Below are 144,179 nucleotides of genomic sequence, written 5' to 3'. Positions count from 1 at the left end.
TGCCTTCCAAATTTACTTACTGTTATGAGTTCTTTTGGGTATATGAAAATTATTCTTGTCTAGCAGAATTTGAGTGTTCTAAATGTGTTAGAATAGGATATTTCTAAACCAAAGAGTGCCCCAATCATGTAAAATTTTATTTTTTTTCTGAAAACAAATCTAAATAACTGAATAAACACTATAAACAAATAAATCTGCTAATTTTACCTTGTACCCAAAGCATTTCAATATTATGGCGATTTTTCAGAAAGCAAAGGAAGGCAATGCTTAGAAGAGGATATATGTTCAAGGGAAGGATGTTTCTTTGATTTTTTTTTTTTTTTTAATTTTTAATGGACGAGACCTGAGCAGCCATCAGCTCAGGATAAGGAGGCAGGAGAGTGGGTTAGATGTGTGATATGAACGAAAGAGAACATAATTCAGATTGACAGAAAGTTTTTCAAAAGAAATGGAGTTCATGATCTTGAGGCTGAAGTGAAGGAATCAGGCTGGAATAGAGCAAGATAGTTTTAATTGTGTGCCAAAAGATGATAACAGTGACTGTAGGCACAGTTGTATGGGAGACACGTGTTTTCTGACAGAGTAGCAAGGAGTGTTGCCGTAGATGGGGACGCCAGCATGAGGACAGCGATAAATGAGGGGAACGGGATGTTATAGGGATGTTGTAATTCCTTAAAGCTCTAAACGTTAGAATGATTTGTCCTTACTAAAAACTCTTGGTTTAGGAGTTTCTTTTGTACAACTAAGATTTTGTACGTTTCGCGTCATTCTGCAATATTTACCCTGGGTTCATATAGGACACCTCACTTGTCCGCAGTTGCACATTGGCACCTCAAACTGGCTTTCGTATACCAAATTCAAACTCCTATGAGCAAATTCATAACATTTCAAGCTACTTTCCTGATATTCTGCAAAGCAAGAGCTTTTTACAGTATCATCATCTCTATCAGAGCACTTTTCATTCGTTTGTAAAGATTTAAATATTTGAATTTTTCAGTGCTTTGAGGTTTATGAAATGAATGGAATATAGGTAAATAAAAGTGATAACTCTAGTATTAAACACAGTGACTCATTAAATGAATATAAGGAGATAAAGTGGAAATAATGAGGTGTTTTGCAAAGAGCAAACCTTTGACCAACAATTGCATTACAATTTGACTGAAGCCAGTCAACTTATCAATTTTGAGTAAAGTACTCAAGAGAAAGAAAAGGCACAAAATACTGAAGGTATGTAATCAAAAATTGTCTAAAGAAGGAGGCCCAGTTAATGGGTTTGTATTTTGAGATAATTTTATATTCATATGCAGTTGCAAGAAATAGAGAAACAGTGCATTCTTCACTCAGTTTTCCACAGTGCTAAATATTGCCACATTCTACTACAGAATTAAACTAGGAAATGGACATTGGCACAGTTCATTCGCATTATTTAGATTTCACCAGTTTTACATGCACTCACAGTTACTGGATTTTGTAATTTTTTTTTAACTGAATAAAAATGGGATCCTTCCAATGGAATATATAAGTCTATGGAAAGTTTCAAATATTTGACTTGTATTTCTTTTCAGGAATGCATTGTGTACGAAAAGGTATAATATTGCTTTATCTTTGATTTATTCTAACATCCCTTACTGACGACTGACATTTCAGAATTTCTTTTTTTATGTTTATTTATTTTGAGAGAGAGAGAGAAAGAGAGAGAGAGAGAGAATGAGAGTGGCAGAGGGGCAGAGAGAGAGGGAGAAAGAGAATCCCAAGCAGTTGCCTCATTGTCAGCACAGAGCCCGACGTGGGGCTCCATCTCACAAACCGTGAGATCATGACCTAAGCTGAACTCAAGAGTTGGACGCTTAACTGACTGAGCCACCCAGGCACCACAATTTCAGAATTTCTTATTTTGTAAATCACATCCGAGCAATCTTCTATTGGGAAAAAGAATAGTCAGCAACATTATAAGCTTAGAATATAACTTACTTAATTACCTAACGAACTTTTAGGGTACACTTTCTCCATTCCTTGTAATAACTTTGTGTTTATATGTTTATGGTTATAAAACATTCTTTACTTTGGTGCAAGCCACATATAAATGAGTATAAAGTAAGTTGCGAAACTACTTTGGTACGGTCCAGGGAGATATCTGGCTGTCTGGGGTAGGAAGTAACAAATAACCATGGGGGTGGAGTGGTACATTTCAGAGAACATTCAAACCTACGCTTATAATCTTCCAGGAGAAATCCTGAGCAATATACACAATCTATTACATTATTGAAGTGAAGCATGAAAAACAAACCTTCCTTTTTAAGGAATGTTGCAGCAATTTACAGTTTACACAGTCTGTTGAAAATGTATATATGACAGATGGAGACACTAAACCTAATGTTCAAACTTTGGAGAAAGAGAAAACCCTGATACAAAAGCGTCGTGAGTCAACACCACAGAGTTAGAATATGGAATGGTATGGAGTTAACAAGAGGGTCACAGGGCAACATAGAACCGGAAGGACTATAGAACGACCAGATCCTCTGAGGCTGAGGGTAGAGGTTCAGTGCCTACGTTGTGAGATACAAAATAAAAGTCCCTTACAGAATAGTGCCTGAAAAAGTACTGGTAGAAATTTGAATATAGGTTTCCATGAAAGGCATTATGTAGTCAGTTCAGGTGTCCGTATGCCTCGTTTTATGATACAACACCAAGAAAGAAAAAATCCTAACAGATTTAATCAGCTATAATGTTTACTTTCTCAAAACAAATGTTGTCTCCATACTAGTTGAATACCTTCATTTTTTGTGTTTACTTCACAGTAAATCAAATTGAAATTGCTCTAACCTTTGGTTTCCATCTTCTGTACACACATGAGATTTAAACATTTGTCTTACCTAGGACACAGTTAAACTTTGAATGAACTAGAACTAAAAGAGGTGGACTGATTAAATATGTCAGCAATTATCTTCTTTTGCAGAGCACGTTTTTGTTTTACAAGAGAGAAATAGGTAAAAACAAATACTACTTTAAAAGCTATAGATTATTTCTCATTATATATTCTCTTAAAAAGATTTTTTACTTAAAGTATAATTCAAGTACTTCTCACAGAATAACAAAACATGCATATGTTGTCTAGACTTGTTACCTTGCCTTTAGCTATGTCATATTTTGAAACAACTAGGTGAGATTGGAAGAATAAAAGATAAACCAGTATATCTGCTGAAAATTAAAAAATAAATTAATGTAATATGCATAACATAAATACCTGTGATGTAGAATATATGGGTAAAAACCAGCAAAATTGGAGATGTTAATAAATCCATTCATTATTTGTTCCCATAGTAATATGCAAAATTCAGCGCCGCCTCTGTATGTTATAATGATGCAGTGAGAATGGTGCTTCACCTCTGTGATCTTCCTTCCCAAACCAGCCTAATAATGAGGAAACATCAGAGAAGTATCATCAGGCAAACATCCAACAAAAATCTGATTAATAATTTTCACAATTGTCAAGGTCATTAAAAAAAAAAAAAAGGAAAATCTGAGAAACAGCCTCAGTCAAGAGGAATCTAAGAAGAGGTGACTACTAAATGTAAATGTAGGTGGTATTCTGGATGGGAGATCCTGGAATAGAGAAGAGCCTTAGGTTAAAAACTATGGAAATCCGAACAGCCTTAAATTAATAATAATGTGTCCATATGGGCTCATTAAACGAGCTGTACTAATGTAAGATGTTAATGATAGGCATCTTCTAAATCCCTCCTGCAACCACTCTCAACCCTGTCCCTTAAAAGTGAAAACATCACTTTCTTTAACTGCTGATTTTGAAAAGCAATTGCAGATTACCAACTTTCTATTTAAAATGATTCTGAGGGCACCTGTGGTTCAGTTGGTTGAGCACTGACTTTGGCTCAGATCATGATCTCAAGGTTTATGAGTTCGAGGCCCCCATCAGGCTCACTGCTGACGGCAGCATGGCAGAGCCCACTCCAGACCCTTTGTCCCCTTCTCTCGCTGCCCCTCCCCCACTTGTGTTATCGCTCTCAAAAATAAATAAACCTTTAAAAAGAATAAAAATTAAAAAAATAAAATGATTCTGTGTACTCATATGAACCAACATGTGTCAGTACATGGTTTTAGGGAGAACCCAGAAATAGCTTCATGACTTAAAAACACCAAAGTCAAAAATATAATTTTCTCTGTTGGGTTCTTAAGATTCAAGACTCATTTCTCCTTCCCAGAAAAGTTATTCTCTCAAATAACACTCAGAAGAAATCCTGGCTTTAGTAAGTTAAGTAGAAATTGAATTCTCCAGTGGGTTATATAAGAAATAATAGGTTAATTCTGTTGGTTTGAGAGCCAACAAAGTTAACTTGGTTAACTCTCAGAGTTATAACTTTTTTTAAATGTTTATTTATTTTTAAGAAAGAGCAAGCAAGTTGTGGCTGAGGTTATAGACGTTTCACACTGGAAATGGGACTCAAAATCACCTCCTTTGTGGTTACATCTTTACAGAAGATGGAAAAACCAAAGAGGTAGCTAGGGAAATCAGGTTCCGTATATTGCTGAGTATCTCACCAAACCCTTCACTTTTCAATAGAGTATCAACAACTTCTAAGGTATACATAATTCAAATGAAGCTTGAGTAGGCCTTAATATGAAGGTTTTACTTAAGAAATGTATTGGACTCCTGGTGGCTCAGTCAGTTACATGTCTGACTTTTGGTTGTGGCTCAGGTCATGATCTCATGGTTCGTGCGCTGACAGCACAAAGCCTTCTTGGGATTCTCTCTCTCTCTCTCTCTCTCCCTCTCTCTCTGCCCCTCCCCCATGCTTTCTCCCCCTCTCATAAAATAAATAAATAAACATTTTTAAAAAAGATATTTATTTTTTCAGAGAAGTTTCGTGTTCACAGCAAAATTGAGCAGACAGTACAGAGTTCCTATATATCTTTAGTCCCCCCAATACACGCAACCTTTATCGCTATCAAAATCTCACATCAAAATGGCTGATGAATCTACACTGATGCATCATTATCAACCCAAACCCAAAGGTTATGCTAGGATTCACTCCTGGTGTTGTCCATTCTTTGGGATTGACCGATACATAATGGTATGTATCCACCGTTGTAGTATCTATCATACAGAATAGGTCAACTTCCCTAAAGATCCTCCATGCTCTGCCTCCTCATTGTTCTCTTCTCTCTAATTCTTGACAACTACTTGACAACTTTTTACTGTCTCCATAGCTTTGCTTTTTCCAGAAGGTGGGAATCATAAACCTTTTTAGATTGGCTTCGTTCACTTACATGCGTTTAAGCTCCCTCCGTGTCTTGTCAAGGCTTGGAAGGATTAATTTTTAAAAGATTTTGAGAGGAAAAAAAAAGGTAATGTGAGAGAAGCAAGATAAAGGAAGGCGTTTTACAACTTTTACCCAAGACTGTCTCCACTTTGTCATAGAATCTGCACAGCAATCCTTTCTTCCTAATTTAAACACAGCTCACAAAACAAGCGTCAGAGCATAGTAATGTGAAGCTTGAAGAAAGATCAGTTCACATTTCATTTTTGTTTACTTGGCCTAGATAATCAAATAAATCAGATTGTGTTAACTCTGATAACTTTGCTATGAAATCTACTCCTATTGTATTCCCTACTTCCGTTAGTGACATTACCAGTCACCGATATCAGACACCTGGTATTCATCTTTGTTCTTCTGCTCTCACCCCTCCCATGTCAGATGGTCACCAATCTTGTCTCCTTTGAGCTATAATGTGGTGTGAAGGAATGAGGTAGCTTATTCATTCAGGCTTCATATTTTGCAGTGAAAATGGCAACATGAGGTAAGGCCCCTATAGGGCCTTGCATAGTAAACTCAGCTCAACAGTTCTCACCTACCCCTACGCTCTGCAAAATCAATTCAATGCCTCCTTCTTCTTTGCCTTCGTAGCCCCTCCAATATTACAGGTATCAAGGGTACTAATTATGTTTTTACTTGTTTGTACAGTGATGCTGTGTGCCAGTTGAGGGCAGGGACTGTGCCTGCTTTCCATCTTTGTAACCTCAATGGCTAGCAAATGAAAGGAGTAATTGAATCTTTTGCGGAGTGCCAGAAGAACACAAAATTGTGCTAATTGTTTTAAGAAACATGAATAAGACACTGTTTGTATCCGCACAGATTTTATAGGGCAACTGCAAAACCACCAGAAGGGCAGCCAAGAAAATGGTAACACGAACTGGCCCAGAAAAAAACCTTCTAATTCTACACAACAGAAGAAAGAAACACATACTAATACTGAGGAACCCTGAGATTCCAATTCACAAAACCCGATGCCTAATGTTATATGTGTCTGGAGTTCCCATGACACCTCCCACGCCACAGGTCACCCCTAGTTCAGCATGCCCTGTTTTGGACGGTGTATTCATCGTCCAATTGTCTGTAAAAATAAGAACTTGGCAGTCACCCTGGATTCTTCCACCTGTCTCATCTGTAACCACTCAATTGGTTACTGAGTTCTATGATTTATACTTTACATATATTTCATAAATATGTCCCTTTACTATCTTTTGCTGACACCATTTGTTTAATTCAGGCACCTAATCTTTTTCCTGTGGGTCATTTCACATTTCTAGTTTTTCAGTCTCTGTTCTTTGCCCTCCAAAACACCTCCCCAAATTAATTTCTCACACTATCCCAGAGAGTCATCTTAAATGTAAATAAGACCACGTTGTTCCTTTGCTTCGTAACTATTGCTAATACTTGCCATGTTGACATGATGATATATAAGACCCTCTGTGATTTAGCCCTTGAATTCAACTTCATACACTGTAAGTATCCCTGTCCAATTTTTACATTTCAGCATTACTGAATTGCCTCTAATTGTGCATCAGGTCCATATGATTATAGCTTTTGTTCTATCTCGACCTGAAACGACTTACTGTTTGCAACTGGCTTTCTCATCATTCCTATTCTTGGCCCGCCTTACTCTTCTTTAAGAATCTTGTATTCCTGAATGGCTTCTATGTGCTTCCATAGTATTCTATGCATCTCAGTACTAAAATGTAACTGAAATTATTTCATTTTAGATAAACTCTGTAAAGCATGCACAAAGTCTATTCATTATTTATTTATACCAAATAGGTGTTTAAATATTTCCCCAATTGTAACGAAATAACATAAAAAGTCATCAATGAGAAGAAAAGGAAGAGATCTGGTAACCAGAAACTTTCTTCTAGGAAAATTTTGATGACTTTAATATTGATTAAGATGTTTACTTGCTATAAAATATTCAATAAATTGACATAGAAATGTCTTCCTCAGAGTTAGTCTTTGATAAACAATTGTCTTTTTTCTTAATTTTTTTTAACGTTTTATTTATTGTTGAGACAGAGAGAGACAGAGCATGAATGGAGGAGGGGCAGAGAGAGAGGGAGACACAGAATTGGAAGCACGCTCCAGGCTCTGAGCCATAAGCCCAGAGCCCGATGCGGGGCTCGAACTCACGGACAGCGAGAGCGTGACCTGAGCTAAAGTCGGACGCTTAACGGACTGAGCCACCCAGGTGCCCCGATAAACAATTATCTTAATGCCTTGAAACTTCATTCAGTTTAAGGGTATACACACTTTAAAAGTAGGCTTTCGGGGCGCCTGGGTGCCTCAGTCCGTTAAGCACTCCACTTTGGCTCTTAGGTCATGATCTCATGGTTTGAGCCCCTCTTGGGGTTGGGGCTGACAGCTCAGAGCCTGGAGCCTGCTTGGAATTCTGTGTCCCCTTTCTCTCTGCTCCTCCCCCACTTGCGCTCTGTCTCTCAAAAATGAATAAACGTTTAAAATAAAAAAAAAAAATAGGCTTTTGACTCTGAAATTATTTCAATAAATAGGGGAAGTTTTACTTTCAAAGAATGATGCTAGTTACCAGGGAATTTGTAAGGCTCTTCAAGTCAAATCACTTAGATGATTTACTTTTCTATCCTTTTAATACTTTAAATAAAAGGCTAGTCGTTTATAATGGATAATTAGCCTATTTTTAAAATCTGCTTGGTTTTTAAAAAGCAGAGAAGAAAAACCAGGTCAACACATTGAATCATAAAATAAAATAGGGAGAAAAAACAGGATTAAGAAGGTAAAATAGGAAAAGGTATAATTCTCATGCTTTAAAAAATGATTTATATTTTCCACGAACTGAATAAAACTACTTAAACCTTCTTCCTATAAACATGGAAACATTTTGCAATTATTAATTACAACAGTAGGCATGAATTTGTGTAGGCTAATTCAATCTCAGTGGAAGCTTGTGTATAAGACATTATCTGATTAGACTTCAGAAAGCCTCGTTAGGAATGTTTCCAGATGTGTTTTTTCATTAAGTTCAACATTAGGTAAGAATTTGTTTAGACTTTTTAAATCACGTAGCTTTATAATACCAGAAGGGAAGAACATTAAGCATGAAAAAACAGGTGGAAAAAAAAAAAAAACATGAAAAAACACGGAACTTTAGTAACTCTGCCAGGAAATTTTATTGAGAATATTTGTATCTAGATCTCTGAATGGATAAAGTAGCTAGTGCAATTCCTGAGCAGAGGGAAAATTTTAAGTCATTATATTAAATGAAGCAAGACAATCCACAAGTAAAGTACATAAACAGGTTTCTCCCATATGCTTAATGGAGAAGGATGAACACAGACTTCCAGGGTATGGGATCAGCTCAGGGCCACACCCTGCATACCAGAAATTATTTTACAACTAAATCTTTATTCATGCATCGCCCTTAGAATATAAAATCCTTCTGTACCTTGTGAGTACACCAGCAGAACCCGCATGACACCATTAAAAACGTATTAGTAAAACAAGCCGTTGCACGTTCTGCTGATAAAATAACAACTTAGAGTGAGTGATGACTCAATCCTTCATTTTTCTTTCAAATATCTTGCCACCCAACACACCCTTTTCTGAACTCTGCCAGAATGCAACCAGCACCCCATAGTTATAACAGCACTTACGTATCTCTTACCGGGAAGGGCAGACCCTCGTCCTCCTTGTCAGAAAATCAACAGGTGATTTCCTATCGAAGATCCTTTACCAGGGACAGACCAGCCTTTCTTCTTACAATCCTGTCCCCTTCCACGTTACATAAAACAACATTAAAAAAAAAAAAAAAATGTACTTTTCTGCTTCTCATGATCCTATGGTGCGAAGCTTGCTTTATTTGAAACAAATTAAAATATGAGACCAGGGGCACCTGGGTGGCTCAGTCGGTTAAGCGTCTGACTTCGGCTCCGGTCATGATCTCGCGGTTCGTGAGTTCAAGCCCTGCGTCGGGCTCTGTGCTGACAGCTCAGAGCCTGGAGCCTGTTTCAGATTCTGTGTCTCCCTCTCTCTCTGATCCTCCCCCATTCATGCTCTGTCTCTCTCTGTCTCAAAAATAAATAAACATTAAAAAAAAAAAATGAGACCAAATGCAAAGAACTATACTGTGGTTCATATTTGTGTATATAATCACTAATTTCCAGTAATTAAAATTGAAAGAGAATTATCATTCACATCTCACTCTGCATATTTAGGACAAGATACATCTATACACATTTTTGGGGAGACTGATAATGTCATTGAGATAGCCAAATAATGATTTGAGATCATTGCTTTTTTGCCTCATAGATTTTTAAGTGCCCCCAAATTATCAAAAAGATTCCTTATATAAACAAGGAGAGGTAATAAAGCAGTAATTCACAAGATGTAGAGACAGCAATGAGTGACAAATAGTGAAAAAATGGGAAGCAAAAGATTTCTCAGAAATATCCAAAACAATGTTGATTAAAGCAAACATGAAGTACCAACGTTTTAAATAACTAGCTTGTCAAAGGAAAATGAAGTTTCATATTGTTGGTGAGGGTATAATTAGATAGCCTTTTCTGAAGGCAACTTGCTAATGTATAACCAGAGATATATTCATGTTCTTTACCAAATGAATCCAAAGATGTCATATGTATCCCAGGAAAATGTGGAAAAAATATACTAACGTAATTTTCCTTACAATATTAATTCTTATTCAAAGAAATGGAAATTGGCTTTAAAGTCCAAGATTGGTGGTGGCTAAATAAATTTGGGAAGATCTGATTAAGGTCAGAATATTACCTTACCACTAAATATTATGGGCATTATTTCTATTCTCATGACATGAAAATACTTATTGATAGTTTTCATCGATAGAGTAGTGTTCCTAAAAGTTTGCCTGTTAAATTATAAGCTACGTAATACATGCTGAGTACAAGCCAGAGGGAAGTGAACTAATATACTATTAAAGGATAGTATAATGATGGATTTCAATTAATTTTCCATTCTATTTTCTTAAAGTTAAGAGAAGGTGGTTATGGTAATCTTATAATAATAAAAAAATAATTTAAAATAGAAGAAAATAGATAGTAAGTAGACTCCAAATGTAAGAAAGAATTGACTAATGCAGCACTAACACAGTGGTAAACTGAACTTTCGCAGTAATAAAGGCATAACGATGACTGTGTTTCCATGCTGATTTGAAAGGATTTAATCATCAGTTATTTGGTTTAACCACAATTTTACATTCTTTCATCAAATACTGTAAATAGCTTATTTAAAAACACATTCCTTGGCTTTTGGATTGAGAGATTTGGAGAGACTAGAGCCCAGTAAACTTAGTGAATTTTATTTTACTTTATTTTAATCTTATTTACTTATTTATTTTATTAAAGTAATCTCTACACCCAACGTGGGGTTCAAACTCATGACCCAGAGATGAAGAGTTGCTCTTCCCATTGAGCCGCCAGCCAGGTGCCCAGTCAGTTGACTTGTAGGTGATATTTTTATTTCTTCCTCATTCTTCTCAAACTGCCACTGCTCTCCTTCTCCTCCTTCACTCTTTTCTTCTCTACAGTCCTTACTATCCTGTTAAAATTCTGTAAATGTCCAACCACACAGGCCAAAGAAACTGGTATTAGACTTCTAGGAAGAATGCCACTAATATTGACAATAAAATATTATTTAAAAGTTTATTAAAAATTATACTTCTATTGGTTTTTTTAAAAGTCAGTTTCTTTGTCTTTCGGTTTAGCTGGAAATTTGGCTTCTTTACAAGGATTGGATTAGTAAACGTCAAAGATATCCTCTACTAAAACATGTTTTCTACACCATAATTATTATGGATTAAACTCTCTATTATATTTTCACTGACAGGATCTGACATCATGCAAAACGTTCATGAGGAAGTCTTCCCATCAAAAAATGCTTGTTTTTTATCTGCTGGAATATAAGGGACTGTCTCTTGCTAATGTCCATATTTTAATTTTGTGGATATCAGACTGATATCTTTCATTCATAGTCTAAAGTAAGGAGTGGGAATCTCTAGCAAAAGGAAACAAAAACAGCAGCTAAAATCAGATAATTTCAGTTGTGTTTATATTCGCTAATTTCAAAGTATATAACTGTACTTAACTCCAGAAAGTTCACAATTTTGCTCTTATGAACTGTGGCAGGCTACTAAATTAATACAAACCTGAGATAGAAATCTGGGATTTAGTCATAATTTCAAGGAGCGCATTTCATACTGGGACTTATTTCCTTAAGCCCAGCCACTTGGGATCAAAGCCAAAATACGAAAGAGTGAATATTAGTTTCTAAACATTTCTGCAAAATATTTTTAAATTTGAAGCTAGCTTGCAGTGGGCCATCATCTTCAGGGACTTAAAGATTGTAGGAGTTGGAGATGATCTATTCCCAATCTCTCATTTCATAAACAAGGAAATTAAAACTCAGAGGGAGTGAAGCTTGCTGGTTTATTATTATTATTATTATTATTATTATTATTATTATTATTAAAAGCTATGAATTGTTATTTAAGAACAAGCAATGTTTTCATCTTATAAATGAATGCATCAAGAGGCGCCTGGCTGGCTCAGATGGTAGAGCACGGAGTTCTTGATCTCAAGGTTGTGAGTTCGAGCCCCACTTTCCACGTAGAGTTTACTTAAAACAAAAACAAATGAATGCATCAATATTGTTCTTTGAATACTGTTTTTCTAAATATGTATGTGTATCTAAGGAAACAGTAAAATTGTATTGAGACATAATTATTTCACCTGAAAGTTAAAAATCGAGCCCTAGGATCATATTTTCTGAGTTTTCCAGGCAAATGGCTTAATGTATCTATCACTGTAGTCAGCTTTCTTTAGTTTTCTTTTTAATGATTTATTATCCAGGCCCAAACTTTTGCACCCTGGTTAGATTTAGTCTTGGGACGATAAACCAAAGCACCTTTCTTGTCCTGGCAAAGGGTTTGTCCTATATCTAAAGCTAAGTCAATTAGATTCACATTAGAATTTGATTCTTGAGCAGTGTCTCAAGGAAAGAAAACACTTGCAGAAGATTTATTCAGAGGGTGATGATATTCTGATGACACTGCCTTTTAAATCACAAGAGCTTTCTTGGTTTCGATGTTTTAGAAGCCGGTTGTTTAGGCTGTTTACCGTCCAGCAAATTCTTGTGTTACTTAAGTTAGCTGGAGTTAATCTCTGTTACTTGCAACCAAGGAATTCTTTATAATTCATTTTCATTCACGCTTCTCGATTTCCCAGGTCTCTTTGAAATATGGGACAGGTATGGCTGGCAAAACTCTCTTGTCCTTACCTGAGATAATCGAATAGAAGTATAAATAAGAGAAAATAGATAGCAACCATAAAGTAAGGACTATAGACTGAATGTTTATGCCCACCAATGCCCCACCAAATTCTTCCCTGACTCCCAAAGTAATGGTATTTGGAGGTGATTAGGTCATGAGAGCAGAGCCCCCATGAATGATATTTGTCCCTCTATGAAAAGAGATGTCAGAAAGCCCCTCACCCATTCTGTCATGTGAGGACACAGCTAAAAGATGGCAGTCATTATGAACTAGGCCCTCACTAGATATCGTATCTGCTGATGCCTTGATCTTGGACTTCCCAGCCTCCAGAACAATTAGAAATAAATGTTTATTGTTTATAGGCAACTCGGTGCATATTTTGTGATAGCAGCCAGTATGGACTAAAACAGCATTAGGTGATGTGTGATAACTGAAGTTCCACAGACTCCCCCAGTCCTCCGTTTCCTAAGGTCCTTCACCTTATACTCGGTGACTGAAGAGGTATACAGATTTTGTTCACTGACTCTGTTGCCCCTTGTTTGCTACCATCTTCTTCCTCACGTCTTAGGTCTTAGCTGTGGATATTCTCCTGTTGGATAAAACAGGGACCCTTTGTTGGGTGAATGGTTTATGAATTGTTTGAAACCTCTTTCCACAAAGGAACTGTTTTGTAATTATCTTGGTAAAATGTTATCATTTTGCTCTCCTATGGCGCTATTTTTGTTTTTTGTTTATTTATTTATTTTTAGAGAGAGAGAGATTGAACTCACAAGGCCAGGAGAGGGGCAGAGAGAGAGAGAGAATCTCAAGCAGACTCTGCACTGTCAGTGCAGAACTTGACGCAGGGCTCGAACTCATTAACTGTGAGATCATGACCTGAGCCAAGATCAAGAGTCCAATGTTTAACCAACTGAGCCACCAAGCATCCCCACAATAAGGGAATTCCTAACAATAACAATAATTATAAAAAGAGCTTTTTCTTATTGTTTACTTCAGGCTCTTTCAAAGACATTCTTTCAAAAAAATGTATTTTTTCACACATATATATGTTTTTGTGTTAGTGCCCTCAAAAGGAGGTATTCTAAGGTATCCTCATTATTCCTATATTGTGGATGGGGACACTAAAGTTTAAGAACCCTTCTAGAGATCAGTGGTGATTCCAAAGTTTTAACGTACATCTACCCAACTACAAAGTCCTTTGGGCTTTGTTTATAGTCAGAAAAGATAAACTGGAGATAAGGGAAGTAGAACGATCTTCAGATTGTTAAATTTATTTATTTATTTTTATTATGTTTTATAAATTTATTTTGAGAGAGAGAGAGAGAGAGAGAGAGAGAGAGAGAGAGAGAGAAAGAGCAAGCTGGGGAGGGGCAGAGAGAGGGAGAGAGAAATCCCAAGCAGGTTCCATGTTGTCAGCGCAGAGCCCAATGCGGGCTTAAACTCACGAACTGTGAGATCATGACCTGAGTCCAAACCAAGGGTCGGGCACTTAAGTGACAGAGCCACCCCAAGAGCCCCAAAATTGTTAAATTTATAAAAGAACCACAAAACATTTATGTGATTAGACATTTGAAATAACAAACTAATCTCTGAAAACTCTGATTAAGATCATCGAGGAGTCAAGATTTGCAGTGAATATATTTAGTTAATCTTAAGCATTCTTGTTTTGAAAGAGACACTATGGGGAAAGAAAAAGAGGTAGTTAGCGATGAATAATAAAAAGAAATCCTGAGGGGACTACTCAGTAATGTCCAAAGAAACAATGCCCAGAGTATTATAGTGTGTCCAAGTCAAATATACAACCTATGGGGAAGGATGTGTTAAGTTGTTCAAATCTGGTGCCATTAAACATATGAATCACAAAACAGATTCCAATTATTCTGATTCCAGGCTCATCAGGATACTTTTTATTTTAATTTGACTTTGCATGTACCAGGACAAAAAACCAGAATATTCAGATGAGGTAAGCATTCTCGATTATTAGCCAGAACTCCTGCTACAAATGACAGAAATAGAATTGAAATTGGCTTAGAGAAAAAGAGATTCATGGATTCATGGAACCAAAAAGTTCTAGGCAGGTAGAATAGTTATAAATCTGAGTGAATGGAATCATTCATAAGAAGTCATTAGGACCTGATCTCTCTGCCTCTGGGATCTGCTTTGATCTGTACTGGCCTCTCTCAGGCAGCTTTCTTCCTGTGGTGGCAAAAACATTCTCTGATAGATGTACTTTACATCCCACCAGTTAGCATCTGTTTCCTGATGGTTTTGGAAAGTCCCAGGGTTGATGACACCTTTGTCTGTCTTGGGTCATGTGTCCAATTACAGAGCAAGGCTTTGGCTTTGGCTTCACCTCATTCAAAGGAGTTTTTAGGAGGCTGAATTCTCCAAAGGAAAATTGCATTTTTTTTGCAGCCAGCCCAGAGGGATGCAGGAGCATCTGGCTCCCGGGGTCCCAAACAGACCATGTTCAGCCACGTGCCACTGACAAAATCCAAAGGCAGAGAATAGAGTGGTGGTCAAACAAGAAAGGAATTGATTTCAGTGAGGCCAACACCAGGAAGACATCAGACTAGTATCTCAAAGGCTGTCTCCAAAGTGCTGAAAATATTTTCAGCTTTATAATGAAAATCTGGGACAAAGGAGTGCGGGTATGTGCAGGTAGGCAGTGAAGGTCAAATCCATCATTATCTTTATTTTTTAATTTTTCTTAGACATTTATTTATTTTTGAGAGAGAGACACACACAGAGTGTGAGCAGGGGAGGGGCAGAGAGAGAGGGAGACACAGAACCTGAAGCAGACTACAGGCTCTGAGCTGTCAGCACAGAGCCCAATGCGGGGCTTGAACTCACAAACCGCAAGATCATGACCTGAGTCGAAGTTGGACGCTTAACCAACTGAGCTACCCAGGCGCCCCCATCATTGTCTTGAAGTCAATCATGTGCTGGCTTTTGCTGGCTTAGGGCAGTCCTTTTTACTTGAGGGGGGTAGTTTTGGTTCCCATCATGGGATGTTTTGCCTGAGTCTAGAGTTTCACTAGAAAGAAGAACCCAACTAGAAAGTCTGAAGTCAAAATAGAGTTAGCTGTAGTCCTCTTTCATTTTTACCAAAACCAGGGTGAAAGTGACAGAGTGTAGGCAAAGACAACAAATGTCCTCTACTGCATGACAATTTAATTTTTAATTATGATGAAAAATCAATATTCTCATTAAAATAGCAGTCTCTATTGATGAGGGAGCATGAGGCAGGCTGAGGGCAAGGTACAAGCTAGCACCCACCCACCCTCCACCCTGGGTGGGATCTGTGTGGTATTCCTTGGACACTCCTGGCTGCCCAAGAACAAAGGAAAGGGTTTAAGTACCTCCCATGGTAATGTGGGAAACTATGGCAAATGAAAAATTTAAATTCCCTTGCTGCCCATTGACAAGTCCTTGAAACCGGCAGAGTGACCTCCCTCCAGGAGCTCAGCCGCCCTGAGGATGATACTTTGCTAGGGGCAAACGAGAACGAGAACGAGAACCTCGGTTTAATGTTGTCCCAACCTTGAAGATCCTGTAAGTCTACTTCCTTTATCTCACTGCCCCAGGATATATGCTGGTAATCATACTCTAAGCTTATGCACACTGCCTCCCATATGCATCTGAAGTGTCTCATGACTGAGGTTTCATTAAACAGTGATAAATGGTGTTTCCCTAGCAACAGCTAGCCCCTCAAGGTCCTGGAAACCTTGCTTTCAAAATTCCTTACAGACTTAGTCTATCCCTGACCCCCTCCTAACCTGAGGGTATATAATGAGTTACCCATCAGGTCCCCAGCGCAGCTCTTCCTGCCTATGGGTCCTGTCCCCTTGCTTTTAATAAAATCACCTTTTGCACCAAAGACATCTTCAAGAATTCTTTTGTGGTCACCAGCTCTGGACCACCCACCATCATCCCAAAACTTCATCATCTATGAGCTTGATTAACATGGTTATATCTGAAAAATGAAAATACATTTTAGGATACCACCAATACAAGTTGGGTAGAGTATTGAATACCCCTTGTACTCCGTTTTCTCAGCCCTCCAACCCTCCCACCCCCACCTTGAATCACTGTTCCCTCAATGAATTCGGTATGCCTTGCTTCTCTGACATAAGGTCTCAGTGGGTTCCCACTATTCACTTCATGTAAAGAACCTGGAAGGTGAAGGTTCTTGAACCCTATTCCAGTTTATGTGTACAGGCTTACACACACAACAAGCAGCAATTCTTTGGCACTGCAGGTGTCTCAGTGTCTCAGTTCAACCCAGTTCTGACACTGTCTATGCAGAGATAGAATCACATTCCACAGGCAAAGGGCCCACTCCCCTAAGACCATCCTCCACTTCAGAAGACAAGTCCAGGTGGTTACCTGTACTCCTGACAGACTGATGTGAATCAGATATTCCCAGGACTCACCCCTGAGATTCAATTAATTTGCTAGAGCAACTCGCAGAATTCAGAAAAACATTTTGCTTACAAGATAAATTATTATAGCTAATTATAAAGATATAATTACAGATATATTACAGCTCATTATAAAGATATAATTCAGGAGCAGCCAAATGGAAGATATGCATAGGGCAAGGTGTGTGGGAAGGACACAGAGCATCCGGGCCCTCATAGAACACATAACCCAGTCCTCTTTGTTTTAAATGGAGACTTTACTGCCTTGAGGCATAAGTGATTAAATCACAGACTGTTGGGGCACCTGGATGGCTCAGTTAGTTAGGTGTCCGGCTTCGGGTCAGGCTTAGGTCATGATCTCATGGTTTGTGAGTTCGAGCCCTGCATCAGGCTCTGTGCTGACAGCTTGGAGCCTGGAGCCTGCTTCAGATTCTGTGTCTCCCTCTCTCTCTGCCCCTTCCCCGCTCATGCTCTGTCTCTGTCTCTCCAAAAAATAAATAAACATTAACAACAAAAATCAAATCATGGCCTATTGACAGCCAGACTCAGCCGCTAGCCCCTTTCCCCTCCCTGGAGCTGGGGGAGTGAGGGGTGCTGAAGGTTCCAACCCTCTACTGGTTCAGTGGGTTCTCCCAGCAACCAGCCCTCACCCTTAGGTTACCTAAGGGCTTTCTATAAGTCATTCATAAACATAGCAAAAGACATTTTTATTGTCCTCACCACAAGAAATTCCAAGGGTTTTAGTAGCTGTGAGCCAGAAACCCTAGGTGAAGACCAAATATATATAAGACAAATTTTGGCCATCAGAACAACCAAATATCTCTTGCTTATGAATCAGTATTACAAAATGTGAAGGACAGTGCATGGGGCAATCCTTGATCAATGGAGCAGAAAAGTCTGTGGCTAAATACTCCCCTCTTCTGCCCCTGAATTCTCAGGATTCCTATAGGACTCAGCCTCAGTTGCCAACCGAATAACAAACTTGTTAACACACCTTTGATTTAACTGGCTTTCTCCTCCTCTCCAGTTTCGATTTTCCCACTACCCCGGCTCCTGTTCCTGGGACACTTCCTAAAATAACTGCCTGTACAAAAGCCCTTGTTTCGACTTGGCCTGAGGAAACTCAGGCCAAGACGGCCGCTGTGCTGAATTCTACAAGGATTCACAGAAACCAAACGCAGAGGCCTCTTGCTGGCACCCGGCTTGAGCAACGGAAGCTTGAGCAGGGCAAAGGGCCCCCAGCGACTCCCGAGCTGAGGACACAACGGGCTCATTAAGCCAGAGCCCCTAACTGACCAATGGTCTACATACGACCAGGCACAGTTTCTAAGATCACCAAGAAAGGGAAAATTCCGTACATCCCCCTACTCCCTCACTCTGCCCTATCCTCTAGACCCTCCCCACTGCCTCCTGGCAGCAGACAGTCTCTCCTCTGCGATCCTATGATCCTGCGATCCTGCGCGCTGCTCCCCTGCGGTGTATTCAATAAACTGGTCTCTTTCCTTCCACCCTGGGTGAATGTTCTCACCCCCCCCCCCCCGGGGCCGCGGTCCCCGCCCAACCCGGACGCTCCACACTGAACACAGCTAAGTTTTATTTAGCACGTACATGGTGCCAGACTCTTCCCAAGCACTTTGTAGTCTGCATATCACATCGTCCACTATGTACAATATTTAAACTTTACGATGTTGCAAAAGCAATACGCATTCACTAGAAACGACATCGAATTTTGAATGTTGCTCTTTCCCCTGACTTGCGGGACCCTGTAGGATATTCTCTTCTGATGCTGAGCAGCTCCCAGTCGGCCCGTGATCACAACGGTAAACAATTGATACATTTATAATCATACAACCATTCTGTTTTCCACTTTTCTGTATTAAAAAAAATTTTTTTTTAATTTTTATTCCTTTTTGAGAGACAGAGAGAGAGAGACAGAGCGTGAAATGGGGAGGGACAGAGGGAGAGGGAGACATAGAATCTGAAGCAGGCTCCAGGGTTCTAGCTGTCAGCCCAGAGCCTGATGGGGGGCTCAAACCCACCAAACATGAGATCATGACCTGAGCCAAAGTTGGACGCTTAACGACTGAACCAACCAGGCACGCCCCTGTTTTTCACTTTCAATACAGTATTCAACACATCAAGCACATTTAAAATTCCAAACAGTTATAATTATTCCCATGTTAAAGATGGGGCACTACAGTTTAGGGAGGATTGTAGTCCCTGGTGCTGTTTCCGAAATGTCCATTTTTCCTAGTTCTACATTCATGGTAGGATTTATTTCCCTATGCCTTCTGAAGCTGGGCGTGGTTATATGAAGGAAGGAAGACTTTAAAAGCCGGTTTCTTTTATTTATATATTCTTCCCACCACCACACTGCAAAGGATAAAGAGTCCATCAATCTGTCTTTGACAACAAAAGAAACAGATTTGAACCCCTAGGCAATCTGGTACAGACATAGTAAGTGAGAGAAGAAACCTTTAAAACCACTAGATTTGTGAATTGTCTGTCACTTTGGCTTAACTTAGACTCTCCCGACGGGTATGGATTTGTACCCAAACAGTCGGAATTCAGAAATTACCCTGTGGATCGCTGTCTAATTCTTATAGGCCTTGAAATGCACATTACAACATAAGTCAAATTGAAGTAGAAGAAACGGTGTTGAAAATTTTCCAAAACAAAGGGAGAGTACATCACTAGACCAAACTCAGGAATGTGGCTGGCAAGATTAGAGTTCAGGAGCCTGATGATAAAGTTGGAAGTAAAGATTTGTTTAGGGGAGGAACCTAAGTTATGCTTGGTGAGATAGGATTGGAGCCAAAGTTAGGAAGGCGTGGGATATTACTCTAAAAATTGTACTTAGGAGTTAACGTGAAGCTCTGAGGTTGGTTGTTTAGTACAGAAAAATTGCAGGTATCATGAAATTATTGGATCTATTGGCGTAAGGCACGTTTCAAGAGTGCTTGAGGAAGACTTGCTTGGCTCTAGGGTATAAGAGGAAGAGGTCTGTGAAGAAGTCTGGGAATGAAATCTGAAAGATGGTCATAGTAATGGGAACAGGGCCATTAAAAAAAATTAATGCTTATTTTTTGAGAGACAGAAGGAGACAGTGTGAGTGGGGGAGGGACAGAGAGAGAGGGAGTCACAGAATCTGAAGCAGGCTCCAGGCTCCAAGCTGGCAGCACAGAGCCAAAAGTGGGGTTTGAACTCACAAACCATGAGATCATGACCTGACCTGAAGTCGGACGCCTAACCGACTGAGCCACCCAGGCACCCCAGAACAGAGCCATTTTGAGGGGAGAAAGTGATACAGCACTTTTCTACTACTATGGGGGAAGAATGGAGCCAGAAATTACAGAAGACTTAAGTCTGGGTGTCTAGAAGGAAGTTAAGGGTATTATTACAAAAATCAGGAACTAAAAAGGAGGATAATTGGGTATTAAAAAGGAATGTCTTGACAATTTTGAATTGGAGCTCAGGACAAAAATCAACACTAGAATATAGAATTTTTTTTTTTTTTTTGACCCAGTGCCTGGCTTTTGTGAGTCGTGTATAAAAGCTATTTGAATGAGTGGACAAAGAATAAATCAAAGTAAGTAGGCAACTTCTTCAAGGTGAGAACAATTTCTCCTCCCATAAACCCTAAGGGTATGAAATATGATATATGTTGTTTACCATTAAACACAAAGGGTTAAGTTTATATGACTTGTTCCTGTCTGTCTCCTAATTTTCAGTGAGCACGTATCATAAGTCTAAATCAGTGAAAATGGAAAACCCAAAAAGCGGCTCTATTTTTTTTCTAGTTCTGTGCCAACTATAATTCCATCTAGAAATATAAGAATACTCTGGATTAAAAACTATCCTTTAATTATATAAATGTCAAATTCATTTCCTGGTTATTTTCCATTTAAACACCATTTTCCCCTTCAGATTTTGTGTAACGGAAAGAATTCTGTGTCTGCTTGAGTTCTTTGTTAGGTAAAGTTAGTCATAAAGATCTGAAACTTGTAGCTGTGAAAAGGATAGGGTAGGAGAGAATGTCAGTACCATTGTACTGGAGATACAGGGGTGAGATTAAAATAAGAATCCCCGTTGGTAACATCAACTGAGGCTCAATGTACATTCCTTTGTTTTCTCATTGTTCTCCCAAAGGCCAGTAACCTTACCTCCCATTAATCAAATGTGTTGCACAAGGTCTGGAGACAGCTTTCATAGGACTCTTCAGGCTCCTTTTACATTTATCCTCAGGGGGAGAAAAATAATTATGCTCTGCTCCTGTCCAAACAGGTACCCATTAACCTTTGCTGGAAAATAGCAATTTGCCATGAGATGCATGCAGAGATCTTAGATAGGCAGCTTTAAAAAATGTTTCTGGGATCCTTGGTAAAAACTTTATCTGCTGGATCTTCCATACTCTAAGTAGGTATTTACTTCGGGAGTTGCTTAAAACAGGTGAGGCATAGTGGAAATGGAGGTGCATTTATAACAACGGGGCAATTACAAGCTTGTCAAAATAGCCACCTGTATCTAAAAAGCAAGAGAGAGAATTCTACCTTACATCTTTCACATCCCAAGTCATAGAGACATCTGATTAATAATTTCTATCAAAAGAAAGCTGTGGGATAATCACGTGAGGTGCTATCAATTCCAGGATGAGAGAGGACGATGTTCTCTAACTCCGGGACTCTACACAATGAAATGGTACAAAGTCAGGGCTAAGATAGTATCAAGCCTCATTCAGGGGAGTTATGCCTCTATTCTCGCACTTTACATCTTGAATCGTACAATGGAATTGAAAGAGGAAAGGATTCACTGAATATCCTTTTATTCTTTGCAATCTGTCCAGCAGTACCTATAGTTAAAATGTAATGCAAGGTAACATGGTGAAGTGGAAACACATTGCTGTGGAGTCCTGAGACATGGATTCTAGATTTCTCTCTGCCATACATACCTCACTATGTCACCTTGGGCAGACCACTTAAATCCATCTCACCTTTCCAAGAATGAGTTTCTTCACTTGAGAGTTTAGAGGTTTGTATTAAAGAATCTCATATCACTTCCTATGCAAAGAACCAAAGATTTTTTTTAAGTTTATTTATTTATTTTGAGAGAGACAGCAGGGGAGAGGTAGAGAGAAAGTGAGAGAGAGAGAGAGAGAGAGAGAGAGAGAGAATCCCAAGCAGGTTCTGTGCTACCAGCTCAGAGCTTGAGGAAGGGCTCAAACTCACGAACCCACAAGATCATGACCTGAGCCAAAATCCACTGACTAAGCCACCCAGGCACCCCTTAAAGATTTTTTTTAAAGATTACGTTAGATAATTGACTTTTATCCATATGTAAGATCTGAGATGGATTTTGAGTACCTGTTCAAGTTGCAAATTCTTAAAGAATATAAAGTAGGAAAAAAGTGAAACTAATCAGTTTTACAGTTATGAAATGGAAATCTTTTCTGAAATATCTACTTGAAGGAAAAACAAAACAAAACAATTCCAGTAGTTCTTCCTAAACATTTCACAGATAAGGTAATATTTACTAATAGCACTGAAACCACAGACAAAAATCAAGGAAATTATTTGAAGTTCTCTTGTCCTGGTGATGATGAAAATGACACATTAGCAAAGACAGAAATAGTCTTCCAGTAGAGAAAAAGAAAAAGGACAGATGTTTGTCAGACCTAATTGTATGTGTAATATTTGATAGATTTCTCCCTAAACTAAAGCACAGGCAGAAAAAAGAAAAGTATAGTAGTTCCCCATCCCCATCCACAGTTTCGTTTTCCTTGGTTTCAGTTCCTGTGGTCAATGTGGTATGGAAGCAGGTGACCCCCTTCTCATGTATGGTCAGAAGGTCAGAACTAGCCTCATGCTATGTCACAACGCCTACATCATTCGACTGACTTCTTCTCATCAGATAGGCATTTTATCATCTCATAGCATCACAAGGAGAGAAAGGGTGAATACAGTACAATAAGAGATTTTGAGAGAGGGAGAGAGATAATACTCACATAGATTTTATTAAAGCATATTGTTATAATTGTTCTTTTTTACTAATCTCTTAATGTGCCTCATTTCTAAATTCAACTTTATCATAGGTTTGTATCTATACGAAGAAACATAGTATATATTGGGTTTGGTACTATCTGCGATTTCAAGCTGCCACTGGGGTCTTGGAATGTATCCCCCGTGGATAAGGCAGGACTACTGTATCAAAGAAGTGAATTCACTGCTCACTCTATCCACCTAGTGTTTCCATTTATGTAGACAAATCTACTGTGAAATGTAGAACAGAATACATTTCCAAGTTTAATGCAGAATTTTAGAGAGCAATGCAAAATTTGATAGCAACGAAAAGTTAATGTAAACATTTTCAAGAGTCTGATTTGCTGTGATAGTCATGATACCACTCAGTGAGGTTTACCTTATAAAAGTTCTGCATTTGCCATTTGAATTTTGACATGTTCCTAAAATATCATGATTCTATTATGACTATAATTCTCATTACTTCTGGGTATTTTAACCTTGTATTTCTCTATTTCTAATGACACGGGTGGTTACATAAACCAGAAATGCATGCGATCTGTGAGATCCAAAAGAAAGTACAAATCTTAACACAGAGTTATTTACTTCTATTGGGACTAAGTTATAAGCAAACTTTAGCTCAGCGGTCTCCAAAGAAGGGTTTTGGAGCCATGCATTTCTTTTGTAGAACTCATATAGAATGTCAGCCCAAATTACCACAGGAAAATCTTAAAATCTCTAAGAAGAAGTTAAAGTTCCAGAAGGCTAATTTGGAAATTAAGGTCCAATGGGACTGGTTATATAGTCAGGTCTTTTTCTCTTTAGTCACAAGCCTTATCGAAAAGGTACTCAGCAGTGTATTCAAACATAGGAATCAAACTACAATAAAATATTTCTTAGATGATGCATTACAGTTTAGACATTGCAAGATAGGATACTTTGGGAGAAAACTTTATCGAATAAATTATAGAGATTGTATTTAGGCTTACTACAGAAAGTTTCTTCAGTGCATCACCTGAATAAAAATAACATATATTAACTAATGTTGTAAACTTTTTTTACCATCGTGGAACTACTTTGTAAGATGGAACTCAGTTATATGGCAGTTACAGTTCAAGTTATGGTTTAATTTTTTGAGACTAAATTAATGCTAGAATAGCATCCACATAGCTATGGTGAAATTGTACAGGGAAAATTGTTCAAATTGTAGAGCAAGAACTTAAAAGTAGCAGTATGACATCCTGATTCATTTACAATGACTCTTAATGGCACTGATGATGAACAAGAGAGAATGTCCTCTGTTTGTCCTTTTGGAATTTATGATTTATGATGATAACCGGTTCTTTCAAAAAAACACTGGCCTTTGTAAGAAGATCTCAATCTTTCCGTATGAGTAGGACTGGTCTGACATAAAGACACTAATCATAAAGTGGAACAGAGTTAGAAGCCAACAGCCTATCCTGTAAAGAAACAAATCATCTTCCCCAAATAGTAACAGTCCTGAATGGTCCCTCATACCTATCTGTGAGCACAGACATTCCCCAATTTTAAGTTCCAGTCTTACAGCAACTTGGAAAGTAGTATAGATAAGGCTCTGGGTGAATGAATGCTCCAGACAAGACACTAGACTGTCAGTCCCCGCAAGGTATGACCACTGTCAGCCTTAATTTACTTTTCTGTTTCTGAAATGAAAATCAGAACGAGGAGAAAGAAAAATGGTAGCCAGTGGAAGAAAACAGTACAGTATGAGGAAACTCATTTCTGCTCTACCACAAGAATGAAACACAGTAAAATCTTGGATTGCAATGTGTTCTGTGAGCATTCCTCAAGATGAGCAAACATTTCTAATCAATTTTAACTTGATAAATGAGGGATGTCTTGAAACATGAATGGTACGTGACACCGAAGGTCACATAATTACAACCAGCCAATGGTTCCTCTCTCTCCCTCTCTCTCTCTCCCCCACCACGCCTCCCAACCCACCTTTCTCTCTGCGGGATTGTGGGTGATCATCTCCCATGCTCAGATGCTCCGTCTCAGGCCATGGTGTTTGGCAGAAATCAGTGATTTTTCAGAATGTTGGAAGGTGCCCACAACTGACACTAGTGTATTTTTTGTCATTTCAAAGCACCTATGGACAGTCCTTTGCTTCTCCATACAAGAATACGTTTAAGAATGCCTTACTTCATTCTAGGCAAGGCTGCCTGCAAATATAGACCCTTTCCTCTGCTTCCTTATTGCCAGTTACATCAAATACAGTGTATGACAAGAGTTTATTAATACTGTACCTTAGTCAACATCTGTTAATGATAGTGAAAGTCATTCTACACGATAACCTTCCTCTCTCTTGTCTTCCTCACATCAACCATGAAGGTTTTCAAAGGTAAGTGTGGGTTAATTTATTTGTCTTTTATTTTGTGTTTTCCTTATTATTTTGTATTATATTAACGTATTTAATACTTTTTATATGAATATCTTTGGTTTGTGGAATGAATCATCTGAGTTTCCATTATTTCTTTTGGGGATATTTGCTTTGATATACAAGTGTTTTGGATTACAAGCATGTCTCCGGAACGAATTATGCTCGCAAACCAAGGTTTTACTGTACTTGGTTCCAAATTAATTATAAATCTATTGTATGTATAATCATTGCACATACATATATATGTTCAGTTCCTGAAATTCATATTGATTCTATTTTCAAAATGCTGAAAAAAATTACACTATGATTTCTTTTCCACATAAAGACTGCAAACTGATGGTTTATTGACATAATCCTGTCTGATGTACTTCTGTCTAGATTTCTATGGATGTATAAACAAAACAGAACTTTTTATAGATTTGGGTACTAGCCCTTTGTCTGATAAACCCATGAAGGAGGGGAAGGAAAAAAAAAAAAAAAGAGGTTAGAGTGGGAGAGAGCCAAAGCATAAGAGACTCTTAAAAACTGAGAACAAACTGAGGGTTGATGGGGGGTGGGAGGGAGGGGAGGGTGGGTGATGGGTATTGAAGAAGGCATCTTTTGGGATGAGCACTGGGTGTCGTATGGAAACCAATTTGACAATAAATTTCATATATTGAAAAAAAAATAACAACAACAAAAAAGAAAATTTAAAATAAAAGTCAAATTCATCTAAAAAATAAAAAAAAATAAACAAAACAGAAGTCTGAACCAAGCAAAACAGTAAGTCAAAGCCTTTCTTGCAGGAAGACAGATCTATGGTGTGTTTTACTGAAACTCTTACTACTCAGTATATTTTCTTTGAATCAAAATTCTTTGCTGATTGATAACAACTTCTTTTCAAAAATATTTTTTCCTTGCTCTGTCAATTCTAATGCTTTGTTATGGTCAAGGGTCATTCAAGCACGTGCCAGGTCATGAAACACACTGAATAACATGGTTTTTGGTTTTGTGTTGTTTTTTTTAATGTGGAAGATTCCTGTGTAGTTATAAAGAAAACTGATCCCTTTCAAAGGTCAATTCTCCACCCCATCTTCTGTCACCCCAAACTCTAAAGAACTCACTGGTAAAGCACTGAAAGCTTTTTGAAAATAGAAATTTGGTCTATAATGAGTGTAAAAAGTATTCATTGAGAGTCAGATATTTTTAGAGTAGAGGAATGAAAAAGTGATTATTGGAGTGTTTTACTGGATTACCAGAAAGATGCCCTTGATACTTTATTTTGGTAGTCAAATCCACTGAAATCAACGTTCCTATCTACAAGCTCATTGCTGTTGCTATTGCTGAGACAAAACATAAATAATGAAGAGAAAGTGCATCCAAAAGAAAACCTTGGTTTTGATTCTTTTGTCACCATTTCTGATTGTCGAAAATGAAGTAATTAACGGCAATACACTTCTTTAGCCTAAATGATAGATATGAACTCCAGAGGAACTTACGATAGAGCCAGTTTTTGAAATTCTAGTGCCTTATTTCTATCTGTCATTGTGCTGTGCTGATTTATTTAGGATTAGAGACTGATTTGACTCCCCCCAAAATACATTATCTAATACAAGTGATGGGAAATGACCCCTGGCAAAATCTACCATTCCACCTCTCCCAGACACCACCACAAGGTCTTACTTTTGTCTTATAAATTTCAAAAGGTTTCTGTTAAAAGAACTTCGTAAAAGAGACTTGCAACACGTTTCATGTGGAAAATTCTGGTGAAAGGCTGGAGCTGGAGTTTAAGTATAGGATATTTATATAGGACCGAAATTCTAAGTCTGATTTTCTAAGAAAACATCCTAGGGAAATTGACCATGTCTCCCTTTAAAAAAATTATTTAACAGTATTCTTTTTAGCCCCTGTTAAGAGTATCACAGGTCAAATCTGGCTGCACATTAGAATGAAAAGAGGAGCTTTTAAAAAATACTGTTACTTGAGACTCATTCTTTACTCTCTCTAAATGATCTGAAGAAGGAGTTTGGTCACCCCTACAAATGACTTAAAGTGTAACGAGGGATTAAAAATCACTATTCTAGCAGGTGTTAGAAATCTACTTTTAACATGAGTGCACTAAAATATCTCCTAGACTATATATACTTAATTAAACAGCTACTTGCATAATATTTATTTTTCCCTATCTTATAATTTCAAAAAAATCTGTATAACTAGAGTATGGCAGGAAAGTAAACAAAAGAAACTAGGAAAATACAAAAGTCCTAGCAAAGAAAAGAAATGGGATGAAAGTTAGAAATACAGCGATTAAAAATAAGTTTGTCTATATACTTAATATGTTAAATCTCTTATAGTTCCAATTTTAGTATTTGTGCTGCCAAAGCAAGGACTATGTTAAATTATTTAGTAAATATAAAAGTGCCCCAAATCATTTTGACTGCTCTTTTGTTGTTGCAGTCATGTTCATGAAACTATTCATAACATGCATATCAACATTTTTTCCCTCCAATATGTGGACAGATTTAAAAAAGGAAAGAATTAGTTACATCAAAATAGTCTATTAAATATAGGTCACAAATCTGAAAAAAATTCTCTCTTAAAATATCCTGTTAAAAGTATGTGTGAAAATATCTTTAGAAGATGTGGTAAGTAGTTATCCCTGGACGAAAATCTTAATGTGTAAGTGATAAGGGAAATACGTCTTTTGTCATGGAAATCCTTTTCCTGCCTACCTCCAGGGTCGTCCCATAAAACAAACAAACACACAAATTCTGTCAGTTGTGAAAACCGTGGCAGTGGGTAAAGGTCAGGCGGAAGGAGAGCCTGAACCTCTGTATTAATTGGATTCTGTTAGTTTCTTTAATGCTCTTGTCTTCAGGTCTCCCTGTCTCAGCACAGAAAGCAAGAGGTGACTAGGCCATTAGTCTTTCCTCTCAGGAGAACTTGCCTTGGCAACACACACAATAAAAGGACTCCATTAAGTTAATTCTAATGGAATTTTGTCCATGACCCAAATCACCTCAGAGTAAATTATGATTAGTTGTCCGAACCCATGAAAAGAGCAAGGGCTAGAATCAGGCTTCGGGCCCACAGGGGGACGGTAGAGCTGGAGGGAATGTGCGTAGCACCTGCCCACGCGGTGCCCTGCTTGGTCAACTGCATCTCCATGGGGCCCTGGAAGGAAGGCTGGAAGATCCCCGAGAGCTGTTTACACAACTGGAACCATTCCACCTCAACTCAAGTGAAGCAAACAGCAGTGAAAGGGCTCTCTATTCCAATCATCCAGCAAACACGATATGAAGTGGACATCTTGGGAAGTAAATCACCAGGAACACTAAGACATCTGGGACAGGAGAAATTAAAAAAAAAAAAAAAAAAGGTAGTTTAAGTAAGCAGTTTTTATTAAGTGTATCTCCAATGTTTGCTGGGGATCTATTACTTTCTCTAACTATGTTAGAGCAAGGGAAGTGATAGGAAGGTAGTATCTATGCATAAGAAAGGGACCAAAAAGTCATATACGAGTTATGACAAAGGAAAATCTGTTTTTCTTTTCTCATGACATGGTTCATTGAACAGTTTCTTTAATTATTCTCATAGCTTTTTGCAGCCTTTTGTATCTAAAATTCCCAAACGCAGAAGCTCCTTAACCTGTATCCTACAACCATTTTACAATAATCTGGCATGGATACCTTTCCTAAATAAAAATGTAGTTAAAATAAAGTGACTGGATTTTTTTTTCCCCAGCTCTACTACTAACTTTAAAATCCATGATATTCTTCTCCTTTAGATCTTTGTAATTCTTATTATAAGCATATATTTTGTTACTGGAGTTATTTTTTAACACTGCACTGAGAATAGTTGAAGGCTTTCACATTCACGGTTACTTGCTTGGTAGAACTGTATGCTCACAACAAAAAACAAAGGCAAACAAATGCTGCGTTAAACACCAAACTTTAGATCCATCACTGCTTCAAAAATGGAAATAGCGGGGTGCCTGGGTGGCTCAGTCGATTAGGCAACCCACTTCGGCTCACAGTTTGTGGGCTCGTGCCCTTCATCGAGCTCAGTGCTGACAGCTCAGAGCCTGGAGCCTGCTTTGGATTCTGTGTCTCCCTCTCTCTCTGCTCTTCCCTGCTTGTGCTCTTTCTTTCTCTCTCAAAAATAAACATTAAATTTTTTTTTTAAATGGAAATAATTACCATTTACTTTTTATATACAGGTACTGTGCTAAATGTTTTATATGCATTATCTCATTTAAATCTTGGGGTGCCTGGGTGGCGCAGTCAGTTAAGCGTCCGACTTCAGCCAGGTCATGATCTCGCGGTCCGTGAGTTCGAGCCCCACATCGGGCTCTGGGCTGATGGCTCAGAGCCTGGAGCCTGTTTCCGATTCTGTGTCTCCCTCTCTCTCTGCCCCTCCCCCGTTCATGCTCTGTCTCTCTCTGTCCCAAAAATAAATAAACGTTGAAAAAAAAAATTTAAATCTTACAACATCATGAAGTAAATATACACACATGAACAACAGCCATATGCTATCCCTCCCTGTTTGGCAGGTGAAAAAGTAAGGATTGGATAATAAGAAACAGTAGCATCGTTGCCTGAGGTTAAACCAGCACTGAGAGTTGGACTAGAGATTTGAAACTGGTATTTTGAAATTCAGAATTCTGTCTTTTATCCATGACTTTATATTGGCAATTACATGTAACTTTGGATATGCTTTCTAATTTATCAAATAAATGTGATTAAACTGTAAAAGGAAAAATCTAGAAAAAAATATATCAAAGAAGCAGAGAATTGTGGAAGAAAATGAAATACAAGGCCAAGTACCTGATAAACGCAAAATGACAACATAAAATATCCTAAGGATGAAAAGGAGACTCTTCCAATTTAGAACATTTCCAAAATCCTCAGTTAAAAACATGTAAAGCTGTAACTATGTGAGTGTGATATCTATTACTATATTTTCAGGTCATGTTGGAGAGGAAACGTAACTGAGTGGTCCAAACTTCAGCTGTTGGAATCAGACTGCCTGGGTTCAAACTCCACCTCTTCTACCCATTAGTTTTATCATCATGAGTAACTGTTAGGTCTTGATTTCTTCATTAGTAAAATGAGGGAAATAATTACAACCTACTTCTTGGGTGGTTGTGAGAATTAAATGCCTCAGTTCTCATAAAGCATTTAGAATATTTCTGGCGTATATTAAGCACTACATAAATGTTAGCCATTTTCTTCTTTAGCTTTTGGGAAGTCCTTCCTTTTTCCTTCCTCTTCCCACCTCCCACCTTCCTCCCTCCCTCCTTCCCTCCTTTCCTTCCTTCCTTCCTTCCTTCCTTCCTTCCTTCCTTCCTTCCTTCCTTCCTTCCTTCCTTCCTTCCACCCTTCCTTCCACCCTTCCTTCTTCTTCTTCCTTTTCTTCCTTTCGCTAGATCACATAGCACACCATGTGAGTAGAGCAATGAGGGGATCTGAATTAATTCAATATGGTTAATATGGTGTTCTTAATTGCCTTAGGATATCTACATATTGTTGTGTCTCTTTAATATTTGGGGAGTTTCTAGCTGCTTTGAATACTCTGGTTCTAATAGTAATGATACAGTAACAACTTTGTCAAGGAGCTGATTAAGATGGAACTCAGCTATGATAATGATGTAAGCTCATGACCTAGACAGAACAGTAAGCTCTTGCTATTGGTAGTCAAAAATAGCTCAAATGAGCAAGCATGGGGGACCAGTATGTGAGGCTTGAGATAAAACTTATTGACGATTATCAGTGCCATATTCCTTTTTCTCAGACTAGTTAATATTCCCGAGAAATGAATTGAGTTCTTAAAATATTATAATGTGATGTTTTGGTGTATTGAAAAAAGGACAATTGTATCAACAGTAGGCAGATTTTATACCCCCAGGATGAAGAAAGCACTGTTTGGAAGCAATGAAACATTGAAACACTGACGTGATTAGCAGAAAAACACAGCAACAAAATGCTCTCAGGGGCACACAGCAAGCAGTGACTCAGAACAAACACCTCATGCTGATGATCAGATTCACAGGTATTTCCACAGGCAGACCCAGTAAACAGAGAAGAGTGGAACAATGCAAAGACAGACTGCAAATTCCTGCATATGACATTCAGGTATATAATTCTCTTTGCTTCCTTAGATTCTTTCTCCAGAGTTTTCTTTCCTTGTTAGGAGAAGCTGTAAGTGACATCTCCAAAAAACACTGTCAGTTGTTTGAAATGTGCAAAGGTAACCTGTGATACCCTTCCACTACAAGAAAAAACATGTATCTCAAATATATGGAAACAAAGCCTTCAAGTTATGTATGAAAGTTCACCCAGGCATTGACCTCTCCCCGGCTTCTTATCCCTCTTATATATACACAGAAATAACAGCATAAAGATTCTTTTTAATGATAGACATTTACCCTATGATTGTTTTAATAACTTATTCTGCATAGCATGCTTTTTCATCTCCTGTGATTCCCCAGGCAGCTATCTATGAAACAATACAAGGAGGGATATTAGGAAATCTTAGCATAACATAGATTGTTGCCAAATTGTCAGCTGTTGCCAGATGAATAGTAAGACCAAGACATATTTTTACCCCTTGGGTTAACCGTTTTAGAGGATACATCTGTATCCAGTTGTCCAGTTATTATTTGTAGAAATCCTCCCTGTTGACACAAATAATACAATTTACAAAACGAAGGGCGCAGTGATGATTTTCCTCTGGAATGTAATGTGGGGATTATAACCAAGACAGTTACTCTTGTTGATCAATCACAAAGGCTGAAGCTAGTCCATGGGGACTGTTGAAAGCATTGCTAATTTTTCATGCCTTGAGTATGTAATCACATCCTAGGGGCTTGAGTTACATACTGATAACAATTGCTTCTGTTCTAGAAGACAAACCACACCAAGCATAGAAGAAGAGAATTAAAATACCTCTCCATAAATTTCACGTGGACACGCTCAACAGTGTTTGTATTGAGGGTTGTCATCTGCTGCCATTGTCAATGGTCTCCTCATCCAGAGACAACTGCTAGCCTCCCACCCCAGGGGCCTTTTAACTTTAAATTTATGATTTCACACTTGAGGCAAGTCTGTTGTCATTTAAAAAGACAAATGCAGATTCCAGGGAATTAATTTCCCTTTAAATACAACCAAAGAAGCACCTCCTGATCTTTCCTAGTCTTTTAAAGAGGCTCTCCCAAGATTAGCAGAAAATTTGAAGTCAATAGGACGGTAGAACACATTAAAAATTCCAGCCTTTTGTGAAATAAATGAATTGCAGAACATATGATTTTGTAAATTCTATTTTGTAATGCCTAATGGCAAATGCCACCGTGTGATATTTTCATTCATGTACATTTCTTTGTAAACAAAACTGACAGCCTAGCCCTCAGTACCAAATTGAAGTCAGTATGTAAGTCCATTATCAGGATAATGAGTTAGTTTAAATAGTTTAGGTCATTGTAGTTAGGTTCTGGATGATTTCTGTAATTGTCTCTGTTTTTTGTTCTTTGTTTTTAATTTAAACTTCATGTAAAGCCATTTATTATTAAAAAAAATTAGCTGTTTGGGGTAAAATAATTCATCATAAAGACAAATTGCCATATTTTCCAGTGAAGTACATATGACTTTGTAAATGTATTTAAAACTTATTTAATACTAGTGGAAACAAAACAATATAGTTTATAAGAATTTCTGAATAATTGACTATATTTGAGGAAATATCATTAAATTATTCTATCATCACTATATTTGAGCATGGTTTTGGTGATTCCATAGTCTATTTTCAGCTTAGAAATAAAGAAGGTAGAATTTTGAAGGCACAGGCATTAAGGATCCTCATCTCATCTCTCCTTGAAAAAAGTCACTTTATTCTTATTTACCTCAGTTTCTAGATCAGTACTCTGTTAACAGCATTAATAATTTAACTCACTAATTTTAGAGTATTTGCCTGTGAATTTAGGGGACCATTTTAAATATAGAATCTCTCTTTAATAATCTACACACTATCCGTGCACTAACAACCACCGCAGAAAAAAACAGTGACATAGTGAGATCCATGAAGAAGGATTCCTGTTTGAACTGTCATGCTGGGATAAATGTAGCAACAATCTAGTTGATCTAAAACGTATGCAGGTAAATTAGCACTTGAAAAGGCTAAGGAGAGACTGACAGACATTTTTTTTTTTTTTATTGTTCTTTGCTTCTCAGTTCTTTTAACCCATAGCCCCTCTAATATCTGCCATGGGACCTACTTCTCTATTTATTAGTTTGTTCCAAGCTTAGTGGAGGAGGAATCTTGTAGGCAAAGTTGTGGGGAAAGTAGGAAAATGGCACCCTCAGGTGCATGCTGTTGTACCAGAAGCAAGTGTAACTTCCTTCAGCCCTGAGTCTGTCCTGTGCTCACTATCCATCCTCCAGACTTTCCTAATTTTTTCACATCAAAGCTTCTGATAAAGTGAATTCTACATAGGGATGTACAAAATGAAGACCGGCTCATGTCACAACTGTTAACCTGAGCTCATGGGAAACACCTGTCAGGGAACAGCTTTAACTAATTTACCTTACCCTAGACAATAGGATTTGTTAGCTTTATTAGGAAATCCTGACCTCGTACACAATCATTCCCTGTTTCCATGGTGCCTCTTCTAACTATAAAAGTCTCTGTTACCCACCATCCCCTGTGAAGAGCTTTTGACTGGTCCTGAGGTCTTGTGTTCTCCTGCTGCAACGATTGTTCCTTCTTGAATCGAGGATATCGAACCCATTATTATTATTTTTTTCTTTTTGTTATCTGAGAGTTTTGGCAACAAGGTGGGGCCAAAAGTAACTGTTGAAATCTTGGGGACTGCTCGTAGACCTAGGTGAAGATACCACGGAGCCTGTTTTGTTTGTTGTCTCTTCGGCTGCTTTCCAGGATCTCCGGTAAGCCTCTCTCGGGTTGAGCTCAGCTGATTTTGTGTTCTGGGTTCTTTGAGTTTATCCTAATCCTTCTGGGTGGAAAATTGGGGCGTGAGAGACCACACATTTTCACAGTGAGACTTAGTGGGCCACAACATTTAGATTTGTGGCCAACCTCACTTAAAAGTGTGCCTTTGGGAGGTCCTGACGGGATTCGGGTACTGTGTGGAGGTTGCCAGAAGCAGTGAATCGGGTTGAATTAGGATTATTTCAATAAGGGAAAACAATAGATATCCTTCAATCTGCAAGTAAGATGGCCGTCATTAGGGGAGTCACAAAAACTTCAAGATAATCAGTCCACACCATAAACCACTGGCAGACTTGTGAAAATAAATTAAGTCGGGAAATTCAGACTGTTTTGATCCCTGGCACATAAAAATCTAAGTAGGCACAAATCAGACTATTAAAATCCCTTAGATGACCCACAGCTGGCCAAAAAGTACATGAATAGGTGCTCAACGTCACTAATGATCGGGGAATCAAAATCACAATGAGAAATATTTGTTCAAGTGTCTATTATCAAAAAGAAATAATAAGTGTTGGTGAGACTGTGGAGAAAAGGAAACCATGGTTGGGTAGTGGTGGGAATGTAAATTGGTACAGTCACTATGGAAAATAGTACGGAAGTTTCTCAAAAAATTGAAAATAAAACTACCAGAGGATCCAGCAGTTCCTAAAGTTAAATGGTTGTTCCAGAATGAGAATGAGGGGAAAAAAAGGACAAAACTTAAGAGGGATAAAAAAAAAAAAAAAAGCTGGAGAATGTTTATAAAAAAGGAATCCTGAAAGGAATTTTATGTGTGGTCAAGCGGGCTAAGATTGGAATAGATTTAAATTAAAAAAAAAAAAAAGTTGTAATATCACAAGCACACTGGTACAAATTTAGAGTTTGGTTTCCTAAGAAACAACATTTTCTTCAATTATTGGTCTGCCCTTAATAAATGGCGAACAAAGATTTTTTCTGTATCTTTTAAGTAATCTGCAAAGATTTTACCTTAACAATTAGTTGACTGTGCTTCATGTCATGTTTATCAGGTCTTTGATTAGTTAAGAAAATCCAATCTTCTCAGTATTAAAAGAGCTAACTTATATTCACATCCATATAACCTTACGTATTTGCCTTGAAAATCTTCTGTTGTCACTTTGGTTAAGTACTATCTCATAATGATCCGTGATACTATTGAGTCAAACCTTCAAACCTTTTGATGTTGGGACGACTTCCCCAAGTCCATTTCTAGATGGAGTCTTTCTGATCTCAAGGTAAGTGAGATTTCCTAGACTGTTGGCGGAAAATTTCAAACCATTTGTGTCTCACCTGATAAAAGATGTTCAACTACTTCAGTTTATTTGGTATTTTAATTACATGGGAAGCATTGTCCAATGAGAAGTGATGATAGACCTTCTTAGGTTATTTCTGAACAGATATGCTGCTAATAGAGGTATCCCAGAAGTTGTTTGAAGTTCCTAGAAGCTCATCAATACTCTCATTGTCCAATTAGTATCTTTCCTTATTGTATGACCCAGAAATAACTAAGCATAACAGAGTGAGGAATGGAAATGCTATTATTTTTCCTTTGTTCACCTGGGTTTTGAAGACAGATCATTGAAAGAAAGAAGTGCTTCTGAATGCATGCCATGTCTTGTGATTTAACATTTTTAAATAAGAAAGCAACAAAAGAAATGGAGAAGTTTGTTCCAGAGAACAAGGATGTTTTTCCTTAAGATTGCATTACACATAGACGGCTTCTCTGGTGTCGGAGGACCGCACAGCCGTGTACATTTGTGGTCAAGATTAGGGTTATTGCTTTTAGCTTGCTGTTCCTTTGCATTTACTCTTCCTCAGCTGTCTGTCTTCCCATCTCCCTTTCTCTGTGGAACTTGCAAAGAAACGCACAAGGATATTAAATGAACTTGGTATTGCTTGAGTGTAAGGATTTTGAGTAATAGAGATGTGCTCTGCTGGATGTTGTTTTTGATAAAATTAACTAAAACCTAAAAACAGGCATCGGGTTAACTGCTGAGGATATCTTGTTTAAAAGCACTTTGAGGGAAGTCAGATAGTAAGGAACATGGATGGAATTAAAATGCAAAACATTGCTCAATGAGGCTAAATTGGATTTCAATTTTTGAATACGGACTGTCTATTAAAAGAAACTAAACTTTTTCCCTCCTCTCATTAATGTCCCTGTTCTCTGAAATCAGTGCATAACACAAAACAACAGTTTCTCTGATTTTTTTACCCTTGGCGTATGATTCCTTGTTACCTGATTAAGGTGAATTAACTTTGCTTTGGCTCACTTTTTATTACTAAAAATGCATAAATCTACAGAATGTGCACATTAAAATAGGTATTTCATAGATGTACCAGATTTTGAAATAATAAAACAAAGATATCCTTGAGATTTGTATATATATATATATATATTTTTTTTTTTTTTCTGATTTTAGCCCCTTTTTTACCTTTCCCCCTCAGTGTTATTTGTACCTGGTCTCTTAGAGATGATCAGAATCTACATGTTCCTTATTCTCACGAAATTCACATTTTCTATCAGGCAAAGACCTACTGTAAACCCAGTCTTCTCAGGCAAAATTTAAAAATTAATATTGTCTATTTCGCAGAAATGTATTTGTATTTTGTTATCACGTGTAATTACTAATAGAATTCTAAGCGTTAAAAAGCTAAGGTTAAAAGTTCCTTCTGAGGCACCTGGGTGGCTCAGTCGGTTAAGCATCTGACTTCAGGTCTAGGTCATGATCTTGTGGCTCATGAGTTTGTGCCCTGTCTGTGTCAGGCACTGTGCTGACAGCTCAGAGTCTGGAATCTGCTTCAGACAGTCTCCTTCAGCCTGTGTCTTCCTCTCTGTCTGCCCCTGCCCTGTTCATGCTCTGTCTCTCAAAAACATTAAAAAGAATGTTTTTTTTTTTTTTTTTTTTAAAGTATCTTCTAAGAGATGAAGAACGGCCCTGTGCCTGTAAAGGAGAGCACAGTGGAGGGAGCATGCCCTGAATCACAAGGTCCTGCCATCTTCCACTTGGGTATGAGTGACAGCTTAGTGTAAAGGAATGAAGGTGGAGATTGGTCATGTTCCAAAATCAACTCTAAACTGACAGTTAAAGTTTTGGATCTATAGTTGACTTCGCTAATGTTGGCTGTGTCCCTGCAATTCATTTTTTGCTCTTCAGATCAAACTTCAGGGCTCTTTGAATTTCATTTGCTCCTCTCAAAGGTTGATAAACCTCAACTGTCATTACTATGAAAAATTGAACACTTTATAGAAAAGGCTTGTGTAACTTCATGAATATAACTATTTTCCTAAAATACATAAGATTTTAAAAACAGAGTATGTAGTTTGGATTATTACATAACAAGGAGCTTAGTTTGAGTGGAAAAAAATACCCTATGTTCAAAATTCATAAACCTGCCACTATATATCAAGCATAAAGAGATGATTGCTTTTTTGAAGATCAAAGGATTTATTGCTACTTGAGGTCTTGTAAATACTGCGTCGTGAATGATGTATGTGTTACGGGTTGGATTATGCCCCCCGCCCCCCAAGTTATATTGAAGTCCTAACTCTGGGTACCTCAGAATGTAACCATATTTGGAGGTAGGTTTTTGCAGAGGTGATTAAGTTAAAATGAGGTCATTAGGTTGGGCCCTAATCCAATTTCACTGCTATTCTTATAAGAAATTTGGCACAGATGTGTACTTTGGGAAGATGGTGTGAAGACAGGGGGGGGAGATGGCTAATATATAACCAAGAAGACAGGCCTTCCCTTAAGGCCCTGAGAAGAAATGGACTTACTGACATTCTGATCTCAGATTTCCAGTCTCCACGACTGTGAGAAAACAAATCCCCATGTTGAATCCACCCAGTCTATGGTATTTAGTTAGGATGTCCCTAGCAGACTACTGTAGTTAGGAAATAACCAAGTTTTTACGGACAGAAAAAATACTATGCAGGTGAATTTAAATGAGATAATTAATGGAAAAATTTGCTGAAGGTTTTCACTGAATTGCTTTGTGGAGTTGCAGGGTATGGGTATGTTTGAAAGAGAGGTTGATCACCTTATTTTCAAGTGCCACTTCCTCCAGTTAATGTTAACGGAGTATAGATCTTGGCAAATGTACATTAAACATGTATAATGTTTCAAAAAAAAAAAAAGGTCAATAAAAGAAACAGAGCTTGATTAATCCATGTATTTAAGCCTGGTTTACCAAGGCACTGAGTACTATTTCATTCGATTGGCAAGGGCTTTTACCTAATAAGATCCATCTTACTATTAACTATAGATATTCAAATTTTTATGAAAAATTTTTGGCAAAAGTTACTTAAAAGGCTTATTTCCAACAAGAGTTTGTACTACTTAAAAAAAAACTAAAAAAAAAAAAGCAAAACTGCTTCTCTAATTTTGATGTTTTTGTGTGTATATGATACGTGATTTTTTTCTCTAATTTTGATTTTTACATACTAAGGTAGAACAGATAGGGATTTGTTTCTAGCATTTTACAAATACAGTAAAACCTTGGAATGTGAGTAACTTGTTCTGCGAGTGTTGCGCAAGATGAGCAAACATTTATCATAAATCTTAACTTGATAAACAAGTGATGTCCTGGAATAAGAGTAGTACGTGATGCTGAAGGTCCCATGATCACAACTGAGCTAATGTCTCTTTCTCTCTGCGACGCTGTGGATGGTCATCTCCGATGCTCAGTCTTAGGCCACAGTATTTGGCAGAAATCAGTATTTTTTCAGAACATTGCAAGGTGCCCACAACAGGCACTACTGTTTTGTTTTGTTTTGTTTTGTCACTTCATCTATGGATGATTCTTTGCTTTTCCATACAGGAGTAAGCTTAGGAATGCTTTGTCTTATTCTAGGTTTGGCTCCCTGCAGTTATAGACCCTTTCCTCTGCTGTCTTATTGCCAGTTACATTAAATACAGTACATGAAAAGAGTTTATTAATACTGTACTATAGTCAACATCCATTAGGGATAGTGAAAGTCGTCCTACACAATAACCCTCCTTTCTCTTGTTTTCTTCACACCAGCCACGAAGGTTTTCAAAGGTAAGTGCAGGTTAATTTAGTTTCCTTTATATTTGTATCTTACTATTTTGTATTATATCACAGTATTGTAATGATTTTTATAAGAATATTTTTGGGTTGTAGAATGAGTCATCTGAGTTTCGTTTCATATGGGGAAATTTGCTTTGATACAAGTGCTTAGGTTTATAAGCATGTTTTTGGAATGAATTACCCTCGCAAACCAAGGTTTTACTGTAGATTTTTTTTTTAGACATTATTTTCAAAATTGATACCCCCGTGAAAAGTGAAGGACTTCATACAGAAGTGCTATTATTGGTTTAGGACTACCTGTGTATGTGCACTGAGTAGGTAATTTAGGATTAACCAAGATTGGAGGAATCCCTCCTGCTTTCATATTCTTCTTATATAGAAATGTGGATTTTTACAATATGAAAAAAATAAAATGAAAATAAAAATAAAACTTTGATAGGAGATTTAAGAAAGCAGTTAATGATTTTTTTACTAAGCAAATCCCCAGTGGGTTAGAGAGACCATCTTGTTACTGATACTGTTAATCAATTTAAACAAATTAATACTCAGAACTAGTTACAACACTGGTTTGGAGGAATTCAGAACTTTTTAAAGGAAGGTTATTTTGAGGTTAACCTGTCAGACGTTGTTCAGGCTTCAATGAAATCTATCAATGGCTCTTAGCTGCATGGTGGGGCTTGAAACAGACAATCCACTAACACGTGGGTAGACTCAGCTATTTGAGCCCAATTGTTCAGTCTCTGATTTGCTGCAAATTCAACTTTTTGGGAGTCAAATCAGTGCTGTGCTAAATAAAACAATGACAACAACCTGAAGAAGACATAAAAGTAGTTTTTCAAAAGTGAAGATGGGACTATTTTTTTTCCCCCTAAGTAATCTCTATGCCCAGTGTGGTGCTGGAACTCAAAACACAAAGATCAAGAGTTGCATACTCCATGACTGAGCCAACCAGGCACCCCAGTGATGAGAGACATACAAAGAAGTTTTAATATGCAGGAATACTTTGCAGTTAAAATCAGGCCTGAGGGGGCTTGTATTGGATCCCCTTTGTGCTGGTATAAGGAACCACAAACTGGGTGCTTGTAAAAAATAATTTATTGTCTTCCAGTTCTGGAGGCGACATGTCTGAAATTAAGATGTCATCTGAACTGTGCTCCCTCTGGAGCCTGTACAAGAAAATTCTTCCTTTCCTCTTCCAGCTTCTGTTGTTGACCAATAATTCTTACAGTGTCTTGACTTGTAGATAGATCATTTCAGTCTCTGCTTCTATTGTTAAAGGGTGGTCTTTTTGGTTTTTGACTCTTGATTCTTTGTGTCTTCCAGTTTGATCTTTGTTCTTCTAAAAAGGACTGTAGTCTTACTGAGGTAAGGGCCCACCCCCATCCAGTGTAACTTGATCTTAACTAATTACATTTCAACAACAGTATGTTCAAGTAGGTTCCCATTCTGGTGGTAATGGGATGTAAGACTTCAACATGTTCTTGTAGAGGACACTAATATATAACAGTTGTTTTAGTTAGAGGAAACAGAAAACTCATGAATTAGTTTTCTTTTGCTGCTATACCAATTACCACAAATTTAGTAGCTTAAAACAATCTGGAAGTCCGAAGTCTAAAATAAATCTCATTGGGCTAAAACTAAGTGTTAGTAGGGCTGTGTCTTTTTATAGAAGCTGTGGAAGAAAATGTATTTCCTTGACCTTTCCAGCATCTGCAGACAGGCTGCTTTCCTTAGCTTGTGACCCCTTCTTTTATCTCCAAGGTCTCCCTGTCTAGCAGATCTTTCCCCATAATGCCATTTCTCTGGTTCTGCCTCTCCTGTCATCCTTGTCTACATTTAGAAGACATTGCCATTTAGTAGAATATATTCACAGCTTCCAAGATTTAAGACACAGACATAATCTTTGGGGAGCCATTCTTCTTCTTCTAACTCAATGAAATTCTTCTTTGCTCTGGAAAAAAAAAATTGATAAATGGGTAACAGAAAAAATGTTGTGACCAAACAGCTTCTGAGTTCCCCGGTATATCAATTCATGTATCGATTAACTGAAAAGCGATTCTGAATGCCTATTACATGGCTACACACCAAGCAAGCCTGAATTCTTCCTTTTGAGGAGTTCCCATTCTTGATTAGGAAACCATGTACGAATAATAATTGCAGTAAATGTGAAGTTTTAAAACTTACTCATTCACTGTTAACTGGCAACACAATGAAGGAACATGAAGGACTTGATCTGACAGGATGTTGCAAATTTCTTAGGCGATTGAAAAATGGTCTTACGTGAGTAAAAGGTAAACCAGGTAGAGTGGGGTCCAGGAAATCAGAAGAAGAACCTGTATAAATAGCAAAGGGGAAGAAACTCGAACTGGCCAATGGGGAATTAGTAAACAGTGATGACGTTTGTAACGTAACGGGTTTTGTGTTCATAACAAGTACTCGGGCCTATGAGTGGAATTGAGAAGGATGAGTCAAGTTCCCTATTTGAATACACCGGTTCCCAAATACCAGATGAGAAATCAAGAGCATTAAAATAGCAGCATTCTGATTAGTTTACTATTAAGATGAACATTTTAAAAAGTTCTTCTTTCTTAAACTGTTGAAGAAATGAGACTATATGAAAATAGTAGTAAAGAACTTGTGAAAAGGAATTTCAATCAGGAATTTTAATCAAAAGCTGGATTCAATATTTATAATCAATTTTAATGGGTGAAACACTGATTATCTAAAAAAAAATTTAAAAAGGCACAGAAAGAAAATCAAGAAATTAAGAAATACCCAGTAGTTTTACGGAGGTATAATCCATACAATATAAAATTCACCTATTAAAAACATAAAACTCAGTGATTTTTAGTAAATTTATTGAGTTGTGTTAGCATCACAATGATCCAGTTCTGGAATCTGTCCATCACCCCCAAAAAGTTGAGTGTTGTGACTGGATGTAGATGATCTGTGCTCATACACCCAGCTGCAAGCAACCATGAATCTACTTTGTTTCTATGTATTTGATGTGGTCAATTTATTGTTCAGTTCTTCACATAAGGTTTCTTTCATTTCATGGAACTTTGACAATAGCTGTTTGAAATTTTTGTCTGTTAAATCCAACTTCTGGGGACACTGTGAGACCATTTCTTTACTTGGGGGGGGGGGAGTCATGGAGTCCTATTGTTCTTACTTGAATTTTAGCAGTCTTTAAGGCAAAAATGCTTCTCTGATGGTTGATGACCTTTGTTTGATATCCAGAGCATGAGAGTTTGATTTTTTGTGCAGTTTTATGGTTGACGTTTGGGGGAGAGAGGAAAGCATTGCCAATCTTTTCATTGGGCCATCACTGGGGATCCTTGAGCTATTGGTTTAGGTCTTTCTTCCATTGCTATACTTACTCATGTGTGTGTAAAACCATGAATATTGTATTTTTCTCGAAGATCAGTCAATTTAGAGAGCCTGTTTCCATGCTTTAGCTATTATTTTATTGTAATTTCTCTCAGGATTCTAAATTATATACCCTTACCACTTGTTCCATTTGCTCAAGACTATTGAGATAGGATTAGCGTCATTATCTCTATTTTCTGACAGATTAACAACATTCTTGGGCATGGTCAACTGCTGGCACCAACACAGTTAACTGACCTTTGTATTCTCTGAACTTCCCCAAAGCTCTTCTGAACATGGGCCATATGGAAGTATTTAAACACTTACACAAAACAGGATAGGGAACACTAGGAGTTACGAGGACAAATGGAGAGAATAGGTCACTACAGCAAGGAGTAACTACTATGTTTATGAAGTAGAAAACTACTTTGTAATACTGTGAAACTGTAAAATACATTGCTCACACACATATTGTGATATTAATATCAATAAAATTGTGCAATACTACTTTAGCAATATAAATGTAAATATAAATTTGTGCAATATAAATATATTTGTGCTATAAATATAAAATATACAAAAATATATTTATATATATATAAAACATATTTATATATAAATATATAAAACATAAAAAAATTTGTGCAATATAAATATATTTGTGCTAAATATAAATTTAGCAATATAAATATATAAAATTGTGCAATACTACTTTAGCAATATAAATGACACATATATAGAGAGACCCCATTCCTGCAAAATAACGTAAGGGAAGTTGTAGCTTTCTATAGACTTTGTTAACTTTGCATTAGCATAAAATAGTGTAAGTTAAAAAAATTGCAGAAAAAAGCAAAATTACATAGTATGTATATATTAAAATATAATTTTCTCATTAATTGATTCACACCATCAGCACTTGAAAAAGACATCTTTGTAGAGTCAACTATTAGTGTTTGGAGGCATAGATGTAAAGAGGAATCATATGTGGTCTTTGTCTTTCACAGACCATTAAATATTTGTGGGATATTATTAAATAAAATTCCTATGGAGTACTTAGAACATGCCAGGAATTGTGCACAGAACTAGGAGATCACAATAAAAGGCCAGATTCTAGAAATTCTTCAAATTCCTGATATATTCCCTATTTTTAATGTTTTAAAAATGAAAGTATCACTAGAATTACAAGAACTTTTTGGCCTACCAATGCTATTCTACTCAAAGTTAAAATAACGGCTATTGTTCACTTATTTTTTAAAGGTTATTTATTTACTTGGAGAGAGAAAGACAGCAAGCAGGGGAGGGTTAGAAAGAGAGGGGGAAGGAGAATCCTGAGCAGGCTCCAATCTCCATGTGAAGCCTGACTTGGGGCTCGATCTCACCACTGTGAGATCATGACCTGAGCTTTTATCAAGAGTCAGGCACTTAACTGACTGAGCTACCCACATACCTCTCCATTGTATAGTAGGCATCTGTGGTAGTTCCTTTACTTTGATCACATGTCTGGGAAATGGCTAGGTGACTTGGTTAAGTCGTGAATGGTAATAAATGGCTGAACTCAAACAGAACACCTTATTTTAAGTCTTTGCTTTTCTTCCTTCTTAAATTTGATCCAATGGAAAGGAGTTTGTATAATATATCAACTAAAATAAACATTGTATAGCAACCCACATATCTCCTAAAATAGAATAGCCGTGATCTAATAGATGAACCAATTCATTGTTAAATTTAGCTGAAAAACCCTGTCTTTGAACCTGTCAACTGATCCAAAGTCAACAGTTAATACATGTCAGTAACTCACATAGCTTCTGGTCTTGGTCATATATTGCCACACCATTTCTTCAGTGAGGAGCATTGTAAAATACTTAGTGTTTGTATTAATTAGATTCTTAGATTATTTTATAAGGTAATATTAACAGTTTGTTCCTTCGCTATCTGTGCCCACGAATCACCTATTAAGATCTCAGGTAACATTAATGCTCTATGAAACACACTTGGGAAAAAGTGGAATGAACATTAATAGGAAAGGCAAGAGAAAGATTAGGTGTGAAATAATGAGCTCATTGATGGGATTCTAGAGCATTAATTAGGACAACTAAAGTGTAGAAGAGCAACACAGTGTAAGGTAAGTGAAGGTTCCAGAATCACTGATGGATCCATACCTGAGAAGATTAGAAAGTTAAAGACTATGAATTCTAGGTGAAGATGATGTAAGGTAGGTTTATGAATTGTGAGAAATAGGCCACTCGAAGAGGGGATTTTGATAATGGGGAGGCTGTGCATGTGAGTGGACGGGGATAGGTTACGTGTGGAGGAGTTTGCATTGTACGAATGGAGGTCTTGGTCCTTGGATTCCCCACGGGAATTTCTGTGGGAAACCGTACTCCAATAAAGACAGCCAGAAGAAAAGTAACAAGCACAAAGCAGTTTATTAAAGTGAAAGTACATACTCAAGGTGGTAGACAGCCAAGGTCCCCATGGTGATTTTGGAATTGGAAATTACTGGCCCTGTCTGGGCTGTAAGGAACTGCCACTTAGAGTGGCATAGTCACTAATGGAGGCTGCTTCCTGTCATGGGACAGACTTGTCCCACAGGTAGGGAGGGGAGTTTTTGACCCTAGGAAGTCTGTACTGGAACCTTCAGGGCAGCCTTTATTTAAAAGATTTTTTAAATACTTTATTATTGAGAAACCAAGAGACAGAGCATGAGCAGGGGAGGGAAAGAGAGAGGGGGAGATGCAGAATCTGCAACAGGCTCCAGGCTCTGAGGTGTCAGCACAGAGCCCGACGCTGGGCTTGAACTAACAAACAGCGAGATCATGACCTGAGCCTATGTCGGATGCTTAACCGGCTTAGCCAACTGAGCCACCCAGGCACCCCAAGGGCAGCCTTTCTCCACAGGGGCCGTGCCTGCAATGCAAATGCATTTAAATGAATCCAGGGTTTACCTTGGGGGTAGATGTAGATGAGGAGCCCACGTTCTGCACTTAGAGCTCTCTGGTCTGTCAGCCCCAAGGTGTTGGAAGCACAAACCAGGCTATTATGCTCTAGGACGCTTAAAGTGTAGCTCACTTACCACTGTCATTGCCTTCAGCTCATGGCTCTATCATTCTACTTCAAGGACTTGGGACTCTGCCTTGGGGTGTTCCTTCCATGACTCTTGTTTGGTCTCTTCCTACGAGATCTATGGGAATCTGTGTACTCATAGCTGGATTTTGCTATAAACCTAAAATTGCTCTAAAAAATAAATTATTAAAAAAAAAGGTTCAAGGATATTTTCAAAATTGTGTCTGGCTGAGCCATGTTAACAGTGTTTAATGTGGAGTAGCATTGGATTCATGAGAGGTAATGCTAAGACCAGAATTGCGGGCTAACTCAGAAAGGAAGCTAGTTCAAATCAGATACTTCCTAAAAAATAGAAGTTCACTTGTGACCCTTGGTACACACAGCCGTACACATAGACGGACACTTATTTTTAATCCTAGTCTTTTTCTGTAGTTACTGGTGCCAGGAACTTCGAAACGGAAGAAATCAAACTGTGTTCATATGCTTTTCACAGAAATAACAGATTTAGCAAGAAATTAGGGAAGCATTCTGATCTCTTTTCAACTAAGCAGAAGATGCATATAGGTGAGATACAGGACTTACGCAAACTAGAAAAAAATACATGTGCATCAAACAACAAGTGCCTGTTGAAGAAAATAGCAAGGAACTAGGCATAGGTTTGTAAACACTAAGTGCTTTGGAATAGAAAATTTCCTTTAAGAGAGCCTGTTCTTGGGAGGAAAGAGCTAATAGTATCACATGCTATGTCAGTTCAAGCCTTGTCACTTGCACATCTTTTCTAAATGACCCCCGTGTAGTATATCAGTTTTCAAAAATGAAACAATTTTTTTGTTCAGTCTGAGGGAGTTTTTCCTTTGAACCTCTTGGCTTCAGAATACTAGGAATTCTAAACAGAAGTTGCTGATGAAATGCACAACAGATGTGAAAAGACTATAAAATTTGTGAACAAGGAACGCGTCTTCCATGAACTTGTGTTGTTTGCTAGATATCTCATCCCCCAAAGGCTAGTTTCATTATGTTTTCTCAATTTTAAATCTAGACAGAGGAAAGAACATGTCAGTTTCTGTTTCAGCCCCAATAAAATTAACAATGCTTTCTTACTTCAACTTTGCGAGCCAGATAAAAAGTAAGATGAATGTAACAAGCTGTGGAGACTGACAAGATGAAAAGAATTCCTATCACTTTCATCAAAACTTCAAGCAGAAGCACAGCACAGTAGCCATGGGCAATCCTCATTTCTAAATACCACATCAGACTGCAGGTGTCCCTGGGGATTGAGGACGATGTGTGGTTTATGTGCTTGTTTCTGTCTAGGGTTCCTCAACACATTTGTACATATATATTTAGAACAAATCAGTGTTGCTTCTTTAATTGGCATTGTATGATTCCCTGTGATAATTTTTCTCCACACATCCTGCTCAACACTTGGGACTCCTGGGCTCAGTATAGTTACTTTTTAAAAATGCATTTTTGTGTTGTGCCACTCCCATTAGCATTTGAGAATCCAGGAACAGAATTTGACAAAAGTCTGATCTCTGTATGTCATCTCTCCAAGGAGCTATTTGTGATAGTGGAGGAATGTTTTCCTACACTAATTCTTAGGCTTTCTCCGTCAACTAAATGGGCTGACTTTGGACTCCTACATATTTTTGATAAGAACGTCCCTGGTGAATGGGGAGTTTCTGTTAAAAACCTTTTACTTATTGACATTTGCTTGAATCAGGCTTTGGTTTTATGTTTTTCAAATGCGCTATGGAAATATTTTTTATACAACGTACTTGACTAGTTTTATTACTCCACTGTATAAATTAAATTGAAACCATTGAAGAGGGGGAGAGAAACCAGTATGTAGCAGAAGCACGCCTATTAAAAAGAGGTTTCTGACATAGAAATTGAACTGGCAGCAGTGAAATACCATGACATGTAATGGGTTCCATTTGATTTCATCCTGGTACTAAAACCAACATTTTCAAAAGGGGGAAAAAATTGGCAAAGGTAAGGCTTCATTTCTCTCTATGAAACCAGTGCTAACCATCTTTACTGTTGACTATATTTCCTTTTTATTTGGCTGACAAAAATATCTCAAAAAAAATCATAAAAAGCTGAATTAAAACTGAAACAATGGCTTCTCCACCATTTAATTTTCCTCCTGAAACTTTCTTGGGAAGTATAAATAAAATCAATTTATTAAATAGCAAGTGTTGGACCAAATGGTATTAAAACACTTACTCTTTTTATGAAATAGGTGATCCAGGGTCAAGTTTTAAGTAATTTCATGGGGCTTACTCTGGAACAAATGGAGAACCTGAAACCACCATAGGATTCTTAAATATTTGTGTACTTGACTGTTGTCGCATGAAAATTAAATGGCAATTTTAAGTCACATGCCCTCCTAAGGAGAAAATTAATTTCCCATTAATTGAATGGCAAATGTAAAACTAAAACAAAAAACAATTTTATTTTCCTAACTATCTGAAATATTATGAAATGTTAAGAAAACATATCCCAGTTCAATAACTATTTTATTATCTATTATTACAGTGCCTTTTAACACTTTGGCCATATTCAGTAGTTCCTTTATTTATGCAGGTGAACTGAAGAATGGAATGAGAAAATGCATATCTTGAAAAGGTACCCCTGATGGACATAAAATTTTGTCTCAAGCGGTGAGTGTAGCTTTGCTCCTGCTCACACCCCTTTATCCTAGCTATAAAACAGTATGGAGTATCTTCTTGATTCTGCTACTTGGGAAATTTCTGCAAGAAGGCTGACAACTTTTCTAAGCTTAAGCGCCTCTCTGTAAAATGTATATGTGTGAACTGGGAGGAAAGGTGGGTAATAACTCAAGTAGCAACTTAACATAGTCATGAGAAAGATTCAGGCGGATCATATGTAAAGAGGGCCTAAAACACAATGTCTGGCACATATTTTTAAAAACCCTCAAAAAGCTTGTTACAAAATAACAAACTAATTTAAATATGTTTATGGGGGGGTTATCAAATACAGAAATGGTAAAAAAGCTCTTAGAAACCAATTTTCTAAACGCAACCTCCATCGTGTCTGGTAAGAAAACTATAATAGTGTTACATGTGAGGGCGATTGTATGTAGTCTAGCGTTAAATCACACTCATCATCATTTTATGAGATTTGTAGGCTATATACGTTGACTCTTGTATGCATGTTTATGGTTTCTACTGCATTCTGCATGAGCTATGTAGTTGAGCAGTAAATTTAACAACCTACCATCTGTTGCTGCCATTACAGCATGATGTAACAGAGCTCCACTGATACCATAGGAATTTGTAGTCTTACTACAATGTAGACGTATCATTTAGCACTTGCTCAAATTCTCATGTATGCAAACTTAAAATTACCTCTTTACTATTAGTCCTAAATTACAGCTGAATAAATAGAAAGTCACAGGTAGTGATCAGTGTGCCCAAGGGTTATGAAGTTCATCAGCAGCAAACTGGGGTTCAAATGATCCTCTTTGCTATTGTTCTACCATATGGCTGAACCTTGAGGATAAGAGGGGTGGGGAGACTAGGAAGAGGCTCAGACATTTGACACTGGCAATCTAAGCGATTTAAACCACCTTCCGGTGAGGGGTCAGTATAGCTCCTAATATGGTAGTTCAACTTCCATGCTTTTCTGGTTCTTCCTGCTTGGTCTTACCAGCCCTCAGCTTTCTAATTATAGTCCATTCTCCCTGCTCTTTCAGGCCTATTAGAAAAGTAATCTATTTCTTGAACTCCCATTTACCTCTTACTAGATTTCTGCTTCTACTATGTATAGCAATGACTTAGCTAGTGACCCTTACTTAATATCACTTGATATTCAAAAGAGCATATCTGAACTTAAATTAGGAGATGCTAAATGAGGTGACATTTTTGTAGAAAAAAGTTGGAATTTACTTGAAAAGAAGAGATGAGTAACTTTGAAACTGACATGTTTCATAATAATTTCTCAATCCATGTAATTCAACGTGGATACCCAAGTCGGCACATAGTTGCTGGGTTTATAAAGAAAACACAGCTATTTCTAGCCTTTAAGGAATGTACAATCAGACAAACTTCTGTTTTCAATAATGTAAAAATACAATAATGGCTGTTTGATTCTTAGGGCAACAGATGACAACTATGTTGCCTGGAACACAAGTGGACTCAGTAAATGTGAGTTGAACCACAATGAGAGCTTTAGTGAATAAACTAATGGAATGATAGTATGAAAACACAGTAAATGCTAATCATTAATGCTTTACTGAGTAATAGCAATGAAATTTTTCATTATTGGCTAATATTACTGATTGTTTTAAGTTGTTGTTAGTCTATTTGAGAGAGGGAGAACACCCATGGCATGGGGGAGGGGCGGAGAGAGAGAGAGAATCCCAAGCAGCCTCTGAACTGTCAGCACAGAGCCCAGAGTGGGGCTCCATCTTATGAACTGTGAGATCATGACCAGAGCTGAAATTAAGAATCCGATGCTCAACCCAATTGAGCCATCCAGGTGCCCCACTTACTGGTGTAAATAATCCTTTCTCTTAGCCTTCTTTGTACATATCTCAAAAGATAAAGTAGCTCTGGTCCAAACTTATGTGGTCAGGATGATACATGGTCTGGAAAAACAGGTAAAGCTTACAGTTTCCTGAACCACCCACAACCCAACAACTAAAGTAAGGTGGAAAGGCCTGGGTTAGCAGGTGATCTTTGTCACCTGGTGCTAATGCTCTGGACCACACAGATGATAATTCCTCAATGCTATGCAGCTAGCAAATCAGTGTTTGATTTGCTTGGTTAGCCTAACAGTCATAACTACATACAATTTTCGGTTTGCTCGATCACTGGCCTCTTGTTTATAACCTAGAATCACTTCATCAGTTTATTAATGGCTCACTTTCCATCTCTTCCACTCATATAGGAGTCAAGAGGAGGGGAGACCATGTCTGAGTCACTTTTCTAATTGGCCTGACAGTTCAGCCCAATACTCAGTACCTGGAAAGAGAAAGAAAGCTAGTTGAATGAGGAAATAGGGATTTCACTCACTTGTTGACTTCACTCCCTACCTCCTTCTGCATCTCATCTCCTATTGATGGCTATACTTGTTCTTGTTGAAATACTGGGAAGAATACTGGGTTTAGCATTTGACTTTTTAGGTGGCTCATAGGTAACACCTTTGAACACGACACACTAGATGGTCATCCCATGTACCTGGCAGTATTGCCCTGCATCCAGGGGAAAAGTAGGAAACATACCAGTAAAATGGCAAAGAATACCAGTAGAGGCTTGGTGCAGTTCCCACTTGCCCTTTTCTTCCTCTAAACAGATTGTCCACAAATTTTCAAACTTTCCAGACTAAGGACGGGTAGAAGTTGGCATAACTTTATTCTCTAAAAGCTACTATTATTGGATTTTAAAATACATCACATAAAGTCGTCAGGGTCCTAAAGAACTATTTATAGTATTAGTTTGGAGCAAATCCATTTCAAGCTTTAAACTTGAGTAAAGGGCTATAAAGTCAGCATGTAACCTGACATGAAGCCAATTGAATATGTTTAAATTAGGTGTCATATTTTATTCTGAGTGACTTTTTAAAACATGGGTTCTCTGAAATGGCCATTTAATTTGGAGCATCTAAGAAACTTACCAACAGAGAAAAGCTTGGTCCTTTGATTTTCTTGAAGAAAAGATTTGAAAATGATTCAGCTTATAAATATGAAACCTAGCTTTTAACAAGTTATTACGACCTTCAAAGCATTCTCTGAAATACCCAGTTACTTTGTGTGTATGTGTTGGGGGGTGGGAAATCATTACTGAAAATAAAATAGTGTTTGCTTAATCCAGCATCCATCATTACCTCCTTCTTCACATTTAAGTTAGTGTAACTTAATGTTGCTTTGAGACTCAGCAAGGGATTTTCAAAGTGTGTGTTCAACCCTGGACCTAAATTTTTCCTTTCTCTTTAGGAAATAGAGATAGTAGACTTTGAAATACGTAAGTGACCAAGTTCTAAGTTGTAAAAGTATATTGTAATTAATTACTAGTATCAATTGAATCATGATTGAAACAATACACAAATGGATTTTGGGTTGAAATTCAAACAGGAGAAGTATGTAGATCAATGTAAATAAGAGAACTGATGAAAACTTGAAGAACTTCTCAAGTGAACTGTACTTAATGAAGCATTGATTTTTATTTACTTGTTTTTATTTAATCACTGAGGGCATTCAAAGGGAGTCTTTCTAAGCTTAATTCATTAGTATCATGTTACCTTTATTGAAGTAAAGGTACAAGTTCCTGCGGAACTATTAAAAAACAAAATAAGCAAAACATTAGAATTTTACTCAAAACATTTGAGTAACCCTTGAGATGGGTCACTTCCCAGATCACTATGTCATTATCAGCCAGTGCCATACCCCACTTGGGTTGTGAAGTTGTCGTCTTGAAGGGTTTTTTGGGGAGTTGATGTTCATGAGAACATTTGTATACAGTAAAATTGTCTCCCAAATGCCTTATAATTACTTTTTAATGTACTATGCTACTTAAAAGAGGCTTATTTTCCAAGTTTAGTAACTTTTCACCCATTAAGTATGTTCCTTTGAAAACACTGGCTACAGAGTGCTGGCTCTCATGCTATTGCAGAAAGGACCCAATTGCTTCCTGCCCACCAGGCAGCCATCCTAAAGTAACAATTTGGACCAACCTGATCCAGGCAGAATTACCATTTCATTTAATCTTAGCTGTTCTGCTAAAGATCTTCAAAGACAAGTCTTTACATTGACATTTGCATTTCTCTTAAACTCATCATTTAAATTATAAGTCACACTTGACAGACTTTTTGTTGAAAAGGACAGTGATCATCCTTGTTCACATCCATATAATTTTTAATTCTTATAAAAACTATCATAAAAGTCCAGAAGTGCAATTGTCAAGTATTATTGTATATGGTCGATTGCAAATGGACTAATTATGTCTTGAAAAGTTACATTCCACAATAGTGAAACATCTAAACCATTGAAATGGAAAAGGATTCCAGCAATTTGGAAATTTGTATTAGTGGTGTTCAAATAATGGTATTCAAATAGTAATGATACACACAAATAATGATGTTCATGGAGTAGAAAATTATATGTCGAATGTTTTTCATAGTATATATTCATTACTCTCTCCTTTTTCACATTCTTTGTAGAATCTCCTCTTCTGCATGAACAGTGTGTTGAGGACAGGGAGTTTGGTCTCCTTTATGTTACTAACATAAGCAGTGTCTGTGACATGGCCTGTAACCCACTGGGTGTTCATAATGTAATGGTAAACCAACGTTACTTGCATTTTCCATGGCTTTATCTTGTTTTTAATGGGCTGTTGGGATATACAGAAAATTTCAAGCATCTCTAAGTAAGAACAGTCTTTGAAAAAGAAAGGGAGGAAGAAGGAAGAGAATTAACATTTACTGAAAATCCCTTCTGTGTTAAGTAGAATACTAGAAATACCCTCCCCTAATCTCTTCTAATCTGTCCATCTTTAAAAAAGCCAATAGTAACTTGGTTCAATTTACTATTGATTTGATAAGTTTATATAAAAGACAATGTTTTTGGCAATATGTTAATACAGATGAGTTTATTTTTAATAGGTAGGTGGGTAGCAGACACTGTTGGAGTCCCACCCACTTACCTCGCCACTTGGGATTCTGGAGACTGTCCCTTGTAGGCTTTTGTGATTCGGCCTAAAGGCTGTCTTTGGCCATCACAGCTCAAGAGAAACATAGGACAGGCTGGAAGTGGTTGGTGAGTATTGTTCCTGGAAATGGCTCTCAAATAAAGGCTGATAGGAATTAGTGGATAATTAGCCCAACTCCCTCATCTTTCAATGGAGGAATTCCATTCACATTGCACATGAGTTCCTAGAGCTCCCCAGGTGCCCACAGCGGTCCATAATACCGCCTTTATTGGCTTCATTGCCTTGCCTTTTCTCTTGTCCTCATTGTTGATTGATGCTTCCTGGGATTGCCTCTGAAAGGAATTGATTTCATTCGAATGGCTTGTCTCCTGTTCATATTCTGGTAGAAGACATCTAAGATGCACACACGAATTTTATTATGCCTCTCCACTAATGAGGAAAGGCTGAAGTTAGAAGAAATTGCCACGTACCCATTCATAGGGAATACATGATCAAGTTTAACATGAGTTTATGTCTCCATATACATCTTACTTTCTGTGGAGAGTCTGGTTCACTTTCAGGACCTTCCTGGTGTGGTGGGTGTGGCTCTCTGTGAACACATTTTTGTACAATCTCCTTCTCTTCCCCATGGACGGAAGCAGGGAGGCCCAACCAGCAATGTCATACTCGGCTTGGGAGAAATCTAGTTGGAGGTGGGGACTGCTTGGGACTGCTTCTGCCTAAAGCAAGATATTTTGGCTATAGGTAATACCATGAGTAGATCTTAAATTTAGACTTAAAATAGGGTTTTCTGAGATGAGCATGTCAAACTATACTCTTCCTAAACCATTCTGGTTTTATTAATGATAAAATACACAAATACATAACTGAAAATTGAATTTTAAGCAAAATGCCTTCCACATTAAGTATTAGACCACATGTCTGAAGGGGCTGGGTTTATGCCAGACATTGTTTGGTCCCAGTTTTTGCTCTCTGACACCCTGTTTGTACTGGCCACAGTGACCTGACTATTTCGGTCTGCACTGTCAGGCCTGACAGAGGAGGCCTTTTGACTCTCCCTGCATGTAATGCAATACCCCACAATTACTATTATTACTAGACATGATGCTGTGGTTTTCCTGTTCCCTTTCAAGGTTTTAGTCTTCAGCCTTTTTTTTTTTTTTTTCTCAAAATTGATCTTGCCTGTTGCTGTGAGTCCTTGGATGCTCTGCATACTCCATGAACTATGCTACCTTGGCCTGCTGGTCTTCTGGATGTCTCCTTGAACTCCATGGCCACTCATTCAAAACACACCACATCCACATTGAGGCTGCTCTCCTGGTGTTTTGCTTCTAGGTTTTTTCTGTCTCTGTAATTTCTTCATTCCTTTACCAAACTTGCTCTCTAATCAGGGCACTTGGGATTTATTTTGATCTTTGCACTTAACATGAGTTGACACTAACGTGTTTATTCACCCCTTTGGTTTCGTCCCTTGTGTAGGACATACTAAGTTTCAGGAGGGCAGGTAGGAGATGCTATTGGTAGTTTCCTAAGGTATCCCTGGGTCTCAGTGCCTTCCCTACCACAAAGTGGATACTGCAGTATTTGTTGAATAAAAATGCCTCTTGCTCAAGCAAGGTATTAGAAATTATTCTGTTAGGAAATCATACCATTTGTATTGGAGCTTAAAAGAACTGGCCGCCAAGAAGGCAAGTGATGTGGAAGACATAGCAAGACCTTTTCCGTGGCAGTTCACTAGAGAAAAGTTGGAGAATTTACCATTACAATACAAGATTGGTTTTAGAAAAAATACTACTTGGTGCTTTAAAGGTGACGGTCTGGTTTCATTAAGAAGGCAAGAGTTCTTTAGGCATTCCACAGAAACACCCATGATGATTTTTTTTCCCCCAGAGTGTTTATCTCTGACACTAATGTAACTAGTAAGTTGAACAAGCCTAATTTGTGGTGTGTGATTAAAAAATAACTATTTTATAAGCGTTTGAACGTTGCTCAGTGGACTAGTTTATCTCTTGTACCTACAGAAAAACATTAAGTTAAAATAATCACGTGCTTTCTCTCATCTCTATTAAGTAATACACGTCCCTTGGTCACTTGTAGTTGTAAGATAGTTTTGTTTCAGAATTAAAATGTTTGTCAAACTGTCCAAGTATTTTAAAGTAATGTCTACACACAACATGGGTCTCAAACTCATGACGTGGAGATTAAGAGTCCTATGGTCTACCCACTTAGCCAGCCAAGTGCCCCTGTCTAAATACTTTTTTGTTTTGTTTTGTTTTATTTACTTGGGAACGAGCACAAGTGGTATGTGGGGGCGGGGGGTTTAGAGACAGGGAGACAGAGAATCTGAAGCAGGCTCTGCGCTGACAGCAGTGAGCCCAATATGGGGCTTGAACTCATGAAGAGACATCATGACCTGAGTCGAAGTCAGAATTTCAACTGACTGAGGCACCCTAGTGCCCCTAACTATTTTAAATTATAATTATTTCCCATCCTATTTAGGTCTAGATACCTGCTGCAGACAAACAAGCAAAGTATGTTTGTTTCTTTCTCAGATAGCTTGTTTCCAGCTTTCCCTTATTCTACTGCTTAAATTCTACTGCTTAAATGCTTACGGCTTGAGGGCAGGTATAGGAGGAAAAGGATGGAAAGGAGGAAAGATCTTACATAGTTTGTATGGTCATAAGCTCACTGAACATGGGCTCTCTGGAAGGTGCCCATCCACAACTACCTAATGCCAGGTTACGCTCACCTGTAGCTACCCTGATGGAGGTGATAGACTCTTCCCTAGCTTGTTGGTGACTCTCTTCAATGTCTTCGGTAAACTTTAGGACCCTCTGCTGAGTCCTGCTCACTCATAGAAGTGATTCTGATAGGCAACCTCTTTGGCTCCCAACTGGGATCTAGGACGTGGGTCGCTTGCAGGCATCCTCTCATTCGATTAAGGCAGGGAATACGGGACACTCCAAAAGAAGCAACCACTTCTTGCTTCATACGTCAGCAAGTAGTCAGTCCATCTTGTGCACTTCCTATTACTGAGGTGCAAGTCTGACCTTGGCCTTTTTCACTAGTCTTGAGGTGCAGAGAATCTTATGGGTAAGTGTGGAATTCATAGCAGAGCTCTGAGCAAAGACAGCCACCATTTCCAATGTGCCCTAGCTAGCTTTTTGGCTTTCCACTCGAGTGAGATGTGTCAATATTGTAATCCATATTTGTATAACTGCTTTTACATTCCCCACAACTGATATTTTAATAGTCTCTTATACTAAAACAAGTTAAAACACAAAGTCTCCATTCCTTTTTGGTTATATTTATATTTTATAAATGGGGCTTGGAGACTGACTGATGTCAGTAAACCGACACAGATTTCTTAAAGAAGCTTTATTTCTCATGATAAAATCCTATTAAAATATAATGGCTCCCTCATAAACAACTGTTAGCTAAAAATTTAACCAGTGGATTTAACTAAAGAGATGGTGACTTGATTTCTTAGCACAGAATCCCAATTCTGTGTTGCCATAACAAATAATACTACTAGTTAATATGTATTCTGTCCTTCCTAAGTGCCTGGCACTAATCTGTTTCACATAAACTTAGAGGAGAATGTTACTGAGTGATTTCTGTATATCAAGCCCCATTCTGTACGTGGATTAGCCAATTTAATAGAATGACACTGATAAAATTACAATTATTATCCTCTTAATTTGAAAATCAGTAAAACCAGAAACAAATTGAAGCAACTTCTGTCAAAATCAGCCATGAAAGGCCAAGGAAGGATGTTTCCTGTGAATCAGGTTTCGAACTTGAAACATTTTGTCGAAACATTTCTTCGTGTCAGTTTGACTCTCGAGGTTATCAGTTTCTGGAGGGACTCAGCCAAGTATTTACTTTTCTATTCCAGGTACTTAATGCACAGTAGATGTTAAAAGTGCCATCTTTTAAAATCGAATAGAACTTTGAAACTTAGGCTTTTAATTCAAACATTTAAAACATTTTTTTCCCTATTCACATAAAGCTATGAAAATCATGATTAGATACCTAACCAAATTTTATAAATAAATGACAAGAAAATTACCTGGTTTGTATTATTTTAAAATTGGAATGAATGTTAAGTTCCTACTCCTTCTTCTGTAAACAATGGTCAGTGATGAATATTTTGTTCGATAGTAACAGACATCCATGTTAGGCAAAATAATTGAGCTTCTGTTTCTGCTGTCCTTGTTTTGTCTCTTTTGAACAAAATTAGGTCCTGTCTTCCCTGGCATTAGTACAGCATTTGCAACCCTTGGCTTCTTGGTATTCTTAATAAAACTGCAAACCTTTGTGAATACCACAGCTTTTTCAGAGACGAATCATAACGACTTCAGGAGTCAAATTTTAGTCTGTGCTTGTTGAGTTACTCATGTACTCAAAGTTCAAAAGTGTTACATTTATGTAGGAACTTGAGTGTTTGTATAAAGCTGTTAGTATAGGAAAGAGGTTTCCATTTCAGAACTAAAATCTGGACTTAGTAAATTCTTTCATATAAGTTCTCTAATTACAGCAGAATGCCTTAATAAATACATTGGCTTTGAGAATAAAACTGGATTGAAAAGTAAAACACATTAATTCTGCTTTAAACATTAATTAGAATTTGGACTATAGCTTAAACATAATACTTGGTAGTTAATACTTAAAAACATTTCACTCCCTTCCCATTCTGCCCTGAATTCCAGGCAAGAAAACACAATGGTCATTTTAATATAATTAAACTTATAACTACTTATACAGTAAATAAGTGATGTTAGAAATGCGATTCTATCACATGTTCTCAAGTTTTAAAAACTTGGCTGAAGAAAGCGCATCCCACATCAGAGAAAATAGAGCTGTTTTGTCTTCTAAGCCAAACTGAATTTCATATTTATAACTGTTCTGGATTCCCTAAATAATTACTAAATGGGCAAATATTACTTATAATTGTCAAGAAAACTGCATTCTATTTTTAAGCCTATGTGTATACAATATATAATAAAATGAATATAATTAGAATATATAATATATAATTATATAATACAACATATATTATATTCATTATACTATATAATATATAATTATATATTATATATTTATTATATAATATATAATTACATATATATACATATTTAAGCATTAAGACTTAGAGTAAGAAATTCTTAGTGTGTCACAGAATATAGAGTATTTTAATTGAAAGTGACTATGGAGATTGTTAGTGAAATACCTTCAGAATGTGAAAAATAAAATCTAGCACACCATAACTGCACAAGGTGTCTTAGCCCACTAAAAAGAAAGCTGAGCCTAGATCATGGGCATTGGGGTAAACAACGTATTTGGATAACCAGGTGCTCAATAAGGTTCTTCGAGTCAACTCATCTATCAAGTGCTAGTATTCCTCTTTTAAATGCTAAAATTTCAAGTCACCATGAAGACAGGATAAAAAAATCTTTTCTCCAATAAAAAAAAAAAGACTACATATAAATGTTCTGAAATGAGATCGTCTTTGCTTTAAGTGGAAAAAATGCCTGACAAAAGTGATAATAGACCAAAGAAAATTGAGCAAGTTTTTCAGTGCTGTAATGCTACGATTACATAGAAAAGAGCAATTCATCAGTTTAAGTTTGGCCACAGTTGGGACCAGAATTGGCAACTATCTCTGCATTGTTACTTGAGAGGAACATTAAGATGCTATTTAGCCAGATTCTCCACCGGGCTCTGTGTTTCCCAAAGTTAATTTTTTCATCTCTTTTTAGGAATTAAGGTCTTGCTAGCAAGTAGCTAGGAAATACATCACATCTATGACTACAACTCAGCACCGGCCCCAGTAGCAGAAAAAGGAGCATATGATCTTGGTTACCTGAGAAGGAAAGTCACAAGTATGGCTTCATATCCATGTCCCACGTAGCACTGGGATGGGAGGCTATGAGTAGCGAAGACATTGGTCACTAGAAGAAGCTGCAAGAAATGACCAGAAATAGGGATGGAGGAATGCGCTAGACAAAAGACTGATTGCTTTGAATCAATTCAAGATATTACGTGATATCAGTTACTCTGAAGTACATTTCTATAAATAAGATCTGTATTCTTGTATTGTGTGTTCGACTTTTCCTTCATAGCCTTTACCATGTCTTGTAATGATACACTGTGGGTGTAGTGACCTAAGTTTTGCCATCTAAGTTAACACACATAATGCATACCGATGCATACATACCTGTGAGCTCTTACAGACAAACGTGATTGTTTAATACTTTATGGCCAGCCTCTCACTTGGGACTTGACATGTAAAAGTAGCTCAATGAGTATTTATTGAATGAACCCAATTAATGAAAAAGAAACTGGTAACCCTAAATTTTATATATAATAGAGTTGGCTAATCTTTGAGGCCTTTATTTAAGGTCATGGGTTGGGTAAGGTTAACTATGTAGACCATAAGCTATTTTAAGTAATTACTGCTTATGGGATGCCACGGCTTTTGTGGAAACAAGATTCTGTAAGGTAAAGAAGTCACTTTCATTCACTTTAAATATCACTGTGTGAGCGATCAGCAGTGGCCACTGAATCAGAATCCAGAACCACAGTGGGGTTGGCTTGAGCTCTAAGAGCTACCTCAGGCGCTCTCTCACGTGCTCTTTATTAAAAGTGTATATATGTTGAAAGCCAGCAATATGTGGAAAAGAAACTTCTACCCAATGATTATTTACTTTGGGCTAAAAGTGAATACCGCAGCTGAATTCCTTCTACATATTTTTTTTTTTTTTTTTTTTTTTTTTACTCATTTTGACCACTGCATTTGAGAATGAAGACATTGGATTGTTAAAATGTTGTGGAAATTTGAATCTGAGTTCTTTCTACTTGGAAAGAGCAGACAGCTCTCCTTATTTCTCTTTGCTTCCCTCCCCCACGGGTAGCACACATCTTAGGGACTTTTTCACCTATGATAGGGTCACATTTGACTTTAGCAGAAGGGAAATCCTTGGATTTCACTCACTTGATGATGAGATGTATTCTCCCACGTCTCTGGCACAGGAGCAATGGAAACATAATTCACTTTGCAGCCAAAATCAGAATTCCACAAAAGTGAACTAAGCAATGCCTAACACATGGAACGGACCTGAGGTAAATTTAAGCTTTGACTACAAGGTTCATGACTTGAAATTGCCAACCTCATTAGTAAAGATAATTCTTTGTTGTTTTTTTGTTTTTGTTTTTTTTTTTCACCAAAGCACATGTTTTATATCCATCTAGACATTGTATCTCTTGAGGAAGTTTAGTGGGCCAGTCTGGTTAAATATGCATTAAATGGCCTTTGCTGACAAAGGTTTTGCAACTCAAGTGCCTATTTATCCCACTTGATGTTGTCATTTCCATGAAGAAATCTTAGCACATCACACTGATTCTGGATGGAGTCTTGAAAAACAAGCAACTGCTACTACCAACAACCAACTGTGGATGTGTTGAAACTTCAGTTCCCAAGTATTAATAGGACTATTTAAGTAAGGAGTAAGTTGGCTGGTGAGTAAAAATACTGGGCATAATGTTAACCAAATGTCTGGTTGCTTAAAATACAAACCAAAGCTAATTATATTCCACTCTCGGATAACAGATGATGCTTTTTTACTCCGTAGTAATAAATGGCCTTGAAAACTAGCCAAACGTCCTTCAGTTGCAAAAACAGCCACAGTAATTAGTAGATAAGAAACTCTTAAGACAGGGACCCAACTCTATCATTACCTTGAGACACAAATCCAACTGCTAAGTCTATTGGTAGATCAGTAACACAATCTTCTCTAATAGAAGGCCATCGAGGTGGTCAACATTGTGCCAATGTGTATTTTTAGATCTTAGAATTTACTAACTGCATTCAAGTATTTATTTGCCTTGATTGGTTTTCACTGTATTTTTGGTATTTCCAAGACTAGAACTCCTCATTAAACTATAGAATAATTTATAAATCTGTGTGAATATCAGGAATCAATAAGTGATAGAAATTATAAGTATACAATGAGATTTTTTTTATTCTAATGCTATCTTCTGTCGTATTTACTTATTTTTTTAATGTTGACTTATTTTTGAGAGACAGAGACAGCATGAGCAGGGGAGGGGCAGAGAGAGAGGGAGACACAGAGTCTGAAGCAGGCTCCAGGCTCTGAGCTGTCAGCACAAAGCCGAATGCAGGGCTTGAACTCACAAGCCGTGAGATCATGACCTGAGCCGAAGTTGGACGCTTAACCGACTGAGCTACCTAGGTGCCCCTCTTCTGTTGTATTTAAAGAAGCCTATCTTCAGGCTGTTCAAAGAAAGAGCAAGAATTACAGTTTGAAACAGAAGCCACAATTAGGCCTAAATAAATCTCTAAGAAACTGGCTGTTCTATTTCATTTCCAGTCTGAAGAAGAGCCAGGTTTTGTTTGAGGATTTCTGTCACTTTTAATGTCCTTTGAAAAAATAGACAGCAAGCTGTGCTAGTTATCCTCTTAATGTGTTCCAGTGCTAGGAAATGTTGTGTAGCATATAAGACGATTCAGTTAGCTTAATTCAATTATGCTTCTGTAGTTGAAAATGTTGAATCCTTCTGCATAAGTAAATGTTTTGCCACTGATAGACTTCCATTTGTTTGTATAAGCACTTATTGATACCAGATATTTTCCATCATAAAAGGCTTAGGTTATAATTAAATTTCCCAATGGTTATTAAATAATAACGGACAGTTTTTGAGCTAGAAGTTGAAGACTTCTTGGAAGGAATAACTCTGATGTGCCTTAGGACTTTTATCTGACATTATATTGTCTCTCTGTCTTGTAGAGGTTCTTAACATGGGAGTAAGTCTGTGTGTGTAAATTGCAAGATAAGGTCAATGACTTAACTTTTAGTTTGGGGACTTAGCTGTGCATTTATAGATAGCAGATCAAATCACATGTACATAAATGTGTTAGACATCCTTAGCAAATTTTTATGATTGGATTAAATATTGTCCATCACTTCAGTCACCCACAGATGATGAGAAATACCAATAGAACTCCTTGTAGACAGTTTTTTGCAAGGCCTATTGTGTTTTGTAGGGGGAAAAAAAAGCAGTGCTATGCATTATTTGGCTCCTAATGATGTTTGCTATTGATGAAGGCTTTTGTCTGGAAGGCTATCCATAAAATACATAAATAAAAAAAAATATATAATCGTTTCTAAATGCTGTTATTTTTAATGAAGTAAGACAATCTTTACTTTTTTGTGTGAATTAGCCTACATGAGTTTTCTTCTTTGTAGCCATTTGGCAGATGGAAGTATTCTCGTTCTTGTATTTACATATTGTAAGAATTGTGAATCACTATAAATGGACATAATTTAAAAAAATCAGGTCAACAGATAGAATCTGAATAATTGACAGGAAAAACCAGAGATACACACGAAGGCTTATACAAAAGGCAGAAGGAAGACAACATAAGGTGAATTTGGCGTAGAATTATAACAATGATATGTTGGAGAGGGAAACACAGATGAAGTTGGTAGAAGGTACAAAGTGGGGGAGCAAGAATATATGCTTTCGAATCATAAAATCAGTAAGCCATTGCACTTCTTTCAAGGTATCAATCATGGAATAAAATTTCTATTATTGATAAAAATACATAACTATGTATAGTTCATTAAAGTTACAGAGGAGGGGAATACTAATATTTTGAGTAACATATGGTAAAATGTAACAAAATAAATTAGAATTTAACGTATTTAAGATGAGTAAAATGCTACTGACCTTGACCTTAATTTGGTATGCTAGTATTTTTATATTGTCTCAGAGAATAAATAACTTTGTGGTGAGTATAGTAACTGGTATAGTGATGCCTCGCAACTGTCATACTGGCCACACATTTATCAAGATTATAAAGATGCAGGATTTAGTAATAAAAGTCTTGGTCTTTTAAAGAGTCATTTTCCCCCCTACTTCTATGTTTTGCGGGAACCCTGTGCAATTGGGGAGATAGTTGTTTGATTATTCTTGTACCTGACCTCCAACAATTGATATTCCAGGAATAAATGAAATAGAGAAACATAGTCTCTAAGTTTTGGTGGTAAGTAGTGTGTGTCTGATGGCATCTTCTATAACTTGAAGGTTAAAGATGGTCGATAATGAGAAAGACCAGGAGTCTTAAGCCTTGCTTGTCAAAACGCAATTCCACCATGTATAGCCTACGAACTTCAATTTTCCCTAAGTCAATGAAATGCCATAGTGAATGGGAAACATGGCACCACTTGATACTGACGATACCGTGGAGATGTTTTATGTAAAAGTAAATCCATCCAATATGTAAAATAAATAGATGAATATTGCAAATACGGCAAACACATGAAACTCTCAGGAATTCCTAGGAGCTTTTCAAGAGTTTCAGTGAGGGGGGACAAAAGTTTCAGTGAATGCTATTTTACAAACCATATTTTTCTTTTGTATCCTCTATGTAAGTGTTAGAATCATTACATGAGAGTTAGAAAAAACCTAGAGACTATGTGATCCAGTTTGTCATGTTGCTTGTTGAGAATTTAAAACAATATAATTTACAATATATTTCAGGTGGATTGTCATTTTCCCTTGAAAATACCAAAGAAACTGCCTCCCATAGGTGAGTCTTGGGGATTGAAGTTGATACTTGAGTTAGGAGAGTCTCAACTGAAGTTCAGTTTTTGTGGGTGACATAAGTAAGATTGTACCTTTCAAATGATCTGTGGAGCAGGTACTTGGATTTTTTCATTTCCAGATTATTATGGACTGGTACTTTTGTAAAACACAATAAATACTAATTACTTGATAAATGATTAATTTTATAAATTTGGAGACATTATATTAAAACATATCTAGAATCTTCTTCATTGGACTCAGTCACAGATGAATTGCATCTGTGGATCACATGCTATAATTGGAATACCACTGAGTTAAGAAAATAGAGTATCAAGGGATGTCTCGGAAAATAATTTTTATGTCTTCTTCTGAAGCTAATGACATGGGGAAAAAAATGGAGACTTATGTCAAATACCCTAACTTGCACAGGCATAATACCATTGTCAGTATACTTCAATGTAAATATATCAGATGATTAGTACTACTATTCCATTCTAAGCCTTAGTTTGCCACGGTGAAATAGCTGTAATGAGTTTAGTAGGCCCGTAAAGATTTTATGAGGATTGAATTAGGTAATGTATGCAGAGTTTAATGCAGTGGGTAGTAAATAATAGCTGTCGTTGGTACGGTTGTACATTGCCTGTGGTTCTATCCCTTCCTACCTTATTCTCCATTTCTTTCTCAGCACTTGAAAGAATATTTGACAGTAAGCATTACACTTGATGAGTATTTATTTAAAAATCAGTATTTTAACAAATGTCTGGCCAGTACTTGCTTCCACAGAGAATCCCAAATTCTCATGTAGTACGGATCTCTGTCTACCACACACAATTGCCAAAAGATCTTGAATTCTTCTGGGCTCAGCTTGTTGAATGACTGAGTAGTGGGTATCAGCTTCAGCAGCACTCCTTACAGAACACAAAGTTGAGGGACATTCTCACTGATGTGTTGCAGCATACATCTGGTTGAAAAAAATACATTTATGGGAAATCCTTGGGAACTATGAGAATTTACCCAAAATGAAGGGCATAATGGGAAGCATTTAAGGTCTCTTTTTCAGATGGGACTGTATGCTACCATAGTGATATGCTTGTCTAATGCTGTGTTAAACTGTGTTAAGTCAGTGCTTGAGGGAACTCTTACTTAATAGAGCTGATTGAGATCCTGGTTGCCAATTAAAGGGTTAGCAGGAATGTTGCCCTAGTCTATCCTATTGAAGATTATCTGCCATCAGTCCAGTGAGGAAGGTTAGCAAGTCATGGGAGACCTTTAAGTGAGTATTAAAGCAATTTGTAAACTGTTGCTTCTAAGAAGAATAACGAAGGCAGTCCCACAAACAACCATCTCCATCAGTGGAGATACCACCACTGTCTGATGATGGACCTCTCAGAAAGCTGCCAATGCTAAATGAAACTGACAAACAGTACTATAAACTGGTCCCGCCCATGTGCTCTCAGGGGACAGCCCTGTGAACTCTTACCCCATAACCTTGTGATCCTTGCAGAACTTCCCACATCCGTGGCTTCCTGAGCTTCACTGCTGTATCACCAGCACGTAGCCTAGAGTCTAAAACATAGGAGAAGATAAATAAACATTTAATTAGGTAAAAAGGAAGAAAGGAACAGAAAGAAAGAGGCAAATTAGTATATGGAAGCTATCATTGAGATAAGAAAGCAGATTGCCAGGTTTGGGGGGGGAGAGGGATAATCTGAAGATCAAAGAACACTTTTCTCACTGTGAATTACTCTTCAGGGTATGCGTGTAGAATGGATGGAATACAGGTTGTTGAAGATGATTGGTTGGGATGGAGAAAAAACAGTACATGCTGACTTTTCAAATAAATATCTCAATGTGAAGAAAAAATAGTACTGCTCACTAGTACATCCCGTGGTGTTGGAAGTCCAGAAATTCTGGGACACGTAAAGAATATTTATGTGTTATTTTTTCTCATAGTCGAGGTAGAAGGCTTGACTTGGGAAATTTTATTTTTATTGAATTTTTTTTTACATTTAAGTATAATTGACATACAATGTTACATGATCAGGTGTAAAACACAGAGATTCAAGTTCTCTATGTGTTACGATACACTTGCAAGTAGAATTACCATCTGTCAACCATACAATGCTATCACAACATCATTGACTATATTCCCTATGCTGTACCTTTTATTCTTGTGATTTGTTCATTCCATAACTGGAAACCTGTATTTATTTCCCAATGCCTTTGACTCATTTTTCTCATCTTTGTATCCTCCTTCCCTTGGACAATTAATAATTCTCCGTATTTATAGGTCCAGTACGGCTTTTTTGTTTGTTGGCTTATTCATTCGTTTTGTTTCTTGGATTCCCCACATATGAGTGAAATCAAAGGGCATTTTGACTTGGGAAGTTTTAAATAAACTTTTTGGAAATTTGAAAAAAAAAACAGAACAAAACAAAACAGGATCAGATACCTGGGCTAAGTTATCTTTTCTTCATTTAGAAGAGACCTACTGTGGCACTAGATTGTCAAGGCTGTTTTATAGGCAAAAAAATTTGAGGCTTATACTCTATAAATTTCAGCGTGGCTACAAAGTATGGGAAGATCAAAGAGAATTCATGCTTGTAAGAGAAACCAACAAAAATAAAAGGATGCAGTAAAACAGTGATAGATGTAGAGTTTATTTCAAAGTTCAGCCAAGGTACATGTCATTCTTACAGCATAAAGGAGCTGAAGTCTTCAACAGTATAGCCAAGATACTTCAGAATATTACAAACTATGGACTTCACTTAAACAAACATATCTTGAATTCATGATACTGATAGTGTTGTGATAACATATAAAAGTCACTTTAGAGAGCTTATAGGAGGAAAGGCAATGCTTCAGGACTCTCAGCAAGCCCAGGCAGAGTTACTCGAAAAGTTGTAAAATTGTGTTGATGGGGGCCTTGACTCATCTCCAAATTGATTTGATGCCTGATTGTGACCTGAAGCCATTTATCAGAAGAAAGCAAGACAGATAATGAGGAATGCATCTAAGAAAATGATGAAGCTTGTAAAATGTTGATTTTGAAGGATAGTAATGTCTGTGGGTGTCAAATATGTTGGCTGAGAAAACAAGAAATTCTGATTTTTATCCTTACGAGAGTGGCTTGAGAAAGACAATGATCTATACCTTTCCCAGTTTATGAGACAGCTTTGATTGTTCATTATTCAAAGTATGCATACTTACTATAGAAATACCAGATTTTAAGCCTTTTGAATCAACTGGAGATGGGCTGGATACAAGGAACTAACCATTGTTTCCCAACACTTCCCTTTTAGAAATAAATTTACTGATCCCAGAGGGAGGATGTTTTAATAAAATAGCTGCACACATTCCTTATGATGTAGATTTCTATAATTTTTACTAGAAAATTTCATACATTCAAGCAATATCTTTAAAAACAGTTTAACGTCATAGTATTAAAAAACACACATAACTGAGTTTATTTATATATTGAGCATATATGTGTATGTTCATGTAACAATTTGTGTGTACATACATATATGTACATATGTATGTGTGTGTGTGTTTACTTCTCCATTCCACTTGTTCTCCTTCGGAGTCTCTTGTTTCTTTCATACTTGCAGCATAGGCTCTTTCTTCATATTATCACACTACTACCATCTATTTTCCAAAAATACCTTTCTTTGCTCTGAGCCAAATGCATGTTGTGGGACTCGGGCTTTTTGGCCCTGTGTAGCTCTTATATCCTGGAGTGGCAAAGCACTTTACCATTCACCCATTTCTGGTAGAGCATAGACAATGGCTTTTTGGCCCTTGGCAATTTTGACAACTGTGCAACGTATCCTTTGTATCCTATCTATTTGACCCACTCTCCGCATACTTACACTCCCATGGTTTTCACGAGGTAAGTGCTAAACAAGTGTTCCTGAATAGTAATGGCAATGAATTTTTCTTAAGCTCTCTAACAGGTAAGACCTTTCTTTTCTAGAACTTTATGACTGTAGGTAGAAATCAAGGCTGTATTTATATATAATATTTTTATTCTTAGGTGACATGTCATTGTTGACACCTCTTTGTCCAAACGCTGCTTTTGAGAGAGGTTAACCCTTCTTGATTTACTCCTCTGCAATTCTCGGGAGTCAGTTGTCTTGCGTCCTCTAACACCACACTGTGTGTTAACTGTACCATCAGATTTTATGTCTTACTTGAAGGGGAGGTAATATGTTACCTCATTGAAAGAAACGACTGACAAATAATTCCCAGCCAGCTCTGAGGTCTCTTGCTTTAGCTTTCCTCGGCTTCTCCCAACTTGTCAGGCCCATCACTGTGTCCCATGTCAGCTGGGGCTCAATCACGCTCCGACTCCCAGACAGTTCGGCTTTGCCAGAAGTTGTTTGCAGTTGTGTCCGGCCAGTTGAAAGCTAACCTTTATTGAGTGCCATCCAGAAGTCCTCCCTGAGGCTTAAAAGATAGGTTTCACTGTTTTGTATTTATAGATGGAGATAAGAGACTTAAATTGTTTAATTGGCCATGGAACACTAGTAGCTGGTATAAATATAATTTATATCTGTTGGCTTAGAAATAATCCACCTGCCTGCTGGAGTAAATGAGTTGCCTTATGACACGTTAGAACGGAGGAGCAAATGTACATGCTGTCCCAGATTCTGTCTCTCCCTTATGCTACACCTAATCACTCTTTGCCCAAGTCAGACAATTGAGCTTCTGCTCCAAATTACCTCTGAAGGGTTTAAAATTAAAATTTTGGGGGCTCCTGGGAGGCTTGGTCAGTTAAACGTCCGACTTCACCTCAGGTCATGATCTTAAAGTTAGTGTGTTTGAGCCCCACATCGGGCCTTGTGCTGATAGCTTGTAGCCTGGAGCCTGATTTGGATTCTGTGTCTCCCTTTCCCTCTGCCCCACTGCTGCTCTCATTCTGTCTCTCTCTGTCAATCAAAAATAAATGTTGTTATTTTTTTTTAATTGTGGCTATGTACTCTGTTTTTTCAAATTCAGCTTTAGAGCTGAAGACCAAACTCAGTAGCTGGGAAGTTTTGTTCTTAGTTTTGACCCTGACAGTCATCCCTAAATCTCTTTCCCACTGTACTCCAGCCTTCACTTAAAACGTAGGCTGGTGACTGAGACCTTGTTGTTGGCTATTGATAACCAATAATAATTACATAGGAGACTATACATACCTAAGTGTTCATTGCTGGAGTTCCTCCTCTTCTGTACCTCACCCACCTAATTAGACTTTCAATAATGTGCACCTCCCTTTTGCCTGACCCTCTGACTTCCATTCCAAAGGATCATTCTTCAGCCCCTGGGGCCAACTGGTCTCTGTCTCTGGTATAGGACACAAATCTCATATAAGGAACTGGTCCCTTGTTTTCTTTTCAGGAGATTTCCCTTACTCAGCTTAAATTATAGTTTTGATGGTTTATTATAGTACCTCTAAAAGCGTTTTACCAAGGTTTTACCTCCACAAAATTCTATAGGAAAGATTTTCAGTAACAACAGTGCTCTATTGGGGAGGTCGGTTTGGAGCTGAATCAGTTGCTGTTATTTAGTTGCTATTAGACCATTAGTTAGTATGGTTCTCATTCATGACAGTGCTCTGTGTGATCTTTAGGTTTACTTCTTTTCTCCTTTGTCCTTATACGTTGGGAAATTTTGCTGATGTTATTACAGGATACCTGGGAAGGCTAGAAGCAAATGGATAGGGATTCTTTTCCTAGGATTTTAATTTTGGGGGAGGGATCTTATTAACTGCTTTTATACTATTTGCAAGGTATGATCAAATGACAGTTTTCTAAACAACTTATCTCATGCCTTTAGAAATAATTCATGTGGATATTAGAATTTTGTTAAATCATAGTGTATTTCCTTTTTTAAGTAGTAAAATGTATGAGGGGTTTTAAAAATAAAAAAAAAAACTAACAGAATAAAACTTAACTTAAAAAATATTACTCTTTGAGGGACGCCTGGGTGGCTTAGTTGGTTAAATGTCCCACTTTGGCTCAGGTCATGATCTCACGGTTCACGGGCTTAAGCCCTGTGTCCACCTCTGTGTCGAGAGCTCAGAGCCTGCAGCCTGCTTCACATTCTGTGTCTCCCCCTCTCTCTGTCCCTCCCCTGCTTGTGCTCTGTGTCTCAAAAATAAATGTTAAAAAAAATTTTTAAAGATATTCTTTGAGTAGAGGAAAAATATTTTTTGGTTTTTTGTTGGTATTTTCCAGATAAATACATGAAGGCTAAATAATGCATAAAAATTGTTTCTCTACGGCTCCTACGTGGCTCAGTCAGTTGAGCATCTGACTCTTGATTAAGGTTCAGGTCATGATCTTGGGGTTCGTGAGATCGAGCCCCTCATTGGCCTTGGCTCTGAAAGCACAGACAGAGCCTGCTTGGGATTCTGTCTCTCCTTAGTATGCGCGCGCTCTCTCTCTCCCTCTCAAAAATAAACTTAACAAAAAATTATTATGCTAATACTCAAACCATGTTGTCTTTTCCTTTGAAGATGCACAGCATATTAAACACAATATTTCTTACTTGAGACAGTTAAACTCATTCACAAGTGCAGCTCTGACTTAACTGGATTTTCAGTGTGGTTTTTAGAGCCCCATTTGGCTCTCATGAATAGTGCTTTTAAAGTAAGTTGTTGTTCTGCTAAACTTATTTCAATTCTGTATTCTTTAAAAGGAAAAACTTGGTCTTTTTATTTTCACACTTAAAAAAATAAAAATGTATAGCCCATGCAAAATGAAAGTTATGGGTTATGAGATAGCATTTCAAATTACAATGCCTTTTCCCAGGGCAAATGCATGAAATGCTTCCCAGGACTTCTTGTACCCTTGGAGATTCAAATGCAAGATACTTTCCCTGCCCCCACCACCTTGTTGGGTTTCGCTGCAGTCATTTGTGTGTGATAAAAGTACCAGTTGATGAAATACATTCATTTTTAAAAACATAAACAAGTATCTGTTTACGCCAAAATATGCCCTGAGCAAAATTAAGTGAGGACATTTCAAAAGACGATTAAATCCTAAATTAAAAACAAATCTTGGAAAGGAAAACTTAAACCTTAAATAAAATAGTGTTTCAAATCCTCAAGGAATACTTGTATAATATTTGTACAATGAAAATAGGAAACTGGCTGCATATTCTTTAAAGAGACATGTTTTGGTTTCATTCAGAGTTCTAATATTCGTCATGAAAATATAGCATATTAGAAAAAGTGTAGCAACTATAGTTACTGAATATTAAAGTGTTATGTGGGAAGTAGAATGAATGTATTGCATCTAATACCTCCGACCCTCAAAGGAACTTAAAAAATGGTTTTCCTTCAGGAGAAAAGAAGTTTATGTATTCATGCAATTATAATACTATAGAATCATATCCTGAGGGAAAAATTGTATTTCAGATTTTTCAATGTTCCACTTCTGTGGCACAAATCATACCCTTTAAATGATACTCATTTCTTATGACAGATCCTTATTGCCTGTCTGTTATCTGCGCTCAATCAGGGGACATATTAAGGAAAGTATATTTCATATAAAGAAAAACATGTTTCAATGGAGATAAACAATATTTAAAAGCTTTACAATAAAAGTTGTGAACAGAGGTGCCCTGCAGCCCAAGGACGTAGGCCCGTTTATTCTATGAAACCACAGGAATGGTAGGTCTCCAAGGTGTTCCTATCTAAGAAAACACTTCTTTTTGGGACTTAGACGATTAACCCCCTTGTCCTTAGCAATTAATTCTGAAATGCTGAATTGATATCTTCTTAGTTTGAATTGGTCTTTATTTTCAACCATTTTGTCTGTTTGTTCCAGAAGAGCCCCAGTGTTGTCGCTGTCGTGCTCCCCACATGCCATTTATCCTTTTAATCTCAGAATTCCAGACCACATGTCTCCAGTTTGGCAAACATCCTGCTGAAGTTTGTCTACTTCAGCTTTAATAAGCACGACACAGATGAAGAAACAAACTCTGGTTGCCTGGGTGGCTGAGTGGGTTAAGCATCCGACTTCGGCTCAGGTCATGATCTCATGGTTCCTGAGTTCCATCCCCTCATTGGGCTCTGTGCCGTCAGCTCAGAGCCTGCAGCCTGCTTCACGTTCTGTGTCTCCCTCTTTCTCTGCCCCTCCCCTGCTCATGCTGTCTCTCTCTCTCTAAAATAAATAAACATTAAAAAAAAAATTAAACAGAAACAAACTCACAAGAACTGAAGTATCAGAAGCACTGTGCTAAAGGAATAGCCATGACGACCTGGAGGTTTCAGGATTAAATTGTTTCTGGACTACGGTTCAGATGTTCATTTATTTTTCTCAATGTTGTGGTGTCTAGGGTACATAGATAAAGCAAATACAAGCTTGGATGTTTGCACTTAAGAAGCTTGTGTAATAGTGAGAAAGACATAAACAGGCAACTGGAGAATACTGAAAATGAGATTTTTGAGACGGGGGATTTTGAGTTCAGTTTGAGAACTGTTGAGTAAGAGGAATTAGAAGATGTTACAGAAGACAAAGTGATTCATAGATGCTGAACAAGGTGGAGTGATTGGATTGTAGATTTGGAGAGTCATTTACACGTGTGTGTAGTAGCTTAAATCATGAGAATGTATGAAATCCCTCCGTGATAATCTATAAAGTGAAACACAGAATGCAGAACTGTGAAATAACATTTTATTTAACTGCGATACCTGTAGATAGTTTGAGCAATTCATTTGTGAATGACTTATTATTTTCAGGTTTTGTGTTTTTCATGTTCTTTATCCTCTTAATCACTTAGAGTTTTTCCTGAATAGCAGTATGTTTGCTTTTCTTCAGATTCTGCTTCCATTTAACCTTGCTAATTTACAGGACTGAGGAGATCCAAAGGCTGGAGAATGTCACAAGTTACGGTCATGATGAAGGTGATTGGAACTAAAATTCACTAAGGACCCCTCATTTATTATTTTTTAATTATTTCCAGGTTCCTAAATTTTTGTTTTTATTTTTAGTTGCTTTTTTAAAAGTTTTTAAATTCTATTTATCGTACAGTATTAGTTTTGGGTGTACAAGATGGTATACATTTTCACTATACTGCATGCATGATTCAACAAATATACAAGTTTTAATACCTGTGTACATCACCAGGTGCTCCTCACAGCAAGTACATTCCTTTACCCCATCACATATTTGACCTATACCCCCGCCCACCTCCCCTTTGGTAACCATCAGTTTGTTCTCTATACTTAATAGAGTCTGTTTCTTGGTTTGTCTCTATTTTCAGGCTCCTTAATCCTTTTTTGTTTTAATTTAAAAAATTTTTTTTAAATACTTCTCTATATTTTGAGATAGAGACAGAGCAAAAGCAGGAGAGAGGCAGAGAGAGAGGGCACAGAACCTGACATGAGGCTCAAACTCACCGACTGAGATCATGACCTGAGCCAAAGTCAGGCACTTAAGAAACTGACCCACCCAGATGCCCCTATGACATTTGGACTAACTAGTACATTTCTACAGGGCTCTTAGACAAGAAAACAGCAGGACTCTGATTGAGAATTGATCTTCTTTTCATGATGATAGTGACTACAGGACCTAGTGTTGGCACTTTTATTTGTGGCATTGGCCTTACCGAGTAAATTTCACAGAAAAAATACTCCCCAAATAGTTAGCTTTTTTATTTCAAACTGTTCCAAACTTAAAAGCAAAGTTAGCAAATTTTGCAAAATAAATAAATAAAAAAAAACAACAACAACCCTCTTTTTCATTCTTTTGAAAATGTGCTTGGATAGGGTAATTGAATGGCAACCAGACAATGGAAAAGAAAAACATGGTTCTAAAAAGTTAACCACTGAATGGATCATACTAAAATGTAGACAATAAATTACAATATATAAAGTGACAACCGTACAGAAAATGATGTAAAATGATAGGCTAAACAAAGCCAGTCTGCTTCACTTGTTCAATGGGGCTAGTCTGAATTTAGTTATGGCTGTGTGAAAACAACCATTTGTATTTGTTTAAAAGGATCCATGATCTCATCTACCGTGATTGAATTTGTAGCGTTTTTCCACATACAAATAGCTTTTATAGAGAATGATTTTGTTCACAGAGCGTGATGGCATGTGGTTGAGTCAAGTGCTTGTATTCCATATCTTTTTTTTCCTAAGTAATGGCCTTAGGAATTCTGGAAATAGGTCAAAGAGAGAAATACTGTGATAGAGGATATAGAACAATGAAGGCACAAAAAGTTTTTGAATTTTATTGATTGATTTTGCATTCTTATTTAAATCTATGTTGAAGTCTTAATGAGCATTGTCTCTATAAAAAAAAAAACAACAACAGTTTTGTGATAATTAATGAAGTCAATTTGCCATGTCAGTACTTACCCAGTTTCCCATAGGTTCTCTGGGCTCCACTCTATCTCTAGGACCAAAAATACTCAGCGTGTTTTACAGCAGTACAAACTAAGACACAAAGTTAATGACTCTCCTGAAGGCCTATAGATGGTGATTATACAATATCTTTATTAATAATGAAAATTCCTTTTTTTAACCTATTTATTTATTTTTAATGTTTATTTTTGAGAGAGACAGAGACAGAATGAGAGTGGGTTAGGGGCAAAGAGAGAGAGAGGGAATCGGAAGCAGGCTCCAGGCTCCAAGCTGTCAGCACAGAGCCCGACGTAGGGCTTGAACTCATGAGCTGTGAGATCATGACCTGAGCTGAAGTCAGACGCTCAACCGACTGAGCCACCCAGGCACCCCAATAATTAAAAATTCTGCCCACCAACAGAGAAACTTAACAGAAGACCATGGGGGAGGGAAAGAAAAAAAAAGGTTAGAGATGAAGGGAGCCAAAACATAAGAGACTCTTAAAAACTGAGAACAAACTGAGGGCTGATAGGAGTGGGTGATGGGTATCGACGAGGGCACCTGTCGGGATGAGCACTGGGTGTTGTATGGAAACCAGTTGGATGATAAATTTCATATTAATAAAATAATTAAAATTCTAAGTCCATATTTATAAAATGAGGAAAAGCTGTGACAAGGTTGTCCATCCAACTGAGTGTGAGGTCATCCCTTACCTCATAGGTTTTCTGTCTGAGAGCAGACTTAATTACCTATAGAAAAATGATTTCTTCGAAGTTTTCAACATGTAAATTTATTTTTTGTTGTCTGCAAAATCTTCAAGCTCCAGCCCTTCATACATGCCACTTTACCTTATGAAAAGAAAGTATGATTTGCCTTAGATGTTATCTGTCATTTTATGTTTGTGAGAGCTCAGAATAAAGTATCTCAAGTATCTGAAGACAACTTTCCAGTTCTAGATACGAAGTGAGCTCCATTCCTTAAATTTGAGTTTTATGTAGAAAAAACAGGCCTGGAACTGTTAGTGACCCTGTGCCTGATATTAAGATTGTCAGGGTTCTTTGCTTAGAACATAACAAATTAAACATCAGAAACTCAAGGAAGTTATACAGCTGGTGTTCTTCTGTATTCCACTCCATTTGTGGTTCTTCAGCCTAATGTTGAAGCATTATACTCAGATCTTCATTTTTTATTATCTTTCATTTGTGATAAGAGGATAATTCTATGTGAGCAACGAATGGTAAAGAATACTTGAATGAACCGTACAGTTGGACTTTATACATCTAGACCAAGATTTCTGTTATAAATTGATAAAGAGCGTGATTCTGGGAAGAGGGAATTGGAGTGCATGTCCCCAACTTTCCTTCCTGTACAATTAGCTACTACTTCACAAACTCCCTCCAGACTAAATATTATGTTCGGGAATGTGTCATCCCACATTAAGCCTGCTGAACCATGTTGCAAAACTCTTGCTAGTTCAGTGCTTAAGTGTCAGAGAATTACTTGGCAAGAGTGAATGGGAGTAGGGGAAGGGTCACATAATATCAAGGGTTTAAATATTTTTCAGTCAGTTCTCTGAGAAAACAAAACAATGCAAATGGTCCTCTTGTATATTGTGAATATCCTGCTCAAAAAAAAAAATAAAATAAACAGCAAGACTTCCTTTTTCCTTTTGATTTAAAAGGGTGCTTTTCTTTATAAGGGTACCTTCCAAGAGTGCCTGGGTGGCTCAGTTGGTTAAGTATCCAACTCTTGTTTTTGGCTCAGGTCATGATCTCGTGGTTGGTGGGTTCGAGCTCCTTGTAGGGCTCTGTGCTGGCAGTTCGGAGCCTGCTTGGAATTCTTTCCCTCTGTCTGCCCTTCTCTCTCTTTATCAAAAAGAAATAAAAATGTGTGAATATGAATACATACACCTTCCACTCACTAAAAGGAGATTGAAAAAAGGTAGTGGGAAGAAGCGAGAAAATGAAGAGAGAAAAGCTTTCAATGAGTGATAAAATGGCTGTCTAAAGATAATTTTAATGAAGAAAGATGGATTAAAAGGAGTATTGTAAGAGTCTGAAGTACTAGGTTTGGTTGGAATGAGGTCATCCGTGACTTCCTTTGTTTTATGCAACACCGGTCCCTGAAAGATGTAATCTCCACCCATGGATTTCACTTTGCCTCCATGTGTTATTTCCCCAGACTCCAAACTCCCCAATCTTCCTAGTTGGGTCTTCATATTTTTAGAACTCAACTCTGTACTATAGGAATCTGTTAGTGAATAGATATCATAAAGTTAGGATATCAGAAGCTGCAGTAGCATTTGCAAGTCAGATATTTCTCCATCTTCCTATATACCAAGGTGAACACATAATTGATCATTCAAGCTGGGACACTTGAGAGAATTAAAGGGTTCTTTTAATAATTACAAGGTCAGGAGCTATAGAGGGACTGTCCTGGGATGTCCAGTGTGATCTTCCTCTGTATACTCTATTTTGTTAAATCCTCCATCTAGTTTGAAAACTTCAGAAATGGTAGTAAACTTTCTGGACCCTCATTACTCATCATGTCTTAGCAATATTACCACTATTTTTTTTAAAATTAGAACTTGAAAGTGTAGTTATATGGTTGCAACTTAGTTAAGATACTCTTCTTTTCTTGCCTGGACCTGAAGAGATCCTCATTGGTCCCAGATTTCAATATCTCCTCTTTCCAATATTCACCTATTTGCCTATAAGGAGGATATTTTTTGAAATCCTTAATAGCTAGGATTCAGGAAATCTTTTTCATCCCCGAACCTTTTAATTACTCAGGAGGTCACTTACATGGTTCTTAGGAGAAGAACCAGTTTTGGTTTTTTGCTTGAACACCTGTAATTCACCACCACCCCCCCCCCCCCCAAACTGTGACTACGGCCACGCGTAACCACTCCTGGTTTCCCACACTTTACTTTTGACCTAATAATGACTTTATCAAAGTGCTCTACTATGAAAAATCTCTCCTCTCCCTTAAGAATAAGATAAAACTACAGTTAGAGTCCCTCAACTACCTTTTAATGATACATTTTTGTCCACTATAAAAGCACAGAATTTTTTCCTTTTTTATTTTTTTGGAATTCTGGGAAGTCTGGTGGTGAGGTAAAGTTGTCTCTAGGCCCACCTCCAGGGCAACCACATAGAGCCTCTTCATTTTAAAGGTACATAGTCAACAGGGTGGAAAGGGAAAACAGGGACAAAAATCAGACAAAATTTTATACTATGTGTTAAAAATAAGTTTTCTTTTATATTCTACTGTTGATTCTATTTTACCTTGAAAATCCCAATTTGATGTTGATGAGTATAAAACTTAAAATACCCCATTAGTTATAACTTGTTTGCCTAACATAGATGTAAGTTTTCCTTGTTTTCTGGCTTTTATTGTTGCTGACAAGAAGTCTAGTGTCAGTTTAATTAATAGCTACCTTTTCTGTTGGGTAGCTGCTTATAGTTTTGATTTTAAATCGTTATTGTAAAATACAATGTTTATTAAAAGACCAAACTTGACAGTTTGGTGAAATTACTGCAAATGAGAAACCTGTAGAACTACCATCCATCTGGTTGTAACTCCAGAAATCCCACTTGTGCTCCATCCAACATTGTTCCCCAAAGGAGCAAATTTTCAGAGTTTGATTGTAATAGTATCATTGCTTTTCTTTATTTGCACCACCGTAACCTGGGTCCCTAACAATTTTAGTTTTGTGTTGTTTATGAAATTATCTAAATGGAACCATGTAGTAAACATTATATTTCAACTGGCTTCCTTGACTTAATGTTGAGTTTGTGAGATTCATCCACGCATTAGTTGATGCCTCTTTCCTTGCCCTGTAATCTATCATATTCCATTGTATAAATATTATCAATTTATTCTGCTCTGATATTTAGAGTGTTTGAAATTTTTGTCAGTTAAAAATAATGTTGCATGAACACTCTTGCACATGCCTCTTACCTCTCTAGTTCCATCCATATCATTGCAAATGGCAATATTTCATTCTTTTTTATGGATGAGAAATATTCCTGTGTGTGTGTGTGTGTGTGTGTGTGTGTGTGTGTGTGTGTGCATGCATGTGTTTGTGTTCTTCTTTATCCATTCATCATTTGATGGGCTCTTGGGCTGTTTTCATAATATGGCCATTATTGATAATTCTGCTATAAACATCGGGGTGAATGTATCCTTTTAAATTAGTATTCTTGTATTATTTGGGTAAATACGTGGTAGTGTAATAGCTGGGTTGTAGGGTAGTTCTATTTTAAACTTTTGAGGAACCTCCATAGTGTTTTCCACAGTGGCTGCTCCAGTTTGCATTCCCACCAATAGTGCAAGAAGATTCCTCTTTCCCAATATCCTCACAAACACCTGTTGTTTCTTTTGTGCTGTTGATTTTAGCCATTATGATAGATACGAGATGATAGTGCACAGTTTTGATTTACATTTCCTTGATGATGAGTGATGATGACCTTCTTTTCATGTGTCTGTTAGCTATCTGGATATCTTCTTTGGAGAAATGTCTATTCATGTCTTCACATTTTTTAGTTGGATTAATCATATTTTGGGTGTTGATTTTCATAAGTTCTTTATATATTTTGGATACTAATCCTTTATCAGATATCTCATTTGCAAATATCTTCTCCCATTTAGTAGGTTGTCTTTAGTTGTGTTGGTTGTTTGAACTGTTGGGCAGAGGCTTGTTATTTTGATACAGTCCCAAGAGTTTATTTTTGTTTCTATTTCCCTTGTTTTGGCATGCCTAACTAGAAAGAAGTTGCTACATACTATGTCGTAGAAGTTACTGCCTGTGTTCTTTTCTAGGATTTTTATGGATTCAGGTCTATCATTAGGTCTTTAATCCATTTTGATTTATGAAGTCTGGAATTGTGATGCCTCCAGTTTTGCCTTTCAGTTTCAAGGTTGCTTTGGCTATTAGGGATCTTTTGTGGTTTTATACAAATTTTAAGATTGTTTGTGCTAGCTCTTTGAAAAAGGAGCAGCTAGCATGTTGGTATTTTGCTAGAGATTGCATTAAATGTGTAGATGGCTCTGGGTCGCATAGACATTTCAGCAATATTTGTTTTCCCAATATATGAGCTTCGAATGTCTTAACATTTCTACCTGTCCCCTTCAATTTCTTTCATCAGTGCTGTCTAATTTTCAGAGTGCAGGTCTTTAACCTCCTTGGTTCAATTTATTCCTAAATATTTTATTGCTTTTGGCGAAATTGTAAATGGGATTGACTCCTTATCTTTCTGCTGTTTCATTATTGGTGTAGAGAAATGTAACACATTTCTGTGTGTTGATACTGTATCCTGAAACTTTACTGGACATGTTCATCAGTTCTAGAAGTTTTTTGGTGAAGTCTTCTGCGTTTTTTATATAGAGTATCATGTCTGCCAATAGTGAAAATTTGACTTCTTCCTTGCTGATTTGGATGACTTTATTTCTTTCCTTTTCTGATTGCTGAGGCTAGGACTTCAATAACTATTTTAAATAACAGTAGTGGGAGTGGACATCCCTGTCTTAATCCTGACAGTAGAGGAAAACCTTTATTATGTTGAAGTATGTTCCTTCTAAACCTGCATTGGTGAGGGTTTTTTATCATGAGTGGATGTTATCCTTTCTCAAATTTGTTTCGTTTTGTTTTTTATCTTTTTAAAGGATCACATGCTTCTCTTCCTTTCTTTTATTAACGTGGTATATCATGTTGATTGATTTGAAAATGTTGAACCATGCCTGCAACCCAGGAGTAAATCCCACTTAATCATGGTGAATGATTTTTTAATGTGTTTTTGGATTCCATTTGCTACTATTTTATTGAGAATTTTTACATTTTTGTTTATCAGGGATATTGTCCTGTAGTTCTTTCTTTTAGTAGAGCCCTTATATGGTGTTGGTATTGGGGTAATGCTGGTCTCAAAGAATGACTTTGGAAGTTTTCCTTCCTCTTGTACTTTTTGGAATAGTTTGAGAAGAATAGGTATTAACTCTAAATGTTTGGTAAAATTTGCTTTTGAAGTCATCTGACACTGGGCTTTTGTTTTTTGAGAGATTTTTGATTAGCATTCAATTTTTTTGGGTGGTCATCAGTTCACATTTTCTATTTCTTCCCGTTTCAGTTTTTTTCCAGATTGCCCAATTTGTTGTCATACGATTTTCATAATATTCTCTTAAAATTGTTTTTCTGTGGTGTTGGTTATTTCTCTTCTCTATTTTGTGATTTTATTTATTTGGGTCATTGTTCTTTTTGATAAGTCTAGAGGTTTATCAATTAATCTTTTCAGAGAAACAATGCTTGGTTTCATTGACATGTTCTTTTTTTTTATTTATTTCTGCTCTAATCTTGATTATTTCTTTTCTTATACTGGTTTTAAGCTTTGTTGTTCATTTTCTAGCTCCTTTTGGTGTAAGTTTAGGTTGTTTGTTGGAGACTTTTCTTGCTGCTTGATTAGGCCAGTATTGCTATATACTTCACTCTTAGGACCATTTTTGCAGCATCCCAAAGGTTTGGGCCATCATGTTTTCATTTTCATTTGTTTTCATGTATTTGTTTTACTCTCTTTTAATTTCCGGGTGACGCATGCATGGCTTAGTAGCATGACCTTTAACGTCCATGTATCTGTGGTCTTTCAAGATTTTTTCTTGTGGTTGACTTGTAGTTTCATAACCTGATGGTCAGAAAAGATGCATGGTATAACTTGAATGTTTCATATTTGTTGAGGACTATTTTGTAAACTAATATGTGATCTACTTTGGAGAATGTCTCATGTACACTTGAAAAGAATGTGTATTCTGCTTTAAAACAGAATGTTTTGCATATATCTATTAAGTCCATCTGGTCCAATGTGTCTCCCAAAGGCATTGTTTCCTTGTTGAATTCCTGCTTAGATCTGTCCATTAATATTAGTGGGGTGTTAAAGTCCCATACTATTATAGTATTATTATCAATAAGTTCCTTTGTTTGTTACTAATTGTGTTATATATTTGGGTGCTTTCATGTTGGGTACATAAATAGTTACAATTGTTTATCTTCTTGTTGGACTGTCCCCTTTATTATGATACAGCACCTTTCTTTGTCTCTTGTTACTGTCTTGGGTTTAATGTCTGTCTAGTTTGTCTAAGGTTACTATTGCTACTCCAGCTTTCTTTTGACATCCATTTGCATGATAAATCGTTCTCCACCCCCTCACTTTCAATCTTCAGGTGCCTTTAGGTCTGAATGAGTCTCTTGTAGACAGCATATTTTTGTCACTGTTTCTGAAAATTTTCTCTGATGCTCTCTTGTCTTTGTCACTTTTGGTCTTTCCTTCCCACTCAGAGTCCCCTTTGATATTTCTTGCAGGGTTGGTTTAGTGGTCACAAACTCCTTCAGTTTTTGTTTGTCTGGGAAACTCTTTATCTCTCTATTCTGAACGATAGCTTTGCTGGATAGTATTCTTGGCTGCAGACTTTTCCCATTCAGCACTTTGAATACGTCCTGTCACTCCCTTCTGGCTTGCCAAGTTTCTGTTGAGAAATCTCCAGTGAGCCTTATAAGTCTTCCCTTGTAAGTTAAAGACTTATTTTGTCTTGCTGGTTTTTAAGATTTTTTTTTCTTCATTACTATATTTTGCAAATTTAATTATTGTATGTGTTGGTGTTGGCCGCTTTTGTTGATTTTGGTGGGAGTTCTCTGTGCCTCATGGGTTTGGATGTCTGTTTTCTTCCTCAGATTAGGGAAGTTTTCTGCTATTATTTTCTCAAATATATTTTCTGCCCCCTTTTCCCTCTTCTTCTTCTGGGATTCCTATGATATGAATGTTACTACATTTGAAGGAGTCACTGAGTTTCCTAAGTCTATTCTTATGTTCCATAATTCTTCATTATCTCTTTTGTTCAGCTTCATTATTTTCCATTATTTTGTCTTCTAGGTCACTGATGCTTTCTTCTACTTTGCCCAGTCTGCTGTTCCATGTATCTGTTGTTTTTATTTTAATATATATTCCATTTCCATAAATTCCTGTGTGTATGTTTGTGTTTAACTTTGAGACTCTCTTAACATTTTGTTTTTCTTTCATGCTTGCTAATGTTGGACAGTGATCTTATTAGAATAAGTTGTTTTTCACATGAATTACATGTATACCCTAACTTACGGATCTCCCTAATGTGGTTGCTTTACATTTGACCTGTGAGTTTCCTAGTTTGGGGACAGTTTTCATGGTAATTTTTCATGTTAGGATTTCTAACCCCCTTTGTTCCCACGTACGCACTTTAAAGTTTCATGTGTGATTATCTTCACCTATGGGCAATGCCCACTTTTGTTCTAGTTGGGCTAGTGGGAGGAATTTTGTTAGTATCCCACTTTATAGATGGTTCCCAGCTTTATACTGGGGGATTAGTTCCAGATTCGCACATTACTAGGACCTGTGACCTCAACTTCAGTCCCTACATGGGTGTTACCACCCCAGTCCCTTGGGCACATTCCATCATGGTACTCCATGGTCCATTTGCTTACTTCCCATTCATGCCATAGTTTATTTCTTTCTCTAACTTCTACCAATTTTTTTTTTCTTCTTGTTACGTTTTGGTCTTGCATGCTTTCAAAGTTAGCTGTGTGAAGGAAAGCAAAAGCACCAAACACACAGCAAATCCAAAATAAATATACATATGACATATGTATTTTGTTTGTTTTTTTGTTTTGTATTTGGTCTTGCATTTCTGTTGGTGTGATTGGAGAGAAGGTTCCTTGTATTTTTTGTCTGTTTATTGATAAACTTTCCATTTCTTTGAATTTTTTCCTAACCAAGATAACATCTTGGTCTTGTCTTTGCCTCAGACCTTATCTCAGCCATTTCTAATAAGCTAACTGGTGAAGTTATAAGCAGTTCTTCACTCAGGGGACTTGCAGGTGTTCAGCAGGCAACCTGAGAAATGAGTAAGAAACCTCACTTCTCCAAGATTCCTTCATACATATCTGGGTTCTTCTTGAAACATCCTTTCTCCAGAAGCTTTGCCTATGTGTACAGGGGCTTTACATTTAATGATCTACCCATAGAACCTAGAGTAATAACTCATACTTGGTAGGCATGGAATAAATATTAAATGAATAAATTAATAAGTGGAAAAATAAACTGCAACAACTGGGATCATTCCTAGCATCTCTCTCTTTTTTTTTCTTTTTTCTTTTCTTCTCAATCCCCTCTTTGCCATTAGAAAGTGACTCCTTCTTATATTTCCTATTACTTGATTAGTTCCTCAAATCTTCGAGCTGCTCAGTTCTCTTTACCCAAGTTTACATTAAGACTTTATGTTAGCCAGGTTTGTTATTAATATGTAAAGAAGAGATTCAAGCCTGGTTTTCACAACTGTCATCGGTAATTTAAATATGTTTACAGACTTCTTTGTTCTAGGTACTTGGTAGTATTTGGCTCCTTGGGCAATAAATTTACTTTCCTAATCTCCTTAGTAGGATTTCTAGGATTGGGAGGGAGGTATGACTTACTAACCAATGAAAAATCCAAAATTTTGAATATTTTCAAAATTTACACCTATTTCAATTGAGAAACTACAAAAAGAGGAAATATTTCAAAGTTAGTAAAGAGGGTCTCTACCCCACAAATAAAATCTTGAAGGGATTAAAAACTATGAAGTGGACTTCTCAAATTTGAGGGTGGAGTTGACCATGTATTATAAAAGACGTATAGATAATATTAAAATAAGTTTACCTGGACACAAATGGACTTAACTGCCTCTCTGTGGCCTGTCCCACTCGCTATACATAATCACTTCTATCTCTGACGTATGCCATCTCCTTTTTTTTTATTCTTAGCATTGAACCATATTGCAAGATAAATTGAATCTTATCCCTACATATAGTCATTCTTAGCAACCTCCTCCTCCTCCTAGGAAAATCTAACCCATCATCTTTGACTTCTTTTTTCTTTCCTTAGTATTCTGTGCATACTTCTCTTTGAGTCCTAATGACAGTATATTCATGGTTATTTGCTTAAATGCCTATCTTCCTGCTTTAAATTGGATTTCCTTGACATTCTCTTTCATCTGAATTTTACGCAATGTCTGCAATGTAGCATTGGTTAATTATGTTTGAAGTAATGAATCAAGATACGTTTTAGTGTTTTTCCCTTTTTTCCTTTTCCTTTCCCATCTCCAGAACTTTGGCTTCTCACTTTTCCTTCCTACCTAATTAAATAGCAGCAACCAAAGTGAATGACAGTAAAGTCTGCATCTACTTACAGAAACTTCTAGCTTCTAGTGGATCTCCAATTTGCAGAATAAGTAGAACAGATTGGTGAGTGGGCTAATAGAGTTTTAGCTGAGTGGTCTCTGATGCCTCTTGCCCATGGCTTGTATGCTTCATGAGCTCACATGTGTGGACTCATTTGACAAATAGCAAGAATATAGAAAAAAACAAACAAACACAACTTTTGAACACATCCAATTGTTTTCCATAAACCAACCTTCCTCATTGCAAAACATATTGCTTTTCTTGGGGATGAATAAAACAAAAATTCATTGTTTTTTGCTAGACAGGGAACATGTTTTGGCAAGCCAAGAATATACAAACAGGGAGGGACCTTCTGAATCATCAAAGTTCAGGTTTGAGTAAGTTCAAGTTTTCGGGCTGAATGCATTGTATCCCATTGCACTTTGAAAATCAGTAATCCACGTATGGCATATTTATCCTTGAATTGCCCATAATTTTCAACCAAGCAAACCGTGGCATTCTCCAGACATTAAAAATAAACATAGTTTATTGTATTTTTAAAGTATGCCACTTTATAACATTTTTCCAACTTTGTCCTTGTAGCATCAAATCTCTTTTCATTTTCAATTTGCCTCTTGAAACTTGTGCCCTGTGGGATATGCCGTCCAAAAGTGGAAAGTCTTTCTTTATTTCTGCCAAGTCTAATTTGGATACCACTAAAGCTTCCAATAAGCATACGTGGGAGAATGAACATGGGAGGTGTTGTTAAAGTAAAACGGCTTATGTCTGTAGCAGTTTGAGGAAAGGGCGAAAGCCACTGGGAAATGAACTTCCACTAAAATGAAAATAAAAATGCTAAAAGTATGTAATTATTTAGAATGGTAAATGAGTTTTGGGCAGTTATCTAAAATCTATACGTTAACTGAAAAACTATGTTCCCTTTTGTGTATGATAAGGCCTTGAGTTAATGAACCACAACATCCGTGATATGGCATTTTGTACTGTATATTTTAAGTGAAGCTTAAACAAATAAGGACTCCCCATACTGCCCCAAGCATAATTTAATTATTATTAGGTTTTGCTCAGCAGGAGGTAAACATTCTTGAAATAATTAGACGTGATAGCATATTATTCTTATTTTTTTGAAGTCTTACACAAAACATATCTCATTTCTTCTAAATGGGTTTTGCAGATTTTAAAAGGACCACGATCAGATTTGTGGCATGGAACAGAGCCACGTCTTGATAAAGAATATTAATTAACATTGTAAAGTACTATTGATACAGAGGCTGAGGAAATTACACTGGATTTTTAACATGATAATGGTGCAAATTTGCTCTTTTGAGTTAATCCTGGGTTATTAACTTAATCATAGATGTTATCAGGCATTTAAAAATAAAACATCTTAAATGTTTCTGAACTAAAAAAAGCACAATTTTCATAATTTTCTTAAGTGGAGGAAGGCAGGGGAAGGCATGTAGGTGGGGCCAGGTGAGGGGAGTAATAATCTTGGAGTAGATATAAGAAAATTATGTGCTAATTGTGTTGTAAAACAACTTGGGTCTATAGACTGTGTCTTGTCCAGTCCTTCATAGTACAGATAAGAAACTGAGACCCAAATAATCAAAATGATGACATTTTTAACCTCTTTAGATAATCATATTTTGAGCTTGACAACACAGTATTCATGAATAGTCAATTTTAACTTTTAGAAAAATTGTATAGAAAGCTTAATGAAATAAAAACAAGAATTATGAAAGAAGTACCATAAAATCCTCAAATTTGCAAAATACAAGGTTTTATTACTTTACGTTTGATTTTATGTCGACATATACCTACCCTAATGCTTAGAGTAGGAGTGTTCCAGAACCAACATGTTTTCACAGTAAGAAAGATATAAAAATAGGTTGCATATATATAATCAAATTGCCTATTTCTGAACCTCAGGATCAGTAGACTAGTAACTTAGCCAACTCTGAAACACTTAAAACCTTCCTATGAATTGTCTCCCAGCTTCATTATGAAGGCTGTTGGCATCAGCATTGGTGTTAAAGGATCACAGTAATTCAACAGCTTGTGTCTGCAAGGAAGGTAGACTGGAGTGAAAGGGGCCATTGCAGAGTTAAGGAAATGGAAGTGGCAGGAAAACAACAGGATTATAGGGCCCCATCAAGGGTAAAAAGACGCACTCAAGGAAGGAGTGATGGTAGGGATAAAATCCAAAGAAGGTGGTAGGGAACTCAGTCCTAGGAAACTCAGTAGTCAGTGTGAAGAACCCAGGCGCCCCAATTTGAGAATATTTAGAAATGACTTCAAGGGCTGGTGATAGTAAAAAGTAGATGAGTGTGATGACATAAAACTTGTAAAAACAGAAAAATAAGCAAAGAAATAAAAATAGTGCTGGAAGGAAGTGATACAGCATGTAGCCTTTAGGAAACAAACAAAAAATTGTAATAAAACAGGGAGGCAGGCTAAGAGTTGGTAGTGGTGTTTAGTTATTCTATGGGAAAGGGTAACACATATTCCAGTGGCACAAAGCCACAGACAAAAGGTGACTCAGTAGGAGATCTAACCTTTTCTCAGAGTTGTTCGTAGCGATTGCCCCCCCAGTATATGAGTTTCTTCTCTTCTGGGCTTAACAGATGTGAATACTCTCTTGGAACCTTGCTGGTTTTCAGGGAGACAGCTACTACTCTATTCTACTTCTGCTCCATTATCCTTCTCAGGAGAGAAGTTGGATGAGGGAAAGCTTTTTAGAATTGCCTCTATTATTTCTCAACTCTTAGGTCTAATTCCTTGTCAAATTCTATTGATTTTATATCCATGATACTTCCCTCCCTGCCCCCCCCCCCCACAGCCATCTAAATATTACTTGCATTACCACTTTGGGATTCCTTCTCTTTTCTTCCAAACTGATCTCCATTCCTCTATCATTCATTGAAATCCATTCTGCACGGTGTTCACAGAATTCTCTTCCTGAAACACTGATCTGAGTCATTTAGCTGTTTAAACTCAGCTGCTGACTATCCACTACAGAAAAAATAAAGACAAATACTTCGATAAGGAAATGTAAACATGCCACGAAAATGTCTCTACTTATATTTTATAATCTAACTCTCAGTGTTCCATGTTCCTAGATTATACTTTTCCTTCACCATCCTGTCTATTGTTTTCTTACCAAATCTTACCCATCCTTTTGAGAGCCATATTGAATCCTTGCCATCTCCAATTAGTACTCTTAGATCACCTGGTGTATAGGATTCTTTTTCTGTTCCTAGAGTACACTCATTAGATATCTATCATACTATGCAATGTAACAATTTACCACATCTTAATATCATCTCTCTTCCTTTCTATACAAACAATGGTCTGGGAAAAGGGTAGCCTAAGATCAGTATCTATACCAATTTCTGGACAAAAGGCTAATGATCTGATGGGATGGGTGGAGACTTGGAAGGAGCAAGAATTAAGTAGCGAGGATAATATAATTTAGAAGGATATGTATGTACTTATTAAAAAGGGGTCAAAGTCAAGAGTAGATGTGTTTCATATGAATGCATATTTTTAATATTGCCTCTGTTGTGGAAAAGACTCTTCACATACTGGATACTATTGCTTGCTCCATGAGTAATGACCAACCTCTGTCTCTAGGTACCTTATTGTTTATTTTTAATAAAAAATCTCTACACCCAATGTGGGGCTCAAACTTAAAACCTGAAGATCAAGAATCAGAAACCTGAGCCAGCCAGGCATCTCTAGGTACCTTATTTTTTTAAATGAGTTCTTGAGGAAAGTGATCCTGGTGGTAGTTATGGAGACTACACACACACACACACACACACACACACACACACACACACACTCAACAAATTGAATTCTCCCTCATAAAGATAGACAAGGCTTTCACCATGGCTGAGTGTCCACTTTTGCATCTGAAAAACCAATCTTTGATCTCCAGTATGGTTCCATTAGTCAACGGGACCAGCAAGTTATGTGGTTTTCAAGTGATTACACTAAATTTCTTATATTACTAACACAAATAATTGTTTAAAAAAAAGTTAGCAGAGCTGTCTTTTACATAGCTTTAATGTATTTCATACCATTATTACTAAGGAACACAGTTCACATCAAAATGTAAAGATTATCATAAGATTTACTGCTCTTAAACCCAGAAACAGTTAACCCTAGAGAAAAACAAAGTGATGTATGGTGCCATTTCAGTTAAACCTTGTAGCTGTAATTCACTAGTCCATCCGGAAGCCAAAAGGAGAGAGAGAGAGAGAGAGAGAGAGAGAGAGAGAGAGAGAGAGAGAGAGTGTGTGTGTGTGTGTGTGTGTGTGTGTGTGTGTGTGTGTGTATGTGTTAGGTAAGGGGAGGAGTGGATATCACAGCTTTAAGGGTCACACCTAAAGTCTTTAAATGTTGGCTTTTCATCTTATCTCTGCTTTCTGCTAATGTGAAGGTTTCAATGTACCTGATAATGGGTTCATTGAAATGGAACCTGAGAATGCCTTCTAATGATTATAAGCTTCTCATGCCACAGGAAAAATAGCAAAATAAATAAAAAGGAGAGGTTACAGTGTTGGTTTGGGGTGATGGGTAGGGTGATGTCTGTTGTTGCACAACAGGAACAGCAGGACGGAAGATTGGAATTGTATCAATGGAAAGACAGGACGTGTTTTATTAGCTCTTTAATGGATGCATTGGATTAGACATCGTTTGCTTTTTCCTTTTTTTAATGATGTGTTATACATATATATGTATTTTTTTTTTTGCTAGATATATTTCACATGCAATAAAATTAATAAGATTGTAGTGAGATCAGTTTTGACCGTTGTAGAGCCCATTTAATCACCACCCAAATGAAGACGTGAGACACGTTCATCATACCAGAAATTTTCCTCATGGCCCTTTTGAGTACATCCCCCACCTTCTACCACTACTAAGCTGATTTATATCATTATGGATTACTTTTCAGTCTTCTTGGACTTCATGTAAATGCAGTCATAAAACATAATTTCTTTGGTATTTTGCCTCTTTTGTTCAACATTAGGTATTTAAGACTCATTTATCATTAAGTTTTAATTTTTTGCTTTGTTGTATATTAGTTCACTGTATAAATAAGCTATTCTTTATCAGTTCTGTTGATGGACGTTTGAGTTATTTCCAGTAATAGGCCATTATGAATAAAGCTGCTATATATAAGATATATTTTCTTTTGGGTAACAACCTAGAAATAGAACTTATATCAGTGCCTAATAATTCTTTAAGGGCATCTTTGAAATCACATAGCATTAGTTTCAAGATGTGTCAATGGGTTAGGATTTGAATCTCTCCTAGAAGAATGTGACATTGCCTAAAGTGTATTAAAGACTGTCGTTGGCAGTGAGCTATCGTATTGGCATATAATAAAAACAGCAGTGTTATAAATACTATAGCTTTATAATATGTTTTAATACCTAGCAGTGTTAATGTTACGTCATTGCTCATTTTGGTACAGAATTTCTAAAACAATTATTTTTATTTGCTATTTTATTTTTTTTTTCAATGTTTATTTAGTTTTGGGACAGAGAGAGACAGAGCATGAACGGGGGAGGGGCAGAGAGAGAGGGAGACACAGAATCGGAAACAGGCTGCAGGCTCCGAGCCATCAGCCCAGAGCCTGATGCGGGGCTCGAACTCCCGGACCGCGAGATCGTGACCTGGCTGAAGTCAGCCGCTTAACCGACTGCGCCACCCAGGCGCCCCTTTATTTGCTATTTTAAAAACAAGAACTTAATCATAAACTTACCTAGTTAAAAGAGAAATCTTACTGATAAACTATAAGGATTGAATTGAAATTTTAGATGGAATGTGGGAGACTGGACATATTATTGGGTCTTTGTATCCAAAAGTAGGCAGGTTTTCTTTTCTGGCTTTCATTAGTATTTGAAAGTGGTCTTAATACAGATAATGCCCAATACGTAAGTTTAAATCTAGCCATTATTAAATTCTTGTGTATGTGTATGTGTGCATGTATGTGTAAATAAGCCAAAGCTGGTCTCTGTCACCTTTAAACAAATGTTAATTGAAATAACAAGTAAGATAAGGAGGTTTCTATTAATCTTGGGGGAACCTCTAGCATGATTTTTTGCAGATGGGTAAAGGCAGTGCTCTTTAAATTTAGAATTTAAAAAGTTATTGGCTAGAAGATGTGCATTGCAGACGAGGAAATTTCCCTTGGGAAATCTGATCAAGAAACTAGACTGTTACCTTTTTGATGTTCATTATTAGACAGTTGAGATGAATTTGGGAGTCCCTAACTTCAATGACAGTAAAAAGACCCAGGGTGTTCAGAGGAAAAACTCATCACAAAGAAGTGAGACGTTTGAGTAGTAATCTAGGATGAGGGTCAAGATGGATGTTTTAGGGATGGGCTGGTGCTGGATAAGTGGATGACGGTGGAATTCTTTCTCCATTAGCACTTTGGTAAGGTGTAAGCTCTTGGAGGAAAATTTGGTATTTAAGTGGGAGTATATGTGTGTCTATGAATCTCAGAGAAAGAGATACAGAAAGTTAGAGAGGAAAAGAGAGAGACAACAAATTCACAAAGCTACAGTGCTAAGAGCATAGGGGATTTGGCATAAAGCCAATAATAGCTATAGAATTTTTCTATTTCAGGGGACATAGGTAAATTCAAGTGCAAAATCAGAGCAAACAAGATTGAATTTCTGAATAATGATAATTTGTATAATTAAAAAAATCCTTGATATCAAAGAGTTGTGAGATGTATTGATAGCAATTACACATGGGAGTTTCATATTATTAATATTTAATATTTAAGGATTTGTTAAGTAATAATTTGCTTGTATATGTGTAGTTTATTAAAAATACACAATAAAAATGAAAATGTGTATAAAATAAGAAAAATTAAAACTTACATTCTTAATAACTTAATGGTTCTAAAATGATCAGTTGTTAACAATTTTGTGAATAACCTATTAGAAGTTATTCCCTCTCTATACACAATGTTTAATAAACATGGGACTAATTTCACATATAACATAGTGAGTTTTTTTTTTAACTTTAGGTATCTCAGGGATATATCTATTTGAGTATACATAATTTTTTGTCTTTTTAATGGTTTTATGTTGAACTATATGTCTGATGCTTTTATTCATGTAAGTACTGAAATGTCAAAATGCCAGATAAAGTGTTAGCCCAGTCAGTTAATATTCATTATAAAAACTGTACAATCATAAAATGATGGTAATGTTTGAGTGTTTTTCAAAAAGAGTGAGTCTATCATGGCTTTGATTCAGTAATCACTTCTGCAATTCCACATCTAAAATCTCTAAGACCAAAGTGTAAACATACAGAAATCCCAACAATCAGATTTTTCTCACTGAAATTGTAGATGGACTTGATCCTGTTCCAACTAATGTCAATCTCATGTTCTATGACTCGGATCTTGGCCCTGCCTTTTACCCATTGTACTTGGTAAATGTATTTGTTATTTCTAGTATTTGAAGCTTGTGTTTTTCTAGAGGATTGTGGCTTGACTTGATTATCTGAATCAAGGTTTCATGCTATGGTGGGTAGAATACCAATCACTGACACTTTGCTATTTAAGAATTTCTGCTCAGCTGGTACTTACATTCCCATGGAGGAGGGAGGGAGAGATTCAGATTTCATGTGGGGCCCTATACAATTTGCAGACGGACAGTGAAGTTGGATTCAGGGCTTTAGTAAAGGGATTAATAAAAGATGCTTTAATGTGTTAAAAGTAATAAGGGGTTTTCTTAAAAAGTCTTACTGAATGCGTGATTTTTGCTTAAAGGTGTTAATAAAAATATTTTTATTGGGATCAATAGGTAGATAAAATTAAGTGGGGTTTTAGCAAGATGGTTTTTCTGTAGCAAATTAAATTACCATGGTTTTTCTGTTAAAGTTTCTTTGAAAAGGTGAATCTTGACTAGAGTTTTAGTGCTGAAGAGATGGGGCTAGGTAATAGGACTTCCTTCCCTGGAGGAAGTGTGGCATGTGTGATGAAATTAAAAGCCTTGCATGTTTATTAGCCTCTTTCTTTCTTTCTCTCTCTCTTTCTTTCTTTCTTTCTTTCTTTCTTTCTTTCTTTCTTTCTTTCTTTCTTTCTTCCTTCCTTCCTTCCTTCCTTCCTTCCTTCCTTCCTTCCTTCCTTCCTTCCTTCCTCTTTTCTTTTTTTTATGTTGGTTTATTTATTTTGAGAGAGAGAGCATGCATGCACTTGGATGTGTGAGTGGGGGCAGGGCAAAGAGAGGGAGAGAGAGAATTCCAAGCAGGCTCCTTGCTGTCAGCTTAGAGCCTGACACGGGGCTCCATCTCATGAACTGTGAGATCATGACCTGAATTGAAATCAAGAGTCAGATGCTTAACTGAGCCACCCAGGTGCCCTGAGCTTATACTTATTTCTTAAAAAGAGAAAGGCTGAGCAAAGACTAGAAGAAAGGAGGAAGAGCCAAAGCTGGGTTGAATTCAGAAGTAAAAAGAAAGGGTATATGTACTTTTGTTGTCTAATAAATTGTTGTGAGTTTCTGCATTGCTTCACAATGCTGAAATGCCATACCTATGTAATGCTTGCCATACATTTTTATTTCTGTATAAAATAATCATTATTTAAAACTTCTTTAAGATGTACAAAAAAGAGATTTATAGGACTGTGTTATATACTTTAAAAGTCATCATGTGTGGAGTACCTGGGTGGCTCAGTTGGTGATGGATCCAACTCTCAGTTTCAGCTCAGGTAATAATCTCAAGGGTTTGAGTTTCAGCCCTGCTTTGGGCTCTGTGCCCACAGTGTAGAGCCTGCTTGGAATTCTCTCTCTTTTCCCTCTCTACCCCTCCCCCGTTCATGTTGTCTCTGTCTCTCTCAAAATAAATAAACTTATTGGTTTTTAAAACGTCATGTTCAAATGTGCAACTAACCCATACACATTGTTTTTTTCTGCAAAGTAGATCAGTTGCTGGATAAAACTCAGTGTAAGTAATTCCTATTCATCTTTGAGAGTTCTGTATCAGTAGCTATACCATGTTGTATCTGTGATTTGTATACTGAGAATATTTAAGGCCCTCCTTAACTTGGCATGCTTGCCTAAAATAAACAGTTGGACTTAAATAAAATCTCACCCTTAAATATTTTCCAATTTTTCTTCTAAAGGCAGAAGATTAGTAACTCAAAACAAAATATATGCTATAACCAATTAAATTCCTATTGCTTAGATTAAAGAAAATCCTGCTTTGTACCTAACAAGTCTGATTTCTTACCAAGATTTAATGCTAGTCTTGACATGCCATGTATAGATTATAAAAAGTGAAAGGAAAACGTATGCTATTTGACCTTTTACTTGCCTTTAAAAGTCTATTCTAGATGATTTTTTTTTTGCTTTATTGTCTAAAGAAGACCAGAGATGATTTATATTGCTTTTGTGGATAATGACATGTCAGATGTACCTAGCACTTTTTAAAAACCTGTTTATGCAAACTTTGAAAAAGATAAAATGACTCTTTTTGTTATGAGCATTTAGGTTATAAAGTCTTCAACATGTCCATCATATAAATAGATAGCTTAAAACCGCAGCATTTTTTTTTCAAATCACATCAACATTTTTAAAGTGTAGGTGAACCTTATCCCAAGAAAAACAGATATAAAAGCAGGTAATAAAAAATATGACCTCTAACCTGTTCTGATCTACCATATTCATGAAAAATCTTACGAAACTCTATCTGAACCTGGCCAACTCTTAAGAACTTGCCCATCTTGATTAAGACTCCATAGGCCAATCTAGATAATCTTTTTTGTCTGAGCATTCCCAAATGAAATTATCTAGTCAAGGAATATAGGAGTTCATCATTTAGAAAGTTCGTAGGTTTTGACAAATGTGTGTATGTATGTGTGTGTGTGTGTATGTGTGTGTGTGTGTGTATATATATATATATATTTGACTCTAACTACCAACTGCATTCTTAAGATAACTTTGAGCCTAAGCAGTTTTGAAAGACTCCTTGCCATTGTTGCTGATGCAGTACATGCTTACCCATCCGGTGTTTTCCTGAAAGGCTTGGAACAAGAGCAAAGAAAAGCATGAACGATTTTTAGCAGGCCCAGGAAGAATAACAGATTCTGAATGTAGACAGAAAATTCGTCTTTTTTTTTTAAATCTCTTTGATGTATTGATTCAAAGCAGATTAAACTACCATTTCCTTTGTGAAATAGATATGCTTAGTTATCTCTGTCTGTCTACCTACCAGAAAAAGCTTTCATTGTATAAATATATCCACCTATAAACATTTTCTTAAAAGGAAAGTATACTTTCAACATTTTACGTCTTTGACTTTTATCACTGCATAAATACAGAAGAGCTCTCTCTCATGACACCTACATTTAAGTGACTTCCAAGATGAACCAATATGGTTTATACTGACTGGTATCTTTTATACATACTTAAGGTTAGTTACCTGCACGCTAGAGCATATTACTCACCTTTTTTCTGAACATAGACTGTCTCAAGAACTGTTTTTTATTATGCTTATCAGGAAAGTACTGTGCTTTTTTACAAGCCAGATTAGGCCATTTATACTTGTTATAACAAGCTGTAACTAATCAAACATATAACTGGTAAAGCAAAAGTATGAGAAGAAAGAAAACCCTGGTTTTCATAAAAAAAAAAAAACAAAGAAACAAAAACCAAAAAACAAACACAAGTGAAATGCTTTGGAAAAACCTGTCAATCATCTGTAGTCCAAGAGGTGTATGTAAAATGCATGTAAAAGGTAAGATTAATTTTAAAAAAAATCTAGGATGGTTTATGAATATTACTTTGTGAACAACTTCAACTAAAACTGGACAGTGTAGGTTATCAACCATAATGGTGGCTTATGATTGAGATACTGCCTGTTACTTCAACTAACACACATAAATTTTGGATAATTGGTTTTGATCTTACTAGATAAAAAGAAGCATCTCTATCAAACTCTTTTTTTATCAAAAGAAATGAGATAACAATAGGAGACCCCAACTGCTGTTTTTAAATTACATGAAGGCTGTTAGATGAGACTGATAAAAAAAAAATTTTGCCATCCTTTCATTCATTCTTAAATCTACAATTCTTTCTTTCCTTTTTTACCTTTCCTTTTATTTTTCCTCATTTTTCTTTCTCGTCTCTCCTTTGCTCACCACATAAGCTCATTTTGTATTGAATTTCTCAAAGTTTTTGTTTAGAGCACTTCTTTTGCATCATGTGTGTAGATGTTATGTAAAATTGGTACTCAAAATACAGTATTTCCAGTTGTCTGCAGTATTTTAAGAAGAGCCCTTGGCACATGCAAATATGCCTGTTATAAATTAAAAATAATAGAGGAGTAAATATCCAAAAATGTTTATGTTGGTTTATTTGTTTTTTTTAAATTATATATATATTTTTATTTTTAACGTTTATTTATTTTTGAGACAGAGAGAGACAGAGCATGAACGGGGGAGGGTCAGCGAGAGGGAGACACAGAATCTGAAACAGGCTCCAGGCTCTGAGCTGTCAGCATAGAGCCCGACGCGGGGCTCGAACTCACGGACCGCGAGATCATGCCCTGAGCGAAGTCAGCCGCTCAACCGACTGAGCCACCCAGGCGCCCCTATGTTGGTTTATTTGAAAGTAAAAAATGAAATTTCCATTCTAGAGCTTAAAGAGGTTGAAATAAGGGTACAATGACTGAGAAAAAAACAGTAAAAAAGTTACCTTGCATGTTAGATGACTGCTATCCTGTTTCTTTGCTTAAAACTTTTGTGAGATACAAATCAAGCAGCTGCAAAAGGAAAAGGTCAAATAAATGGAAAATCTCTGGGATCAGAAATGATGGTTTGTTTTAATTCTCCCATTTAATTTTTCACAAGAATTTGATTACTTATTTGCCTCATAGGTACAATAACTTTGACTCGTTTGGAATTAGGCATTTATAGCTCTTCGTCATTGGGCACAGTACTTTTACAATCATTACTCATGACAGTTTTAACATTTGGGTTTTGGCGTTACTGCTTTAAGTACATGGTTTGGTGTGTTATAAAAAAAGGAAATAACTAATGAAGCAGATTAAATGGAGCATTCATTTACAGTGAAGTTCTGGCATCAGAGGAAACTATTTTGTGAATGCCAAGTTTAGTTACAATGTTTGATACTGGCAGCATAGATGATCTTTCAGGGGAGTATAAAAATAAGATCCTTTGTGAGGAGGTTTTCAAGACGTTGACTAACGTCTTTTATAACATTTCCACAATGAGACAGTCTGTTCATTTTATAGTGTTAATAAGTATGCTGTGAGGAAAAAGTGATGGGTTTTAGTCATACTTTCAAGAAAAATCCCTTGCGGGGCGCCTGGGTGGCGCAGTCAGTTAAGCGTCCGACTTCAGCCAGGTCACGATCTCGCGGTCCGGGAGTTCGAGCCCCGCGTCGGGCTCTGGGCTGATGGCTCAGAGCCTGGAGCCTGTTTCCGATTCTGTGTCTCCCTCTCTCTCTGCCCCTCCCCCGTTCATGCTCTGTCTCTCTCTGTCCCAAAAATAAATAAACGTTGAAAAAAAAAAACATTTAAAAAAAAAAGAAAAATCCCTTGCCCGTTTGGATAAAATATAGCTCTTTACTAAATTTGATAGGTATTGGCAAAGACAAAAAAATAAGTAACAAAAATAGAAAATAAAAACACAAAGTTTGGGCAAATAAAAAAGACATTTAAAACATTCTTTTAAAAAATAATGTAGAAGTAATAAAGGAAGTATAATTGAAGCACTAAATTTGTCTTGTAACATTAAGAAATAAGGGGTGGAGAGAATAATGGAAATGTGCAAATACAGTAAGAATATTGCCATTCAAAAAATACTCCCATCAACGACCTGCATTTAATCAGTCACACGAGGTAACTGCTTGGGTACAGTTTTGCCTTGCCCATTCAAAGATCGAGAATGAGAATTCTGGAATTAAAAGTGGATTTAGAGATTTACTAAACAGCAACAACAAAAAAAAATACAATCCTTCCCCCTCCTCCCCGCCAAAAAACAAAAGTGAAGTGAAACAAGATGAAACAAAAACATTTTCCACCCAATGTAGGAATGACCTATATTGTGAAATAAACTCAATATAGATGGGAAATAATATTTTCACAATAAGATGTGAAAATAAACTCAATAATACACTTCGGGGTGCCTGGGTGGCTCCGTCGGGTAAGGGTCCGACTTTGACTCAGGTCTGATCTCACCATTTGTGATTTGAGCCCCACATCAGGCTCTGTGCTGACAGCTCAGAGCCAGAAACCTGCCTCGGACTCTGTCTTACTCTCTGTCTGACCCTCCCCCACTCTCACTCTGTGTGTGTGTGTGTGTGTGTGTCTCAAAAATAAATAAACATTACAAAAAATTAAAAAAAAATACACTTCAGTGATGTCATGGTCATCTCTGTTTGAAGACTCTGATGACTGAAACATTCCTACCTCAAAAAACCCAGCAAACAAACCTCCCAAACTTTCATTTCGTGTCCTATGATCTCTAATTTGATAACTTTCTTTCTTACTCCATTGAAATGTTGGATGCAACTTGCACCTGCTGGTTACAGTTAAATTCCTAGTTATTTTACTCAAATGTTGGGGTACGTAGCATATTGAACAATGTATTCTAATGAATGTGTTAAACAAAGAAACTCAAATGGCCCAGCAGAGCTGTTGAAGCAGAACTCTTAGGAAAGAGGCAGTATTGATGGGATGAGTGGTCTGTGGGTTTTGCATTGCCTGTCATTGTCTGGGGCAGTGTGAGCAGCCAGCAGAGTTCAATGTCAGGTTCCAAGAAGATGACCTAGACAAGTCTTCACTCCTTCTCAGGGGTATTAAGGGGCTGGGATACGATAATAGTCCATCCAAGTGCATCCGAGTGGATGGTAGGCACTCTTTCTTTATCTGGGGCCATGGGAGTTGGGCTTCAGTTCCAGAGTTAGAGATAGATTGGCCACATCACTTTTCTATATCGGGGATCTGGGAATACTTGGCCAAAAGGGATGAATACCTTTACTACCAGGAACACAACCATTTCCCACATAACTTTGCAGGCCAACTTCTCTTTGCTGACAACTGTCTAAATGGCATCCTGCCTGGACAAGTAGACCTTCTCTATCAAAATATTTTCAAGTATTTTCAGGTAACTCGCATTTTTCCTTTACTCATCATTTAGGTCGTTCAGATCATCAGCTTTAGGCTTTGAATTCCATGCATGCAAGAATCCATTTTTCATCCCATTGATCAAGCACATGCCGGGTTTATAGTGTCACTTCAGTGTGTATTAAATGCATAGATACGTAAAGCCTAATCCAAGATGGTGTGCATGATTTCCATAGTATTGGAGTTTAGGGAGACTCCCCCTTGAAACTTGATGCCCAGACCCAGGGACTATCCTCCAGATCCATGTATTTAACTTTCTTTGATAATGCACTATGTAAATAAGTATAGTTCAAAATTAGATGTTCTTTTTTTAGCAACAAAGTAACACTGTTGGCTCCTATCAAGTTTGTGGTCTTATAAAATCTTGGACCTTTATATGAACTCCTGTTATTCCACAAGTCCAACCTTACATTACATTCAAAAGAAAAATGGTCTCGTCTTTGAACAGTTGCATCCTGTACTTACAAAACTATCTTTTGAACCTAAAATCAGGGCCACATGGTTTTCTCTGTAACACTTGATCTTGATGCTTTCATTTCAGTTCATACTGTCAAATTCAGTCCGCATTCAAAATGCATAATCCTACCTCGGCAACCCTCTCTTGCCTCTCTCAGATTTGATAAACATGTCTTTTTAATATCTAAAAAAAAATAGCAGCCATGTAGGAGAAGGTGAGTCCCTGTGCCATACTGTAACCGGCTCATTTTGACATGGATGTACTCATTACCATTAATTTGATAGGTTTTTGCTAAGCAGCTATGAATTAAGGCAATCTGTACAAAAATAATAGGAAAAATGTGGCAGCTATTATATTGCCTTGCTCTTGCAGTCTAGCACCATATCGAATGTAGTATGAAAGGAAGGACTAAGGGTGGATTTGCAATTTATATGCACATTTGGTTACCATTCTATGTTCAGCATCAGTCTGAGTTTTAGTGTTCCTTATCTACCAAAAAAGATGCAGATATGACCATTGAATGAGATGGTATGTGTATTGTGCCAAGGACAACTTGGGACTTTGAGTAGGAATGAATTAAATGATGAACGCCTCATCTGTAAGGGAAGAAAGTGAGGACATTTACAACTGTGAACATAACTTTTTTTGCTATTTTTTGATCACTTCATGTTTTGTTTGATCTCAGTACGTCTAAATTTTATGGTTCTTTGAACTCTACATTTTAGCTTGTAAATACTGGGATATTTGTGCATCTCTGGTCTTTGGGGCCTGTGTTTGTCTGGAACCTTGGGGAAGCATATGCCAAAATGGGATTAAATGTGCAAGGATATTATTAGAGAGAAATTGGAAGGGGAACGCAGAATGTCTGGGATTGTTTTAAGACCTCATTGTTGGTCTGAGTCTGAGGGAAGAAGAAGGAGAGAAGGTTGGGTGGAAGCCAAACATGTACTGTACGGAAGGTTTAGTAAGGCCATCAGGGAGCCCATCAGGGAGCCAAAGTCCTCATGGGAGTCTGTGTCTTTGAAGGACACTCCTGCCTTCGGGACTGTCATTGACTCTTGAGCAGTGTGATCTCGAAGGCCAAGTTCGGAGTACTGTAGCTGCAGTCTTAATCAGTTAAACTTCCTCTAGTTGGAGATAGTGAGCCCAGGGCCTCTTTGACAAGTTTGGGTCTTTACTGAAGGAAAGTGGAATAACCTATCGATCATGGCCAATGATACTAAAGATGTTCAAGTAACCTTAGAGACCTAACATTTCTTGTTATAAAATCTTGTTACATATGAGCATCTTTGAATGCAAAGATAATAATACATATAATTGTTAATGCTCCCAAGTAGCATACATGTGCCTAAGCATTATTAAAAAGAATAAGAAGAGGGGAAAATAAAGGTGGGAAGGAAGGAGGAGGAAGAAGATGAGAAAATACCCCCACAACAAACACATAGAAATACCACCAAAATGCTATGGAACCCATGACATTTTGCAACTGAAAGGGACCTTAGAAATTCCCTAATATAAACAGATGGTCTTAATTAGAAGACAGGACAAGAGACTGAAGCAATTTGGTCAAGACTGGACAAACTTGATTTTTTCCTTTCCATTCTGTCACTTCAGGTACATTGTTAGTGCTGGAAAATTAAGGAGGGGTCTAAAACATCGTAGGTAAAATGACATGGCAATAGAGGAGTGAATCTTCTCTCTACCACATTGTCACACGAAGCAAATCAGTGCTATATATAAGACTTACATTCTAGAAGAGCAGACATTGTTGCTGTTTACTCTCGAGTGAAGCACTATTTCAAGTATAGGTTCTGCAAAGTTTGGAAGCTGTGTTCTGGAATAAGCATTGGGCATGATATAAAAAACAGAACTCTTAAATTATCAAAGGGCTTCATTATTGAAGCAAAAAGATTGCATGGAGAATGCAAGTACAATTCTTCAAAAGATGAAGTAGATGTGGGACTGTCACCTTTGTGCTGCAGGTGTGAGAGGGCTATCTGTGTACCTGCTTCAGAGAAGCCAAGGTTGGTTTGCACATCCGGGCCAGTTAGGAAGACAGAAGACTTCACAAAGGTCAACTTCCACACTGATTGGGTGTTAATCTAAATACGCTTTCAAGGAAAGGGTTTTTTGTTAATCCCAGTGTCCTTATTATTCTTTAGGCATATAATCAAAATTATTAAAAAAATAGTTTGTATGTTAGAAATGCACCAAATGATAGGAGCCATCTTTATTTTCTTTTAAATAGTGACTAATGAAATCAATTAGATATTAGGGAATTAAGATACTAGGAATTAGAGATTAGGTAATTAGATATTAGGGAATTCCTAATAATCCCTAATTAGGGAATTAGATATTAGAGAACTAAAATTAAGGAATTTTGTTTTTATTCACAAAAAGAGCTGTCTCTATAATTCTAGAGTTTCAAATTTCTAATAACTGCAAGTAGAGATTTTTCTTTTTGTTTCATTCCTGAGAATGAGAAAAGGTAAATAATGCTGATTATAATTAGGGGGTATAGTACAGTATAAAGACAATACAAATGCAAAAAATGAAAGAGGAAAGCATGACCTAAAGACAGAAGGGGGAACCACAAATTGATTTTGACAAAAGGGTTCTAGATCAGTGATGTAGAGATCATTCCCACCTCTTCCCACCTGCCTCTTTCCATGCCCCGGTATCCATTATTTGACTTTTCAGAGGTAGAAACGCAGGTGCGGGATGACAGAGACGAATTTTGTATTAATCCTTTTGAATTGTTGAGATTATGATCACTTGGCCCTTGATGTAAAAACTAAAGAACAAAAATACTTTTTAACAAATAGACCCAATGAATTATTTTGGTGAAACAATTAACAGTGGTTTTGATTGTTTAAAAAAATAAACAACGGAAGAGCACCCAACTTCCATAAACTCCCATTCCATTACTGTTGACTTGCAAAACCAGTAGTCGCTACCAGTTTTGGTATACATTGGGAGGGAAGGGGGCTGAGATAGTTTTTATCTTTTTCAGGGGGAATTTTAGCTTCAACCTAAACATTCCTTTACAATTCTAGGCAATGAATTTTGTTTACTTCTCTCTCATATGGAAAGATTCTTACTTGAACTCAGCAGGAAGGCGAGATCTGTCAGTAAACCCAGGCTCAAAGAACTTCAGGTATTCAGAACAAGTAATTTGCACCATTGACTTACTTTTTAACAACTGCAATTATTAATCTCATCACTAAACGTTAAAGAAATTTAGCAATTGGCCTAAAACCATGGGACTAATCTATGGAAGAATGGAGAACCCACAAATGCTTAATTTTTACTTTTAACCCAGAGTAATAGACCACCCAGGCTCTGCAAATTTAGGACCATTAAGATAAAGAATGAAAGTATCAGACACCAAAGAAAATAATAAATAAAATCAGTATGGGCTCACGAAGAGTCAGTCTGAAGACTGAAAGTAACCACTGAAGTCACTTGCTCTATTCCCAACTCCAAAAACTGGCCCTTCACTATTCCTTTCCTACTAATGTCTACACTTTGAGTGACTGCCAGAGAAGGAGATTCCTAACCTCTCGATTGGAAATTCAGACTTGTCTTGTAAACAGGGAGTCCTTATCTATAACCTATACTGTTCTTAAGTGTTTAGACTTAGAAAAGAATTGGTCATGGTCCAACTCTTTTCACTACTGCATTCACATTTTCAAAGTGAATCTCCATCTTGATTTTCAATAGTCTAGGAAACCTGGCAGTGTTTGTTGAATAGAAGACTTCCCACTTGTCAGTCCAGTTCCTATATAAATTTTTAGGATTGGTTTTGGTGACGTTCACTGTACATTGTCTCTCTTGAGACTTTTCTTAGCATCATGGCATGGAAATGAAATATCACTTAGTAGGATTAAGTTACAGATCTGGGCACTAGTGGGCATTGCCACTCTTTCCCACCAGCATCACATATCTTTCTGTCTACAAGTTGCTGTCTTAGAAACTAGGTACCTGCAATTGACTTGTTATCAGATGGATGGCTCTGAGATAAAAATTAGATATGAGGACAGATAAATCATTCTGTGTTACCTTCTTTAAGAAATGTAACATCTTGTCTTGTGGCTTTAAACCTGTACAGATGCCAAGAGAGTTGTATTCTCTTCCTTATCTAACAAACTAAAACTTTAGCTCTTAAAAATATGCCCCAGGACAGAAAATCTGGCTCATTTTCTTAAAATTTGGTCCAGTGGGAAGAGGCCAGAAAATGTGTTAGTTTGATTTGGGTTGTTGGATTTGCTACAGGAAAAATCAGACCACACTACAAAGATTTATCAGATGATTATGTTTTATTTAACCACAAACTAACAACTAAGAACTTAAAAGAGGATTTAAGATACTTGGAGAAGAAAAAGAAATTCTGAAATTTTGAGTCTATTCTTTTTCTTCAAAATCCTATTCACGTTTCCAACTAAATAAATAATTACCTTTTCCATTCCTGAATTTGCGAGACTCCCTGGAATGTGCAGTGGGCCAAGGAACAGGCATTGCTTTAAGGAAGGAGATATCATTATAGTTCTGCTACAGATTTACTCAGACAAATCACTTGTATTTGATTTGCCTCAGTTTATTTACATGTATATTGTGATTAGCTGGTTTCCTTGCCTGCTATAAAAGTTTTCTGTTTGTTTTTAATAAATGGTGAAAAGTTATTAATATCAAAAAAACGAAGACAAATATCTTTATCAACTCATTTTGTGTGTGTGTGTGTGTGTGTGTGTGTGTGTGTGTGTGTAAATAAGTTTGGCCAAAAGAACATTTTTTTGGACAAAATAGAGGTAACTCTAGTATGATTAAACATTTTCTCCTTGGGAAATGTATCATTTGGTTTCATAAATCTATTTGAGTGTCTCGTCATAGCCTTTATTGGTCACATGTTACTGGGGTATTTTTGTTTGCTGTCATTTGATTATCAATCAGTTGGGGATAGAGATCATGGAATGTATATAGGTGAAGGTATGTATGCATCTAAATCTGTCTTCCAGTTCCTTGAACAGTGTTTCCTTAGACATGAGGAAGTAATTGGAGTGTGTGTTATTTCAGAACAAAAAAAAATTCTGTAGGTATGTTAATGCACAACACCAGCATAATACACAATGGTACCCTCTGCCATTTAGGTCTTCATTCATCTTTGCATGTGACCCATAGTTGGCATTATAGAATACTCTTTATAGGCTCCCTGGTGTCTAATAGTTGACAGTTTTGAGGAAAGAACAGTTTTTACATTTTAGATAAGTACTCCCATGTACATTGTGGAATAAATGTTTCTTACCTTTTTACTTTATTCTGATTTTTTGGTTTTGTTTTGTAATTAGACTTGGAAAATATCACAAAGCCAAGTCAGTGGTTACATGCACTACTTTGAGCACGTTACTACTTTGGTGCATGCTTTTGTTGGCAAGATTTGGGGCCATTCATCCTCATCACTGAGATAAATACACAAACATACACACATAGTCCTTTCAAATTGCTGTTTATCAAAGCCTTCTCTCTTTGTCTCTAAAACTCATTCTTAGCCTCTGTGAACTAGAAGAATAAACAAACTCTAAACTACTCAGATGAATAATGATGTTAATAATACTTTACATACTATTTGTAGATAAGTGGTTGTAGTGATTTTGAATTAAAACATGAAACATAAAAGATTAGAATAAGGTTTGAACGGTTAAGGATTATACTTAATTTGGAATCTTTATTAGGAGTGTTTTTTACAAAGTATATCCCCAAAGTAAGTTGTCTGTCCTGGAGGAAAGTTTAGCATCTTGAAAGAAGTAGGCACCTTTAGTATTCTATCTGCTTTTAGATTAGATAGCTGCTTGTTGATAACCGGAAAGGAGAGAGAGATGAATGGCATCTTTACAAGGAAGAAAAACCTCTAGAACCAAAGAGACTCCCTACATCATTAAAGCTTTGCTCCATTAAGGGCAGATCTCTTCAAATATCTTGTAAACAGAGTGAGGCTGGTTGTCCTTGGGCTACACTCTCACTGGTCACTGGCTCATGGTCACGTCTGTTTTTCTGATTTCCTGATGGACATTCTGTTCTACATTGCTACATAAACCACCAGACTGCACCCTCAATCACATTTGGAAGTGTTTCCTAAGTTGTGGTTTTTGTAGTTAGTTTTCTTTTCTTTTTTTTTATCCTGTCTTGTCGGCAGTTCAGTTTCAGCTGATCTTACCTCTCTTCGTTTTCTTTCTTTCTTTCTTTCTTTCTTTCTTTCTTTCTTTCTTTCTTTCTTTCTTTCTTTCTTTCTTTCTTTCTTTCTTTCTTCCTTCCTTCCTTCCTTCCTTCCTTCCTTCCTTCCTTCCTTCCTTCCTTCCTTCCTTCCTTTCTCCTACTATAAATTTAAATATAGTTGGCATTTATCAAGGAAGAAGTACTAAACAAATATTTTTTAAAGTTTCCAAAATCATTTTAAAGATCTTTTCTTGGGGCACCTGGGTGGTTCATTTCGTTGAGCGTCCGCCTTCAGCTCAGGTCATGATCTCACCATCTGTGAATTCAAGCCCTGTGTCGTCGGGCTCTGTGCTGACAGCTCAGAGCCTGGAGACTGCTTCAGATTCTGTGTCTCCCTCTCTCTCTCTGCCCCTCCCCGCTCATGCTCTGTCTCTCTCTGCCTCTCAAAAATGAATAAACATTAAAAAACATTAAAAAAAGAGATCCTTTTTTTATTTTGTCCTATCTTATATATCAAGGTAGATTATGCATGATATTTTGGCTAGATAATTTTGCCTTCATTCATTGCTATGGCAAATATTTTTCTTTCTTTAGAAAGTACAAGAGATTAAAACCTTGCTTGCCGTTGCTCTTTTTAGGGAAAAAATAGTGTTTGTGTTTAATGTTAAAACATTAACATTTTATGCTATGTTATTACTGTTGCCAACATTTCTACAACAGAAAGACAAAAGAATATACATACAAGTGGTGACTGGATGGTTCAGTTAAGCTGCTGACTTTGGCTTAGGTCATGATCACATGGTTGGTGAGTTGGAGTCCCACATTGGGCTCTGTGCTGACAGCTCCAAGCCTGGAGCCTGAAACCTGGAACATGCTTTGGATTCTCTGTTTCCCCTCTCTCTCTGCCCCTCCCCTGGTCATGCTCTCTGTTTCTCAAAACTGAATAAATGTCAAAAAAAATTTAAAAAAGATGTATGTATATATACATAGAAAATCTATTTATCAGGCTTGTACCAGATCCTTGTTAAAGAATCACCATTTTACCATTCATTTGTGAATGCATCAAATATTTATTGAACACTTATTATTTGCTAGACATTATTCAAAGCTCGGATTAAATCACTAAAAACAACAACAACAAAAAAGACCACATTCTACTCTGATGGAGTTTATGTTCTTTTTTTAATGTTTATTTTTGAGAAAGAGAGAATGTTCATACACGAGAGGGAGCGGGGGAGGGGCAGAGAGAGGAAGACAGAGAATCTGAAGCACGCGCCACGCTCTGTGCTGTCAGTGCAGAGCGCACTGTAGGGCTCAAAGTCACAAACCACAATCTGAGCTAAAGTTAGACATTTCACCGAAGTCAGACCTTTAACCAATTGAGTCATCGAGGTGCCCTATGGAGTTTATATTCTACTCATAATTTGGGTAGGAAAGATCAATATAAGAAAATATACATAATAAAATTAATTGGTATGTTTGAAGCTAATAAGTATACAGAAGAAAATTTAGCAGCCATGAGGAATCCTAATAGGGGCATCAGTGACAATTTTAATCAGTGTGGTCATGGCAGGCTTTACTGAGCAGGTGACATGAAGGGCTAAATGTAAGAGCATATTTGGTGTGTTTGAGGATCATCAATAATGCCACTGTGGCTGGAGTGGGGTGACGTAGGGGAAGGAAAGAGAATGGGGCCAAAATGGTAACTCAGGGTCAGCTGGATGTCATAGGGCTACACAAGTACTTGTGAGAAGGTTAGCTGTTGTTCTACACAAAAAGGGGGTGATGTTGCAGAGATTTGATGCAACATATAATCTGGGACAATTACTTTGATTTCTTTTTTGAGAAGCCCCTACAGAATTAATTGACCAAAGAAGACCATTTATGATAATGATAGCTCAGATAAGTGAGGTGGGCATACATGTTTGAATTCTGGTGAATTCTGGATGTTTTTGTGAAAGAGAAGCCAGGGATATTCTCTGGTGGGTTGCTTATTGGCATTGAAGGAAATTATGGATCATGAATATTAAGTTGCAAGGCTACCTAGGATCATCAAAGGATTGATCGTAGATTGAGAAAAATGTAGATGGAGGGATCCCTGGGTAGCTCAGTTGGTTGAGTGTCTGACTCTGGCTCAGCTCGTGATCTTGCAGTTTGTGAGTTCGAGCCCCACGTTGGTCTCTGTGCTGACAGCTCAGATCCTGGAACCTGCTTCGGATTCTGTGTCTCCCTCTCTCTCTGCCACTCCCTCACGTGTGCTCTCTCTTGCTCTCTTTCCTCTCTCAAAAATAAACATTAAAAAAAAAAGTAGATGGAGAAGAAGACCAAGACTGAGATCAGGAATATTTATTAAGGGCTCAAGGAAAAGTGGAGAACATCATAGAAGACTAATGTAAATAGTAAAGAGAGTAAAGAGAAAGTGGTGACCTGGAAACCAAGAGCGGAAAAGAACTATCATATCAGCAATAGTTATCAAGGGTTTTAAATGAAACTCGTCATCAACCCTGGTCCAGTCAGGGAAGTAGAATCACTATGAGTAATGCAGAATGAGGAATTGATTGTGCACCTGCAGGAGGAGGTAAGGTAATAAGATACAAAAAGGGGATTTAAGTGATCAGGGAAAAATGACTCAGCAGACCTCCGGAAGCACTGGTATGATGGACACTTTGCAGTTTGCAGCGACAGATCTAGGAAAACTCGAAACTCCAGCTGTCAGAGTGAAACTGCAATGGATAGTTGCTAGAGAAATCTGGAAGGCCATCGCCCCTGCATTTGGTGGCAGGCTTGGCTTGCTGTTGGTTATCCGAGCTGGTAGTTGTGAAGAAGAACTACACGGAAGGAGGGTGGAAGAGAGGGAGGGCATGAATCGTACTACGTGTGTATTTCTTAGCACAGTTTGTCGCTATGGTTTTCACACAGTAAGCAGTGATTTTTAAATTCTGCCTTCTCGGTCTTGTGAACATTTCCCTTTGGCCAAATCTAACTCCAAACCATAAAGGGAAAGAGATTCCAGAACATGTAGTTAGAGCTTAGCTATGTTGACACAGGAAGAAACCACCACAGTCCCCCACTTTACACGTTAAAAACCATATACACCGGTGTAAATTATATTTACTTTTCACAGCAATACATCACCAAGATATTGTATCAGCCTAACCTAATACAGCTATCCCTCCTGCAGCTAAAATTAGACTCTCCTACTCTCCAGAAGGAGATACAAAGTCCACATAGCACAATATCTGGATTTGGATAATGTTCTGTTACTTTTTTAGCTAAGCTGTATTTCCCCCCATGATATACATGAATTTATTTACTGAGGTCTAAGTTTATTATATTAATATATTACATATAGTAAATATTAGGAGACTAGAAGATGGGGAAAGAGAAAATGAGTAATCAAGTAATTTGATATCAATGTAAGAAATACTCATAATTATGTTGGTTTTTATTTCCAATGTGTATGTGGTCACATGGTCATAGCTGTGATTTATATTTTCCTCTTTCCCGAGGCATTCCATTCTCCCTTTGCCCTTAGGAAGAACATTGCTCTGTTTCCTTGCCTCATGGGGTGACCCAGGCCTTTATTCCTGAATAGTGTGTCAATTAATAATCTGGCCTATACTGAAAAATAATATTTTTATTCATTATATTTTACCATAGAATGTGGGAGAATTAAGAGGTATCTCAGAGGATATCCTGCTTTCTTTTCCGCCTCCTGGTCATAATGCGTTACCCATGGGAACTAACACCTCCAGACCGACAATGCCCACTGTTGCAGGAAAAGGAAGCAAAAATTTTGCAGTGGGTAATAGTGGATGAAAATGAAGGTTCCACTCTCATAGTACTTTCCATTTCCAATTCTTCAAAAGCCATAGAGCTTTAGGCAAATGAAGCAAAATCTTGGCATTCTTCTGGTGTCCATGATGACTTCGCCCAGTTCACACTTAGAACCTGACGTACTGGGGCTTTCTGGATTTGAATCTGGTTTGGGGTTTAGGAGCAGTGAGGATGGATGGGAACGGGTCCTCAGCAGAATCAGCGTGTCCCCAAAGAAACTGTGTAAGGCAGGACCTACAGATTTTTCAAGCAAAGAGAGGATGGTTTACTTCCTCTGGCAAAAGAAGCTGATGAGTAAAAATTTAGGGGTTTAGGATCTTCATCTTCACCTATATCTGCATTGATGTTATCATCCCAAACTTGAGGGTCCCACTGCTCCCCAATAAATTAGTCAACTTTAAAATAAAAGACGGGAAAATAGGAAAAATAGAAGACTGTAATATTGAGAACTCAAAATACATTGTAATTTTGCTACCCACAGAATTAGATTGGGTTTGGTCTTAAGAAATTATTACTTCGTGGCCATAGGAGATAAAGCTGTTTTTCTTCTCTCTCTCTCTCTCTCTCTCTCTCTGCTCGGGGAAGGCTTAAAACCTTTGTAATTCCTTACTTATATCTTTAACTGAAAATGAAAAGGCATGAGTTTATAATTTTCCTTTTCAGTGTTTTTAAGCACACTTAAAGCAAGCAGCCAACCAAAGTCACTGTTTGCTCTAAATATTCAGTGGTAGCATTTTTTGGTCACCCAAAGCCTTGATTCAGCAGCCGCTTGATTACAGGTGTTTAGAGATACGAATTTCAGTAATTGGCATTACATGTTATAGATGATCCCATTGTTTGTTTGCCTGTGTCAAAAGGGTCCTTTATTCCTTAAGTTCAATCAGATCAGATAACGAATTCTACACTTTTGTCCTTGAGATCATTTTAACGGATATTCTCGTATGCCATAAAGTAATATTTCCAACTATATTTTGATAGATTTCTAATAGATTTCACTTCACCAGTGATCCACCCAGGCATTGCCTCAAATGTATCTTGAGGCAAATAAAATTAATGTTTACACATGTTTATGTACATTATGTATTTACTATTTTACATAACGTGTATGTATTATATTTTATAAACACATACACGTACATTTGCATTTTGAAGTTTTAGAACTGGACGACATTGATATACTCAGTTTTAATTTTATCAGAAGGCAAATAAAGATACACTATTCAGTTAACTTCAGTTTTCATATAGTTTTATTTAAAAACATTTAAAAATACTGTATGAAATATGTCCAAGACCATAATGTAGAAAATATAAAATAGAGTACTCTGCTAATGTGCACAGTGAGCATTTTGGCATATTTCCTTCCAATAACTTTGAGATATTACACATATTTTTCATTCTCTTAGATTACTTGAGCAGCACTATTTATAATTATTATCTTTTTTTTAATGGTTTCTACCATAAGCGTGAGCATTATTACACATTTCTAACAGGGTTTTTGTTTTTTTGATATAGCTTTATGCTATTGCATCAAATAGACGTACAATACTTGATTTAACCATTCCCTTACTGTTAGTTAATTCTACAATACCAAGACTGGTGCTGTTTTTTTTGTTTTTGTTTTTGTTTTTGTTTTGTTTTTTGCCAGTACTCTTTTGAGGGCAATCATCAGCAAACAACTTAAACTTGCTGAAGCCAAAACAATTTTTTTTTTGGCTGAGCTAGCTAAGAACATGTGATGTAGTTGCTCCTGATTGAGCAACTTAAACATCATATTTAATCACTGGTGACATTCTTAAAATAAAACAGGATAAAATGGACAAGTGTGCAATCAAAACTCCCATTTTGATAACAAAAAAAAAAAAAAAGCAGAGCCAGCATCCAGGGATCAAGGGATCACTTGTCCAAATCTCATCACCTATCCTGGAGAGCAGTAGGTATTAGACTTTTCCTGGCAGTGGAATGAGTTCCATGCCCAGCCAATCTGGTTCTCCTTTCCAGAAAGTTCTCCAGTTGCTTCCACTGCATGGTGACATCTGAAGGGCCTTACAGGGACCTCTTTCTGGAAAATGCTCATCTTTATTGCTCATGTCCTGAGAGTGTGGATTTGGGAGCCCAAAGGTAGGTAGAGCTGTGCCAGGCCTGACAGGTTTCTGCAGAGTCTCTCAGGAAAAACACTTCCCTTAAAAGATGAGCCAAATGCCACCTTTCTTGCCTGTGGTCAAATTCCAAAGGCAAAGAAGATCAAGGAATCAAAATTCATTCATCAGGGAATGGCCTGGGAATTCCCATCTCTTACAGAAAATCTTTGGCCCTCACCCTCAGCTAATGGTTTCAGTCTCGTTCTGAACAAATTGCGAAGATGGAGAACAAAAGAGCTCTTGCCCAAAAGTTGTAGTTCCAGTGGATATTGTCTGACCGTGGGAGCAATGCCTGCCTCTGTCTGAATGAGAGGGTCTGACAGACAGGTGCTTGCAGGAGGAACCTGAGGGTGGGGATAACCACCCAAGCCTTCATATTACTTAGAGCTTTGCTTCTCTTTCTATGATTTTGCTGAAAAAACAACCCTCAAAACCAAAAAGAGCTCTGCTAAGCCTGTGAAGGTCCAGATTATTTCTCTCTCCTTCAGGTTGGACTTTTGCATTTAGGAAGAAAGAGTTTCCAACAAAGTGGAGTTTCCTTTCCTTCATGCTTCTAGGCAGGACTGTTTCCAGTGCAGTAGAAATGAGACCTGAATGAAGGAATAAGCTTACAAAAAACTATTTTTTTTCTTTTTCCAGACTTTGTAATTCATGGTTTGAGTCCCATACTATAGAATGCATTTCAAATAGCTGCTTTGCATCTCTATCCAATTCTACGTGTTAGAGTTTAAGCTTTACCATGACTCCTCTCTTACCTTGTTTCCTGGGCTCTCAGCCCATCTTTTACCTCAGCTACATTTCAGCAAACACTTAGTGCAGGTGTAAGATGACAGCACCTGATAGGCAACTCACCTCCTGTTTCTCACTTTTGGCATGGAGCTCACTGAGCAACACCATCTTGCAGTCACGCTTGTGAAACCTGGAAGCATTAAGGGAGTTCACATACTCTAGAGAAGTCTCTTGACCAGTGGGGATGAGAGCTGGGGCCCTTCTTTCATTCCTTGAACAGGCCATTTTGGGCACATATCCCTCAATGTTTCTCACTAGGTCCTGAGTGGCTAGAGCCCACATTGACCACCGTCATGACCAACTTTAGACAGCACCTTTGTGTTGATTTTCCCTCTTTCCCAGATCCCTATTCTCATTCTGAGATCATGTCTCAAAATACGCTACCTGCCCTCAAATACCTGTCCCAGGCTCTTCTTTCTGGAGAAGAACTCAGGCTAAGTCACCTCCACTTTCACAGGCAATTATGATTATATTGGAAATTTTGCTAGTGGCATGCCCCAGGACGCATCAGGCATTGTTGAATTCACAGCTCGAAATAGTTCCGTGAGCGTTTCAGCTCCATGTTTCTCCTCAAAGTTCTTTGATTCAGGTAGGCAATTTCTGCACACTGGCAAGATTAGCACCAACAATTCCCAGTTCATATCTTGTACTCTAAGGGAAACTGACTAGAAAAAAAAAAAACATGCTGTTTTTCCAAGGGTTTTACCAAAAATCCCAGTTGTGTCCAATTGGCCTGGCTTACATCATGTCACAGTCTAAATCAGTCAGTGGGCAAAGCATGGCCGGATTTGATCCCAGGAGCAATTGAGGGAGGGGGCAGAGGTGTGTTTCACAAAGGAAAGATCAATTGACCATTCCAGGATGGTAACAGCTATGTAATGAGCACTGTTTCTTTTATCTTCCTCCTCTTTTTGCTCTCTCTCTGCTGGTTTAGCAGTACATATTTTCGGAAAGAATTTCATTACTATACTGTAAATTGACTTCTTTATTATACTTTTCCTGATCTTATATAGGACAAAGGAGTATTTTTTTAAGTAATAAAATTACATATGTTAAAATAATTAAAACATAGGAGAAAAACAAACAAAAATGTAGAAAATTACAATGAAAGCAGGAGTTAGAATGGAAACCCTAACTCCTTTAGTGGGCCTATGTAAATTTGATTTTAAGCTTTCTAGTGGTTGCCATGATCAAGCAAACACAATTAGGAAAATTTGTGCTTTCACAAAAGCAAAACAGTTGTTTAGAAAAGCATTGGTAAGATATTACTCTTACCAATACCAGGAATTCCTTCATTGGGCCTCACCAAGGAAACCCTGTACTGTTAACAACATACACATTCAGCCACTTTATTATAGTAAATACTCTGGAGTGCTTTATAGAATTGGTCCTTGTAACGCCCTGCAGTATAAGCTCAGGGAATTACACTGAAATAAAATGTGAAATAGTTTTATGGATGCCAATATACTAAAAACTGGGTATGGGGTTCTCTAATAGCTTGACTTGATTCAGAAATAAAATGTCAAATAGGGAGAGTAGCTTTTCCCATTATGGTGCAATGGGCATTGGTCCCTACTGGCCATCCACTAAAACAAGACAAAAGATCCATGGTCATAAAAACTTGGGAAACACTGGATATTATCTTAGAATTTAAAACATCATACTGGTTTATTAAATATTTGGAGAAAAATTACAGTAAATGTTTTATTCATTCTCATTTCATTTACTGATGTATTTATTTATTCAACACATAAACCTTCTCTGTTCGAGAATAGATGCTAAATGTTAAGGAATGTGATGGTGAACAGGTCCAAATACAGTAGCTGTTCTCATGAAGTAGGCAGTCTAGTGGAAGATGTTGATGTCAATGATCACATTTAAGGAATTAAAAATTCTAACCAATGTAAGTGTTTCAAGAAGAATAACCTAGCACTGGAATCTGCCACAACTCTTGTAAATGTTTTATATATACTAATTCACTTAATCCTCCCAATAAGCCTGTGAATTAGTTACTACCATGATACTCAATTTATGGGTAAGGAAACTAAAGGTAGAGAAAACAAAGTCACACAGTTACTAAATAAAAGCGCTAGAAGTCAAACATAGGTCCAGAGTCTGCTGTTTTGCCCCTCTGTCAAAGACAGTGGTTTTACACACAATTTAAAAAAAGGCGGGGCTGGGGGTGCAGCTGGGAGAGGCGCCTGGGTGACTCAGTCAGTTAAGCACCAACTCCTGATTTGGGACCAAGTCAATATCCCAGGGCTGTCGAATTGAGCCCTGTGTGCTGAGCATGGAGATGGCTTAAGATTTTCTCTCTCCCTCCTTCCCCTCTCTCTCCCGCCTTCCCCTCTCTCTCCCCAGCTCACACCATCTCTCCATCTCTCTCTCAAGTGAATATTTTAAAAAGTTGAGGGAAGGGCATGAAGAGATGGAACTATCCTTATCTTCAGATTGTATAATGTGGAAAAATACAGATGCATGTAATTACTGTCTCTCCAAGCAGAATGCCATTTGGTTAAAACATAACACCTGCCACGGTACTAGCCCCACCCCTGCAAAGTCCCCTGGATAAGTTCTCCCACAAGGCAGCCTGCCCTGCTTTACCACTCAGTTTACACCATCATTCAGAAATTAGATAGGTGCCCAGGGTTAGGTTCTTTCTCCCTTCCCTGAAGTCAGAGTCTTCTTGCCAGTGGTTTCTTCTGCCAGTGATTTGTTTATGCCCAAATGAGTAATAAAGCTTGGAATTTTTCATTATTGGCTTGGTAGTGTGTTTTGACATTCTACTACTATAAATAGAAACAGAAGACCAAGCAATGAATTGGGTCACAAGGTAATATGATTAACAAATTACCTCCTGGCTCCAATAAAGGAAATCAGAAAGATCTCAAATAGTATTAAGTGGTGTTCCATTCTACCATCAATAATCAACAAGAAAGTAAGCTTAGATTGGTAAGATACCAAAATACCAAAACAAAATAGCAAATCAAAATACTCCTCTCTATCCTCCTTAAAATAACTCTATAGAGTACCTAGGAATTACCTGTAAACAATTTTGAAGACTGTTAAAAAGTAGGTCATAACACCTGACTTGAGAGAACTTATTTTTTTTAAACAATACTTATTCGTTCATTCATTCATTTGTAATGCCATATAAGTATATGGTAAAACTATTTTTACTGTTTTTTAATATATGAAATTTATTGTCAAATTGGTGTCCATACAACACCCAGTGCTCATCCCAAAAGATGCCCTCTTCAATGCCCATCATCTACCTTCCCCTCCCTCCCACCCCCCATCAACCCTCATAAAACTATTTTTATTGTTAAATATAATTTATTGTCAAATTGGTTTCTATACAACACTTAGTACTCATCCCAGCAGGGGTGCCCTCCTCCATGCCCATCACCCACTTTCCCCTCTCTCCCCGCCACCACCCCCCCATCAACCCTCAGTGTGTTGTCCGTATTTAAGTGTCTTATATTTGCCTCCCTCCCTCTCTGTAATTTTTTCCCCTTCCCCTCCCCTGTGGTCTTCTGTTAAGTTTCTAAGGATCCACATATGAGTGAAAATATATGGTATTTGTCTTTGCCTGACTTATTTCACTTAGCATAATACCCTCCAGTTCCATCCCCGTTGCTGCAAATGGCAGCATTTCATTCTTTCTCATTGCCAGGCAGTATTCCATTGTATATATAAACCACATCTTCTTTATCCATTCATCAGTTGATGGACATTTAGGTTTTCTCCATAATTTGGTTATTGTTGAAAGTGCTGCTATAAACCTTAGGGTACATGGGCCCCTATGCATCAGCACTCCTGTATCCCTTGGGTAAATTCCTAGCAGTGCTATTGCTGGGCCATAGGGTAGTTAATTTTTTGAGGAACCTCCATACTCTTCTCCAGAGCAGCTGCACCAGTTTTCATTCCCACCAAAAGTGCATGAGTATTCTCATTAAGAGAGAACTTACTACTGAATGAGATGTCTTACTGTAAACATGTTAGTTTGCAAATGTATCTATGATTCAAAATATTCAAAACAATTTTAATGAAAAACAAGATTTTAATGCACTTTTTCAAAAATTCTATTTATTTATTTTGAGGGGGTAGCAGCAGAGTGGGGCAGAGAAAGAAAATCCCAAGCTCTGTGTGTCAGCACAGAGCCTGATGTGGGGCTCGAACCCACAAACAATGAGATCATGACCTGAGCCAAAATCAGACACTTAGCTGATGAGCCACTTAAGTGCTCCAGAAAAGCAAGATTTTAGAGAGACATGAGAAAACTATACTAAAAATTTGTATAAGACAACAGAAGTCAGTGATTAACTCAAATGGTTTTTAAAAGAGAAAAACCATGGAGGCTTCATGCAACTGTATATTAAACTGTGTCATAGAGCCATTATCATGGAAACTGCGGTGTTGACATAGGAGCAGAAAGATATGCCAACAGAGTCCTGGACACATAGATATTGGGCATAAGATTAAGGAGCCACGAAACTTCAGGGGAGAAAAGATGGATTATTTAGTAGATGGCACCAGGAAACTTGGATCATTTTTGTGGAGAAAAGTAGTGAGACTACCTACATTACGTACAACGGTAAATTTTAGATGGAACAAAAACCAGAATACAAAAAGTAAACTGTAAAACCTAGGCCAAAAGGCTAAGCAAAAAAATAGGAATATTAAAGGTAGATATAAATCTATCAAATTTCAGGTTTCTTTGTTGCTGAAGAAAATTAGAGACCGGGAAAAAACATAGGTGATGCCTAAAACGAAGCATTGATAGCTGGAAAATACAAGAATTTCTTCAAATCAAAAAGACAACTCTGGAAGCCAAGTAAAAATGGACAAAAGATAAAGGTTGACAGTGACATTAAGGCTGGCAAGTGCTGTGTTATATTGCTGAACTTACTGATTTAAACTGAAACAGTAGCAGGATTCCGTAAGATTAGACTTAGAACGCAGAAAAACCCCAGGTGTTTGAAATGTGTATGCAAATGCCATGCAAATGTGTATGAAATTGAAACCTGTGCTCCTGTGCACCACTGGTAGACGTTTAGTCTGTTGCAGATGCTGTAGGCATCTGACGTTTTTAGAGAAAGTATGCATGTTGATGATGAATATACTTCTTCACCAATCATTCCACTCTGTTGTATATGCCTTGTTATTTATTCACTGACACCCACTGCATACTTGATTGTGTGTGTGATTTTTTTTTTTTTGAATGAAGTGGGGGAGTTGGAGGTAACCAAGGAGTTCGGCCCAAGACAACTAGATAATGAAAAGTATGATGGGTATTCACCATAGCATATTGCAAAGCATTTGGAAGCCTTGAATTTGACAGGCATATACAACCCCAAGAGATTGTGAAGCACTGCTGAGTGAAAATGGGAGCAACATTTCTTAGTGCCAGATTTGTTTCAAAGAAAAAAAGAGATAGAAAAAAAAGAACTGTTAATAGTCCTTGTCGATGGGTACTTATCCACGGTCATAAATCAAAATGAATGCAGCCACCCGTGGAAGAACAGAAGGAAACAGAAGTGGGAATCAGGACTCAAAGAGTAACAAGCATGAATAATGAAGTAAAACGAAACAAGAATGGGTGATTGTCCTGGTTATGACTGCTATGTAACACATCCTTTCCAAATTTAGTGATGTAAAACAACCAGAAAGTAAGCCTAGAATGATCAGATACTGATCAAAATAGCAAAACATCCCCCCCCCCAAAAAAAAACTCTATAGACTATCTAGGAATCACCTGTAAACAATTTAGAAGACCATGCACCTTCCACTTGGTTCTCTTGGTTAAAAGGTAGGTCATAATACAAGAATTAAACAAATGGAAAGAGATAAAATTTTCTTGAATGAGATGTCTAATTGTAAAGATGTTAATGCTCAAATTTATCCGTGACTTCAAAATAATCCTAAAAGAACTCAAGCAATATTTTGGAGAAACATGAGAAAACTATTCTATTTATCTATTTATTTGCTCACAGATTTGAGAGTTAGGAATCCAGAAAGGCTACAGTATGTCTAAAGATTCAGCTAAGAAGATTTAAAGGGCTGGGGACATAAACATCTGGAGCTGGATGATTTATTTCCAAGATGATGTCTTCACTCACGAGTTTGGAATCGAAGATGAGATGACTTAATGCCTGGCCCAACGTTAACTATTCATCAAACAACTCTGACACATGGCCTCTCTAGGTGGCTGAAGCTTCTCCCAGCCTGATGGCTAAGTTCTGAGGGGGAGTGTCCAAGAGTGGCTGCCCCTGAATGGGTGTTCAAAGAGAACCAAGTGGAAGGTGCGTGGTCTTGAACGGTCTAGCCCCAGAAATCACATAGTGTCAATTCTACTACACTTTGTTGGCCTAACAAGCCACAACCCCACCCTAATATGAGAGGTGGGGATATACACAAATCTCTGAGTGGAAAAGTATCAAGAAAAGCATGTGGTTTTGGAGAGATTGTTGAGGTCATCTTTGGAAAATAAAATCTGTCACAATTGTGTACACAGAGATGATGATGATATTTCATGAAATATGTAATAGGTGAATCAACTCTGCCCTTCACATCTCCTCACAAAAGGAAGGAACAGAAAAAAAAAAAAAAGGAAGAAGAAATTTACATAACGAAGAAAAAACCTGGAAGAGGAAAATGGAAGAAAGTGGAAGAGCAAAGGTTGTTTTAATCAGAGAGTTGATCAAATTTAAAATGGAAACAAAATTAGGTTACATGAAGAATGTTGGTCCTTATTCTTAGAGAAACTAGGCAGTTGAAGGTTGTTAAAATGACGTGACTGAATATATGTTCTGACAAGACTCCTCTCCCTGTAGTGTGACAAATGAATAAGAGGAAGATGATGGTAGGTTACAGGAAGACCAATTAGTGGAATATTAACATAATCAGGGGGAAAGATAAAGGTTGCCTGAAATAAAATCGAAATGGTGAAAATGAAAAGATGTACGCGTGTTCAGGACAAAAGTATCAATGGAATGTGGGGGAGAGAAAAAAGTATCACAAAAGTAAGAAAAGTATCAAAAATAAGAAAAAAAGTATCAGATTGGATGTGGGAGAGGAAGAAGTAAGAATCATCAAGGATAACTCTTAAACTGAGCAACTCTTATGGGAGAGTTAACCAGTTAGAGGTAGTTAATAAATTCAGGCTCCATCATGAATTTTGAATATGTAGAATTCATAGTGGAGGTCTCAGATGAGGTAACATTTTGGAGACCTTTGTATAAAAGTAGCTTGATGTGAGTGTGGGAAAATTAAAGTTCAATTAAATCAATATTTCTTAAAATACTTGGTCATCTTTTCCCTTTTTAATGTACCGTCTATAAAATCATATGTACAAATAGGTACAGTGTTGTCTTAAAAGAAGTGGATGGATAAATACTCTTCAGGAAACTTACTACAGATAGTCTATTTTGGCCCTTTTTCCCCCCAGTTTTATTTCATTTTAGAGAGATAGAGACAGTGCAAGTGGGGAAGGGCCAGTGGGACAAGGAGACAGAGAATCCCATGCAGGCTCTGCACTGTCAGCATGGAGTCAGATGCAGGGTTCAAACTTAAACTGTGACATCACGACCTGAACTGAAATCAAGTTGGACGCTTAACTGACTGAGCCACACAGGCACCCCTATTGTGGGCTATCTTCTAAATGGTTGGCGAAGGCACTTTATTGAAAATTGAAAAACATGACAGGTACTTAAAAGAGAATTAACAAGCAGGGGCTGGTAAATTTGGGTCACTTTTTTTTTTTTAACGTTTTTTATTTATTTTTGAGACAGAGACAGAGCATGAACGGGGGAGGGGCAGAGAGGGAGGGAGACACAGAATCGGAAGCAGGCTCCAGGCTCTGAGCCATCAGCCCAGAGTCTGACGCAGGGCTCAAACTCACGGACCACGAGATCGTGACCTGAGCTGAAGTCGGATGCTTAACCGACTGAGCCACCCAGGCACCCCTGGGTCACTTTTAACAAATCAACCTGGGAGGAAGAGTAACATTGTCTTGAGAAAACGGAGCTACTTGATAGTAATAATATTTGTACCTAAAACTGAAGACTTACTATTTAGCATTTTACACGGATTAAGGCATATGTTTATAACATTCCTGAGTGAAGTTGTAGTATTATTGTCACTTTAAACATTAGTAAATGAACATAGAGAAATTATATTCTTCACAAAAGATGACTTGTAAGTGAAGAAGCTAGGATATACATTTAGGTGAGTCCTGTCCATATCAAAGACAACACGAGATCTTTATGAAAGAAAAACATGCAAGTATTCATGAGAAACACTATCTAGTATTTTCTTTGCATTCAAAAAAGACATGTAATAGGATTTAGCAACATTTGAAAAATCTGAAAACAGAAGTCTAATCACTTTGGATTAGCGATATCTTTTTTAAATCAAGTAGAGTATTTTAGGTGATTTTTTTTCCCCCTCTCTTATCTGGAATGAGGTATGGAGGATTGGCAGATTACTAATTATCTGTCTATGACATAATGAATAATATCTGAGTGAAAAATATCTAGACATGAGACTTGGGATATGCTTCTTAATTAATTTTTGGCAGAAATGGAGCTTCTCATCTGTCTTTTGGCCAAGAGTGCTAAGATTGGGTAGGGCATCGTTGTATATCAGAATGCCTTATTTTGAGCCTATTTCTTGAAAGAGACTTTTGTGAAGACTTGCGTATTAGCAAAAGGGAGCATGAAATCTTTAAGGTAATGTTAAGAAAAAAAATCAAAATAACTTTTCATTATTTTAATGAACAGGTCAACAAGTTAGAAGCCTTACAATAAACCGTGAATTTGCCTTGGACATAGCCTTCAACAGAAGTACAGTTAAGGTTTTGATTTTCACTCTTTTATTCAGTAGGAGGAATCTAAAACAATGGATAACATAAAATATAGGGTCATAAATCTCAGAATCATATTCCATGAATATATTTTCCTTGCCAAAAAAAATCTGCCAATCTATATTAAAACATTAAGTTTTAGATGGTTTTGAAAATTATAGTGAGTAAATATAACCATAACCATAGTGTGTTATCTGATTGCTAATCTTTATATTTAAATTATACCATGGACATATGTTTTAACTCAAAACTTTTCTATCTTTTCTTCTGTATCTTTTAAGATGGAAATAATTCTGTTTCAGTAGTGAGGCTTCTCAGGATCACTTTGCAGATAATCTTAATTTGTAAATCTGCCTGAATATCTAGGTCCTACCTTGTTCCAGTGATCAAATACTTGCCTTAAAACTTTTCCAGAGCACCTGGGTGGCTCAGTCAGTGGAGTGTCTGACTCTTGATTTCAGTTCAGGTCATGATCCAAGGGTGGTGGGATGGAAACCTGTGTGGGGCTCCATGATGAGTATGAAGGCTGCTTGAGATTTTCTGCCTCCCTCCCTCTCTCCCTCCTTCCTTCTCTCTCCCCCTCTCTCTCTCTCCCCTCCCCCTCCCCCTCTTCCCCCTCCCCTCCCCCTCTCCCCCTCTGATCCTTTCCCCTGCTTGTCCTCTCTATAATCATCATCATCATCATCATCAAGCCTCCAAAACAACAAACAACTCCCTTTCCTAGGCTTCATGCTCGTTGTATTATTAGTCCTTGCCTCTATCACCTCCTTGACTTGGCTCACTGGTTCCTCTGAAATGTGAACCTCATCCTATCCATAACAGTATTCTGTGGAACCTTACAAATTTGTCCTCACAATCCTATCACATCATTGAGATCTTGTTACCTGCTATTAGGTCCATTGATGGTGGTCACCCCTTGTCTGGGTCTCCAAAGTGTTCTGATACTCTGTCAAGTTTCCCTGATCACCTGTTGACAATCTTACCAGTTGTCTCTGGATGAATTTCCACCTAATATTGCCAGTTAGTATTCTATCCAAATTCAGGCTCTGTATGCCTTGCTGGACTGTCTGTGGTATAACGGAATCACAGACATGAGTTCAATGCTTCATTCTGATATTTAACAGGTGTTTGACTTGGGCAAATTACTTACCCTCACTGAGTACTATTTTCTTCATTTAAAAATGAAGATAGAAATAAATTTATAATCTGATATTGGATCTAGAGAGTTGATTATAGAGAGAAGGAAATTATGTAGATGAGTGTGCTACATGAATTGAATATTGAATCTATAGACTACCACTGTACTAAGCTCTTTATAGGAATGGTTATGATCTAGCGATGCCCATGATTTCTATTGAAGTGCCTTGCTAATAACTACTAACTACTGTGATCTACCTTATACTAACATTGTAAGAAATAGAGATGAAGCACTTGGCCTAGCCCCCAGCATTTGTCAATTCCACCTTGGACTTGTAGCTGAGTTTAACACAGGTAGGATTCCCATTTTGGTGTATCTCATATTAAAGTCCAGTTTCTCTTAGGGTTGTCCAAATGAACAAAGCACATGCTGTCTGTAGTATTATCACTAGCTAATAATGCTGTTCCTGTGCTGCAGCTGTGTCGTCTTTATATCCCATTGGATTCCTTTCTATTTCCTACTCCCAAATTTGCATATTCACCAAAACACTACAATGAGTACATTTAAAATATTATTATGTCTTGGGGGTATTAAAATTAACATTATTTTGGGCCACCTGGATGGCTTAGTCTGTTGAGTGTCCAACTGTTGGTTTTGGCTCAGGTCATGATCTCACACTTGGTGGATTTATTGGAGTCCTGCATGGGGCTCTGTGCTGTCAGCATGGAACCTGCTTGGGATCCTCTCTCTCAAAATGAATAAATAAACTTAAAAAAATGAATATTATTTTGACATGACATAAAAGTAATGTGAACCGTATAATTAAACAAATTACATGAATGAACAGTGAATTTAACTTTTGAACAACATGAATGGGGACTACATATATGTTGATTTCTTTTAACAATACAGCACAGTACTATAAATGTATTTTCTCTTCTTGAGAATTCATTAACATTTTCTTAGGCATTATTGTTAGAATACTGTATGTAATACATATAACATATACAACATATGTTGTTGACTGCTTATATCAGTAAGGCTTCTGATCAACAGTAGGCTATTAACAATTCATTTTTGGGGGAGACAAAAGTTATACATGGATTTTTGATTGCAAGTAGGGGTCAGTGCTCTTAAGCCCCATGTTGTTAAAGGGTCAACAACTGTATTTGTATGAGCTACATGACTTTCCATAAGATATCTATTACAGGGACTAAATTTTGCTGCAGTTAATACAAAGAATGCCTTTAAAAATTTTTTTTTCAACGTTTATTTATTTTTGCGACAGAGAGAGACAGAGCATGAACGGGGGAGGGGCAGAGAGAGAGGGAGACACAGAATCAGAAACAGGCTCCAGGCTCTGAGCCATCAGCCCAGAGCCCGACGCGGGGCTCGAACTCCCGGACCGCGAGATCGTGACCTGGCTGAAGTCGGACGCTTAACCGACTGCGCCACCCAGGCGCCCCCAAAGGATGTCTTTTAAATGGCGTTTTGAAAGTAATTATTTGTGTGTAGTCCTCAGGACAATTTGAAATATCATTTACTGACGACACAAGTTGATCATTTTGAAACTTAATTTTACCACTACTACACATACATGAAAATAGTTGACTTAAATTCTTTTTAAATGAGTGCTGGTGTCACGAGCTGTGAAGTGTCTGAGCATTTACCATGTTTGAAAAGCTATTAAGTTAGTAAGTCATAATTTAATAGATGTTGGCAGAAGACACAAGACTCCTAGACCAGAGACAAAGAAATGTGTTACTCATAATACGGGCGGCAACAGCAGCTTGTTATTTGTGTTAGTGTCCCTTGCTCTCACATCGCTTATGAGTGATACAAATAGGCCCAGGTAGATGCTTCACATGCTGTAGTTTTGCATCACAGCTGAGGAGTCCCAAGATTAGGTAAACTGAATCTTTTATAATAGACTATAAACCTCCCTGAACTTAGTGTTGGATGGAGAGACGTTATCTTTATTATGTTTCAAAATACAAATGAAACCAAAGGACAAACCCTCTCTGCTCAAGAGAGCAGAGCTCTCTTCCTCTTTTAAGCTTGCTCGTAGTACAAACATCCTTGAAAAGATAGCCCGGAACACAGGCTATCACTGCTTCTGATTGTAAAATGTATAGAAATATAGGAGACCTGCATAGAATTGTATCCCAACAGTTGCTCACATGGAACATTTTTTTGGATATGATTCTGTTCGATTTTGAGTAAAATTCAGCAGTTCTCGTTGGTAATACCCCAGAGGAAGAAATCTAGTCATCTTGGTTTTGGGGATAACCCATGGCTAGTCTTCTGTATCCTCACTAACTTTATCTACTATTCTGAACAAGTAATTCTAGAAAATTTAATTCTATTTTGACATCTTGATGATCCATTACTATTACTGGTGGTTATGCTACATGATGAAATCTGTGGTGATGGAAATAGCAGGAATACTTTAAGGTAGAATCTGTCGAAAAAGACAAATGTCAATTTTTGTAGTTAAGACCCTTAGCATAGCATTAGTTTGTTCATTCAACCTATATGTCTGTTATATATGTAAGATACGTCCAGCATGATTGTACGTATGTTGAGAACACTGTAGTTAATGAAACAAAAAAGTTTCTACCTTATGAATTTATAATCTAGTGGCAGAAAAATAAATATTACCATCTTTGACATCCAAAGAAACAACAAATGATACAGTTCACTATCATATCTACTCCCTCTCTTTCCTCTTTTCTGTTTCTTTTCTCCATAATCATTGATAGTGTGTGTGTGTTTATCTAATATATAAAACTTACTTTGCTAATCATTAATTTCTTCCTGCTAGAATGTATGATGCATGAGGGCAGGGATTTTGGTTTTATTCAATGCTATCCACACAAGGTACAAAACGTTTCTGACCTAGGAGAAGATCAAATATTTGTGGAATACGTACTTAAGTGGAAAAATAAAATAGACTTTCAGGGAACAAAGGCATCCAGAGGAAATCTTCCCAAAGACCAGTGAATTAGAGGAAGAAGAAAATGATAGTGGCCATTTGATAATAGATGTGACATAACGACATATTACCAGAAAAACAAAACAAAACAAAACAAAAACTTTAGTGAAACTTCATTGGGAGCTATAATTTCTCTAACGTTGAATATATAAGTAGGGAACTGTAGTTTATTACTTTTAATGGAGCCATGTTTATATCTTGCACTCTGGTTTGGCCTGGGTGGAGAAAAATAATTTCACATATATAAGTGTTCCTGGAACTTCTTTTGGACAGAAAACAGATCTAAAATCTAGCCAGGCATATAAAACAAGACATTCTTTCTTTTTCTTTTTCTTTTTTAAAAAAGTGTATTTATTTCTGAGAGAGAGTGAAAGAGCAGTTGTGCACATGTGAGCAGGGAAGGGACAGAGAGAAAGGGGGAATCAAAGGTGTGAAGTGGATTTTGTGCTGACAACAGAAAATCTGATGTAGGCCTTGAACTCACGAACCATGAGATCATGACCTGAGCCAAAGTCAGATGCTTACCAGACTGAGCCACCTAGGCACTCCAGGGAAATGACATTTTCTAAAAATACATCCTGAGGTACAGAGACCAGGTCAATCCCTGCATATTTAGTTTGAAATCTCAATGGTAGGCAATTAACATAAAGGTGTATGAGAGGGAATTCTGTAAACATATTTCATTAAGACTTTTCTATGCCAAGAGTGGTTTTTAGGCTAATTCTACATGAAGGATTTAGGTTTTTAGCTTTTCTCTTACATATACCAGTTGGCATGAAATAGAAGAATTTGAGCCAAAACACATTTTGCCACGTTACTAAAAAATTGATCTTAACTGGGGCCTTAGGATTGAAAGGCGCTGTGAAAACATTCTTGTAATGTATGCCTTCAGAAATAATATTCTAGAAATCTGCAAAATAGGACAGAAGAGGTGAACTTTGTGACATTTCTGTAAATTGCCTAGATCCTGTGTAAAGCAGAAGTTTCAGGAAGTTGTCTATTTTATGTATTTTCATTTTTTATGTTTATTTTTGAGAGAGCACAGTGGGGGAGGGGCAGGGACAAAGGGAGAGAGAGAATCCCAACGAAGTTCTGCACTCAGCATGGGAGCCTGACACGGGGCTTGATTTCATGACCAGGAGATAATGACCTGAGTTGAAATCAACAGTCACTGCTTAATCAACTGAGCCACCCAGGCGCCCCTATTTCATTTTTAAATGATAGTATGTTGCTCTCTCCATCTGCAATAAATGTCTTTGATACTGCTTTTGCTTAAGGAGAAAAACAACTTCTCATTCTGTTTTATCTTTGATTTCAAGAATTTTAATTCAGAATAATCATTTTTAAAAATCTTGTTCATGTTTTTTCAGTATCTTAAAATATGCATTAGGCAGCAACAGGGATGAAGTACAAAATGGAAAGGAATAAACTGAAGAAAAATCTTTATTCATAAGCAGAGAGTCTTTACAAGATGACACTAAGAATTTCTCAAACTCTAGGGATTAAATCAAATAATTTCTGGGTGGAATAGGTTTTGACTTAGTAATAATAGCACCCATCGTAGAAACACCATTTTTAAACACCTAAGGTGGGGCGCCTGGGTGGCGCAGTTGGTTAAGCGTCTGACTTCAGCCAGGTCACGATCTCGCGGTCCGTGAGTTCGAGCCCCGCGTCGGGCTCTGGGCTGATGGTTCAGAGCCTGGAGCCTGTTTCTGATTCTGTGTCTCCCTCTCTCTCTGCCCCTCCCCCGTTCATGCTCTGTCTCTCTCTGTCCCAAAAATTAAAAAAATAAAATAAAAAAAAATAAACACCTAAGGCTTCTAAATGTTTTTATGCAATGTTTTAATTTTATTTTTAATATTTATTTATTTTGAGAGAGAGAGAGAGAGAGAGAGACACCATGTGTGAGCAGGGGGAGGGACAGAGGGAGGGGAAGAAAGGGAATCCCAAGCAGGCACCGTCCTGTCAGTGGAAAGCCCAAACTGGGTCTTGATCCCCAAAACCATGAGATCATGATTTGACCTGAGATCAAGAGTCAGATGCTTAACCAACTGAGCCACCCAGGCACCCCTATTTTAATCTACCAAAAAAGAGGGGGCCACGTATTAATATCAGGAAGGCATAGCAACTCATGACCTTATGGGACTTCTTCTCCCTATAATTTTAATCACTTTAATTCATAATGGAAAAAAAACTGATTCTAATGTAGCTCAATTTCTAAATGAGGTGAAACAACTTACATTACTTTTAGTAAGTAATGTAAGCAAAGAAATTGCTGGTAGAGCAAAAAAGTGTATAAGCCAATCAATATATTTTGCGATCTATTTCTAACGAAAGGAAGGTTCAGCCACCATTGTAAAAATGGCCTTGCAGACTCCTCTTTTATTCATTAGAAGATTGTGTCCGCTGATAGCCATCGTAGTTTTTTTTGTCCAGTTGCTAATACTTCTTTGTGGAATTCTTGCTTCTTACAGTATTTATCTGATGGTTAAAAAAAATCTTTATTTTGGTGACACTCTGATAGGAACATACACGTCGTACGAGAGATGGTGGATTCTTAAGAGGATGCTTTTTGATGCTATACGTGTCTCCTGTTTATATCAGGACTCCCAAGGCAGGCACAATGAGCAACTCCCTAAGAACCATAGCTAATTGTGCCCTCCATTACTGCGCAGATTTGCCTATGTAATTATTATCCTCGAATTGATGTATACGATTCTCCTCTATATTTTGGGCTAATGTTTGGAAGTGAGGATGGGTCCAGTGGAGAAGAAAGGATAATAGACTTTGGAAACGTTACATCCTGAACCTCTGCTCTTGCTTAACAGAACTGAAAAAGTAAGTCTTGGAAGTGGTGGAAGATCAAAGCGCTGCCCCACCGCAGCAGTGATCAGAATACCCACTACCATTCTGGGGACTCCTTACAAAAGGCCTATTGTGGACATGATAGGTCACATAGAGTCCTTGAGCCGGAACGACGTTATCACCATTTTCTAGATGGAATAGTACACAGGCATTGATTTAGTTTGACTTCCTTTCTCATATTTGAAGCTGAAAGCATACAGACTTCAGATGACAGAATTCAGTGAATCCCAGCTTGGGGACTGGTGGGAAGAACACTTCACCCCAACTCGTTCAGAGGTCATGGCCACCTTGTACTTGGGCTATTTTAAAGTCCCATATACCACAAGTCTGCCCAGAGTTTGCCAGAGATAATTACATCTAATTTTATATGATTTTATGTTTTTATCCCATTCCCCTTTTCAGCAAAGTTATTTTATGCGTTCATAATACAGCTAGGTTTTTGGGTTTGTTTACTTGTTTTTGCCATGGCCTTCATTCTTTTCTGGGATCTCCTGACTTCTTATAAGTGACTTTTTATTAATTTGCGTAGGTTAAGGTTTATTCTTTGTCTTACACGGTTCTTTGCATTTTGAAAATGGGTGATGCTATGTATGTACCATTACAGTATCCCACAGAAGAGCTTCGTAACCCTAAACCTCTCCTATGCTTCACCTTTTTGTCTTGTCTCGCCATGAATACCTGCAACCCCTGATCTGTTTACAGCATCTGTAGTTTTGCCTTTTCTAGAATGTCATACAATTAGAACCATATAGTATGTAGCCTTCTCACATTGTCTTCTTTCTCTTAGTAATATGTATTTAAGGTTCCTCCATGTCTTGTCGTGATTTGATAGTTCATCTATTTTTATTATGGAATAATATTCCATTGTCTGGTGTAACACAAGTTTATCTCTTCAATCTGGGTTGGCTCCAATTTGGGGTGACTATGAGTAGAGCTGCTGTAAACATCCCTGTACAAGTTTTTACATGAATGTAAGCTTTCAACTCAGTTGGCTAAGAACCTAGGAGCCGAATTACTGCATCATATAGGAAGGACTAATTTTACTTTGTGAAAAAATGACCAGGGATGCCTGGGTGGCTCATTCGGTTGGGCATCTGGCTCTTGATTGTGGCTCAGGTCATGATCTCATAGTTCATGGGTTTGAGCCCTGTGTCAGTCTCTGCACTGATATCGTGGAGGCTGCTTGGGATTCTCTCTCTCCCTCTTTACCACTCTCTCATGCACTCAATCTCTCTCTCTCAAAATAAATAAATAAACATAAAAAAAAATGGCCACATTATCTTCCAAAGTGGCCGCACCATTTTCCCTTCCCATCTTGAATGAGAGTTGCTGGTGCTCCCCAAGTTCATAAGCATTTGGTATTGTCAGCCTTTCGGCTTTTAGTGCTTCTAATGTGTGTGTGTGTGTGTGTGTGTGTGTGTGTGTGTGTCCCTTAATTTGTATTTCCCTAGTGATGTTGAGTATGTTTTCTTCTGTTTCTTTGCAATCCACCTATCCTGTTTAGTCAGGTTCTGTTCTGATCTCTTGTCCTCTTTTCAAATGGGTTGTTTGCTGTTTTATTGTTGAATTTCATGAGCTGTAACCTTCCATACCACAAATGTCCCCCTAAGCACTACTTTCACTATATCCCACATATTTTGATAAGTTGTATTTTCTCTTACACTTAGTTCAAAATACTTGTTGATTTCTAGAGACTTCTTTGACCCATGTGTTCATTAGAATCCTATTGTTTAATCTCTAAGCATGGTAGGATTTTTCTCGCTATATTTCTGTTCATGAGTTCTGGCTCTATTCCTTACTGTTTTACTTCTTTGAAGTTTGTTGAGGTGTGTTTGATGGCTAAGAACATGATTTATATTAGTGAGTTTTTGATTTGAGCTTGAGAAGAAAGTATTCTGCTCTGTTGGTTGAAGTATTCTATAAACGTCAGTCAGATCTGTTTGGTTGATGATTCCTTACAAGACAACTTTGCCCTTCGAATTTTCTGCCTCCTTGACCTGTTGCTGTTTTTATACTAAAAGGATTGTAAGCACCAATGTAGTTATCTAACATTTTTGTCCCCTAAATTTCAAAATTTTTTTTGACAATTTTGGAATGTACATCTGCCTTCTTCTCCCCCCCCTCAAAAAATGAAATATTTTGTAGGGCAAGTTATATGGTAAAGACGTATTTCCAGCAACCATCCTGGAACCACAGGAGAAAGTGAGCGTTCAATTCCCAGAAATTTGAAAAGCTGGGAATCTCTGCTTATAAGATCTCCCTGTCACAGCAATCATTATTCTGTTGGAATTGCTTAAGTTTGTGTCCCTATGACCCTCTGTGGAGGCGTGATTCTTCTGCTGTAACTACGTGGCACACAAGTGTCACTGAGAGGGGTTAGCCCATGGGAATTAAGGATACAGACTCTGAAGTCAGACTAACTGGATTTGAACTCCATTGCATACAAGCCGTGTGACCTTGGAAATCTTGTTTAGCCTCTGTGTGCTGCAGTATAAAATGAATGCTAGGTAGTGTCTAACACTTGGGGGTCACATTTGGTTGCTGAGGGGATTAAATAGGTTAATGTAAGTAAAGTTGTTACAATGGTACTTGAAACTGAGGAAACACTATTTGTCTAGGTAGCTAGAAGCCATTCTCAATTCCTTTTCCACTTGGTGTGTTCACTGCAAAGTTTGGAAATCCAAAAGTTCATCCTCAGCCTTGCTTGCTTTTACTGGTGTCCATTGATCACAGAAGGCTGCAAGAAATCACTGGCTTTCTTGATTGAAGGGATAGTTTAGATTCATACCGCCCTTTCACACCGCTCTTCGGTCAACTTACAAAGCTGACACATTGACCAGAGCTGTACCAAGGCAACTTCAAGACACTAACTCAAATGTGGCCCTGAAGTCAGCCCCGGAGTGGCAAATTCTTACCTCTGAAATAAGATAACTAAGTTGCAACTTGTCAGAGACCTAGCCAGTTCAATACTAAAATATATACTAGCACAACTACTCCAAAAAATTGCTTTCTAAAATGCTTAGCTAGAGCTTACTGTGCTACACGTTTTATACTGGTATTTTTGATTCTTACAGAACCCGTTGGGAAGGGTACGATTTTGCCATTTTAAAGAGGAAACTGAGATTTAGGGAGATTACCAAATTCGTGCAATTGCTAAGGAGAGGAGTAAGGATTTGAAACAAAGTTTTCCCGATTTTACCAAGTTCTTAGCAATTAAACTATTCATCTGCCCTGTAGATGCAACTTACATGCAGGGAGGGAGAGCGTTTGAAATTATTTTCATAAAATTAAATAGAAAAAAAGTTAGCAATTAAAGGAAAAGGAGACATTGTGCTTAAGTTATTTATAAAGGTATCTAAACTGACCAGATGGATGCATTTACTCAGTTTTCAAATTCTCTTTGCCCATCACAGAATAGGAAAGTGCTGCCTAACTTGGATGCTGTGCATTTAGTCTTCAATGGTAGAAGCTGATGATTTGTGTCTGAAAGCATTTTGTGTAGCATTTGTGAATGGGTTAGTGGTTGAAATCCACTTCCTAATTGTCATGTGTCCACCCACTGCTATTGTTACTGTCTTCGTGGTCATTCCAAGGTCTGGTATGCTACAAAGAGGCACTACTTTTTTTTCTGGCTTGGTATTTACCTATTCAGCAAAATCAGGATAGAGAGAGAGTAATTTATTGCAACAAAATCTGTTTCCGTCACTTTTCATGTTAATTTTGCTACTCTACTTTGTGAATAGGCTCATAGGACTGCAAATTCTTACCTTTAGAGGCTACAGCCTTTCTCAAAGTATTCTGAAACTTGAAGAGGTCTGTAAACATTTATGTAGGAATCATAACCGCAACCCAAAATAAACAAACATAGGAAACCATTAGGGTGGCTGGTGAAGTTTAAAACAATAATAAATATGCTCACATTGCTACTAGGAGATAAAATAATAACAAAACTGACTACACAATGAAACATGTTTCTCCACATGGTTATTTATTTTTCCTTCAGAAGTAAATGTAACTCTTTTATTGTTGAAATAGCTACATGTTTTTGAAAGAAAAAAAATAGAAGACATCGCAAAAATGAAAATGGTAATGTGTACAGATGTTACGCATACGCTGTGATCTTGGGTAATACAGACCACAATAATGATTTCTATCAGTATGGTTTTGTTTCTTTTGCAGATTTATGCATTGATGTATTCTAAACAGAAATCTACATAAAAATGCAAAAGGAATGCAAATTTCCTCTCATTTGTTGTACATTGATCTCATTTCTTGTACTCATTCATCCTACAATTCCTTCCCTGGCCTTTGCTCTTAAAGAGAATGAGGGAACTGCAAAGCCATCATCAAAACTCATGTTTTCCATGTAAAGGTTGACAATCTAGGACAAAAAATGAATTAGGACTGTTGAGAAGTATAACACGTGATAATGCACAAGACGACGGAAGAATGAAACAAATACCAGCTGTGGAGTTTGACGGAAGAGGAAGTTCAATGGTAGAATGGAGGCAGAGAATGAGAGGTGATTATGGAGAGCAGATAAAATTTGAAATAGATTTGAACTCTGACTAGACTTTGGTGGGAAAAGGCACTTCCAGGTTTTGGGGAATCAACTTGCTCACTTCTGAAATGTCCTTCTTCCTGATGCTTTGGACCCATTCCTACTTCAGCGGCTGTAGCCATGCAGAGAAGACTTACCACATCAGGCCTGAGGCCCTTATCTGGAAGCCCTACTTGGAGGTTTGGCCCTTGGCTGGTGTCTGGAAGTTCGGTCTTTGACATGTTTAATAGACCAATAAGGTTGTTGTATTGGACTAGGGCACTCGACACCTGTTTGCTTCTGGGAGTATGGAGTATCATTAGTTATGGTTTATTGTTGTGCCTATGTGACCATCTTCCAATATAAACCTTACACCCTGAATCTCAAACAGGTTTCCTAGGCAGACACATTGCTCAGTGAAAAGACACAAGCCTTTCACTGCTGAAGGTAGGGCTCTCTTGGTGTGGCCTCTTTCCAGAGGGAGAGTGTAGGAAGGTTATACATGGAGACCTCTAGACTCTGCTGGTTTCCTTTTCCTTTAGTGCAGTCCTGCTGTGTATGCTGAATGTGTTGCAGTGAATACAAGTTCTGTGAGTCCCATGAGTGAATCACTGAGTGTATCGCTGAGTGTCTGCATGGTCCATATGTCCTCAGAACACCAGTCCGCCAGCACCCTTCATCTTTCACAACTTTTTCCTACCTAGAATGGACACCATATTGAATCATTTCAATGGAACTGATCGCTCTAAGTGACACCAGCATTCGGGGTTATGTCACTGCCCTACGGAAAGTCCTCCAGTGAGCTCTCATGATATCTGTTGTCTTTTGATTCTACCAATAATTGCCAAGGGTCATATATATGTCACCTTGATTACTAGGCCCTGGCCACACTGACCTCCTTTCAATTTCTTAAAAACACAAAACTGTCCCCTCCCCCTGTGATGTAGGTGGGTTTTTTTGCTTATGCATTAACTCTTTCTGAAAGATTGTCCGCCCACCTCTTCTCCCCAGCAAACATATTTGAAGGTGTAGATTGTTTTTATCCCTGAAGTCTTACTTTAAGTATCATTGTCTCATAAAGGACTTTTTTGACTAGCCAGTCTTAAATAGCACATTTTCCTTTTTGTTATTGGCTTACATAACACTTGATGGATTCTCTTGTCATTTATCACAGTTTTTCACTATATCCATATACATAATTTTCTTTTTAATCTTTTGCCTTTGTCATTAGTCTAAATTCTATGAAGAAAGGGATGAGTCTAATTTGTTAATCAGGGTATATTTAATCCCTATTCCAGGAGCCCAGCACAGAGAAAGCACTTAATAGATAGTTACTGAATAAAATTTTAATATGAATATAGGAGCTAGATGTGGCCAGTATTCAAAGTTCAATTTTTTTAAGTGCTTATTATTCTGGAAATTTTGGGATTATATCAGCTTTACTCTTAGTAGAACAGAGTTTGTGCAATTTTCTGGGTACTCTTGGGTCAGAACTATGACACTTAAGGATTTTTTGTAGCGTTAGATAAAATAGAGGAAAGCTATGTGTAAGCTAGAAGAATAACATTTCCTCTCTAGAAAAATGTGTGTGTGAGAATGTGTGGGGGAATTGAAGGGATCATTATGTAGTGTGCCCAGGTATGTCTAAGAAATTGGAGATTTCATCCAAATGCAAATTGATTTCTAGGTTAAGTTCAGTGTGCCCCTAAAGAGATAACCAAATGATTTAATTCAAGAATTGATTCAAGTTTGTCATGATCTAAAAAAGCTTGAAAATCAGTTGATCATAGTTATTTATGGTTGTGTGTAAAAATCTACCGAGTTCCATGCAATTCAGTTTTAACCACTGGCCCCAAACTGATTATGGGTAACTTCGCCTGAAGGTCCTTTCCCTCAAAGACAAGTTTCAGAAAAATCTTATTTTACTAAAACTGACTCTAAGAAAAACTTTTGACTCTCCATTAATATTTGTACCCCAAATTTTAATAAAGTTTTTGGCGTAGACTCCTTGAGGTTCTATTTTCCATTGATAGTAACTGTTACCAAAATCCTTCCAAATACATAAATGTATATAAACTGATCATACATATTTTCATAAAATGTTTTAATAGAAATAGCCTTATATGGCTCCAAAGTTGAGGAGTAAGTACCAGCAACCTTGACTCATTCCGCTGATTTTAGCTAAGGTAAGATAAGACACTGCATCAAGCCAATATTCAGGAAACTTTGTTTAAATACATTGTTTAAAATAGTTGGTTTTGTAAGGCATACCAACTCTATCAGACAATCTATCTTAAAAAAATAGTTGTAAAAAGTTGGAAGCAAGTCGCGGCCCTTATTGGAGAAATGCTTTGAAAAGAATAATATTTACGTAGCATGCACCATACGTATATTATGTGATTCACTAGACACAAAGTGGGCACTAAAATACTTGCTGATTATTTAATTTATCCAACATAACAAAAAAAAATATATTTTGCAAGGACAGAGAATGGTTTCCTTTCCTTTCTTTTTTTGAAGGAGTAAAGGTAAATTGTCCATCTGTGTTTAACAGTAAGGAATATCAAATTATAACCCCAGGATATTACATATTTATGCTCAAAACCAGCTCTACTGCTCATTAGAATGTCTTGTGATGAAATGCATGTCAGTGCTTTTTTTTCTTTAAGTAAAAATATCCCTTCTACTCATTTTTAAACTAATGGTACATTCAGTTGAAGAAAATTGTATGAAGCAACTTGCTGTTTCTTCCTTCTTTCAGTGAAATCAAATGTGGAAACAAATGACAAAATCACAAACTGCTTTGTTTTTCAAGTAGTCTCCTGAAAATAAGTCTCAATTCAAATGGTGGGCAGCTGGTATGAAGAAGCTTGCAGACTCAGGGTGCCTGGGTGGCTCAGTTGTTGAGCATCCAACTCTTAAGCTCACTTCAGGTCATGATCCCGGGGTTGTGAGATTGAGCCACACATTGGGCTGTGCACTGGTCATGGAGCCTGCATAATATTCTTTCTCTCTCTGTCTCTCCCTCTTTCTCCCTCTTTCTTTTTCTTTTTTTTCCCACCTACGCCCCCCCCCCCCCCCAGGTCCCTTTCCCCTGCTCTCTTTCTTTTTCTCTCAAAAGTAAGTAAATATATAAAAGAGCTAGCAGGCAAAATTCTGGGGTGGAGTAGGGGAAGAATATGGGGCCAAGCTCTAAGCACTCTACCAATTCTATCTGGATGTCCTTCAACAAACTGTGTGATCTCTCTGGTCCTAGTTTCTTCCTCCATAAAGTTGAAAACCATAAATGCATTGAAAAACTTCCCCAAATATTAAAGAGATAAAATGGACTATCATCTGCTACATACCAGCACTTCAGACATTAAACAAAAGCTTCTTTCCTTTAGCTCCAAATAAGTCAATGGGCTCGGGAGATTTGCAAAACCTGAGCAGTTTCATTCTGAAATGCATGGCATCATTTAGAGTTAAGCCCTACCTATTTCCCTCCCTCCTTCCTTCTTAAGGGTCAGACAGTTAAAAAGCAGTGAGAATAGAAAACAGAAAGCATAGCTTTTTTTTTTTAACTTTCTCTATTTGTTGTATTTTAACATGCTGTTTAGGACATTAAATTCACTTATCTAGGTAGTGAAACTTGTGCTAATTTGTCTGAACTCCAGGATTGTGTTTCTGCCTTCTCAATGACTTCACATAGATGTCTAGCCGTCAAGGTTAAAACAGAATCCCCAAACCTGGCCTCCCTGGGTCCTTGTCTCACTAAAAGTCCTCATCTTCTACATATTATATTTGCTCAGCCACCTTCCAGGAGTTAGCCTCCTTATCTTTCCTTCTCTCTTCTCAACCTCAACATCCAAACAAGTATCATCAAAATGACTTTCAAAATTTATACCAAGCCTGGCCCCTGTGCTTTAGCTCCATTAACAACCTCCAAAGCTGTCGATGCATCATTCTTGTTTGATCATTATCATTATTATTAAATCATTTTACCTTCTCTTTCTAGCTTACTAAACAAACCTTCTCACAAAACTCCTTTCCATCAATACATCCTCCACAGAAAAACCTGAGTGATACTTGCAATATATAAGTCATGGCACTTACCTCCTTAAATATCTCAGCGGTTTTAATTAAGTGTTGAAAATACATTCCAAATATTGACATTTAGGAATCACTACCCAATCTGTCTCCTGCCTACCTTGTTCATGTTCATGAGAACATGAGTCCTCTAACTGTTTCTCAGACATGTTACAAACTCTAGAAAATTTTAATTCTACTGGAGAACTTTTGTTTCTCTTATATGTTCCTTTCCTTTCTTCAAAGGCCTATTTCCTTTAGGAAAGGAAATCTGAGCATAAATGATACCTCTTCCGGAGGGCTTTGCTTAACCAGTCATTCAAAAGAAACAATCTTGAACCTACTGATCACATCACAGATTTTGGCCTATTTGCCTAGCGTTTGTCATATACTCAGTTTTGGTTGTTGGGTTCTTTTGCGTACCTCTCCCTGGAATGCAAGCTCCATGCACAATAGTAAATAATAAAGAATCAAGAAATGTTGAGTGAAAAGGAAGAAAGAAATGAAGAGATGCTAGGTTTATTCCACTTTTTAAGTCCTTGGTAGCTTAGATTTTGTGCTGTGTGCTAGAGCAGTCAGCAAAATATTTTGCCCAGATTTGGCAGTCGATGCTTATTTTTGATTAAAGGGTTGCACCTCTTTTATTCCTGAGGAATAGATTTCAGTGAAATACTGTTTTCCTGTACCCTGTACAGGTACATTATTGCCAGTTTTAGCAGGTGTGTAGCTGGATCGAAACAGGTGTGTAATTACAGACAGTCTTAGAGTTGTATTATTTCATCGTAAAATAAATACAGTAAGATGAGTATTTCATAGTAATATAAAAAGTAGCTTTTAATTTCAGTGATACATAAGTATATCTGCGGTGATTAGAGACACTGTGAATCATTTCACTGTAGTTTCCTGTTTTGAATGAAATCCAGTGGTTTACTGCACAACTTCAAGGCTTATTAAGAAATGTAGAGGAAATTGGGATTATGTGTATAGCAGAAGATTCAGAGAATTTTACAGCTGAAGGAGATCTTAGAGATTGTTAAGGTCCATGTTTTATTTCTTATATCAGGAAATCAAGAATGAGACCATTACTGCCTTGCCCGATTTCTTAAAAATAGGTTTAGTAATCTCTTACCAATCTTTATAATTACATTTCCAAAAATGCGGTGTAACTTAGCAAATTATCAAGCTAGCAAAGTGGTAATATTAAAAAAGAGGTAGTTAAAAAAGAGAGAGCTGGATAAAAAAACAAAACAAAACAAAAAAAAAACAACAACAATGCATAGGGCGCCTGGGTGGCTCAGTGGGTTAGGCATCTGGTCTTGGCTCAGATCATGATCACACGGTTCGTGAGTCTGATCCTCAAATCAGGCTCTCTGCTGTCAGCGCAAAGCCCACTCCTGATTTTCTGTTTCTGTCTCTCTCTCTCTGCCCCTCTCCCTCCCTCTCTCTCTCTCAAAGATAAATGAACACTTACAAATACGTAAAGTAACAATGCCTAGCTTACATCAGTTTATATCGTCATTTAATAATTGATCAATTTGTGTTACAAAAAAGCCACTCCGGTGGTTACTCCTTCTCAAACATTAACAAGTCCAGCTGTTCATAGAGCACCATGATTTTCTGATCCAGATTATAGCACAAGTTTTCATAGAAAAGTTGCATCAGTTTATAAAGTTTGCCAGCCAGACCTGATTGGCTTGAAATTAATGAATTTAGGATTCGTATAACCTGTTGTTGTTAATGTTGTTTGTTTGTTCGGACCAGGACAAATTATGCCTGTAATTCTTCAGTCTTTCAAAATAGCTATACATAATGTTGATATATTTAAGTGTATATTCTTTTCTTGGCCTCAATTTCTGTCATATAAAGGAGGAATCTTATATTCTTTTGAGATCTTAATGTGAAATCTCATTGTGATTTTCTGGTAAGGGAACTGGCGAAAGTCATTGTAAAAAGACCATATGTTTCAGCATTGTGATAAACATGTGTAAAGACAAGTTTTCTCAAAATTTTTATTCCAGAGAAACAAGGAGACGTGGAAGAGTAGGTTACAGTGTATGGTTACTCAGATCCACAATCCAGTGTTATTTCAAACTTATGCCTTTAAATTTTCTCTCCCTTTCCTCCCCCACTCTTTCTTGGCTTTTGTTGTGTAGTTGTTGGGTACGGCAAAAGGATTTGCTAAGACATTTATTAATATGGATATTATTTAACTCAAAATAAGATTCTCTTGGAGTCTGAGATGGAAGAAAATGGATAGGTCAGTAAGTGTGTGCTAAGTAAATCAGTTACCTTAAAAAGAGAAAGAGATAACTGGAATTTCTGTTGGTGCCTGGATAATTGTTGGGATGCAGAATGAGAAAATGGCATCACACTAGGAAAGTGATTAAGCGTCCTTTGCTCTTGGCTTCTGCTCAAGGTGTAGCAGGACCAGTGTGCTAACCACCCTAAATACTTCTTGAAGAGTGGCCGCTGCAAAAGGGAGGCTCTCAGTCTCTGATCATGGGTGGGCTCAATGGAAATCATGATGGAGGCCAAAGTCTGGTAGGAAGGTTCTATTTCTTTCTGGGCATATGGAGAATAGAATTAATTGATAAGAAGTGGTAAGGTATGGAAAATCAAATCATGTAAAAACTAAATGTTCTCTCCAATTTAAATAAAAATCATTTGGTTGAAGCAACTATTTTAGAAATTTCAAATATGCATGAAAAAATATTAAAATAAATTAGGAGATGTTCTTTCCCTGTTTGAATGGAAGCTATATAGGGTCTTATCTAGAATAATCTCATTCATCCTGTGGTGCCACTTATCTTACAAGACTGGGCTTTTTTGGGTTTGCATTAGAAAAGGAAAAAAACCTGTTTTAAAGAGTAGGACTGCTTTTTCATTTTGCCATGAGCCATAGCCAACTTCCAAAGTATTTATGTACATTCTTAAAAACATTGTATTGCACCTACTTGGAGGAAAATCACACTTTGATACTTGGTTTGAAATAGTTTCCTTTTCCATAACTTAAACACACACACATACACACTTTTTCACATTGAGAATAAAAAGAGCTGGAAAGAAGAGCCATGTATGATTGCTATATGCCCCCCCCTTTTTTTTTTAGATTTCAAAATGTGGAACCAGAGGAGCCAAAAAAGGAAGTTTAGGACTCATTGAGTTAATTTCTTCATTTTATAGTGGAGGAAAGAAGTTATAGTCAGGTCATTGAAGCCAGAAAGGAACCAGTAGCTAGGTAGAAATCTTACCTCCAGACTTAAATCTTTCCTGGCACTTTCCTGCCTCTACTGACACATTTGAGAATAAAAGACACAGAGAATTACTGTCACCAGCTATATTGGGCACCTCATGGTGGCATCTGAACACAATAGGGCCAGCAATAAATAATAGCCAGGTTTAAACTCCAAATAATTCTCTAATTTGGAGAAAATATTCTTACATAATGTAATTTGAGAACACAAATGTAACAATAAAAATTTGCAATGGCCTGGTCACTACTTGATATTGTCACTCTTTACATTCAGAATGTTTTAATCTTAGGGGTCAACTTCTTAACTCCTAATTACTTGTGTTAATTTAAACAGACATTACAGATCAGTAACTTATTGACAAGAAATTCCAGAGAAAGAAAGAAGTTACAATTTGTTGCCAAATGTTGTCCAAAAGAAATGAGGGTAAAACTCCTAAAATCATGTGTTACTGTAAGAATGGGATTGGATTTAAATAAAAATGTAAGAGACACATCTATTAAAGAAGATAAGATACATCTGATGTCACTTAGTGTCACTTCTTGGAAAACATGACATGTTTACAGTATTTCAAGTATATTTTTTGAAAAAGAAGTTTTTACATTTTTAAGAAGAAAGCAAAGACTGTCAAGGGTAAGAAAATATAAAATTATAAAATTAGGAGAATACTAAAGAAAAAACCATACTGGTTGGATAATGCTCTGATTATGGAAATTAAGAAAATAAATAGGAAATGTTCTTTTAAAGTAACTTTTTTTTATTAGACAGGAATTAATAATAGGATGAAATTTAAATAGAGTGAAGGACAGCATATGCACCGTTACGTTTTAGACTTGTCTTTTTCTTTTGTATCTTTTAGGAGTAGGCCTAGCTGATTGATGTTTTATGGTGTCAGTCCTGCTCAAGAAGGTAATGAATGTTGTAGGGGATAACAATTAGGTCAGTTCATAGTTAAAACAGAATAAGGACTTTTTCCATCTGTCAGCATTTAATAAAGCTACTAACAATTCAGGGCCCCGAAGTTGTTGACATGTTTCAACACTCTATATAGAAGAAAGAAAGTTGTGTTTTGAAAGTAGAAGCCTGAATCTAAAATAGCTAACAACAGAGGATGTCAGTGGCCTTGAGTTCTTTGCATCTCCTTAGGTCTACAACTATAGTATGTGTTAAAAGATGATAATATAAAGTATAAATCAATAATTATTAGTAAAAAAATAGAATATATTCTATAGGAAACAGACAAGGTATTCAACCGTAAGTTTTAGTGAGAGTTATGATGGTGAATGTTTAACAACTGAGTTTTGGGGGGTGAAACATTCCTGATCATTTGCCGATATCTATGGTGTAGACTCCCAACATTGCCAGCTGTAGAATATTAGCGCAGCACCTGTCACTGTGTTGGGAAGAGATGTGCACCACCCAATGAGCTCTCAAGAACAGAGGTATGTCTCCTCCAGCAGCCACTAATTTTAGCTCACGCTTCTTTACTTCCTATACCTGGAATATCTTACTGTTAGGTCTAGACACCAAAACCTAGTGCATGGATACGATTTCTGCACTATTTTGTGATTTGTATTTTGCTAGGATGAAATAATCACTGTCTATAGCACCAGTTCTCACTACATTCAGTTACTAAGACAGCAAATTTGATAGATAATTGAGTGGCTAAGTGTCCTCTTGGCAGTAAGAGGAAGTATTCATTTGCAAAATTTCTAATATCATGCATGTATTTGCTTGAGAAAATTTTATACCAAGCCTGTATCTTGCATTGGTCAGGACAGTGGTAACCAGTAAGGAAGTGAAAAGCTCACTTCTGATGCAACTGGCTTCGTATGAATGCTCTCTTGATATGTCTCTTCAATGTCCGTATTTCTCATAATGTGCTTGACCCTTGAATCATCTGAGTTTTCACATCCAGAAACTCAGTGCCAAATGGGGGACCTGGTTTTAATAACACCATGAAGTCCTGTGGTGTGAATGTATTCTGGTTTCTCCTTGAGTGTAATTCTTTTGCCCATTATGTGTTTATATGGTTTCTAACTTTTTAATATTCTTTATCAAAAGACATCTAAAACCACTTTGTGTATAATGAGCTAATAAGGAAAGGTATAAGTTAAAAACCTTGCATATAGTTGGACTTCAGCATTTGTGGGTTTGGCATTTGCAAACTGACCTACGCGCTAAAAGTTACCTCTGATGCCCAATCCATACTTGATGCTTTCCCTGTCATTCACAACATGTGTAGAGTGTGAAATACTTGAGAGGAATTCCTGATGTACATGTTTCTACATGAGATTGAAAAAGGTGATAGTCTGACTTCTTGCTTCAGTTTTCCTACTGTAAACAGGTATCCTTTTCAGCGTCTAAGTGCCACATTTTCCACATTTTTTTTTGGTGTGCTTTTTGTTGGTGATTTTGCTGCTTAAAACGGTCAGCAAGAATAGTGGTGATGAGTTATCTCGTGTTCTAAGTGCAAGAAGTCTGCGATGTGCTTTATGGAGAAAACACATGTGGTAGGTAAGATTTGTTCATCATGAGTTCTAGTCCTATTGGCTATGACTTCAATGGTAATGAATCAATAATATGGTACCACTTGGACAAGTAAGAGGAAATTCACCAGACTGTGTGTGAGGGAGCTCTGAAAAGTGCTGAAGTAATAGGAGAGAAAGTGATGGGAAGTGGCTAAATCTGGATTCATAAGATGAAAACTCTTTGGAGTAATAGAATCAATAGGGTGTGTACATATATAGATTTATTTTAAGGAATTGACTTCTGTGATTTTGGAGGCTTGGTGAGTCAAAATCTGATGGCACAATTGAGAAGCTGGAGACTCTGAAGAATTGCCATTCTAGTCCAATAATAAACTGCTAGTAGAATACTTTGAGTTGGGGGAGAGGTCAGTCTTGTTTTACTAAGGTCTTCAGCTGATGGATGAAACTGGTCCACATTACGGAGAGTAATCTTCTTTACTCAGAGTTCAGCTATTTAAGTTTTAATCTCATTTAAAAAACACATGCCTAAAAACCTACATAATAGTATTTGACCTAATATCTGGGCGTTGGGCATCATGGCTCATCCAACTTGACACATAAAATTAACCATTGAAAGAAAACTAGTTAAAAAAAAAAAAGGCATAGTAGACAGTATTGTTTTGAGGCCGAAAGCCAAAGAAATATGGTAACATGACCCAGAGTCAGGAAAATGTGTTAGACCTTTCTTGGCTAGTATTTTACATAGCTAATAATTTATAAGAAATAAATATTGACCTAGGTGTCTGTAAACACAGATGCACAAACAAGGTTATGTATTCATGGGTTGACTAAAATAGGAGTCTAACTCTTTATTTCCTGGGAGCAGTGGCTCGGAATTTGCTAAATCAGTGTTGTTGGTAATGGTCTAGAACCTAAGTACCAGGAACAACAAGAATCAACTGCATATGCAGATGATGCAAAAATCTGTCTCACCAGACCATACTCCTACAGTGATTCCCAGACCACACCTCTTCATGCCTAATGGTGTCTCTTCTTGGATGCTTAAAAGGAAAATTAAATCCCAGATGTTGAATATTGAATTGTCTCTGCCACCACTACCATCCTTTTCCCTTCTCTCTAAAATACTGTCCTTCCTTTACATTCCCTCGTTGAGAGGGATCACCACCTAATCAACAAACCAAGTCAAAAACCAGGACATCCCCCTTTAATCTTTCTTCTCCCGTAATTAAACTACCATGACTACTCGGTCAACACATTCTGGTTTTGTTTATTTGCTTATATTTTGGCCTTTTACTATCTCAATTCACCTCATTGCTCTCTCACTGTCTCTGTGTTGGAGACTTACAGATGAGAACATTTGGTACACAGTTAGATGGAGCTGAATTTGATAATCAGAAGGAAATGAAATGGACTGCAATGTAGTAGATGGAAAATATTGGGTAAATTACTTATATCAGTGTCAGTTTCCTCATTTGAAAAGTGTGCATGATGAAAGAACTTATGACCCAATATCATTTTGAGGATTACCAGTCGACAAATGGATAC

Source organism: Acinonyx jubatus, chromosome A2, assembly GCF_027475565.1.
Source record: "Acinonyx jubatus isolate Ajub_Pintada_27869175 chromosome A2, VMU_Ajub_asm_v1.0, whole genome shotgun sequence".
In the NCBI taxonomy this organism is placed as follows: domain Eukaryota; kingdom Metazoa; phylum Chordata; class Mammalia; order Carnivora; family Felidae; genus Acinonyx; species Acinonyx jubatus.
Note: the sequence above shows the minus strand (reverse complement) of the source record.